General features: G+C 44.7%; 1 protein-coding gene across 2 annotated transcripts; it reads left to right on the top strand.

The window, feature by feature from the left end:
* The first annotated feature begins 71,952 nt into the window (after positions 1 to 71,952).
* Positions 71,953 to 128,920, top strand: tes (testis derived transcript (3 LIM domains)). 2 transcript variants are annotated; one of them, XM_078416661.1, is made up of 8 exons: positions 71,953 to 72,095; positions 81,167 to 81,252; positions 96,909 to 97,158; positions 97,775 to 98,098; positions 111,029 to 111,244; positions 119,921 to 120,079; positions 123,515 to 123,746; positions 128,791 to 128,920. In XM_078416661.1, exons 1-7 carry the CDS (start codon positions 72,069 to 72,071, stop codon positions 123,704 to 123,706), a joined length of 1,254 nt encoding a protein of 417 aa, XP_078272787.1. In that variant the 5' UTR covers positions 71,953 to 72,068; the 3' UTR covers positions 123,707 to 123,746; positions 128,791 to 128,920. The 2 variants fall into 2 exon arrangements, with proteins under 2 accessions (XP_078272787.1, XP_078272786.1); XM_078416660.1 differs by lacking the exon at positions 128,791 to 128,920 and having other exon boundaries at positions 123,515 to 124,054.
* Positions 128,921 to 144,179: the final 15,259 nt, after the last annotated feature.

Raw genomic sequence — 144,179 nt, 5'->3', positions numbered from 1 at the left:
TCAAGCTTGAAAGGGTTCAGAGAAGATTTACAAGTATGTTGCCAGGACTAGAGGGTGTGAGCTATAGGGAGAGGTTGAGTAGGCTGGGTCTTTATTCCTTGGAGCGCAGGAGGATGAGGGGAGATTTTATAGAGGTGTATAAAATCATGAGAGGAATAGATCGGGTAGATGCATAGAGTCTCTTGCCCAGAGTAGGGGAATCGAGGGCATGCAGGTGGGGCTAGTGTAGCTGGGACATGTTGGCCGGTGTGGGCAAGTTGGGCTGTAGGGCCTGTGTCCACACCCTATCACTCTGTCTCTACAACTCCAACCCCTAAACGTGTAACTCTTTGAAATTAGGAACTTTGAAATGGATTAATCATCCTGGAAATGATAAGCTCTTGCCTTGCTGAGTCCACAGGTCCAGGCTGAGAGACCTAAACCTCAGTGAGGAGCAATACAGGAAGAGATTGTTCTTTGTACAGGAGATTACCTCAAAAACCTTGTGATCAGGTGCTCCCTGAGGCAGCCTGCAATGCATTGCTTAGAGCCACCAACATGATCATATCTTAGAATTATAATGCATCGCGATCATTTTAGTTTACCATCGAGACATATTTAGAAACATAGAAACATAGAAAATAGGTGCAGGAGGAGGTCATTTGGCCCTTCGAGCCAGCACTGCCATTTATTGTGATCATGGCTGATCATCCACAATCAGTAACCTGTGCCTGCCTTCTCCCCATCCCTTGATTCCGCTAGCCACTAGAGCTCTATCTAACTAATTTTGCAATTGCCTTTGTGAGATTCTTTAGATCATTCATCCAAGCATCTGAATACTTAAAAGAGAAGTGGCTGAAGGTTAAATATAAATCTCAGACCTGACTTCTGTGTTTATTGGAGACGAAACAGGGATGGGAAACAAAATCGCACCCTGAAGCGAAATAATTATTTAAATATTATAATAGAAATATGAGCCCCCAATTAATGTTGTTACAGTTTTAACTATGGTCCCACTGAGCTTCCCAGTCCTTAATATTCACCAAAAGGTTAAGGCTGTGTTTTGTTTTGTTTTTAGTTTTTGAGATACAACACGGAAACAGGCCTTTCAGGCCAATGGGTCCACATCAACCATCCCGTTCACACAAATCCTGTGTTATCCCGCTTTCCCATCCACTCCCTACATATTCTGGACAAGTTTATAGAGGCCAATTAACCTACAAATTTGGAGGAAACCCACATGTCAAAGGGAGAACACGCAAACTCCACACAGACAGCAGCCATCAGGATTGATCTCGGGTCTCTGACGCTGTGAGGCAGCAGCTCTACCAGCTGCACAACTGTGCTACCTTGGGCAGCTTTAGAGACAAGGTAAGTGCCCTTACAATAAAGCTTCAAATATGCTTCCACGCACTGGAGAAGAAATCGGAGACTCTCCAGAAAACCAGGATTACCATCCAAGATCCTCACCCAGCCCAGCCCAGCCCAGCCCAGCCCAGACCAGCCCCAGCCCAGACCAGCCCCAGCCCCAGCCTAGCCCAGCCCAGACCAGCCCCAGCCCAGCCCAGCCCAGCCCAGTAACTGTTTGATCAGAGAACTGGATGAACAAGTGTGAGTCTGCTGGATATTTAATATGATTGGGATTGTTCTGATAAATGCAAAGCAAGTAACAGCAAATAAACAGTGGCATGTTGAAACTAAATATTTGTCATTATTATTCTTTCTTATCCTTGATGTGGAGGCAATTTCACTTGCCAGTTTTACCAGCTCAGCTCTGTAATTTCCATACAGAGCGTGAGTGCTGGTAAATCTGCAGTTAGTGCTTGCTTCCCACGGTTAGCTTCCTTGTCCCACAGCACGATCTTGCAGGTTCTGGTAAAGACGGCCTTCTCAAGGCGGTCATCTCCCCGAGGTGCCCGGCTGGGAACCTGCCTGAAGGCTCGTCGTTCAGTGTGGCCGGGAACCTGCCCAAAGGCTCATGGGAGTCACCCAGGAGGGAGCTGGAGATGTCGGGCGCGAGGAGCGAGGGCCGGGAGGAGGTGAACCACGGTGATGCCTCCAGCACCTTTGGGTCAGCTGCAGGAGGTGCCCCGGGACACAAAGATGGCCGGGCGGGGAGGGGAGAGGGACGTTGGTTCACGGGGACCGCTCCAGTACATCGAGCGCACGGGGCCGAAGGGACTATGAACTTTGAATGATGGCACCAAAAATGGCAGCACCCACATGTGTAATTTATGCAAAAGGAATTTCACTGTGTAGTTGCATAGGTGACATGTAAAGCACTATTGCTGTTGGTGAGATCTCAACCTCAAAACAGTATTTGTCCCAGCTTCCCCTGAACAATGATTTCAGGTGAAATCATCAAGAATTAAATGATGGAGTTATTTGGCTCGTATGACCTCGCCCCCATTGTCTATGTTCAACTTCTGATTAATCTCTTCACTTGAAATGGAAACAGTGCCTCCAGTTCAGTTCAGTTCAGTTTAGTTTATTGTCATGTGTACTAAGGTGCAGTGAAAAGCTTTTGTTGCGTGCTATCCGGTCGGCGGGAACACAATACATGATTACTAATGAGCCATTTACAGTGTAGAGATAGATACCTGATAAGGGAATAACGTTTTGTGCAAGGTAAAGCCAGCAAAGTCCGATCCAGGATAGTCCAAGGGTCATGAAGGAAGTAGTTAGTAGTTCAGCGCTGCTCTCTGGTTGTGGTACGATGATTCAGCTGCATGGTAACAGCCGGGAAGAAACTGTCCCTGAATCTGGGGGGGTGCGTTTTCACACTTCTATCTCTTTTGCCCGATGGGAGAGGGAAGAAGAGGGAGTGGCCAGAGCTCCCCATTAATTGGACATACATCGATGACGCTTCATCGTTGTAAATGGAGATGTCCATCTGGCATTGGGCAAAGATGGTGGTCCTGCCATGTTGATGCTTGGTTCTCTTTATCCAAGGCTAAGAGGTGCTGTTGAAGTCAGCATGGCAAGATAGTGCCTTTTGCAGTCCTAATGATAATGTCAGAGTATACATTGGGTTCAATGGTAGGAACACCAATCAACCAGACTGCTTTGCCTTCAATGGTGTAAAGTTTCATCTTGTTGTAGCTGCACAAACTCAAGTTGTTTCTCAGGATACTGCAACATGGCGAACACGAGCCGCTCAGATAGTCCAGCGGCTCTTTAGGTGAGTAATTATGCTAATCTTTGGGTCGAGAATTGCTCTACACCCTGTATTTGCAGCAAATTTATTGTTGTTTTTGATTTAGTTCAGTTTTTAACCCCAGAATGTTGTCTGTATAAGGGTCTGTAATGGTGCTTTTGAAATCAGACAAAAGTTGTTATGCTTTTTTTTTGATGGGGTGGTCACTTCTTGATACTTGTCCATATATTCCTAATTAGTATGTGTGTCAGAGGTTATGGGGAGAAGGCAGGAGAATGGGGTAAGGAGAGAGAGATAGATTGGCCAGGATTGAATGGCTGAGTAGACTTGATGGTCCGAATTGGCCTAATTCTACTCCTATCTCTTAAAAGCTTTTTTTTTTAAAAAGTTTTTAATCATAAATATTTATTCAAATATTAAAATAATATATACAATATAATAAAACCAAAACAGAACCCACCACCAGAATACTATACAAACAAATATACCAATTGAAACAATTATACAATTATATTACAATCCCCATCCAGGATACATCCAGTCCCCCACGGTTCCCAGTGGTCCCGGAAGTCCTCCAGGGTGCCCGTGGACAGCGCGCTTAAAACCTTATTAGCTGTGGCATGCCAAGACAAGACTGCACAATGTCAATGTTCTGTGGCAGGCTGTTGGTAACCGATTTGTAATCAAAGGAGCCGTTGAATCACCATGACCTTGTGACAGTGAACAAAGGTCACTGATAAAGTTGGTCCATGACCTCCCACCAGTGGGTTTTTGGTTGTGTTTTAGTTGATGGAAATATACTAAGGGAAAATTAACCAAGAAAGGTTAGTAAAGGGAATTTTTGAAAGAAGCCCCAGCCCAATGTTATATTTAGGTCGGGACTAATCTAACCACATCTAAATTTCCCAGTTTTGGTATATTGCCATTTTGACCACAACTGAACTTGAAGCCAAATAAATCTAATGAAATTCAATGTCTCAGTTCCAATATTAACATCAGGTGGGTGTTGCAAGGTGGCTGGTCCTCCTTAATGCAGCAGGGATCAATAAGGCAGTAAGTGTTTGTGTGGTGAGAGCAAGTATGGCCTTTGGTCAATATCTCAGTGCATTTGGAATAACATAGCTTCAAGCTGCCAGTAAGTAAAGGCATAGAGTTACACCGCATGGAAACAGGCCCTTAAGAAACATAGAAACATAGAAACATAGAAAATAGGTGCAGGGGGAGGCCATTTGGCCCTTCGAGCCAGCACCGACATTCATTGTGATCATGGCTGATCATCTACAATTGGCCCTTTGACCCAGTTCGTCTATGCCATCTAAGCTAGTCCCATTTTCCTCCATTTGCCTCATATTCCTATAAACCTTTGATCCATTCCAGAGTGGAAGGTATATAAGACAGTGAAGGAGAAGCTATTCCTACAGCACAGTCCACTGTGTCTTAGCTGACCATCAAGTATCCATCTACACTAATCTTACACAAAAGTCATTCTATTTTTTCCTCTCCACATTCGCATCAACTCTCCAACATTCTACCCCTCACGAACACACTGGGGGAAATTAGCAGTGACCAATGAACCTACTGACGTGTGGGTTGAGGATGAAATCAAAGCACTTTCAGGTGAGCACAGGTGGATACAGACAGCACACCACATGCTGTGCCATTGTGCCACGCTCCAATGTACACACTGCAGAATGCGCAGTCAATACTTGTTCATTTTACATCATGGCATGTTTGCATTTTACTTAGGTACAAGAATACGATTACAACTAACAGAGGACTATAAGACCATAAGATCATGAGATAGGAGTAGAATTACACCATTCGGCCCATCAAGTCTACTCCATATTGAATCATGGCTGATCTATCTCTCCCTCCTAACCCCATTCTTCTGCCTTCTCCCCATAACCTCTGACACCCGTACTAATCAAGAATCGATCTATCTCTGCCTTAAAAATATCCACTGACTTGGCCTCTTCAACCTTCAGTGGCAAAGAATTCCACAGATTCACCATCCTCTGACTGAAGAAATTTCTTCTCATCTCCTTCCTAAAGGAACGTCCTTTAATTCTGAGGCTATGACCTCTAGTTTCCACTAGACTTTCCCACTAGTGGAAACATCCTCTCCACATCCACTCTATCCAAGCCTTTCACTATTCTGTAGTGAAATTCAATGTCTCAGTTCCAATATTAACATTCCAATGTTACTATGTTTCAATGAGGTCCCCCCTCATTCTTCTAAACTCCTACGAATATAGGCCCAAAGATAATTTGTCAACAGCACCAATATAGTAATCAATTTTCAGCTCTGTTGGCTGAAGATATGGCTAGATTGGGTTGCCTGAAGACGTGACTAAAGGAGAACTGGTGCTTAGAAGAAGAAAGCACGAGAAGCAATAAAATGGGTATATGAACACACTGAAAACCAATCTGAACCACTGCCACAAAATATTGGCTCACTGAGAAACTATGGCCAATGACAGGCACAAATGCCTGCTAACATGATAGAAGTAAGGGAAGTTGTGTTACATAATCATGTCAGTGTGGAGGCTTGACACAAGGACAGTACCGCCCCAGTGAAAATAGCTATTAAATGATTTGGGGTGCACTATATTTATCTCATATTAACCTCCACAGTCATCCACAAACCCACCAATTATGCAGTTCCATTGTTCACAAAGTCAAAAAGTCAGAGTTATATAGCACGGAAACAGGATCTTTGGCCCACTTGTCCACACAAACCAAGGTGCCTATCTGAGCTGGCCCTACTTTCCTATCAGCTTATATCTCTCTAAGCCTTTCCTATCCCTGTACCATGTTGTGTGTAGCTGCATCAGACAGTGCAGAGTGAAAGCACTGAAGAGGAGAAGTGTGGTCAGAGGCAAATTATGGCAAGACTCTATGCTCCAATATTCCCTTATTCCCTTAAATTCAATAAAGGTTTCCCCTAAATACATAACAATGGCCCCAGTGTTTGAACAGAACCACATGAGACTCGCTGGTGTGAAAACCTACAGAACTATTTGTGGTGGAGAAGAGAAGGCCACGAAATGCAAATATAAGTCAATTAAATGACTTCTCATTTGCTTTTACTCACTGCCCTATTGATCTTTGCTTCTTGAGAAGAAACAGACACCTGTCAAATGCCTAACGTTGGAACATGTTGGCCAGTGTGGGCAAGTTGGGCCGAAGGGCCTGTTTCCATGTTGCATGACTTTGTGAGTCAGGATGACAGTTCCATTTCTCCCAGGCTGGATGTTTAGGAAAGAACTGCAGATGCTGGTTTAAATCGAAGGTAGACCAGCAAAATGCTGGAGTAACTCAGCGGGTCAGGCAGCATCTCTGGAAAAAGGGTCTCGACCCAAAACGCCACTCATTCCTTCTCTCCAGAGATGCTGCCTGACCCGCTGAGTTACTCCAGCATCTTGTGTCTCCCAGGCTAGAGCTACCTTTCTCTTCTGAAGACAAGGCCAAATAAAGTCTGCAGCTCAATTGCATCCGGGCCCTATTAATGATCAAAGGCAGAAGAGAAATTGTCTTAGAAACTTGAGTAGATCTACTTTATAGAGTGATAGTGATACAGTGTGGAAACAGGCCTTTCAGCCCAACTTGCCCACAACGGCCAACATGTCCCAGCTACACTAGTCCCACCTGCCTGACTTTGGTCCATATCCCTCCAAACTTGTGCTGTCCATGTACCTGTCTAACTGTTTCTTAAATGTTGGGATAGTCCCAGACTCAACTACCTCCTCTGGCAGCTTTAAAAGTTACCCCTCTTATTCCTATTAAATCTTTTCCCCCTCACCTTGAACCTATGTCCTCTGGTCTTCGATTCCCCTAAACTTTGGGCAAGAGATTTGGTGCATCTACACAATTTATTCCTCTCATGATTTTGTAGACCTCTATAAGACCACTCCTCATCCTCCTGCACTCCAAAGAATAGAGACCCAGCCTACTCAACCGTTCCAGTGTTCATTATTTTCAGCATGAGTAAGCTTCATTCCCCAACTTCAGAGCTACAGAAGATGGTATTAACACTTGGCAACAAAGAGACCCGAGTCATCAGCAACTTTGGGACTGGCATGGGCAATTCTAAAACTCAGAATAAAGAATGCAGAATAAAGTCTCCTCGGACTCTCAGTCTGAAGAAGTGTCTCGACCCGGAACCTCACCAATTCCTTCCATCCAGAGATGCTGCCTGCCCCGCTGAGTTACTCCAGCATTTCGTACCTCTCCAGAATAAAGATATATATTTAGTCAGAGAGTTGTGAATCTGTGGAATTCTCTGCCTCAGAGGGCAGTGGAGGCCAATTCTCTGAATACATTCAAGAGAGAGCTCTTAAGGATAGCGGAGTCAGGGGGTATGGGGAGAAAGCAGGAACGGGGTACTGATTGAGAATGATCAGCCATGATCACATTGAATGGCGGTGCTGGCTCGAAGGGCCGAATGGCCTACTCCTGCACCTATTGTCTATTGTCTATATCACACGGCACACACACACAGGGTTTATGAAAATGAAAACTAGAGACCTGCAAAACGACAGTTAAGCCACATGGAAGAGAAGAAGAGGAACAAACATAGAAATAAGGAAGAGCTCACAATAGGAATTTTCTGCAGAAGTAACGGGTGCAAAATAATTATTCTGTTGACGACAAGGTGGCAGTGTGAACTGTGAGGAAGATGCTATGAGGTTGCAGGGTGACTTGGACAGGTTGTGTGAGTGGGCGGATGCATGGCAGATGCAGTTTAATGTTTATAAGTGTGAGGCTATCCACTTTGGTGGTATGAATAGGAAGGCAGATTATTATCTGAATGGTGTCAAGTTAGGAAAAGGGGATGTACAACGAGATCTGGGTCCCTAGTGCATCAGTCACTGAAAGGAAGCATGCAGGTACAGCAGGCAGTGAAGAAAGCCAATGGAATGTTGGCCTTCCTAACAAGAGGAGTTGAGTATAGGAGCAAAGAGGTCCTTCTGCAGTTGTACAGGACCCTGGTGAGACTGCACCTGGAGTACAGTGCGCAGTTTTGGTCTCTAAATTTGAGGAAGGATATTCTTGCTATTGAGGGCGTGCAGCGTGGGTTTACTAGGTTAATTCCCGGAATGGCGGGACTGTCATATGTTGAAAGACCGGCGCGACTAGGCTTGTATACACTGGAATTTAGAAGAATGAGAGGGGATCTTATCGAAACGTATAAGATTATTAAGGGGTTGGACACGTTAGAGGCAGGAAACATGTTCCCAATGTTGGGGGAGTCCAGACCCATGGGCCACAGTTTAAGAATAAGGGATAGGCCATTTAGAACGGAGATGAGGAAAATCTTTTCCAGTCAGAGAGTTGTAAATCTGTGGATTCTCTGCCTCAGAAGGCAGTGGAGGCCAGTTCTCTGAATGCATTCAAGAGTGAGCTAGATAGAGCTCGATAGTAGAGTCAAGGGTTATGGGGAGAAGGCAGGAATGGGGTACTGATTGAGAATGATCAGCCATGATCACATTGAATGGTGGTGCTGGCTTGAAGGGCCGAATGGCCTCCTCCTGCACCTATTGTCTATTGTTTATTGATCAGTACTCTTTAAAACTGACAGTAACTCCTCGTGTTTTCACATGTACAATGAAACGTACAGAGATCGAGAGACTCCTATCAATAATACTCCATTCCGCCACAGGTTACAATGTTGCATTTTGGACGACCAACACTGTGATTTGAAATGGACTTCAGCTTTGGTGCTGACCAATGGTGCATGATGCTAACCAATGAAAATGTGGTCTTGTTGAATGGTGAAACTAAATTTGTAACTGTGCTGTAAGAGGTAGTTAATGGTGAACAATCTGTCTGGCACAGAAATCTGGTTGCAAAACTATTCCTTCCATGAAGGTGAACTCACAGAAAGCAACTGGCCGCTTCCTGAGAAGCTGTGTAGAGCAACTACCAGGAATATTCACGGGCACCTTTAACCTCACCCTACTCCGTTCTGAGCTGCCCACCTGCTTCAAGAAGACCACTATCATCCCAGTGCCGAAGAAAAGCAACGTCTCATGCTTTAATGACCACTGTCACGTGGCCTTGACATCCACCATCATGAAATGCTTTGAGAAGCCAATAATGGAAAGCATTAAATCTAGTCCACCAAGTTCACCTACTGACACAACAGGTCCACAACAGCTGAAGCCATCTCCCTGGCCCTACACTCCTCCTTGGAACACCTGGATAAGAGACACCTGCGGCAGACTAAATGTGGAGGAAGGAACTGCAGATGCTGGTTTACACGGAAGATGGACACAAAATGCTGGAGTAACTCAGTGGGTCAGGCAGCATTTCTGGACAGAAGGAATGGGTGACATATCAGGTCGAGACCCTTCTTCAAACTGAGCGTCAGGGGAGAGGGAGTTGCAGAGATAAGGAATTGTAAGAGATCAAAAGAGATGAGGATCAAGGAAAATGTAGAATAGACCATTGTCCATTCGGGAGATCTAGGTTTTGATTGCGAGACCAAACGCAGGCTCAGCAATCACCTCTGCTCAGTCTGCCTAAACCTATCTGATCCCCCGGTTGCTAAATACTTTAACTTCCCCTCCCACTCCCACACTGACCTTTCTGTCATGGGCCTCCTCCATGAGGCCCAGTGCAAATTGGAGGAACAGCACCTCATATTTCGCTTGGGCAGCTTACACCCCAGCGGTATGAACATTATCCTCGAACTTCAAGTAACCCTTGTTTTCCCTCTCTCTCTCTCTCTCCATCCCTCCCCCTTCCCAGTTCTCCGACCAGCCTGACTGTCCCCCTGATTACATTGTGTAATGTAGTGATCATCCCACTTCTGACACCATGTAATGTAGTGATCATACCAATGCTGTAATACAACACATGGCTTTTAATGCAACACTTACATCACAGGAGGTGCAGTACATTCCAGCTCCGAGCTGCTGCACCTACTGACTGACGCAGGCAAGTTCTTAATATATACAGCACATAATGGGCGGGGCTACTACTAACAAACACTACAATTGGCTAGCATGCAATAGCCCATCTACATCACTACTAACAAACACTACGATTGGCTAGCATGCAATAGCCCATCTACACATTGTATCACTGATTGCTTTGTTGTCATCTTCTCCCAGCTAACAATGGTCTATTCTACATTTTCTTTGATCTACATCTCTTTTGATCTCTTACACTTCCTTATCTCTGTAACTCCCTCTCTCCTGATTGAGTGTCTGAAGAAGGGTCTCGTCCCTAAACGTCACCCATTCTTTCTATCCGATGATGCTGCCTGACCCGCCGAGTTACTCCAGCATTGTGTGTCTACCTACGGCAGGATTCTATTCATAGACTACAGCTCTGCTTTTAAGATCATTATCCCATCCAAGCTCATCACCAAACCCATGGAACTTGGTGTCAGCACTCATCTCAGTAACTCGATCCTCAAGATCATAGACCCCAATCATTGAAGGTAGGGGACAAATCATTCTCTATGATAATGCTCAACACTGCTGTCCCACAAGGATGCGTCTCAGCCCCTGTCTTTACTCCTTGTACACCCACTACTATGCAACCAGGTACACATCCAATTCAATTTACAAATTTACAGACGACACCACTATTATAGGCCGGATATCAAATAATGATGAGATGGAGTACTGGAAGGAGATTGAGGACCTCGTGACCTGGTGTCAAGACTGCAACCTTTCTCGCAAGACAAAGGAGGTTGTGATTGGCTTCAGGAAGTGAAACAGTGCATGTACCATGTGTTGATGGTGCCAAAGTAGAGGTGGTTGAAAGGTTCAAGTTCCTTGGAGTAAATATCATCAATAACTTGTCCTGGACCACCCACATCAAAGCAATGGCCAAGAAAGCACACCAACGCCTCTACTTCCTTAGAAGGCTCTGGATGTTTGGCATGTTCCCAACAACTCTCACCAACTTCCACAAATGAATTGTAAAAAGCATTGTGTCAGGGTGCATCACGGCTTGTTTTGGGAACAACTCCACCCAAGACCACAAGAAATTAGGACGCAGCCCAGACCATCACACAAACCAACCTCCCTTCCATTGACTCCACTTGTACCTCACGCTGCCTCGGCAAGGCCAGCAGCATAATCAAGGATCAGTCACACCCTGGCCACTCCCTCTTCTCCCCTCTCCCATCAGGCAAGAGGTACAGAAGTGTGAAAATGCACACCTCCAGATTCAGGGACCGGTGTTATCAGGCAACTGAACCACCCTACCACAACTAGACAGCAGTCCTGAGCTACTATCTACCTCATTGGAGATCCTCAGACTATCTTTAATCAGACTTTACTGGACTTTATCTTTCACTCAACGTTATTCTCTTTAACATGTATCTGTACACTGTGGATGTGTAAGAAAATAACTGTAGATGTTGGTACAAATCAAAAGTATTTATTTCACAAAATGCTGGAGTAACTCAACAGGTCAGGCAGCATCTCAGGAGACAATAGACAATAGGTGCAGGAGTAGGCCATTCAGCCCTTCGAGCCAGCACCGCCATTCAATGCGATCATGGCTGATCACTCTCAATCAGTACCCCGTTCCTGCCTTCTCCCCATACCCCTGGAATACAACCTCCAAGCAGATTCCATCAGGTACCCATACCATAAGGAATGGGTGACTTTTAGGGTCGAGACCCTTCTTCAGACTGTGGATGTGGATGTACACTGTGGATGACTCGATTGTAATCATGTATAATCTTTCCGCTGACTGGTTAGCACACAACAAATGCTTTTCACTGTACCTCAGTACCAGTGACAATAAACTAAATTAAACTAAAATTATGCCTTGAAAAAAAATTCAATTGACCTTTAACACCAAACATATTTCATGCTGGTTTGGTTACGATATTTCAGCTTCCACCTCCATCCCATGTTTATATTCCAAACTTTAGTTTGCTTCCTAGAAAATGTAAAAAGTTGAATGAAATTATCACTTCATATTTTCTGATATGCTGTGTAATAATTATTTTGTGTCGGGACAAACTGCAGATGCTGGTTCAAACCGGAGGTAGACACAAACTGCTGGAGTAACCCAGCGGGTCAGACAGCATCTCTGGAGAAAAGGAATAGGTGATGTTTCGGGTTGATGCCCTTCTTCAGACTGAGAGGCAGGGGAAACCTGTAAGAATTCTTTTGATTGGGGCTCAGACTAATTGAGGACATATCTGCCTTCCAATGCCACAACAACCTATAGGTGGTTGTCTGAAGAAGGGTCTCGACCCGAAACGTCACCCATTCCTTCTCTCCCGAGATGCTGCCTGACCTGCTGAGTTACTCCAGCATTTTGTGAATAAATCGATTTGTACCAGCATCTGCAGTTATTTTCTTATATTATATAACCTATAGGTGGTGCTGGATTGCAACTGGATAAAAGAAATGGAACCCTCTTGAGGAAAGCATGAATGAATGAATGAATGAATGAATGAATGAATCTGCTGATGAGAAAAAAATCCCTAAATGTAACTGCTCACTGACCTGAATCATTAATTTTGTTTCTCTCGACACAGACACTTCCAGATTGATTGTGTATCTCTAGCATGTTCTGCATTTTCTCCCCACATTTGCAGCATTTGCAGTTTGTAGCTTTTCAATCAGTGCATACGTTTGAGAGAGATGACAGAAGTTAAGGAACTGTGAATCAACTGAAAGGAATAGCTGCACTTCGGATGAATTTGCAACAAATGTTCTCAATGCAAATATTTTTTCTCAAGCCAGATCTGCAACCCCCCTCCAAGAGCAAAAGATAAATCAGCCCTGCTCACAGTGGTCTGAGGAGAGACACCTAAACAAAACGGCACCGATCATCAGATGCTGCCTGACCCGCTGAGTTCCTCCAGCACTTTGTGCTACCTTTCTGCTCACAGTGGGGATGGATTCCAACGTGGGCAACCATGAGGCAGAAATCTGATGGGGTTGCCAACTGTCCCGTATTAGCCGGGACATTACGTATTTTGGGCTAAATTTGTTTGTCTCGTACGGAACCGCCCTTGTCCCGTATTAGGCCCGGGGGCCGCAGTAGGCCCGGAGAAGGTGTAGGCTAACGGAGTGTGTTTGGGGAGCGGGGCCAAGTGCGTTCGCCTAACGGAGGTTGCATAGCAACCCCCTCCTGGCCCGGGCAGCCGCCATTGGTGGAGCGGGACACGTGGCCGCTGGCTGGGTGAGGTCACGCGGGGCGCGGGCGGTGATGTCATCTTGTCCCGGATTTGGGAGTTATAAAGTTAGCAACACTAGTCTCTGATCAAGTATAAGCTCAACTACAGCAGAGGCACACATCGGTCTGGTTTACATTGGTAAGTTTAAGCTGTGATAATGACATAGTCAACAATCTGCTGAAGAATCAGTAGTCAGAGAGAACTTTATTACTAGGCATATCAATCTTTTGAATGAAAGGTTAAAATGTATTTCTGGCTAGTTTTAAGGATACCAGGAAATTTAAAAATCTCTTATGGCTTGGCCACTATTACTTCTTCAAGAAACAGAACTGATTATTATGATCCCTTGTGTAGGAAGGAACTGCAGATGCGGGTTTAAACGGAAGATAGACACAAAATGGTGGAGTAACTCAGCGGGACAGGCAGCATCTCTGGAGAGAAGGAATGGGTGACGTTTCACATCGAGATCTGTCTGAAGAAGGGTCTCGACCTGACACAAGACCCATTCCTTCTCTCCAGAGATGCTGCCTGACCCACTGAGTTACTCCAGCATTTTGTGTCTATTATAATTCATTAATCAACTTTAGCAAAAGTTCCACAAGAATCCCAGCAAATAAACACAAACAAAATCACTGGAAATTTAAAAAAATCAGTGTTTGTATAATGTACTTCCTCCATTTTAAAATAACCTATTAGAGTCATAGTCATAGAGTGATATAGTGTGGAAACAGGCCCTTCGGCCCAACTTGCCCACACTGGCCAACATTTCCCAGCTACACTAGCCCCACTTACTTGCACTTGGTCCATATCCCTCCAAACCTGTCCTATCTATGTACCTGTCAATTGAATCAAAAATTATCTCCCTAGATTCCCGTCAAAAAACAACTCCTTTTAACATTATCAAAGTTGCTTTTTTGTTTGTTTTGCCACTGCATAATTATGTGAAGTGTCTAATCACTGTTAATTACATCCCAAGCTTTAATTTCCTAATTAAGTTAAACTAAGCTTCCAGAGCTACAGGGTTGTGTGAAGTAATTAATATAACAGTAGCTTTGAATTACAGCTTTGCATGCTGCATTTGTTTTATAGGATGGAAGGGAGATATTTAAGTCAATTTGGGATCTGACTCTGCCTGATGGCAGCATGATAGAATTTAATCAGAGTATTTAAATTTAAACATGAATGCAATAAAACAAATTACAATTAAGTCTTTACACAGATAACAAGCACAAGAGACTGCAGCTGTGGGGAGAAAGAGAGCTTGTGGAATTCAACAGGTAACAACACCTGTGGAGACAAACGCACAACCAGCATTTAGGATCAGGACCTTTCATATGGACGGAAGGGGTAGAGGGGAAGTAGCCAGAATGAAAAAGAGGTGTGGAGGGGGTAGGGGAAAAAGGTAGGGTACTGACATGGATAGAAAATTGGTTGACAGACAGAAAGCAAAGAGTGGGGATAAATGGGTCTCTTTCAGAATGGCAGGCAATAACTAGTGGGGTACCGCAAGGCTCGGTGCTGGGACTGCAGCTATTTACAATTTACATTAATGACTTGGATGAAGGTCATTTACAAAGTACCATTAGTAAATTTGCAGATGATACAAAGTTGGGTGATAGTGTGAACTGTGAGGAAGATGCTATGAGGTTGCAGGGTGACTTGGACAGGTTGTGTGAGTGGGCGGATGCATGGCAGATGCAGTTTAATGTGGATAAGTGTGAGGTTATCCACTTTGGTGGTAAGAATAGGAAGGCAGAGTATTATCTGAATGGTGTCAAATTAGGAAAAGGGGACGTACAACGAGATCTGGGTCCCTAGTGCATCAGTCAGTGAAAGGAAGCATGCTGGTACAGCAGGCAGTGAAGAAAGCCAATGGAATGTTGGCCTTCATAACAAGGGGAGTTGAGTATAGGAGCAAAGAGGTCCTTCTGCAGTTGTACAGGGCCCTAGTGAGACCGCACCTGGAGTACTGTGTGCAGTTTTGGTCTCCAAATTTGAGGAAGGATATTCTTGCTATTGAGGGCATGCAGCATAGGTTTACTAGGTTAATTCCCAGAATGGCGGGATTGTCATATGTTGAAAGACTGGAGCGACTAGGCTTGTATACACTGGAATTTAGAAGGATTAGAGGGGATCTTATCGAAATGTATAAGATTATTAAGGGGTTGGACACGTTAGAGGCAGGAAAGATGTTCCCAATGTTGGGGGAGTCCAGAACAAGGGGCCACAGTTTAAGAATAAAGGGTAGGCCATTTAGAACTGAGAAGAGGAAAAACTTTTTCAGTCAGAGAGTTGTAAATCTGTGGAATTCTCCGCCTCACAAGGCAGTGGAGGCCAATTCTCCGAATGCATTCAAGAGAGAGCTAGATAGAGCTCTTAAGGATAGCGGAGTCAGGAGGTATGGGGAGAAGGCAGGAACGGGGTACTGATTGAGAATGATCAGCCATGATCACATTGAATGGCGGTGCTGGCTCAAAGGGCTGAATGGCCTCCTCCTGCACCTATTGTCTATTGTCTATTGACAAGAACCACAGGACAAGAACATCTGAAGAAGGGTCTCGACCCAAAATGTTACCCATTCCCTCTCTCCAGAGATGCTGCCTGTCCTGCTGAGTTACTCCAGCATTTTAGAGTCATAGAATCATAGAGTGAAACAGTGTGGAAACAGGTCCTTCGGCCCAACTCGCCCACACTGGCCGACATGTCCCAGCTACACTAGTTCCATCTACTGCGTTTCGTCCATATCCCTCCAATCACTCCTATCCTATCCATGTATCTGTCTACCTGTTTCTTAAACAATGGGATAGTCCCTGCCTCAACTACCTCCTCTGGCAGCTTGTTCCATACACCCCCCCCCCCCCCTTTGTGTGAATAAGTTACCCCTCTAATTCCTATTAAATCTTTTCCCCTTCACCTTGAACCTATGTCCTCTGGTCCTCAATTCCCCCACTCTGGGCAAGAGACTCTGTGCATCTACCCGATCTATTCCTCTCATGATTTTGTATATCTCTGTATAGAGATGCAGCCAACAGAACATCTCCTATAGCTCACACCCTCTGGTCCTGGCAACATCCTCGTAAACCCTTTCAAGCTTGACAGTATCTTTCCTATAACATGGTGCCCAGAACTGAATACAATATTTTAAATGCGGTCTCACCAACGTCTTATATAACTGCAACATGACCTCCCAACTTCAAAACTCAATACTCTGATGAAGGCCAAAGTGCCAAAAGCCTTTTTGACCACCTCATTTACCTATGACTCGACCTTCAAGGAACCATGCACCTGTACTCCTAGATCCCTCAGCTCTACAACACTCCCCAGAGGCCTACCATTTACTGTGTAGGTCCTGCCCTTGTTCAAAAATGTAACACCTCACACTTCTCTGTATTAAATTCCATCAACCATTCCTCTGCCCACCTGGCCAATTGATCCAGATCCTGCTGCAATCGTTCACAACCATCTTCACTATCTGCAAAACCACTACCTTTTGTATCATCAGCAAGCTTGTCCTGTATGTTCTACCCAAATCATTGATGTAGATGACAAACAGTAATGTGCCCATCACTGAACCCTGAGTCACACCACTAGTCACAGGCCTCCAGTCTGAGAAGCAACCTTCCACCATCACCCTCTGCTTCCTTCCATGGAGCCAATTTGCTCTCCATTCAGCTATCTCTCCTTGGATCCCATGCGATCTAACCTTCCAGAGCAGCCGACCATGCAGAACCTTGTCGAACGCCTTACTGAAGTCCATGTACACAACATCTACAGCTCTGCCCACATCGACCTTTTTGGTCACGTCTTCAAAAAAATCAATCAGATTTGTGAGACACGACCTCCCACGTACAAAACCATGCTGACTGTCCCTAATCAGCCCTTGCCCATCCAAATGCCTGTATATCCTATCACACAGAATACTCTCTAGTAACTTTCCAACTACAGATGCGAAGCCTATAGTTCCCAGCATTTTCCCTGCAGCCCTTCTTGAAAAGAGGCACAATATTTGCCACCCTCCAGTCTTCCGGCACCTCTCCTGTATTTAAGGACGATTCATAAATTTCAACCAGGGCTCTCGCAATTTCTACTCTAGTTTCCGGCAATGTCCTCGGATATATCTGATCAGGCCCTGAAGATTTGTCTACCTTCAAACACGACAGTACCTTCAGTACTTCTTCGATGGTAACACTGACTGCTCTCAAGACACTTCCAGTGACTGCCCCAAGATCCTCCGTCCTATTGTCTTTCTCCTCAGTAAATACGGAGCTTTGTGTCATCTGCAAACTTGCTAGTGTTACTTTTAATTCCTTCCTCCAAATCATTAATGTATATGGTGAACAGTTGTGGCCCCAGCACCGAGCCTTGCGGTACTCCACTCGCCACTGCCTGCCATTCTGAAAAGGACCCATTTACTCCTACTCTTTGCTTCCTGTCTGCCAACCAATTCTCTATCCATGTCAACACTCTACCCCCAATACCATGGCACCTTTGCTGAATGCAGATTAATACTTCAATAACATCTTCTAAAATGTAGATTTTCAAACTATTGTTTTGGATTCTAATGGTCTAAAGCAATTCCCTTCAACAGCCAAAACGAATGATTTCTCATCGTCTTTACTTCAGGTTATACACTTGTTGATATGTTGTGTATAAAATCATGAGAGGAATAGGTAGGGTAGATGCACAGAATCTCTTGCTTTGGAATGTGGGAGGAAACTGAAAATCTCGGAGAAAACCCATGCAAGTCACGGGGAGAACGTACAAACTCCGCACAGACAGCACCTGTAGTCAGGATTGAATCCGGGTCTTTGGCGCTGTAAGGCAACAACTCTACCACTGTGCCACCGTGCCATTAGTTCTAACCTACACACTAGGGGTAATTTACAGAAGCCAATTAAGCATATTATAGCAATGCGACAATGTTGTTGGTTGGTGAAAGGGTGATGGGGAAGGAAGGGTTAAAAAAGCATTTGTTGCATGCCAACCAGTCAGCAGAAAGACAATACATGATTACAATCGAGCCATTCACAGTGTACAGATACCTGATAAGGGAATAACATCCTTGGAGTAGATTCAGCAGGTTGCAGGCATCTATCTACTGGGTTGAGAGGTATCATTCCCATTGAGTTTTGACTGCAATGTATGACGTTCAATGTTAGAAACATACATTCTGTGTTTGGAAGTTTTGCATGTTGTTTGTCTCATTTATGTGCTTTGTGCTCGCATATTAGAGCAATGCGACAATGGTATTGGTTGGTGAAAGGGTGGTGGAGAAGGAAGGGTTAAAAAAGCTTTTGTTGCATGCTAACCAGTCAGCAGAAAAACAATAGGAAAAAACCCAGCAATTGCTGGTTTAAATCGAAGGTAGACACAAAATGCTGGAGTAACTCAGCGGGTCAGGCAACATCTCAGGAGAAGGAATGGGTGACGTTTCAGGTCGAGACCCTTCTTCAGACTGAGGAGGTGTCTCGAACCGAAACGTCACCCATTCCTTCTCTCCTGAGATGCTGCCTGACCCGCTGAGTTACTCCAGCATTTTGTGTCTCCCAGCAGAAAGACAATATATGATTCCAATTGAGCCATTCACAGTGGATAGATGCATGATAAGAGAATAACCTTTAGTGCAAGATAAAGCCAGTAAATTCTCTGGTTCACAATATATGAGTAAAATGTTTTGGGATGCTCGTTAAACCTACTTGTCAAGGTCATTTCATGTCCTGGTTTAGTTCTCCTAACTCTTGGTGTAAGTTCTTTCTCCTGACCTTCATATTCCTTAAGGCCCTTAGAGTCATAGAGTCATAGAGTGTTACAGTGTGAAACAGGCCCTTCTGCCCAACTTGCCCACACCGGCCAACATGTCCCCGCTACATTAGTTCCACCTGCCTGCGTTTGGTCCATATCCCTCCAAACCTGTCCTATCCATTGGGTAGGTGCTTGTAACATGCTGCTGGATAGAAGGAGATCCAGCAGCAACATTTCAGATGCATTATTATAGGTACAGAAACAAGTAGGGAGGGAATAGAGGGATAAAGACCAGATACAAGCAGGTGGGATTAGTTAGATTGTCATCAAGGCTGATGAAGACATATTCTATGTTCTGTCTTTATCCTACACTAGGAAATAAAGTAATTCAGCGTGGAAACAGGCCCTTCAGCCCAACGCCCACACTGGCCAATATGTCCCAGCTACACTAGTCCCACCTGCCCGCGTTTGGTCCATATCCTTCCAACTCTGTCCTATCCATGTACCTGTCTAACTGTCTCTTAAACGATGGGATAATCCCAGCCTCAACTACCTCCTCTGGCAGCTTGTTCCATACACCCACCACCATCCTTGATGTGAAAAAGTTACCCCTCGGATTCCTATTAAATCTTTTCCCCTTCACCTTGATCCTTTGTTCTCTGGCCCTCGATTCACCTACTCTATGCAAGAGACTCTACCCGATTTATTCCTCTCATGATTTCATACACCTCTATAAGATCACCCCTCATCCTCCTGCGCTCCAAGGAATATAAAGTCCCAGCCGACCCAACCTCTCTCTATAACTCACACCCTCCAGTCCTGGCAACATCCTCGTAAATCTTCTCCATACCCTTTTCAGCTTGACAACATCTTTCATATCACGTCTGAGTGATTCTTGGCTTTTCAGTGTCCGTTGTTTATCTTTCAAAAGAAACGGAAGTAGGACGAGTGGAGTGACATAATAAATCCACATGCTATCATGGGGATGTGGTTTTTTTACCATTGACACCTGACCAAACTATTTTTGTTTTTAAGAGGCATGTGCAAAGTCACCTAAAAGGATTTCCTTTCATCGGTCTTGTGAATGATTTGTGGTCAACACTAAAACAGGAATGAGCAAGCATTTGTTTCTGTAACGGATCCAATCGCATTCAACTTAAATACTGCTACCTGCTCCACGTCTCACACTGCCAAAACTAAAATAGAGTGAATATTGCACCATTAATCACTATGACTAATGGCCAGATTATCAGGCAGCATTACTTGGGGATTTTAGATAACCATTGGCAAATCTGTCCTTTTGTCTCATGTTGGCACCAAGCAAACTGTGCAGCACTAGATTGGTGTGGTATGGTACTTTATTGGTGTGCTATGGTACTTTATTGGTGTGGTATGGTACTTTATTGGTGTGGTATGGTACTTTATTGGTGTGGTATGGTACTTTATTGGTGTGGTATGGTACTTTATTGGTGTGGTATGGTACTTTATTGGTGTGATATGGTACTTTATTTGCACCATGTACCGAGGTGCAGTGAAATTCTTTTTTGTAGATAGTTCAGTACAGGTATCACTGGACATAAGCATTTAGATACACAGATAAGCATCTCAGATGCAATACAAGTGTACAGCAGTAGTACGCTGAGACTGTACACAGAGTCGCCAGTTTGGCACCATTTTCAAGTCCCAGTTGTTGTTAGTGCAGGGATCGTGACCTGATCGTGACCATGCAGGTCTGTTGTCGAGGTGTTGTTGCAGGGTCGGCCTGGTCAAGCGTGGCCATGGTGTCCTCCGCCGCTGCTGTAGGTCGATCCACGCGCTCGGCCTCTTGGAGCGACGCCCGGTCCAGCCGGGCAAATCAATAACATGCTTGTAAAGGATTTTTCACATAGGTATAACTGTACAAACATTGATGCAATACATGGAAATGTAGGAGGTGGGTGGGGAGGGAAGAGATTTGAAACTTGGGAAGATAGGCAAATTGATTCACGGAACAGAGGTCTAGAGCAGAAAGGCTGAGTGCCAGAAAAACAGAATTCCCAATGGCTCCCGCAAAGGATCATGGAGGGGTATGGATTACATGTAGGCAAATGAGATTAGTTTATCTTAGCGTCACGTTTGGCACAGGCATTGTGGCCAAATAGCCTGATCCTGAGCTCTCCTGTTTTATCTTTTATGTTCCACAGATGTTTTAGTTATAGTTTTAGTTTTAGAGATACAGGGCGGAAACAGGCCATTCAGCCCACCGAGTCCGCACTGACCAGCGATCCCCACACATTAACACTTTCCGACACACACCAGAGACAGTTTTACATTTACACCAAGCCAATTAACCCGCAAACCTGCACGTCTTTGGAGTGTGGGAGGAAAGCGAAGATCTCGGAGAAAACCCACGCAGGTCACTGGGGAGAACGTACAAACTCCGTACAGACAGCGCCCGTAGTCGGGATCGAACCCGGGTCTCTGGCGCTGTAAGGCAGCAACTCAACCGCTGCGCAATCGATGTGTCATAATCTGTTGAGCAGTTACTGAACGTTGCATTTATTTCAGATTCCCTGCAACTGCAGTTTTTTATTTAAGTTTGTTCTAGTTGTCAATATGATATATCTCTGGAAAATGATCAAAAAAAATGATCAAAGAAATCGAAAGGCATGAAATCAAGGTGACAACAAAATACCAAAGGTAAACTGAGATATGAGTCAAATATAGAACAACAAAATAATTGAATGAAAATACTATGGCGAGGCTGGAAACTTGTTCTTTGTTGAAGAAGTTTATTGCGACAGCAATATTCGATTACAAAGTTTTCTTAACAAGATTACAGACAACCATTAAAACTAACTGTCCTCTTCGAAGACGTCTCCCAACTGACTCTTTTCGGGCACCAAAAGCGCACATGACAACGCTGTCCAATCAGCGATGTCGCTCTCTGGACAAATCCCTACGATCGCACCCACACGTGACCTTGCTGGCCAATCTGAGGATTCGACGACTAGGACCACTCTCTATGGTCGCTACATGAACCCCCCCAGAACCCAAGGTACGGAACCTAGCAGGGAGCCGGATTTCGCGAACAGAACGAGTAAGGAGAGGGGCAGCCTGAACCATAGGAGCAGGGGATTCCGGACTTGGTGGAACTGCCGGAGCGGGGGGTCCTGGACTGATCGGAACTGCCGGAGGCCGGCCTCTCCGAGGTGGTTGGCCAACCAGGACTGGGCGGTCCGGATCCAAGTGAGCAGGTTTGAGCCTGGACACCGAGACGAGCTCACTCCTGCCGCCCACGTCTAAGGTGAAGGTGACCGTCCCCTTACGCAAAACCCGGAACGGCCCTTCATAGACCCTCTGCAACGGGGAACGATGGGCATCCCTACGCAGAAACACAAACTCACAGTCCTTCAGGGCAGGTGGTTCGTGTACCATGGAACACCCATGACGTGAAGTCGGAACTGGGGCCAGGGAACCCACACGTGCCCGGAGCGATGCTAAGACTGACGGGACTGGAGGCAGCTGGTCGGAGGGGTCCGGAAGCAAATCCCTGGGTACTCGAAGTGGCGAGCCATATACTAGCTCCGCGGACGAAGCACCGAGATCCTGTTTAGGAGCAGTCCGGATGCCCAGAAGGACCCAGGGGAGTTGGTCTACCCAGTTCGGGCCTTCTAGCCTCGCACTGAGGGCCGCCTTGAGTTGACGGTGGAACCTCTCCACAAGCCCATTTGCCTGGGGGTGGTATGCAGTAGTGTGTTGTAACCTGGAACCGTACAGCTCTGCTAGCGTGGTCCAGAGGGACGAAGTGAACTGCAGCCCCCTGTCGGTGGTAATCACAGCCGGAACCCCGAAACGTGCTACCCAATTGAGGGCCAAAGTCCTGGCACAAGAGGCAGCAGAGGTATCTGACAATGGGAAAGCCTCTGGCCACCGGGTGAACCGATCCACCACCGTGAGGAGATGGGTGTAGCCCCGGGAGGAAGGCAAGGGCCCGACTAAATCCACGTGAATGTGGAAAAAACGGACTGCTGGGACCTCAAACTACTATACCGGGGGCTGGACATGGCGCTGGACTTTAGCGGTCTGGCAGGGAACGCAGGAACGGGCCCAAAAAGCTACCTGTTTACGAAGACCATGCCACACAAACCGAGCGGCTACTAACGCAGAGGTGGAGCGGATGGACGGGTGCGCCAGCCCGTGAATGGCATCGAAAACCCGGCACTGAAGGGAGGGCGGCACTACCGGCCTAGGACGGGGAAGGGAAACATCACACCAGACTTTTGTGCCTTCCGACCCGCAGGCTAACTGAGCCAACTTCAACCCCGAAGTGGTGGACTGGTATGCCGAGGCGGTATCCGCCAGAAGCTGTGCCTCCGCAAGCTCCTGGGGATCCACCTCGCAGTCCACCGCCGAAATGGGGGAAAAAGCAGGCCGAGACAGGGCGTCAGCAACGGCATTAAGCTTACCCGCGACATGACGGACATCGGTGGTAAACTCGGAGATGGCAGTCAGGTGCCGCTGCTGGCGGGCCGACCATGGGTCGGACAATTTGGAAAAAGCAAAAGTTAATGGTTTATGGTCCGTAAAGGCCACAAATGGGCGGCCTTCAAGGAAATACCTGAAATGACGAACAGCTAAATAGAGGGCCAGAAGCTTTCGGTCAAAGGCGCTATACTTCAGCTCAGCCGAACTAAGTTGCCGGCTGAAAAACGCCAAGGGCTGCCAAAGGCCACCGACCTGCTGCTCCAAAACCCCACCCACCGCCACGTCGGACGCATCAACCGTCAGGGCCGTGGGGTCGGAGGCGCTTGGGTGGACCAACATGGTGGCGTCTGCCAAAGCTGCCTTAGCTGCTGCAAAAGCCGACTCCGCGGCCGGGGACCATATCAACTCTACAGGTTTACCGCAAGGCACTGGAAGAGCGGGCGCATGACCCGCGCAGCTGCCGGGACGAACCTATGGTAGAAGTTAACCATGCCTACGAACTCCTGCAGCCCTTTCACTGTGGTGGGCCTGGGAAATGCTCGGATATGCCTATTGAACCCGAAGGTTCGTAGTAACAGTGCCTTCATGGCCTCGTACTTGTCTTCCGCGGGAGGGTTTACGATGAACCGCATCACGCGTGTGGTCATCTCCGGCGATAGAGCGCTGACGAGGTAGTAGTATTTTGTCGCATCTGCCGAGATGTTTAATTGAAACTGGGCTTTGGTGTGGACAAACCAAGATTGTGGTTGATGTGTCCAAAACGACGGAAGGTGAACGCTAACCGCGCTTAGCCAGGCGCAGCAGCCAACAATGGGGCGTCGTGTCCATTCATGGTCGGTGATCGCCCAGATCATGTCGGGGTCACCAATATGGCGAGGCTGGAAACTTGTTCTTTGTTGAAGAAGTTTATTGCGACAGCAATATTCGATTACAAAGTTTTCTTAACAAGATTACAGACAACCATTAAAACTAACTGTCCTCTTCGAAGACGTCTCCCAACTGACTCTTTTCGGGTGCCAAAAGCACACATGACAATGCTGTCCAATCAGCGACATCGCTCTCTGGACCAATCCCTATGGTCGCACCCACACGTGACCTTGCTGGCTAATTTGAGGGTTCGACGACTAGGACCACTCTCTATGGTCGCTACAATACCATCTATTCATCATAGCATTGGTGAACAATAAAAGCTCATATCAACGCAATGTGCCATCAAATGAAGGCAGCTGGTCTATGCTCATTATTCCTCAAACCTAACAACACTATTCACAGAAAGCTCTGAGCAAAGGCAAGGACATTTTTATTTATAATTCTAGTCTCATCCTTGGTATAATTTCAGCAAAGACCACGTAACTTTGTGCACAATACCCAAAACTACTTCTTTCATTTAGGTTTCATTCCTAATATATCTAAGATGGACACAAAATGCTGGAGTACCTCAGGCAGCATCTGTGGAGAGAAGGAATGGGTGATGTTTCGGGTCGAGACCCTATTTCAGACATATATCTAACTTGTTCCAACATTATTTCTCCAGTTGGTTTGGGTGAATTGGTGTTATTATTTGTGCCTATAAATCTTGTATTCTTAGCCAATATGGAAGGATAATGGAATATTTGAAAATTACTTCCCTCTCATTTGAGTAAGAAAATAACTGCAGATGCTGGTACAAATCGAAGGTATTTATTTCACAAAATACTGGAGTAACTCAGAAGATCAGGCAGCATCTCAGGAGAGAAGGAATGGGTGACGTTTCGGGTCGAGACCCTTCTTTAGACTGATGTCAGGGGGGCGAGACAAAGGAAGGATATAAGTGGAGACAGGAAAATAGAGGGAGAACTGGGAAGGGGGAGGGGAAGAGAGGGACAGAGGAACTATCTAAAGTTGGAGAAGTCGATGTTCATACCGCTGGGCTGCAAGCTGCCCAAGCGAAATATGAGGTGCTGTTCCTCCAATTTCCGGTGGACCTCACTATGGCACTGGAGGAGGCCCATGACAGAAAGGTCAGACTGGGAGTGGGAGGGGGAGTTGAAGTGCTCAGCCACCGGGAGATCGGGTTGGTTAAGGCGGACTGAGTGAAGGTGTTGAGCGAAACGATCACCGAGCCTGCGTTTGGTTTCACCGATGTAAAGAAGTTGACATCTAGAGCAGTGGATACAATAGATGAGGTTGGAGGAGGTGCAAGTGAACCTCTGTCTCACCTAGAAAGACTGTTTGGGTCCTTGGGTGGAGTTGAGGGGGGAGGTAAAGGGACAGGTGTTGCATCTCCTGCGGTTGCAGGGGAAAGTGCCCGGGGATGGGGTGGTTTGGGTAGGAAGGGACAAGTGGACCAGGGAGTTACGGAGGGGAGGGGATGGGAAGATGTGGCCGGTAGTGGGGTCCCGTTGTAGGTGACGGAAATGTTGGAGGATGATTTGTTGGATACGCTGGCTGATGGGGTGGAAGGTGAGAACGAGGGGGATTCTGTCCTTGTGACTTGCTCGTGTTGACATGACATTGCACATTTTTAAAGGTTTTTCCCAGGCTGGAGACAAATAAATCAACACAGCTGTACGGTTATGTAAGTGGATGTGTCTTTTCCTGTCATTTGGATGAAATGTGAGAATGAGTCACACACTCATGTGTTTCTGCCCCGCATTAGATCAATAAATGTCCCATATTGAAGATTTTTTATTTTTCCCCGTGGTCCTGAATGTGAAAGTGACATATATTTCACGAGCCAAGGAGAAGCACCATCTCAGCTTCCAGAAAACAACTCTTAAATACAAGTTAAACTCTGATATACTCTTAAATAACAATTCTGTTTATGATTAAGTCACACGCAAAAAAACCCACAAATTGAAAGCATCTATTTTATTTTCACATTGCATTGACACTTTGAAAGAGGAAGTGAAATTTCCATGGGAAACTCTTGCCATGCCATGCCTTTAATGGGTACTCTATTCAATAAAGTAGTATAAGAAAATAACTGCAGATGCTGGTACAAATCGAAAGGTATTTATTCACAAAATGCTGGAGTAACTCAGCAGGACAGGCAGCATCTCGGGAGAGAAGGGAATGGGTGACGTTTCGGGTCGAGACCCTTCTTCAGACTGAACAATTCAATAAAGTGTTCTTTATTTTAATTAACCCTATTAAAACCTGTACCTGGACAAGTCAAGTTCCACTTTTAGGTAAATGATTTTCATTGTAAACAGTCGTTATACTTATGCACTTGAACAATGTTTGGTCTATTTATTCAGACAGATTGTACTTCAACCAAATTAGCTATTTATCAAGAGTACTCAACGGTATTAAATGCTGATTGCTGAATGAAAACTGGTCTGCACAAATGCTGCTTTTTAAATATTTGCCTTTTTAATTTTCTGTTTCTTCCCACCTGTGTATCTTACACTCTAGTAGACAATAAATATCAAAAAGCATCCAGAATAACCAAACTATTATTTAGATATACATTGTACCTTGCTTAACAGAGGTTGTTACATTTTCAGTATTCCAGTAAATATATTTATCACTTTTGGTCATTGTTTTTTAACAGCCTAGCCAAAGCCTGATTCTGTCATGATTGCCTCTCACTGATTCCCAGCGACATAATACATCTTGCAAGGATATTTCACAGACCTTCCGCAGTTTTATACATATCAACTCCTCGTTCAGCGATTGAAAAAGAATATCTTTATAGAAGAAAAAATGAGCATGATGAAAAGGTTATGAAAATGACAGATTGCAAGTATGAATAGAGTTGAGTAAAAATCAGATTAGAACTTGGATCACATAGCATCTATTCTGAAGATAGACACAGCAAGCTGGAGTAACTCAGCGGGTCAGACAACATCTCGGGAGAAAAGGATTAGGTGACGTTTCGGGTCGACACCCTTCTTAAGACTGAAGAAACGCCACCTGTTCCTTCTCTCCAGGGATGCTGTCTGACCCGCTGAGTTACTCCAGCTCTTGTGTCTATCTTTGGTTTAAACCAGCATCTGCTGTTCCTCCCCATCCATTTCTTCTGCAATTACACACCATGCTTCCCACCAGATAGAGCACTGAAATGTGAAGGTGCTCGAGGCGGGTTTCTTGAGCTCCCCTCTACATGACTGGTATTGTTAATGGCAGTCAACACCACGCCATCTGGATTCAGTGATACTGGCTCCACTGTAAAGGCATTTATCTGAAAGTGGATCTCAGAGGAGGAGTTCTAGTCTTTATCTGAATTTTAAACCCTCTCCTAATCCATAAACATCTGATCTTCCTCGAGTAGGTAGTGAAGAATTCAAAGGCAATCATCACGCAAACAGTAATTCCAAAACATCACCTTGCAATATTTTCCACATTTAAACCACTGAACTATTGCAAGCTGTTTCCTAACGCAAGAAATCACAGCGAATTGTGAATGCATCCCAGACCATCACACAAACCAATCTCCCTTCCATTGACTTAATTTACACCTCACGCTGCCTCGGCAAGGCCAGCAGCATAATCAAGGACCAGTCGCACCCTGGCCACTCCCTCTTCTCCCCTCTCCCATCGGGCAAAAGGTACAGAAGTGTGAAAACGCACACCTCCAGATTCAGGGACAGTTTCTTCCCAGCTGTTGTCAGGTAACTGAAACATCCTACCGCAACCAGAGAGCAGTGCTGAACTACTATCTACCTCATCGGGGACCCTAGGACTATCCTTGATCGGTCTTTACTGGCTTTACCTTGCACTAAACGTTATTCCTTTATTATGTATCTGTACACTGCGAATGGCTCGATTGTAATCATGTATTGTCTTACCACTGGCTGGTTAGCACGCAATAAAAGCTTTTCACTGTACCTCGGTAATGATAATAAGCTAAACTAAACTAACCAGTTGATTAAGAATTCACTCTGATATGTTGCTCACCACTAAATTCAGGGTATTCTACGTCATATGCAAACTTTCATATATTCTCAAAACCTAAAGAGTGTTCACTGGGTCCTTATGCCTTGCCCACCATTAAATATTGTCCATGTTGGCTTCAGCGTTTCTGCTATGCCAGTTACTCATGACCCTCATTTCATCAATCTTTCAAATATTTATCTATATCTAGCTTAAATACATCAAATGGTCCAGTCGCCATCAAATGCTCTGGGGCAGAGACACACTAGCCTCTGAGAGAAGAAATGTCTACACACCCAGGTTTTCAGAGAATCTTACAAAGCGTACAGTAAAGAAATGGATTCCATTGGTGCACCTCATCCATGCCCACCTGACGCGTTGCTACAGTAAACCCATCTGCCTGCCTTAGGCCTGGATCCTCTCTATGCCTTTCCTGTCCGTCCTAGACAAAAATCTCTGAAACATTGCAGTCATATCTGCTTCACGTGGCAGAGTGTTCCATACTTCTGCATCTCTTTAAACTTTCCCCCTATAACTTTAAACCCACATCTTTAGTTTAGAGATACAGCGTTTTCGCACAGACCCTTCGGCCCACCGGGTCTGTGCCGGCCAGCGATCCCCGCACATTAACACTATCCTACACACACTAGGGACAATTTACAATTACACCAAGCCAATTAACCTACAAACCTGTACGTCTTTGGAGTGTGGGAGGAAATCCAAGATCTTGGAGAAAACCCACGCAGATCACGAGGAGAACGTACAAACTCCGTACAGACGGCACCCGTAGTCAGGATCGAACCCGGGTCTCCAGCACTGCATTCGCTGTAAGGCAGCAACTCTACCGCTGCGCCACCGTGACCGCCTTCCAATAGTTAATGTTACCACCTTGGGAAAAAAGACTCTACCCATATGGACAGTTTGATTGTAACCACATATAGACTGGATAGCATGCAATAAACATTGTACCTGTGACAATGTGACAATAATAAACTAAAATAAATCTCGATAAAATCTCCCTTCAGACTCTTGTGTTCCAGTAAAACATGAACACAGCCTTTACGAGAAATATTTTGTGGAGGTGGGTGGGGAGTGAGAAGGGTGGTGGTGGTGGTGGTTTCTGAGGTTATTAAGACAATTGGTAAATTATAGACAATAGACAATAGACAATAGGTGTAGGAGGAGGCCATTCGGCCCTTTGAGCCAGCACAACCATTCAATGTGATCACGGCTGATCATTCTCAATCAGTACCCCGTTCCTGCCTTCTCCCCATACCCCCTGACTCCGCTATCCTTAAGATCTCTATCTAGCTCTCTCTTGAATGCATTTGAAAATATTGAAATTATAGCATTTGAAAATATTTTGAGTAACCTTGGAGATAGAACGAATTGCAAGTTTAAGCTTAAGTTCTAGGTGTCAACACGTTATATGCCTGGAAGTGATTGGAGAAATTGAAAGGCATAAAATCAAGATGACAACAAAATACCAAGGTAAACTTTTAAGTTTGAGATATTTATGAACCAAAAATCAAATGTAGAACAACAACATAATTGAATGGAAATACCAAGTATTCATCATAGCATTGGTGTACAATGAAAGCTCATATCAATGCAACGTGCCGTCAAATGTTGGCAGCTGGTCTATGGTCATTACGCCTCAACACTGATTCCCAAACCTAACGACACTATTCACAGAACGGTCCAAGCAAAGGCAAGGCCATTTTTATTTATCATTTCAGATGCTGGAATCTCGTGTGGAACACAAAATGCTGGAGTAAGTCAAGGGGTCAGGTAGCATCTCTGGAGGACAACCATAGATGATGTTTCAGGCCAGGAAAGACTTCTTCAGACTGACCAACCTTGAACTCTCGATGATGTCACTGAATTACATGCAGCATTTAAGACCTCAGGACTTAACTCTTGACATTGACTACCACAGCCACTTGGTCCCATGTGCCATAGTCCCCTGACTTCTTGTGGATTCAGGATACCTCTCCTATTTTTCATCTCTTCTGACTACTACAAAAACTTGGAGCTCGTTTCCTCCAAACTCAGAGTTCACTCTTTGCCACATTGTACACTTCTTCACCATTTTCCAGTGCAGATACATTGTTAGAATGAGTGCCGACACCTCCCCTTTAAGAGCTGCAGACTAGCTTTAAACAGTTCACGTTCGCCTTAACAAGTGCCAGCCATGGAGAACATTGACTCCTCGGTGCTCTGTCCAAGTCACCTCTCAACAATGTGAGTAGCATTGGCTAGAATCTGAGGTAACTGACATGAGCTGGAGCTGGAGGAGCTGGTGGCCTCTGCTGGAGACCGACTTCGGGAGCTCCAGCCACGGGAGCCACCGGACTAACTCACCATCACGGAGCTCGCGATCGACTTGCTAGGGATTGACCTCTGAGCTCCAACCGTGGGAGCCTGCGGACTTTAACATCGTGGAGCTTGCGGTCCCTGGTTAGAGACCAACTTTGGGAGCTCCAAGCCGCAGGAACTTCAACCGCCCCGATCGTCCCGACTGCGGTAGAATAAGGAGGAAGAAGATTGGACTTTATTGCCGTCCATCAGAGTGAGGAATGTGGGGAGGCTGCTGTGGTGGATGTTTATGTTAACTTTTTTTGTAGTTGTGTGCAGACAGCACCCACAGTCAGGATCGAAACCGGGTCTCCATCGCTGTATTCACTGTAAGGCAGCAACTCTACCGCTGCGACACCGTGGCTGCATGACAGTAATATCACTCGTTATGATATTTGAGCCGTTTATTTTACAGGTGCTGTGAAATTTACATTTAGCCCTGAATAATGTCACACTTGAAGTGTAATATTGGATTCAATCTTACCAGATAGAAAACATTCCCAGACCCTCATTCTTTCAATATTTAAACAGAAAGGAATGATTTCATTCCATTTTTCTTCCCCTCCCTCTTCCCTGTGCCCCACATGGACTCTCTCTCCTTTTCCCTCTCTCTATCCTAGTCTCACACCTTTTGTCATTTAATCTCTGGCTTTTGTCCAGACATCTGTCTGTCACAAACTCACCCTCCTCACCTGTATTCTCCTGTCACTTGTCAGGTTTTGCTTTGCACCTCCTCTCTTCCAGCTTTCTTCCCTCCCGCCCCTCCCCTCTCCACCCCCCCCCCCCCCTCCCCCACCGGCACCACTATCAGTGTGGACAGGTCCCAAGCGGACATGTCACATATCCATGTTCTCTAGAGATGCTGCCTGAACTGCCGAGTTACTCTAGCACTTTGTTTCTACTTTGTAAAGCAGCACCTGCAGTTCCTTGTGTCTTAGTTCCATGTGGAATCTGGCAACCACTAATTTCCCCCCAAATCTCCAGTGCAAATGAAACCTTTCTCAATCACCAGCTATACTATCAATTCAAATGAAAGAAAATTACAATGACAAGAAATCAGATCTGTTGTGAATATTTACTCAAGCAAAAATCCAAAAAGGCAATGTTATTGGCTCTGAATAACTCAAACTATGTTACCTTTTACTCCAGAGATGCTGCCTGACCCGTTGAGTTACTCCAGCACTTTGTATCTATCTTTAGTATAAAACAGCATCTGCAGTTCCTTGTTTCTACATTTTACCTCAAGTTATGTTATATTTCATTAATATACAATAATTTATATCACGTTACACAGGCATACCTTTAACACAGAAATTGCAGTCACCTAATGTATTTTCAAGCCTCCACCATTTTTGCACATAACCCTATTAACACATTCCTTCATCCCTCATGTATTGATTCTCAAAACTAATTGTCTCAACTTTATCTGATTTTAAACCCCATTTCATATTTCCAAACTTAATTTAGTGACTAACTATCCCCATGATATATTTCCTGGTGGATTTATTGGTGATGACCTTGTGTCTATGTCGTACGGATTTGGAAAAACAAAGTTGAAATATCTTCATCAATCATTTTTTATTATCTTGTACCTTCATCAGATCACCCCTCAGACTTCCCTTTTTCAAGAAAATTATTCTCAGCAGTTCAGCATTCTATGGTCATTATCATATCATATCATATCATATATATACAGCCGGAAACAGGCCTTTTCGGCCCTCCAAGTCCGTGCCGCCCAGTGATCCCCATACATTAACACTATCCTACACCCACTAGGGACAATTTTTACAATTTTTACATTTACCCAGCAATTAACCTACATACCTGTACGTCTTTGGAGTGTGGGAGGAAACCGAAGATCTCGGAGAAAACCCACGCAGGTCACGGGGAGAACGTACAAACTCCTTACAGTGCAGCGCCCGTAGTCAGGATCGAACCTGAGTCTCCGGCGCTGCATTCGCTGTAAAGCAGCAACTCTACCGCTGCGCTACCGTGCCGCCCATATATTTTTCCTGTTCAACTAACTATTCAGCAATTGTTTCCTCAGCCCTCTACAATCCTGTACAACTTTGAATATTACTCCATGTAAATGAAAGTTCCACAGGTTTCACATAACTTCCCCACTTCACAATTCTATCCTTTTAAAAATGAACCCCAATGCTTAATTGCTTTAGTAATGAACTTGTTAACATGTGCTGCCTGTTTAGTAATTTGTGTATCTGTGTCTCTCAATTCAATTGAAACTCTATCCCATTTAATGGGTCCAAGCAACAGGAGGTCCAAGCAACAGGAGGTCCAAGCAACAGGAGGTCCAAGCAACAGGAGGTCCAAGCAACAGGAGGTCCAAGCAACAGGAGGTCCAAGCAACAGGAGGTCCAAGCAACAGGAGGTCCAAGCAACAGGAGGTCCAAGCAACAGGAGGTCCAAGCAACAGGAGGTCCAAGCAACAGGAGGTCCAAGCAACAGGAGGTCCAAGCAACAGGAGGTCCAAGCAACAGGAGGTCCAAGCAACAGGAGGTCCAAGCAACAGGGGTCCAAGCAACAGGGGTCCAAGTTAATCTTCCAAGCAACATGTAATCTCAATTCTTAAAGTTTAGTTTTAATTTTTAGAGGTGCTTGAGTCCACCCAGTCCACTCCAGCCATTGATCACCCACCCGCTCACTAGTTCTATGTTACACCATTTTCACATCCTACACACCAGGGGCAATTTACAGCAGCCAATTAACCTACAAACATCCGTGTCTTTGGAATGTGGGAAGAAACCAGAGCACCTGGAGAAAACCCAATCGGTCACGGGGAGAACATATAAACTCCACACTGACACCACCCGTAGTCAGGATTGAACCTGGGTCTCTGGTGGTGTGAGGCATCAGCTCTACCGCTACACCACTGCCACCCAATGTTATTAGTCCCAACAAAATGCTGCACTGCAGTGGCACTTTATTTTCACATGCACCTGAGCACAGTGAAATTATTTTCTTGCACACAGTTCAATGACAATCTGCTATATATTAGGCACAATCATACCATATATAAGAATGTAAGATAGTAGACCATGCTGAATAGATGGTAGACCACTGGTAGACGACACTTCATATAAACTAAGATTATTTTGAGAATTGGAAGCCCATGCTCTCGTTTGATAATGCCTTACTGTATTTTGCTATATTCTTCCTTGTACAAATTATTTCTTCCAATTTGGCATTACCTGCAAGTATTGAAATTATAATTCTGATTTCCAAACCCAAATTGGTACTTTAAATTGTGAATAAAATATGCTCGCACTCATTCCCCATGGAACACCACTTCCCAATGTATGCCTGCCTGGGTCGTTATTCTTCAATGCCAAATGCGTCTTAGCTGAATGATGGCCGGTGTACAGTATTATCCATTCAGTTGTTTATCACCTGTTCAAGTTTGGTGATGTTGCTTTGGTGTATAAACTATTGAGAGCCTTTTGAAAATCCCAATGTATCACATAACTATTTTTGTAGGAAAGAGCAGCAGGTGCTGGTATAAATTGAAGGTAGACACAAAATGCTGGAGTAACTCAGCGGGACAGACAGCATCTCTGGAGAGAAGGAATGGGCAACTTTTTGGGTCAAGGTCTGAAGAAGGGTCTCGACCCAAATCGTCACCCATTCCTTCTCTCCAGAGATGCTGCCTGTCCCGCTGAGTTACTCCAACATTTTGTGTCTACATAACTATTTTTATTGTATAATACATTTCTTAAATTTCAAGCTTGAAAAGGTTCAGAGAAGATTTACGAGGATGTTGCCAGGACTAGAGGGTGTGAGCTATAGGGAGAGGTTGAGTAGGCTGGGTCTCTATTCCATGGAGCGTAGGAGGATGAGGGGAGATCTTATAGAGGTATACAAAATCATGAGAGGAATAGATCGGGTAGATGCACAGTCTTTTACCCAGAGTAGGGGAATTGAGGACCAGAGGACATAGGTTCAAGGTGAAGGGGAAAGGATTTAATAGGAATCCGAGGGGTAACTTTTTCACACAAAGGGTGGTGGGTGCATTGAACAAGCTGCCAGAAGAGGTAGTTGAGGCAGGCACTATCCCATCGTTTAAGAAACAATTGGACAGGTACTTGGATAGGACAGGTTTGGAGGGTTATGTTCCAAGCGCAGGCAAGTGGGACTAGGGTAGCTGAGACATTGTTGGCCGGTGTGGGTGAGTTGGGCCGAAGGGACTGTTTCCACACTGAATCAATTTATGATTCTATTACTCTAATTATAATTTTACAACAGTTATATTTTGTTTAAACAACTCACACGTATGCTACAGTAGTGATGGCTGAGCAACATTCGATATGAATGAAATACACTATTTAGGGAAAGGAAATGCATCCTACCTGAATATCAATTTCTGATGTGCTTCCACTCTGAGTGCTGTAATTGTGACCTTCACTGAGATATCCAGTCCGATTTCCAGTCAACACTGTGGACTGTGTCAGACTGACACATACTGTAAATGTACTTCTACAATTATACTTCCTCTTTCCTAAATCAATGGAGTTTCCTATTTCCTACAGCCTAAAAGCATTTGGTATGAGCCTTTTAAGAGAATATTTTTGAAAAGCAAGATGTTAATATTTCCATAACTATTGGAGTTTATCAGATGGAACAATCAAATCTAAATTATACTCAATAATGGTTTTCCCAATGAAACCCATAATCACATTGTCATGGGAATTTTTTTAATGATATTCTTAGAAGTTTTTTTTGTTCCAACTTGGACAATTTCATAGATAAAAATATATTGCAAAATGACAATGAAAAATGTATCGGAACACTAAATAATACAGTAAAGCCCTATCACGTGTTTAATAATGTTTGGAAATTGAGCAGTCATCTGGTCATCTGACTAACTACAGCCACACAATGACGTGGAATTAAACATAACCCCAAACGGGAATGATCAGCCGTGATCACATTGAATGGTGGTGCTGGCTAGAAGGGCCGAATGGCCTACTCCTGCACCTATTGTCTATTGTCTATTGTCTAAACAGTGTGATGAGCGGCATATGGAATTTATCCTCACACTGTTGGAACAAGAAACTGTAGATGCGGCTGGTTTACAAAAAAAATACACAATGTAACAGCAGGTCAGGCAGCATCTCGGGAGAACATGGATAGGTAACATTTCAGGTCTGAAATGAGTTTGACTTGAAACGTTGCCTATCCATGATAAAACTATCAAAATCTCCAGCAGATTTGACTGATATTTGACAAGGTTCCTTCATCCTCAGTATAAAAATAAGTGTCTTAATACTGTTAAATTTGTTTAATAGAAACATAGAAACATAGAAAATAGGTGCAGGAGTAGGCCATTCGGCCCTTCGAGCCTGCACCGCCATTCAATATGATCATGGCTGATCATCCAGCTCAGTAACCTGTACCTGCCTTCTCTCCATACCCCCTGATCCCTTTAGCCACAAGGGCCACATCTAACTCCCTCTTAAATATAGCCAATGATCTGGCCTCAACTACCTTCTGTGGCAGAGAATTCCACAGACTCACCACTCTCTGTGTGAAGAAATGTTTTCTCATCTCAGTCCTAAAAGACTTCCCCCTTATCCTTAAGCTGTGACCCCTAGTTCAGGACTTCCCCAACATCGGGAACAATCTTCCCGCATCTAGCCTCTCCAACCCCTTAAGAATTTTATATGTTTCTATAAGATCCCCCCTCAGCCTTCTAAATTCCAGCGAGTACAAGCCTAGTCTATCCAGTCTTTCTTCATATGAAAGTCCTGCCATCCCAGGGATCAATCTGGTGAACCTTCTCTGTACTCCCTCTAAGGCTAGAATGTCTTTCCTCAGATTAGGAGACCAAAACTGTACACAATACTCCAGGTGCGGTCTCACCAAGGCCCTGTACAACTGCGGCAGAACCTCCCTGCTCCTATACTCAAATCCTCTTGCTATGAATGCTAACATACCATTCGCTTTCTTCACTGCCTGCTGCACCTGCACGCTTGCTTTCAATGACTGGTGCACCATGACACCCAAGTCACGTTGCATCTCCCCTTTTCCTAATTGGCCACCATTCAGGTAATACTCTGCTTTCCTGTTCTTGCCGCCAAAGTGGATAACCTCACATTTATCCACATTATATTGCATCTGCCATGCATTTGCCCACTCGCCTAATCTATCCAAGTCACTCTGCAGCCTCCTAGCATCCTCCTCGCAGCTAACACTGCCACCCAGCTTCGTGTCATCCGCAAACTTAGAGATGTTGCATTCAATTCCCTCGTCCAAATCATTGATATATATTGTAAATAACAGGGGTCCCAGCACTGAGCCTTGCGGTACCCCACTAGTCATTGCCTGCCATTCCGAAAAGGACCCGTTTATTCCTACTCTTTGCTTCCTGTCCGCCAACCAATTCTCTATCCACCTCAACACTGAACCCCCAATACCGTGTGCTTTAAGTTTGTACCCCAATCTCCTATGTGGGACCTTGTCGAAGGCCTTCTGAAAGTCCAGATATAACACATCGACTGGTTCTCCCTTATCCACTCTACTAGTTACATCCTCGAAAAATTCTATGATTCGTCAGGCATGATTTGCCTTTCATAAATCCATGCTGACTTTGTCTGATGATTTCACCACTTTCCAAATGTGATGCTATCACATCTTTAATAACTGACTCTAGCATTTTCCCCATTACCGATGTTAGGCTAACTGGTCTATAATTCCCCGTTTTCTCTCTCCCTCCCTTTTTAAAAAGTGGGGTTACATTAGCTACCCTCCTGTCCTCAGGAACTACTCCAGAATCTAAAGAGTTTTGAAAAATTATCACTAATGCATCCACTATTTCTGAGGCTACTTCCTTAAGCACTCTGGGATGCAGCCTATCTGGCCCTGGGGATTTATCGGCCTTTAATCCATTTAATTTACCTAACAATACTTCCCGACTAACCTTGATTTCCCTCAGTTCCTCCACCTCGTTAGACTCCCGGTCCCCTGCTATTTCCGGCAGATTGTTTATGTCTTCCTTAGTGAAGACAGAACCAAAGTAGTTGTTCAATTGGTCTGCCATCTCCTTGTTCCCTATGATCAATTCACCTGTTTCCGACTGCAAGGGTCCTACATTTGTCTTAACTAGTCTTTTTCTCTTCACATATCTATAAAAGCTTTTGCAGCCAGTTTTTATGTTCCCTGCCAGTTTTCTCTCATAATCTATTTTCCCTTTCCTAATTAAGCCCTTTGTCCTCCTCTGCCGGACTCTGAATTTCTCCCAGTCCTCTGGTATGATACTTTTTCTGGCTAATTTATATGCTTCATCTTTTGTTTTAATACTATCCTTGATTTCCCTTGTTAGCCACGGATGCACTACCTTTCCTGGTTTGTTCTTTTGCCAAACTGGGATGAACAATTTTTATAGTTCATCCATGCAATCTTTAAATGCCTTCCATTGTTTGTCCACCGTCAACCCTTTAAGTATAAATTGCCAGTCTATCTTGGACAATTCACGTCTCATACCCTCAAAGTTATCTTTCTTTAAGTTCAGAACACTTGTTTCTGAATTGACTTTTTCACTCTCCATCCTAATGAAGAACTCCACCATATTATGGTCACTTTTGCCCAAGGGGCCTCGCACAACAAGACTGCTAACTAACCCTTCCTCATTACTCAATACCCAGTCTAGAATGGCCTGCTCTCTCGTTGGTTCCTCGACATGTTGGTTTAGAAAACTATCCCGTATACATTCCAAGAAATCCTCTTCCTCAGCACCCCTGCCAATTTGGTTCACCCAATCTATATGTAGATTGAAGTCACCCATTATAACTGCTGCACCTTTAGTGCACGCATTTCTAATTTCCTGTTTGATGCCATCCCCAACCTCACTACTGCTGTTAGGTGGCCTGTACACAACTCCCACTAGCGTTTTCTGCCCCTTAGTGTTTCGCAGCTCTACCCATATCGATTCCACATCTTCCGAGCTAATGTCCTTCCTTTCCACTGTGTTAATCTCCTCTCTAACCAGCAACGCTACCCCACCTCCTTTTCCTTTCTGTCTATCCCGCCTGAATATAGAATATCCCTGGATGTTGAGCTCCCAGCCTTGGTCACCCTGGAGCCATGTCTCCGTAATCCCAACTATATCATAATCATTAATAAATATCTCCACATTTAATTCATCCACCTTATTACGTATACTCCTTGCATTGAGACACAAAGCCTTCAGGCTTGTTTTTACAACACTCTTACCCCTTAAACAATTATGTTGAAAAGTGGCCCTTTTTGATTGTTGCCCTGGATTTGTCTGCCTGCCACTTTTACTTTTCACCTTGCTACCTATTGTTTCTACCCTCATTTTGCACCCCTCTGTCTCTCTGCTCTTGTTCCCATCCCCCTGCCATATTAGTTTAAATCCTCCCCGACAGCACTAGCAAACACTCCCCCAAGGACATTGGTTCCATTCCAGCTCAGGTGCAGACCGTCCTGCTTGTAACGGTCCCACCTCCCCCAGAACTGGTTCCAATGTCCCAGAAATTCAAATCCCTCTCCCTTGCACCATTTTTCAAGCCACGTATTCATCTGAAATATCCTCCTATTTCTACTCTGTCTAGCACGTGGCACTGGTAGTAATCCAGAGATTATTACCTTTGAGGTCCTACTTTTTAGTTTATCTCCGAGCTCCCTAAATTCACCTTGTAGGACCTCATCCCGTTTTTTATCTATATCGTTGGTGCCAATGTGCACCACGACAACTGGCTGCTCACCCTCCCCCTCCAGAATGTTCTATGTTTAATATATTTTTAAAACATTTAGAACTAACTCTATCAATGAAGTCTGGGCTTTAATTTGCATAGCTAAATAAGCAATTAACTACCAGTGAAGAGTAAACCTGTTGAAATCTGGAGAAGACATTTCTTCAAGCTATATTTACCCAAGAAAGATTTACAAGATCTAACTCATAAACCACTAACACAAGTCACAATTCAGATGGTACACTTTAGGTTGTGTGTTTAGTGTCTTGTACTTTGGAACATGAACTACATAACAATGAAAAACTACACTATTTTCACACTTGGAAAGAGCTAAACAGTTCCAGTATTTCTCTGGTCTTATTTTGTTATCTCCCTATTTCATGCAAACATCATTTTCAAACTGTTCTGATTTCACAATGTTGCCGTTTCTCTTTGGTTCCATCCAATGGCTCATTCTATTTGCTGCAGGATCATTCTGATCGATTCAGGTTATGTAGTTAAGGACCAAATAGCAGTTTCTCATGGCAAGGTAGAGGTGTGCTGGCTGATGTCTACGTAACTGTTTGGCATTTCTCCATGCTGCTCAATGTCATCAGCAACTTCCCTTCTGAGGGAAGTGCACAGATAATGTTCATGGGCTGGGACTTCCTTTAACATGTGATTGCCATTGCACGCTAATTACAACATGGGCTTAAAGATATGGCTGTCTTGATCCAAAGGAAAGGGACTCCGCGATGACTGGAGCGCAGGTTCTGTTGTGTGGAAATTAATAGCAAGAGGTTATGCAGAGGAAAGTTCCACTTCATATGGACATTCCCAATAGTGACAGAACTGATCGTTGCTTCATAGCCTGGGAACTCAGATGCTTTGATAATGTGTTGGAAGTAACTGCAGATGCTGGCTTATGCCAAAGACAGACACAAAATGCTGGAGTAACTCAGCGGGACAGGCAGCATCTCTGGAGAGAAGGAATAGATTATGTTATTTGGTCATTGATAGTGTTCTCATTGCCCTGAATGAGGCATGACCAACTCCGAGAACAAAGGAATGGGCGCACTTCTAGAAGGGCAAACCTGTCTTCAATAACTAGGCCGGCAGCTCAGTGGCTCCATATTACACAAGTGAAAGTCTCATGGTCCTTTGTCTCTCTCTGACATGGATGCAGTACACAATTATCATTGCAGAAGGTAGACACAAAATGTCTAATATGAGGGGTAACTTTTTCACACAAAGGGTGGTGGGTGTATGGAACAAGCTGCCAGAGGAGATAGTTGAAGCAAGGACTATCCCAACATTTAAGTGATTCAGCGGGACAGACAGCATCTCTGGAGAGAAGGAATGGGTGACGTTTCGGACTTTAGACTTTAGCTGACATTGCAGAAGCCCTGATATCGGCTTTGAAATCCATCACCTGAAAGGCTGACAGAGGAAGAAACTCTCATCACATTAAAAAAATATTGGAACAATACTTGAACGTACATGACCTGCAGACAGCTGAGATCAGTTTGCTCTTTTTATATACTGTACAGGATAATGTAAGCAGGTGATGGGGCTTTTTCTGCGTCATCAGTCTTCTATAATTCTATGAAAGGTGAATCAAGCTGAATTTTAAGGCTGCACAGAACTGAAAGAAACAAATTAAAAGGGCAAGAAGACTGTACAAGAATAAATCAGTACAAGGATCAGTACAAATCAGCCCGGAGTAGGTGAATCGAGGACCAGTGGACATAGGTTCAAGGTGAAGTGGAAAAGATGTAATAGGAATATGAGGGGTAACTTTTTCACACAAAGGCTGGTGGGTGTATGGAATAAGCTCCCAGAGGAGGTAGTTGAGGCAGGGATTATCCCAACATTTAGGAAACAGTTAGACAGGTACATGGATAGGACCGTTTTGGAGGATTATGGGCTAAACGCGGGCAGGTGGGACCAGTGTAGCTGGGATATGTTGGTCGGTGTGGGCAAATTAGGCCAAAGGGCCTGTTTCCACACTGCATCGCTCTAAGGAACCCAAAGTTTTTCTAGGCCAAATTAGCAGTTAAAGTATTATCAGGAAGATGTGGAACCAATTTTGTGACACTTTGAAAGAGACAGAGCGCAAAACAAAGAATTTTATATTATTCATGGACTGATACCATTGAAGGCAAGGCCAACATTTACCAAATCACCTCAAATTGAGTGATTTGCTGTAGGGTTTCAGAAGGCAAATGATTATTACTCATATTTCTGTGGGTCAGGATCTCATGTGGGGCCGACCGGGTTAAGATTTTCTTCCCCAAAGAACATAAAAGAAACATGTGCATTTTTCCATAATCCAGTAGTTTCACGATCATCATTACTGATGGTTAGGTTTGCATTCCATATTCCATATTCATGGACTGGATTTTTAAAACTCATGTTCACATGAGCTTGTGCCACTGGCCCTCTTGGCCTGTTACTTCAGCTGTGATACTCCTGCATGCTGTTCCACCATCGGTAAACAAATGGATTTTGCAAAACCATCGTAAGTAGAATCTTGGTCGACTTTCAATGTGATAAAAAATTGATAAGGAGGAAGTATAAAGAAAAGGCTGTTCATTTTTAAAAAGAATAAGTTACCTAATATACTGAGATCCTCACTATCCCAGAATCCAGTTTGCAACCAATTCTATTCCCTTAACATGACATTAAGAAGTATATAAACATTTTGGATATTTTAATGAAACCTGACAACTTTGGATATTGTAAAGGCACTGCACTCTGACAGTGTTCTGTTAAAGCAATGTTAAAGCCTGTAATCCAGAATTAGATATGTCGATAACCAGTTTTTTTCTATACAGTTAGAACAGTGATATCCCAACTCTCTTGTTGATAAGGACAGGACAAATCCTCTCTGATTATTTATTGCCGTTTTCCCTTTTACAGCTGGCAGCAAATCAACAAAACTAATACCAGTGAAAATGACACCTACTCATTAATAACGTGCCACATGGTGGTGGAGCCCTACAGCGCCAGAGACCCGGGTTCGATCCTGTCTACGGGTGCTTGTCTGTACGGAGTTTGTACGTTCTCCCCGTGACCTGCCTGGGTTTTCTCCAGGATCACCAGTTTCCTTCCACACTCCAAAGACCGACAGGTTTGCAGGTTAATTGGTTTGGGTATAATTGTAAATAGCCCCGAGTGTGTGTAGGATAGTGTTAGTGTGCGGGGATTGCGGGCTGGCACAGACTTGGTGGGCCGAGCGTCCCGTTTCCGGGCTGTATCTCCTAACTAAACCACGTTTCTATGCTTAGATTGTGTTCTGCCAAAACTCTTTAATGCCTTGATCCAAATATTTTAAAAAACTGAGGTCTGTCAGTGAAGTGAGAGTGACAGTTTTTATATCAAGGTGGCAATTGGCCGAGTTTGTCAGCAAGGAACACGAATAAAATTAAGTCCCTGTAAAATATAAATGTTTCTGCCATTCTTCTTAGCATATGGAAATAGTGTATGAAAGGCTAAGACATTATTTAGTTATCCAGTTGTCGGACGATTTTGTTTTTAGTTTTAGTGAAGCAGGCCCTTCGGCCCACCAAGTCCCTGCCGACCAGCGATCTCCATGCACTAACACTATCCCACACACACCAGGGGCAAATTATAATTTTACCAAGCCAATTAACCTACAAACCTTTGGAGTGTGGGAGGAAACTGGAACTCCCGGAGTAAACGGAGAGAAGGTATAAATTCCATTCAGACAGCACCCGTAGTCAGAATCGAACCTGGGTGTCTGGTGCTGTAAGGCAGCAACTCCACCGCTGCAACACCGTGCTGCCCGATAAGATGTTAACTGCATCCAGTGGCTTGCACCATGGTTTCTACATTTCATGGTTTCCACAGGCATACATCTTTCCGGTTCATAGATGTCAATCCTTCTACATTTCTCTGAACGAAAACAACTTATAGCACTATTTGCAAAGCAGGAGAGGTTTCTCACTGCCATGGTTAATTTTTATTCACCAACCAATATAATTCAAACAATCTAATATAAACAGAGAATGCTGGAAGTGAAATTAACTTAGCGAGTTGCAAAACAGTAAATGTGGATGTCAAGAATAAAACATTCCATAATCCTATAAATGTTGATATATTTTGATTACCTTTTGAGCACACTGGAAATATCGTAATTAATCATTAGAAATGCTGTTTTAAACTAAAAATCACAAGTCAAGTGTCAAGAGTGTTTAGTGGGAGAAGCATGGGGGAAGAGAGAAGATTTTTTTTGCCTTCCATCACAGTGAGGGGGTGTCTGGAGGAGTCACTGTGATGGATGTTTGTGTTAAAATTGTGTGTCTTGTGTCCGTTACTCTGTACTGTTGTGGCTGCGTGGCAAATGATTTTCATTCAATTCATTTTGAATGACAATAAAGGTAATTCAGATTCAGATTCAGATTCAGAAATAGTCCATTTGTAATGCCTGATGTTGACACCAGAGGTCCTATTTAGTATTTCCAGCCAAAAGCCACTCAAGAATTTTTGCAAAATCAAGCTAGCACTAAATTAAATCAAATGAAGTCAAAGTCAGGTTTATTGTCATGTGAGGTACGTCCAAAGACGTACAGGTATGTAGGTTAATTGGCTGGGTAAATGTTTAAAAAAATTGTCCCTAGTGGGTGTAGGATAGTGTTAATGTGCGGGGATCACTGGGCGGCACGGACTTGGTGGGCCGAAAAGGCCTGTTTCCGGCTGTATATATATGATATGTAGGGTTGCCAACTGTCCCGTATTAGCTGGGACATCCTGTATTTTGGGCTAAATTGGGCTGCCACCCTTGTCCCGTATTAGTAGGGTTGCCAACTTCCTCACTCCCAAAGAAGAGACAGAGGGTGACGTCACCGCCCCGCGCCCCACGTGACCTCACCCAGCCAGCGGCCGCGTGCTCCCGCTCCACCAATGGATATAATCAAAATATATCAACATTTATAGGATTATGGAATGTTTTATTCTTGACATCCACATTTACAGCATTTCTAATGATTAATTACGATATTTCCAGTGTGCTCAAAAGGTAATCAAAATATATCAACATTTATAGGATTATGGAATGTTTTATTCTTGACATCCACATTTACTGTTTTGCAACTCGCTAAGTCCCGTATTTGGGAATGAAGAAGTTAGCAACCCTAGGTACAGGTACACTGAGGTACAGGCACAATGAAAAATCTTGCCGGCAGCAACCTCACAGGCACACAGACTCAGGCAAAGGGGGAGGGAGGAAGGGAGGGAGGGAGGGAGGGAGGGGAGGAGGGGGGAGGAGGGAGGGGGGATAAGGGGGGGTTGAGTGGGATTGAGAGGGGGTGGGAAGGGGGGAGGGGAAGGGGGGGAGGGGAGGAGAGGGGAAGGGGGAAGAGAGGGGGGTGGAGAGGGGGTGGAGGGAAGGGGAATAACGGGGGTTAAGGGGGGTGGAGTGGGGAGAGGGGAAGGGGGAGGGGGAGGGGAGGGGAGGGAGGAGGGGAGGGGGGCTGGAGGGAGGGGGTGGAGGAAGGGGGGAGGGGAGAGGGGAGGGGAGGGGAGGGGGGAGGGAGGGGGGAGGGGGGAGTGGAGGGAGGGGGAGGAAGGGAGGGATGGAGGGGGAAGAGGGGAGGGGAGAGTGGGGTGGGAGGGGGGAGTTGGGGGGGGAGAGGGGAGGGGAGAGTGGGGGAGGAGAGGGTGCTGCACCAATGCAGGAGAGGTTTGGGCCCAATGGGTCCACTTGGTCTAGTTATACATAAATTGTACACATAATTTCTAAAAGAAATACGACTGTGCAAAAAACCAAATCATTAGTGTAAAACATAATGAGATAAATGAAGGCCAACATTCCATGAGCTTTCTTCACTGCCTGCTGTACCTGCATGCTTCCTTTCAGTGACTGATGCACTAGGACACCCAGATCTCATTGTACATCCCCTTTTCCTAACTTGACACCATTCAGATAATACTCTGCCTTCCTATTCTTACCACCAAAGTGGATAACCTCACACTTATCCACATTAAACTGCATCTGCCATGCATCCGCCCACTCACACAACCTGTCCAAGTCACCCTGCAACCTCATAGCATCTTCCTCACAGTTCACACTGCCACCCAGCTTTGTATCATCTGCAAATTTGCTAATGGTACTTTAATCCCTTCATCCAAGTCATTGAGGTACATTGTAAATAGCTGCGGTCCCAGCATGAAACGTTGTTGGACACGGACAAGGTGGCCGAAGACTAGAAGGTGGCTAATGTTGTGCAACTATTTAAGAAGGAAAAGCCAAGGAACATACACCATTATACTGAAGGTAAGCTCACCAAGAATATAAAGGAGGACAGTAAAAGCTTCTTTAGGTATGTGAAGGGGAAAAAAAATAGTTAAGACAAATGTGGGTCCCTTGAAGACAGAAGCAGGTGAATTTATTATGGGGAACAAGGAAATGGCAGATGAGTTGGACAGACACTTTGCTTCTGTCTTCACTAAGGAAGACACAAACAATCTCCCAGATGTATTAGGGGACAGAGGACCTAGGGTGATGGAGGAACTGAAGGAAATTCATGTTAGTCAGAAAATGGTGTTTAGTGGACTGACGGGTCTGAAGGCTGATAAATCCCCAGGGCCTGATGGTCTGCATCCCAGGGTACTCAAGGAGGGGCTCTAGAAATCGTGGACGCATTGGTGATCATTTTCCAATGTTCTATAGATTCTGGATCAGTTCCTGTGGATTGGAGGGTAGCTAATGTTATCCCACTTTTTAAGAAAGGAGGGAGAGAGAAAGCAGGGAATTATAGACCAGTTAGCCTGACATCAGTGGTAGAAAAGATGCTGGAATCAATTATCAAAGATGTAATAGCAGTGCATTTGGATGGCAGTAGCAAGATTGGTCCAAGTCAGCATGGATTTATGAAGGGGAAATCATGCTTGACTAATCTTCTGGAATTTTTTGAGGATGTAACAAGTTAAATGGGCAAGGGAGAGCCAGTGGATGTGGTGTACCTTGACTTTCAGAAAGCCTTTGATAAGGTCCCACAGAGGAGATTAGTGGGCAAAATTAGAGCACATGGTATTGGGGGTAGGGTGCTGACATGGATAGAAAATTGGTTGGCAGACAGGAAACAAAGAGTAGGGATTAACGGGTCCCTTTCAGAATGGCAGGCAGTGACTAGTGGGGTACCGCAAGGCTCGGTGCTGGGACCGCAGCTATTTACTATATACATTAATTATTTAGAAGAAGGAATTAAAGTAACATTAGCAAATTTGCTGATGACACAAAGCTGAGTGGCAGTATGAACTGTGAGGAGGATGCTATGAGGTTGCAGGGTGACTTGGACAGGTTGTGTGAGTGGGCAGATGCAAGGCAGATGCAGTATAATGTGGATAAATGTGAGGTTATTCACTTTGGTGGCAAGAACAGGAAGGCTGATTACTATCTGAATGTTGTTAGGTTAGGAAAAGGGGAAGTACAATGAGAGCTGTACATAAGTCACTGAAAGTAAGCATGCAGGTACAACAGGCAGTGAAGAAAGCTAAAGGCATGTTGGCCTTCATAACGAGAGGAGTTGAGTATCGGAGCAAAGAGTGCAGTTTTCCAGTTTGTAGTTTGTAGTTTTGTGTCTATGTATCTACGTGTCCATGTGTCCATGTGTCCATGTGTCTATGTGTCCATGTGTCTACGTGTCCATGTGTCTATGTGTCCATGTGTCTATGTGTCCATGTGTCTATGTGTCCATGTGTCTATGTATCCATGTGTCTATGTGTCCATGTGTCTACGTGTCCATGTGTCTATGTGTCCATGTGTCTATGTGTCCATGTGTCTATGTGTCCATGTGTCCATGTGTCTATGTGTCCATGTGTCCATGTGTCTATGTGTCTATGTGTCCATGTGTCCATGTGTCTATGTGTCCATGTGTCCATGTGTCTATGTGTCCATGTGTCTATGTGTCCATGTGTCTATGTGTCCATGTTTCTATGTGTCCATGTGTCCATGTGTCTATGTGTCCATGTGTCTATGTGTCTATGTGTCCATGTGTCTATGTGTCCATGTGTCTATGTGTCCATGTGTCCATGTGTCTATATGTCCATGTGTCTATGTGTCCATGTGTCCATGTGTCCATGTGTCCATGTGTCCATGTGTCTATGTGTCCATGTGTCCATGTGTCCATGTGTCTATGTGTCCATGTGTCTATGTGTCCATGTGTCTATGTGTCCATGTGTCTATGTGTCCATGTGTCTATGTGTCCATGTGTCCATGTGTCTATGTGTCCATGTGTCTATGTGTCCATGTGTCTCTGTTTCTATGTATCTATGTATCTACATGTTGTTGGGGAAGACGCTGGGCTCGGCAGTGACCACACCGACTCTTACTGTGGGCTGAACCCACACGATATATTTTATTTACAATGGTAAGAAAGTCCAGGGCCACATGGGGGCGCTGACCTTCTATGTGGGGTGACCTCGGCCATCTCGGGCTTGTCCCAGCAGCTCAGTTCTGGTTTTTGAAGAAGGAGGCGTGGCGATCTGAGGCTTCTCGCTGCAGTTCACCCTTGTCTTAAGAGGAGGCGCTGATGGTCTCAGGTTTCTTGCGCGTGTGTGCGTGTGCGTGTGTGTGTGTGTGTGCGTGCGTGCGTGTGTGCGTGCGTTCATGTGTGTGTGTGTGGGCACAGTCCCTCGTTGTCTGTGGACAGGAAGAGGATCTGGCATCTCAGGCTTGTCCCAGCCACAGCCTTAGCCTCAGTAGAGGCACTAGGGGTCTAGAGTTTCTTACAAGCAACCCAGTCTTCACCACATGGGAGCGCTGATCATCTTGGGTTTGGCCCAGTGAATAGGGATCAGAGCACCATCCAAGGGAAAGGGCACTGTCACAACCAGCAAGCCTAACATCTGTGGTGGGAAAGTTACTGGAGAGAATTCTGAGTGGGGAATATATGCAAGACATGTTGTATGTAAGATACATGGTGTATAAAAGGAATGTAGACCCTAATGGACCAGCCATTTGGGAGAGGCCATGTGAGCAGAGGCTGTCTGTTGAGGTGGTGTGTGGGAAGGAACTGCAGTGGTTTACACTGAAGATAGAAACAAAATGCTGGAATAACTCAGCAGGACAGGCAACATCTCTGGAGAGAAGGAATGGGTGATGACCCAGAAGAAGGGTCTCAAGCTGAAATTTTTCACCCATTCCTTCTCTCCAGAGATGCTGACTGTCCTGCTGAGTTACTCCAGCATTTTGCTTCTGTGTTTGTTGAGGTGAAGTGCTGTGTTTGTGGGTAAGTGTTGAGGCTTTGGCTCGAGAGGCTTCAGTGAGCTTGCGGAGTAGAGGGTGAGGGCAGGTTAAGGTTAGGTCCCTTGTTCTCCGTAACTCTTCTTTGGTCTTAGTGCAGTGGGGATGGCAGACTGGGCAGTGGTCTGCTCACACTGCAGGATGTGGGAAGTCAGGGAAACTACCAGTGTCCCTGCTCCTGAGGAAATGCATCCAACCGCAACTCCTGACTACCACATGAGGGAAATGGATCTGTACCTGTACGACCTCAGACTGAGCACTATAAAGAAAATGGGTACCGTGAAGTGGTTATTTCCACAAGGAATGGGGTTCAGAGTGCAAGAATCCCCTGTGGCTATTCCCCTTGAAAACAATACATCCTTTAGATACAGTTAGAGTCAGAGAGTCATCGAGTGATACAGTGTGGAAACAGGTCCTTCGGCCCAATTCGCCCACACAGGCCAACATGTCCCAGCTACATTAGTCCCACCTGCGTTTGGTCCATATCCCTCCAAACCTGTCCTATCCATGCACCTGTCTAACTGTTTCTTAAACATTGGGATAGTCCCAGCCTCAACTACCTCCTCTGGCAGCTTGTTCCTTACACCCACCACCCTTTGTGCGAAAAAGTTACCCCTCAGAATCCAAATAAATCTTTTCCCCTTCACCTTGAACCTATGTCCTCTGGTTCTTGATTGGCAAGGATACTCGACAGGGGAGACCGAAGTCAGGAAGAGCCGTAGTGGTCGGTGACTCCATCGTCCGAGGGACGGACAGAAGATTCTGTGGCAGCAGGAGGGACTTGAGGATGGTCTGTTGCCTCCCTGGTGCCAGGGTTCAACACATCACGGACCGGCTTCAGAAAATCCTAGTGAGGGAAGGCGATCAACCTGAAGTCGTTGTGCATGTGGGCACGAATGACGTCGGGCGGAAGAGGAAGGAGGTGCTACAGCGGGAGTTTAGAGAGTTGGGAAAAACACTGAGAAGTAGGACGTCGAAGGTGGTTATCTCTGGACTGCTACCGGTACCTCGTGCTGGTGAGGCCAGGAACAGAGAGATAGAGGGTATGAATTTATGGCTGAGGGGCTGGTGCAGAGAGCAGGGATTTAGATTTCTGGACCACTGGGATCTCTTCTGGGCTAGGGGTGACTTGTACAAAAGGGACGGGTTACATCTTAACAGCAGGGGGACAAACATTCTGGCAGGCAGGTTTGCTAGTGTGACACCTGTGGCTTTAAACTAAGTAGTGGGGGGGAGGGGTTAACAAATTGTGAATATGAAGATGAGGTAAAAGGGAATACAGGAGATATTGCAAAAGACTCTCGGAAGAATGGGAACAGAAGTTCTAGAGGGGAAAAGAAATTAAGGGCAGGGCCAATTGTGACCGATGTGAGAGGGGAGGTAAATACAGAAGTTAAAGTGTTGTACTTAAATGCGCGTAGTATAAAAAATAAAGTGGATGAGCTTGAGGCTCAGTTAGTCATGGGCAAGTATGATGTTGTAGGGATCACTGAGACATGGCTACAAGAGGACCAGGGCTGGGAACTGAATATTCAGGGGTACACAATGTATAGAAAAGACAGACAGGTGGGCAGAGGGGGTGGGGTTGCTCTGATGGTAAGAAATGATATTCATTCCCTTGCAAGGGGTGACATAGAATCAGGAGATGTTGAATCAGTATGGATAGAAATGAGAAATTGTAAGGGTAAAAAGACCCTAATGGGCCCCCAAACAGTAGCCTCGACATAGGGTGCAAGTTGAATCAGGAGATAAAATTGGCGTGTCAAAAATGTAATGCTACGGTGGTTATGGGAGATTTCAACATGCAGGTAGACTGGGAAAATCAGGTTGGAAATGGACCCCAGGAAAGAGAGTTTGTAGAGTGCCTTCGAGATGGATTCTTAGAACAGCTTGTACTGGAGCCTACCAGGGAGAAGGCAATTCTGGATTTAGTGTTGTGTAATGATCCTGATCTGATAAGGGGACTAGAGGTAAAAGAGCCATTAGGAGGCAGTGATCACAACATGATAAGTTTTACTCTGCAAATGGAAAGGCAGAAGGGAAAATCGGAAGTGTCGGTATTACAGTATAGCAAAGGGGATTACAGAGGCATGAGGCAGGAGCTGGCCAAAATTGACTGGAAGGAGGCCCTAGCAGGGAAGACGGTAGAACAGCAATGGCAGGTATTCCTGGGAATAATGCAGAGGTTGCAGGATCAATTTATTCCAAAGAGGTGGAAAGACTCTAAGGGGAGTAAGAGACACCTGTGGCTGACAAGGGAAGTCAGGGACAGCATAAAAATTAAGGAGAGGAAGTATAACACAGCAAAGAAGAGTGGGAAGACAGAGGATTGGGACTCTTTTAAAGAGCAACAAAAGTTAACTAAAAAGGCAATACGGGGAGAAAAGATGAGGTACGAGGGTAAACTAGCCAATAATATAAAGGAGGATAGCAAAAGTTTTTTTAGGTACGTGAAGAGGAAAAAAATAGTCAAGGCAAATGTGGGTCCCTTGAAGACAGAAGCAGGGGAATTTATTATGGGGAACAAAGAAATGGCAGACGAGTTAAACCGTTACTTTGGATCTGTCTTCACTGAGGAAGATACACACAATCTCCCAAATGTTCTAGGGGCCGGAGAACCTAGGGTGATGGAGGAACTGAAGGAAATCCACATTAGGCAGGAAATGGTTTTGGGTAGACTGATGGGACTGAAGGCTGATAAATCCCCAGGGCCTGATGGTCTGCATCCCAGGGTACTTAAGGAGGTGGCTCTAGAAATAGTGGAAGCATTGGAGATCATTTTTCAATGTTCTATAGATTCAGGATCAGTTCCTGTGGATTGGAGGATAGCAAATGTTATCCCACTTTTTAAGAAAGGAGGGAGAGAGAAAACGGGTAACTATAGACCAGTTAGTCTGACATCAGTGGTGGGGAAGATGCTGGAGTCAATTATAAAAGACGAAATTGCTGAGCATTTGGAAAGCAGTAACGGGATCATTCCGAGTCAGCATGGATTTACGAAGGGGAAATCATGCTTGACAAATCTACTGGAATTTTTTGAGGATGTAACTAGGAAAATTGACAGAGGAGAGTCAGTGGATGTGGTGTACCTCGACTTTCAGAAAGCCTTCGACAAGGTCCCAATTAGGAGATTAGTGGGCAAAATTAGGGCACATGGTATTGGGGGTAGGGTACTGACATGGATAGAAAATTGGTTGACAGACAGAAAGCAAAGAGTGGGGATAAATGGGTCCCTTTCGGAATGGCAGGCAGTGACCAGTGGGGTACCGCAAGGTTCGGTGCTGGGACCCCAGCTATTTACGATATACATTAATGACTTAGACGAAGGGATTAAAAGTACCATTAGCAAATTTGCAGATGACACTAAGCTGGGGGGTAGTGTGAATTGTGAGGAAGATGCAATAAGGCTGCAGGGTGACTTGGACAGGTTGTGTGAGTGGGCGGATACATGGCAGATGCAGTTTAATGTAGATAAGTGTGAGGTTATTCACTTTGGAAGTAAGAATAGAAAGGCAGATTATTATCTGAATGGTGTCAAGTTAGGAGGAGGGGGAGTTCAACGAGATCTGGGTGTCCTAGTGCATCAGTCAATGAAAGGAAGCATGCAGGTACAGCAGGCAGTGAAGAAAGCCAATGGAATGTTGGCCTTCGTAACAAGAGGAGTTGAGTATAGGAGCAAAGAGGTCCTTCTACAGTTGTACCGGGCCCTGGTGAGACCACACCTGGAGTACTGTGTGCAGTTTTGGTCTCCAAATTTGAGGAAGGATATTCTTGCTATGGAGGGCGTGCAGCGTAGGTTCACTAAGTTAATTCCCGGAATGGCGGGACTGTCGTATGTTGAAAGGCTGGAGCGATTGGGCTTGTATACACTGGAATTTAGAAGGATGAGGGGGGATCTTATTGAAACATATAAGATAATTAGGGGATTGGACACATTAGAGGCAGGAAACATGTTCCCAATGTTGGGGGAGTCCAGAACCAGGGGCCACAGTTTAAGAATAAGGGGTAGGCCATTTAGAACGGAGATGAGGAAGAACTTTTTCAGTCAGAGAGTGGTGAAGGTGTGGAATTCTCTGCCTCAGAAGGCAGTGGAGGCCAGTTCATTGGATGCTTTCAAGAGAGAGCTGGATAGAGCTCTTAAGGATAGCGGAGTGAGGGGGTATGGGGAGAAGGCAGGAACGGGGTACTGATTGAGAGTGATCAGCCATGATCGCATTGAATGGCGGTGCTGGCTCGAAGGGCTGAATGGCCTACTCCTGCACCTATTGTCTATTGTCTATTGTCTATTCCACTACTCTGGGCAAGAGACTCTGTGCATCCACCCGATCTATTCCTCTCATGAATTTCTATACCTCTATAAGATCACCCCTCATCCTCGTGTGCTCCAAGGAATAGAGACCCAGCCTACTCAACCTCTCCATTGAGCAGTAGCAGTCTGGTCTGTGGCACCAGCCCTGGCTCTGAGGCACAGGAAGGGTGAAGTCAGACAGGATGAAACTGATAGGAAACTCGTGAGGGAGACAGACCGGAGATTCTGTGTGAAACAAGCGTGAGTCCAGGATGGGACCAACACAAAAAGCTGGAGTAACTCAGCGGGACAGGCAGCATCTCTAGAGAGAAGGAATAGGGTGCGGGGCAGTGACGTCACCTTGTCCCGTATTTGGGAGTGAGATAGTTGGCACCCTTCGGCAGAAATGACCTGCACAAGAGGTACAGTTGTACCGGAACGGGAGGAGGATGAATATCCTGGTGGGATGGTTTCCTGGTGCTACTCGGCAGGTTTTAAACTAGACTGGCAGGGGACGGGATGCAGAGCAGGAGTGGGGCAGGTGGGAGGCTGGAAGTCAGTGACAGTAGGTTCAGTCCACAGGATAAGCAGGAGCACACAGGGATCATGGGAAGATGGTTGGATTAAATTACATTTATGTCAATGCCAGATGCCTGACAGGTAAGACGGATCCACCAACAGATGGATAGGCACACTAGACTAGGATGTTATAGCCATTATTGAAACCTTACCAAAGGAGGGATGGGACTGGCAGTTTAAAGTTCCAGGGTACAGATTCTACAGGTGATATAGAGATTGGGGGCAAAAGAGGAGGGGGAAGTTGCTTCATTGGTTATGGAGAATATCACGGCAGTTAGACACAAAAAGCTGGGGAAACTATGGCCGCATTTCTGGAGGAAAGGAATAGGGACGTTTTGAGACTTGGGACGTTTCAAGGCCCTTCTTCAGACTTGAGAATTTTCTCAACCCGAAATGTCACCTATTCTTTTCTCCAGAGATGCTGCTTAACCGGCTGAGTTACTCCAGCTTTTCGGTGGAGCTGAGAAATAAAAGGGGGATGATCATCTAGTTGGAATTGTCCTATCAGTGCCCATATAGTTAATGGGAATGAGAGGAATTAATATGTTGGGACAATGCACAAAGCTGCAATGGTTGCAGATAAGATTCAGGAGAATCCAAAGGGATTTTGTAAGTATGTTAAGGGGAAAGAGTAACAGGAGCGAGAATAGGCCCTTTAGAATCAAAGTCGCTATCTATATGTGGATCAGCAACAGATGGGCAAGGTCCTTGATGAATATTTGTCCTCTGTTTTTACTGCAGAGAAAGACATGAAGACTTGGGAACTTGGCAAAGTGAATGGAGATGTCTTGAGGACAGTCCATATTACACCCAAAGAGGTGCTGAATGTCCTAAGATGTTTGAAAATAGATAAATCTGATAAGATATATCCAAGGACACTGTAGGAAGCCAAGTTCAAGAACAGCTTCTTGAAGGCAACTCTCCAGCCCTTAAACACCACATAATATGAATCTCACCCACTATGAACTTCTATGACCTGTAAATCTGTGGAATTCTCTGCCTCAGAAGGCAGTGGAGGCCAATTCTCTGAATGCATTCAAGAGAAAGTTAGATAGAGCTCTTAATGATAGCGGAGTCAGGGGGTATGGGGAGAAGGCAGGAACGGGGTACTGATTGAGAATGATCAGCCATGATCACATTGATTGGCTGGCTCGAAGGGCCGAATGGCCTACTCCTGCACCTATTGTCTATTGTCTATAGACTTCGGTTTTTACACCTTTATGCCTGCCTAGTGTTACGGTTATTCGTTTCTTGAATTTATTTTCATTATTATATTTTTATCTGTGTTTTGCATTTATGGGCCAGATAAGCTGCTGCAAATAACAATTTAATTGTTCCATTGTCGGTACATATAACAATTCCTTGACCTTACACTAAAATGTTGACAGCAGTTGGGAAACCTCGTGAAATCCACCCAAAATTCCTGTAGTTCATTAATTCGTAAATGCAAGAATCAATTAATGGAATTAAGACAAATGGCATTAAATTTTCTTATTTGACAGTAACTCTGAAAAAAGCCTGCAAATTATTCAGTTCCAGGGGAGTTTTCAGGATTATCTTTCCTTCTCGTAACTCAAACCACAAACAGAAATTATTTCTATTACAAGGAGTTTGTAAAAGGAAGCAGACAATACACAAATTTAGAAACGTATAGCTTTATAAATACAGGAAAATGTCCCCAATGTTGGGGGAGTCCAGAACCAGGGGACACAGTCTAAGAATAAAGGGGAGGCCATTTAAAACTGAGGTGAGAAGAAACCTTTTCACCCAGAGAGTTGTGAATTTGTGGAATTCTCTGCCACAGAAGGCAGTGGAGGCCAAATCACTGGATGAATTTAAAAGAGAGTTAGATAGAGCTCTAGGGACTAGTGGAATCAAGGGATATGGGGAGAAGGCAGGCACAGGTTACTGATTGTAGATGATCAGCCATGATTACAATGAATGGTGGTGCTGGCATGAAGGGCCGAATGGCCTCCTCCTGCGCCTATTTTCTATGTTTCTATGTATATAATCAGTGGATTATAAACATTACAAAAATGAACAGGGAAAAACTGAGACAAAGAGGTGGTAATGGGGTAAGCTGGGGTCTTGCGTGAAAGTGAGCACATGAGGTTGTTTTTTTACACGCAGTGAAGTAGATGCCAGAGGAGTGTTGGATCAATGAACTATAATTGGCAAGGACAAAAGGCATGTTCATCATCCCTGAGCACCACTCAGCACCAGAAAGCTGCCGGTTTGAATTAATTTGATGGCACTTAAATGATTCTAGGATAGGAGAGAAAGTTCTATATATTATTTACACTGGAATATATTTTACAAACTTTGAATACTCTTGTTGTAATGAAAGTAAATGTAATTGTTTTCTGAAGAACTGATCATTTATTTTGCCTAAAATGGTATTGCTCGTGAGCAACTAGGCACATTGCATTCTTAAATGCTTGGTTTACATAACCATTAAGTGTTAATTTAAGATGAAGATAGACTCACAAAGCTGGAGTAACTCAGCGGGACAGTCAGCATCTCTGGAGGGAAGGAATGGCTGACGTTTCGAGTAGAGACCCTTTAACTTCCTTGCTATGGCAGTGAGTAAATAGAACATTTAAGATATGGAAAAAATGATTCAGATTACCCTTGCGCATATATTTTGCAAAGTAAAATTCAAATTTCATTTAATAACATGTATATATTTATTATAATGAATAACTCAGAGATTAACTTTATTCTATGAAAAATCCTCTCCAGAGGGGACATTAAACCACTGAACCATTGATTTTTCAGAGTCCAGATAGTATATTTCTCAAATAAATTTCATAAAGCATGGAGTAACTTATTTATATTATCTTATTTCTGTGGGTGGCACGGTGGCGCAGCGGTAGAGTTGCTGCCTTACAGCACTTGCAGCTCCAGGGACCCAGGTTCCATCCTGACTACTGGCGCTGTCTGTACAAAGTTTATACATTCACCCCGTGACCGCGTGGGTTTTCTCCGAGATCTTCGGTTTCCTCCCACACTCCAAAGACGTACAGGTTTGTAGCTTAATTGGTTTGGGTTTGTGTACTTGGTATGAGTGTAAATTGTCCCTAGTGTGTGTCGGCTTGCGTTAATGTGCAAGGATCGCTGGTCAGTGCGGATTTTCTGGGCCTGTTTCCGTGCTGTATCTCTAAACTAAAACAACAAAACTTAGAGACAGTGTACAGAGAGAGGTTGGCTTTATTCCAATGCTTTGGTATCTGGTCCTTACAGACAGAGAGGAAGGAAGAATGATACGTTGACTGGGATAGCCAAGTGGAAGGAGTTAAATTGGTTGGTGAAATGCCTGGAACCTATTTGTGCTGCTATCAAAATAAAAGTTGGCACCACCATCAGAAAAGTTGTTATGATTTGATGATCGACCATGAAGTTAAGATTTAAAAGTATCTCTCTACTTAGAAGTGTTGTTGATCACACTGTGGGAAGCTGGGGAAGAAGGGTCTGGAGTCCACGCAAAGATACTTGCATCAAGTTTATCCACAGGTGAGGTAAGAAAAGACTGGAGGGTGGCTCATTTTATTTTAGTTTAGAGATACAGCCCACCAAGTCCACACCAACCAGTGATCCCCACACATTAACATTATCCTACATGCACTAGGGACAATTTACATTTATAGCAAGCCAATTAACGTACAAACATGTATGTCTTTGGAGTGTGAGAGGGAACCAAAGATCGCGGAGAAATCTCACGGGTAGAACATACAAACACCGTACAGTCAGCACCCATAGTCGGGATGGAACCCGGGTCTCTGGCGCTGCAAGTGCTGTAAGGCAGCAACTCTACCGCTATGCCACCATGCCGCCTAACGTTGTACCTTTATTTAAAAAGGGAAAGCCAGGGAACTGAGCCTAACATCAAAGGCGGAAAGATTACCCGAGGGGATACTGAGGGCAGGATCTAGCAGTATTTAGAAAGGTATTGAATGAAAAGAGTTGTGTAAGAAAATAACTGCAGATGCTGGTACAAATCGAAGGTATTTATTCACAAAATGCTGGAGTAACTCAGCAGGTCAGGCAGCATCTTGGGAGAGAAGGAATGGGCGACTTTTCGGGTCGAGACCCTTCTGTCTGAAGAAGGGTCTCATATCATCATATCATATATATACAGCCGGAAACAGGCCTTTTCGGCCCTCCAAGTCCGTGCCGCCCAGTGATCCCCGCACATTAACACTATCCTACACCCACTAGGGACAATTTTCACATTTACCCAGCCAATTAACCTACATACCTGTACGTCTTTGGAGTGTGGGAGGAAACCGAAGCTCTCGGAGAAAACCCACGCAGGTCACGGGGAGAACGTACAAACTCCTTACAGTGCAGCACCCGTAGTCAGGATCGAACCTGAGTCTCCGGCGCTGCATTCGCTGTAAAGCAGCAACTCTACCGCTGCGCGACCCAAAACGTCGCCCATTCCTTCTCTCCTTAGATGCTGCCTGACCTGCTGAGTTACTCCAGCATTTTGTGAATAAATACCTTTGAATGAAAAGAGTTAGTCACTATGGTTTTGTGTGTGGGAAATAGTGTATCATCAATTTGATTGGATTTTTTGAAGGGCACAGCGGTAGAGTTGCTGCCTGACAGCGCTTGCAGCACCAGTGACCTGGGTTCGATCCTGGCTACAGGTGCTTGTCTGTACAGAGTTTGTATGTTCTCCCCGTGACCTGCAAGCGTTTTCTCCAAGAACTTCAGTTTCCTCCCACATTCCAAAGACGTGCAAGTTTGTAGGTTAATTGGAACAGTATAAATGTAAAAATTGTCTCTAGTGTAGGAAAGTGTTAATGCGTGGGGTTGGCTGGCCAATGCAGACTCAGTGGGCCGAAGGGCCTATTTCTGAGCTGTATCTCTAAACTAAACTAAAAGTGACAAAGAGGATTGATGAGGGCAGAGGGGCAAGGTTCCACCTGGTAGGCTTGTCTAGAAGGTTAGATCAAGGGAAAGCTAGCCAAGTAGATACAAAATTGGCTTGATGAATGGTGTCAGAAGGTGGTAGTGGTGGGTTGTTATTCTCATTGGATGCCTGTGACCAGTGGTGTACCAGTGCCTGCTCTATTGTTGTTTAGAAAATTAGACAACAATGTTGTTAACATGGTTAGTAAAGGGCCCGTCCCACTTAGGCGATTTTTTTAGGCGACTGTCAAAGTCGTAACAGATCGCCGAACTTTTCTTTTACCCGACGACAATGACCACGACAATGGCGAGTCAGGTCGAGATTACACCGTCTTCGGAAACATCGCAAAATTCCCACGCTGTCAATGCTTCTCCGGCGTCCTAATTTTTGCTGAAATCACTGACAAGTCGGTAAGTACTTGAGAGTTTTGAAATATAACATCTTGCCCGGGTTACTTGAAAACCAAGCATAACTGTAACAAGGCATAAACTGGATTGACTTCCAGTTTACTAATAGCAGTATTAAGAAATTTAATTTTAAAAGTGGTTAAATGGATTTTTGTGAAAAGTGTGTGGGCATTCTTTGAAAATGTACGGGAGATGCATATCTGGTTTCTGGGTTGCATATCTGGGTTGGGAGCCCACTTTAAATGTGGTCGCTGATGGCCATAAACATCGCGAAAATTCCCACGCTTACCTGACCGTTAAACTATCGCCTCCAATCTACTTGTCAAATGTCCTGACGGTAAATAAATTGGTTAAACACAAGTATTTTATGGTATCTTGAAATGACTTTACTTATTTTAATATTATGTGCTTCTAAATGCATCTGAGAAACTAGCAAACCTGGGGACAGCATGTGACAGCGCCCCCAATAAGCAACGATACCTGGCGACAAGCCAGCTATCACCGAGAAATTTCACTCCGGTTGATTTCTCAGCAACGCGCCGAGATCCACTACGATTCTTGGAAGACTCCTCACGATCATGACCACGACACCCCAGCGAACTGTCGGCGACAGCCTAGTCACCGGCAGTCGCCTTAACATCACCTAAGTGGGACAGGCCCTTAAGTTTGCAGATGACAAGAAATTGGTGGGGCAATGGACAGTGAAGAAAATTATTTAAGATTGTAACAGGATCTGGATGAATTGGTGAAGTGGACCAAGGAATGGCAGGTGGAATTTAACTGAAAAAGTTCAAGCCATTGCATTTTGGTAATTTGACCCAGGGCAGGACTTCCACAGTCAATGGTGGTACCCTGGGAGTGTTATAGAACTGAGAGACCCAAGGGTACTGATATATGAAACCAGCTAGCAGACAGTGCTGTGGAGGTGTATACAATTACAACATTTAAAAGAGATTTTAATGAGTCAAAGTACAGAAGGGGGATCAATAATCTGGATTTAGTAGTGCCAGAACAACAATCTTGCCATTCACATGAGCAAGAGTGAGGAGCTAATTGTTGACAACATGAAGGAAAAGCTGAGGGTCCATGAACCTGTCTTCATCAGTGGGAGGGAAACACAAAATGAAGGAGTAACTCGGCAGCTCAGGGAGCATCCCTGGAGAACATGGATACGTGACATTTCGGGTCAGGATCTTTCTTCAGACTGACTGGGGGGTGGGGGAGAAAGCTGGAATAGGGAAGATGCAGGGCAGAGTGTGGCAGGTGATAGGTTGACATGGGCGAGGGGGGGGGGTGGGGGTGGGGGTGGGAGGTTGGTTGATAAGCAGATGGTTGGAACAAAGGCCAGAGGTATGACAGGAAGGAAGGTGTGAAACAGGTTTGAAGACTTACAGATTGTGAAGCCAGAGGGAGGAAATTGTTGGGGGGGGTGAACGGAGGGGAGAAATAGGTGGGAGTTCAGGTGGGGCACAGGGGAGGGAAAAGGGGGAGGGCTAGATGGAGAAAGGGTTAGGGTTAGGGTTAGGAGAAAGGGGGGGAGAGAGGGGTTGTGAGAGGCTATTAAAAATTGGAGAATTCAATGTTCATACCATTGTTGTAAGCTACCCAAGCGGAATATGAGCTGCTGTTCCTCCAGTTTGTGTGTGGCCTCACTCTGGCAATGGTGGAGGCCCAGGACAGAAAGGTCAGTGTGGAAATGGGCAGGGATTTAAAATGATGAACAACTAGAAGATCCAGTAGGTGTTGGCGGGCCGATTCAGTCGCCCACGTTCCTGGCAATGCACATCTCTGAAGATCAGTCCTAGGCTCACGATAAAGATACAATTACAAAGAAAGCTCATCAATGTCTGTACTTCCTTAGTCGTTTGAGGAGATCATCATGTCACCAGTTACTCTACCAGACATCTCACATGCATGATTCCACCGGGTGGCGCTGGCAGCGGTGGCAGCCTCGCCAACAGTCTGTCTGTCTTTTCTTGTTATTTTTCGTGTGTTTGAAAAGTATGTGTAAATGTTCTCTGGTTTGTTTTATGTGGGGGGGGGGGGGGGGCGTTGGGGGAAACCTTTTTTCAATCTCTTACCATGCCGGAGATGCGATTGTTTTCCGGACCGTATCTCCGGTCGCTCTGCGGCCCAACATCATGGAGCTGGCGGCCTTGCTCGGGACTGACTTTGAGCCCCACCGCGGGGCCGGCGACTTACCATTGGAGCCTGTGATCCCTTGCCTGGGATCGACGCTCCAACCACGGCCTGCAGATTTCAACATCGAGGAGCTCGCAGTCTCGGGTAGAGGCTGATGTCGGGAAGCTCCAAAGTCGCAGAAGGTTCGACCAGCCCTGACCCAGGGTCTGATCGCCCAGTGCGGGGGAGCTGAGATTCTCCCCCGATGCGGGAGCTTGATCGCCCCGACACGGAGGGCCCGACCGCCGGCTACAGGAGCCAAGATCGTCCCGTCAACGGAAGGCTCGAGGCCCCCGACCACAGGAGAACAAAGAAGGGACGAAGATTGAACATTTTTCTCGCCTTCCATCACAGTGAGGAATGTGGAGGAGTCACTGTGGGGGATGTTCATGTTAAGATGTATTTGGTGTGTTTTGTTGCTTTTTATTGGTATGACTGTATGGCAAAACAAATTCCTCGCATGTTGCAAAACATACTTGGCTAATGAAGTATGAGCGTGAGTATGATAGAGACCATACTAACTGATTGCATCATGGTTTCGTTTGGTAACAAACGCCTAAGAACAAAGGAGGCTGCAGAAAGTGTGTTGTCCTCCCCACCATCGCAGGTAGTGTTGCCTCAAGGATGTGGCTCATATCATCAAAGACCCACAACACTCTAACCATGTTCTCAACTCGCCATCATCAGGAAGAAGGTACAGGAAGGAGCCTGAGAACCATTTATTTCCAGGTTCAAGAAAAGCCCAAGTCAGTGGATATTCTTAAGGCAGAGATAGACAAGTTCTTGATTAGAACCGGTGTCAAGAGTTATGGGGAGAAGGCAGGGAAATGGGATTAGGAGGCAGAGATCAGCCATGATTGAATGGCTGAGTATGACTCGATGGGCTGAATGGCCTAATTCGGCTCCTATAACTTGTGAACTTGTGAAACACTTCTTCACATCAATCATCTGGCCGTTGAACGATACTGCACAACCTTGACCATAATCCTACCTCAGCCACGAACTGTTATGGAATTTTCAAAGGTTGTAATATATAGGTATTGCACTAGTATGGCCTTGTTACCTCGTATAACAGATAATTTACTGCATAATTATTTATTGTTTATTTAATTGTTGTGTTGCATTCATCTATCTATAAAGCTGCTACAGGTACGAAGCTCATTGTTCTGTTCCTGATGCAATTAACAATTAAACACTCAAGATTCTTGACACCTACTTGGACAGGAAAGGTTTGGAGGGATATGGACCAAATATGGGCAAATGAAACTAGCTCGGATAGACATAGATGCTGGCATGGGTGAGTGGGGCTGAATGGCCTGCTGTGCAGTTATATAACTCAACTCGACAAAGTGGGCCCAAACCTCTCTTGCATTGGTGCAGCACCCTGTCCTCCCCCCTCCCCCCTCCCCTCTCCCCCACTCCCCCCTTCCCCCCTCCCTCCTCTCCCCTCTCCTCCCCTCCCCCTCCCCTCCTTTTAAACTTTAAAATATGAATAACTTTAAAAATATAACACCAATTTCAATAAAACTACTTGCATTATCACTAAAGTGACAATGGTGAGTAAGGTGGGCCTAAAATTGTCGAGCTATCATGCACTGTTTTGGCTGAAGTTCAGTCACAAATGAGCGTTCTAGTATATAGATGACTCTGTAACAAATATACTTTGCCTTAAATTGTGATAAAGTGTCCTGTTTTTTTAAACGCTGCATTGAAAGTGGTGCTTCTCATCAGACTTTGCAGATTACATTCCTTCTCTCCAAGATGCTGCCTGACCCGCTGAGTTACTCCAACTTTTTGTATCTATCTTTGGTTTCAATCAGCATCTGCAGTTCCTTCCTACACAAGCAACACCTAGGTTTCATCTTTGCAGTTAATGTGTAGGTATGTATTTTATTTTACCGAAAGGGATTTTTCTGGGGGGGTTTTCTCTTGCAAATGCCTTCAGCTTTCAAATTAAAGGGAATTTTTTTGCTCTATTTTCTACAGAATTGCTTGTAAATTGAATAAATTTTATTAGCCTACATATACATACAAGGAATTTGCCTTGGTGCTTTGCTTGCAAGTAACAACACGATATACAGTAAATAATTAAAAATGGACAATAGACAATAGACAATAGGTGCAGGAGTAGGCCATTTGGCCCTTCGAGCCAGCACCACCATTCAATGTGATCATGGCTGATCATTCACAATCAGTACCCCGTTCCTGCCTTCTCCCCATACCCCCTGACTCCACTATCTTTAAGAGCTCTATGTACCTCTCTCTTGAAACCATCCAGGGAATTGGCCTCCACTGCCTTCTGAGGCAGAGAAATCCATAGATTTACAACTCTCTGACTGAAAAAGTTTTTCCTCATCTCTGTTCTAAATGGCCCACCCCTTATTCTTAAACTGTGGTCCCTGGTTCTGGACTCGCCCAACATTGGGAACATGTTTCCTGCTTCTAATGTGTCCAATCCCTTAATAATCTTATATGTTTCAATAAGATCCCCTCTCATCCTAAATTCCAGCATATACAAGCCTAGTCGCTCCAGTCTTTCAACATATGACAGTCCTGCCATTCCGGGAATTAACCTAGTAAACCTATGCTGCACGCCCTCAATAGCAAGAATATCCCTCCTCAAATTTGGAGACCATAACGGTACACAGTACTCCAGGTGTGGTCTCACTAGGGCCCTGTACAACTGCAGAAGGACCTCTTTGCTCCGATACTCAACTCCTCTAGCTTTCTTCACTGCCTGCTGTACCTGCATGCTAACTTTAAGTGACTGATGAACAAGGACACCCAGATCTCGTTGTACTTCCCCATTTCCTAACTTGACACCATTCAGATAATAGTCTGCCTTCCTGTTCTTTCCACCAAAGTGGATAACTTCACATTTATCCACATTAAAACATTATAATTTAAACATGTGAAGAATGAAATAAAATACCAGAGCAAAAGGAGGCTACAGACTTTTGGCTGTTGAGTAGAGCTACTGCTAATGGGGAAAAAGCCGTTTTTATGTCTGGCTGTGGCTGCTTTGGCAGTCCGGAGTCGCCTTCCAGTGGGAAGTGCTTCAAAGAGTTTGTGGCCAGAGTGAGAGGGGTCAGAGATGATCTTGCCCGCTCGCTTCCTGGCCCTTGCAGTGTACAGTTCGTCAATGGGGGGAAGGTTGCAGCCAACAACCTTCTCGGCTGTGCGAACGATCCGTTGCGGCCTTGGTGGCTGAGCCAAACCAGACCATGATGGAGAAGGTGAGGACACACCCCATGATGGCAGTATAAAACTGGACCATCATTGCCTGTGGCAGATTGTGTTTTCTCAGGAAGTACATCCTCTGTTGGGCCTTTTTGACTGTGGAGTCGATGGTGGCCTCTCATTTAAGGTCCCTGGAGATGATGGTTCCAAGGAACTTAAATGACTCCACAGATGTGACTGTGGTGTTGTAGATGGTGAGTGGGGGGAGGGGAGGGCGAGCTCTCCTAAAGTCTATAATCAGTTCCGCCGTCTTAAGAGCATTGAGCTCCAGGTTGTTGCGATGGCACCAGGATGCCAGCTGTGATACTGTCTACCTGTCTACCTGTCTGTAGGCAGATTCCTCCCCATCCTGGATCAGTCCAATCAGGGTAGTGTCGTACTTGGCCTGCCTGTAGAGGTCTGTATCCCCGCTCCTGTAGGCCTCATCTTTAGACTGGCGGAGCTGTCTGAGTTCTGCTGTGAACCAGGGCTTGTCGTTGTTGAACCAGATCCGGGTCTTTGTGGGAATGCAACTGTCCTCACAAAAGCTGACATAGGATGTCACAGTGTCTGTGTAACTCATCGAGGCTTGTGGTTGCTTCCCTGAACACATTCCAATCAGTGCAGTCAAAGCAGGACTGTAGGTTTTCAATGCCCTCGCTTGTCCACTTTTTCATTGTTCTGACCACAGGCTAGCAGATTTTAGTTTCTGCCTGTAACTCGAGTCCCAGAATCTTTCACAGTAATTCAAGAGAGACTGAAATCTGAGCTGGAGGATCAAAATTCCAAAAATGTAGCAAGCTTGTAGCAGTGGAATCACAGGAGGCATTCCTTCTCTCCAGAGATGCTGTCCATCCAACTGAGTTACTCCAGCATCTTGTGTCTACCTTCGATTTAAACCAGCAGCTGCAGTTCCTTCCTACACAAGCTTGTGGCAGTAATAAGTGTGAGGCCATTGGAATAGAACATACCTCCACAGAAACGAATGCTTTCAGCTTTAGCTGGGGGTATGGGTAAATATATGGGTCTGTTTTTATTATTGTTTACCTGAACAGTCACACTGTGAGTGGGGCTACAGAGGGATGGATGGAAATACGTCTGTGCATAAAATACATCAGTGAAATATCATTCACAAGCTCTGATTGTAGGAAATATTCATTTGTTTATCCATGCACTGAAAGGTCGAAGTCCACATTCTATAGTTACCATTCCACATATTTACCAAGTTAATCTTTTGCTCAGATGACAGAATGTAATAAACACAATTAGTATAAGAAAATAACTGCAGATGCTGGTACAAATCAAAGGTATTTATTCACAAAGTGCTGGAGTAACTCAGCAGGTCGGGCAGCATCTCGGGAGAGAAGGAATGGGTGACGTTTTGGGTCGAGACCTTCTTCAAACTGATGACAGTTTATCAGACTGATAAACACAATGTTAGGTCTCAGCTATTTACAATTTTAATGGCTTTGGTAAAGGAACTATCTATGATCCGGCTTTATTGCCTTTACCTTGCACTGAACGTTATTCCCTTATCATGTATCTATACACTGTAAATGGCTCGATTGTAATCATGCATTGTCTTTCCTCTGACTGGTTAGCACGCAACAAAAGCTTTTCACTGTACCTCAGTACATACGACAATAAACTGAACGGAAACTGGAACTGAATTGAAATGAACAGACTATACTCTGGTAGACACAACATGCTGGAGTAACTCAGCGGGCCAGGCAGCATCTCGGGAGAGAAGGAATAGGTGACGTTTCAGGTCGAGTCCCTTCATCAGTCTGAAGAAGGGTCTCGACCCGAAACGTCGCCCATTCCTTCTCTCCTGAGATGCTGCCTGACCCGCTGAGTTACTACAGCATTTTGTGTCTACCTTTGATTTAAACCAGCATCTGCAGTTTTTTTTCCTACAGAATATGTACTCTGGTTTGCTGGTGATTCAGCGTTGATCAAACTCAGCGGGATCGGCAGCATCTCTGGAGAGAAGGAATGGGTGACGTTTCAGGTTGAGACCTGTCTTAAGTCTGATCTTTGGTTTCCTCCCATGCTCCAAAGATGTACAGGTTTGTAGGTTAATTGGCTTGGTATAAATGTAAATGGTCCCTAGTGTGTGTAGGATAGTGTTAATGTGTGGGGATCGCTGGTCGGTGTGGACTCGGTGGGCTGAAGGCTCTATTTCTGAGCTCTATCTCTAAAAAACCTTTTTTTTTTAATGCTAATTACTGACAAACTGTTTCTTCTCAAGCTTGTCCCAAATTAGGTTAATAATTTAGGACTGAATAGAAGAAAGTTTTATTTTTTGCTTTAGTTTTAGAGTTACATTATGGAAACAGGCCTTTCGGCCACTGAGTCCACGCTGACCATTGATCAGCCATTCACACTCGTTCTATGTCACCCACTTACTCATCCTCTCCCTGCACAGTAGGGACATTTTATGGAGGCCAATTAACCTACAAATCCACAAGTCTTTAGGATGTGGGAGGAAACCGGAGCTACTGGAGGAAACCCACTTGATCATAGGGAGAACGTGCAAGCTCCACACAGACAGCACCCAAGGTCAAGATTGAACCCGGGTCTCTGGCGCTGTGCGGCAGAGGCTTTACAACCTGTGCTACTGTGCTGCCCCACTCATTGGGAATGTTACAAATCTTTGGAATTCTCTACACAAGAGGGCTGTGGATTCGAGGTTATTCGAGCAAAGGATTTTGACCAATATGGAGGCAAAGGATATGATGGGACAGTGAAATTGTGTTTTGGATGTTTCTGCTTTCTTCAGCTTTGTTCTCTTACATCTTCATAGTATGATGTGGACAAAACGCATCAACATCGTGCAATGTAGCAACTTTATCTGTTTCACCTTTTGCTAGGTTACTGTTACTGGCAACTTCACAGATCCTTATTAATAATCAGTATCATTGAATCAAAGTCCTGGGATTCTTCTGATCCAATCATTTTGATGATTGGTAATCAGGGCTAATGGAATCAAGGGATATGGGGAGAAGGCAGGCACAGGTTACTGATTGTGGATGATCAGCCATGATCACAATGAATGGCGGTGCTGGATCGAAGGGCCGAATGTCCTCCTCCTGCACCTATTTTCTATTGTATCTATATTTAACCATTGAAGTCAGTAAAAGGGTTTATTACATTGATGTTTTGGGGCCCGCGGTTGATGGAAATGACAGAATGGATTAAATAATACAGTCCCATCAGTCATCATATCTTTCTTGGCGATTATGATATTTGTGATTTCTTGCTTGGGTGAATGACAGGGCCCTGTTCTTGATCCACCTTCAGAACTCTCACTCCTGTCCTCGAGGGAGGTTCAGAGTATCCTCTAAAGACAAAGGAGGATCACTTTTTTATGTGGGCAGGGCGGAGTTGTACATTACATGCTGACAGTGGTGCAACGGTAGAGTTGCTGCCTCACAGCGCCAGAGACCCAGGTTCAATCCTGACTACGGGTGCTGTCTGTATGGAGTTTGTACGTTGTCCCTGTGATCGCGTGGGTTTTCTCTGGGTGCTCCGGTTTCCTCCCACACTCCAGAGACGTACAGGTTTGCAGGTTAATTGGTTTGGTATAAGTGTAAATTGTCCTTAGTGTGTAGGATGCTGCTTGTGTGTGTGGGATGATCACTGGTCACCACAGACTCGGTGGGCCTAAGGTCCTGTTTCCGCACTGTATCTCTAAAGTCTAAATCTGCTTCAAACAAGAAACGAGTTCAGAAAAGATTTATGAGGATGTTGCCAGAACTGATGGGCTGAACTTTCTGGAGAGGTTGGGCAGACTAGGACTCTATTCCAAGGAGCACAGGAGGCTGAGGTGTAATCTTAATAAAATCATGAAGGGATTGGACAAAAACAGTCTGAAAACCCAGGGTAGGAGGAAATCAAAAACCAGAGGACATACGTTTAAGGGAAGAGGGGCAATATTTAATATGGAGCTGACAGCTTTCTTCACTCAGAGGGTGGGGAGTATACAGAACAAGATACCAGAGGAGATAGTTGAGGCAGGTGATATAACAATATTTGGACAGGTACCTGGATAGAAGAGGTTTAGAGTGATATTGGCCAAATGCAGGCGAATAATAATATGCCTTTATTGTCATTGTACACAAGGTACAACAAAATTAGAAATGCTACAACTGATAACAGTGCGACAGTGCAGAGACAATTGCACAGACATACGAACCAACATAACAAATGCCAGTATCATATAAAAACCGATTTAAAATCCTAATAAATAATGAGTGGGTTAAACACTTAATTTTTTTTTAAATAAAGTTTCTTTTTTTGAAAATGATAGTAGCCGATCATGTGCTTCCTCCGTTCACTGTTCTTATGGCCCAGGGAAAGAAACTGTTCTTGAGTCGATTTGTCCTGGCCCTTAGGCTCCTATAGCGCCTCCCAGAGGGCAGGATAACAAACAATTCGTGTCCCGGGTGAGTGCTGTCCTTGATTATGACTCTGGCCCTGCTCAGACAGCGCGAGCTGGTGATGTTCTTCAGAGAGGGTAGTGGACAGCCGATGATTTTCTCTGCTGTCCTGATGACCTTTTGGAGGGCCTTCTGGTCTGCAGCCGAGCAGCCAGCATACCACACAGTGGTGCTGTATGCCAGTACGCTCTCGATGGTGGAGCGGTAGAAGGTCACCAGCAGATTCTCCTTCAGTCTGTTTTTCCGAAGTAATCTTTAGGAAATGCAGTCTCTGCTGTGACTTTTTCACTACCGCCTTGGTATTTGCAGCCCAGGAGAGGTCCTGGGAGATGGTGGTCCCCAGGAACTTGAAGGTGGAGACCCTCTCCACTTCCTCCCCATTTATATGAAGTGGGGTGGAAGCCGCTCTTTGTTTCCTGAAGTCCAGCACTATTTCTTTTGTCTTGCTAGTGTTTAGTGCTAGATTATTTGCCTCGCACCATCCGGACAGAGCACAGACCTCGTCTCTGTACGCAGACTCATCCCCTCCAGTGATCAGATCGACCACAGTTGTGTCGTCTGCAAATTTGATGATAGAATTGGAGGGGTGGATAGGAGTGCAGTCGTGTGTGTACAAGAGCATAGAGGAGGGGGCTCAGCACACAGCCCTGCGGGGAGCCAATGCTAAGCGTAATGGTGGAGGAGCTGTGGGGGCCGATCTTAACAGATTGGGACTAGCTTAGATGTTGCACCTTGGTTTGTGGAAGGGTTTGGTCTGAAGAAGGGTTTCGACCCGAAACGTCACCCATTCCTTCTCTCCAGAGATGCTGCCTGAGTTACTCCAGCATTTTGTGTCTACCTTCGATTTAAACCAGCATCTGCAGTTATTTTTCCTACATTCCTTGCATCGTGGTTTGCCTGAACAGGTTGGGCTGAAAGGCTTGTTTCGGTGCAGTATAACTCTATTGGTATTAAAACAGTTCATTTATATATACACACACGCTGATTTTTTTTCTCATTTATTACATTGTTTACAGAGTACTATGTTTACATATTCTGTTGTACTGCTGCAAGTAAGAATTTCATTGTTCTATCTGGGACATATGGCAATAAAACACTTTTGACATGTCTGTAATGTTATCAGAAAATGTATGGACCTGCATCTAAATCATAACTTTTTAAAACGAATACGAAGAGGTGGCTGTGCCTCTCCTAACCACCCCCCCCCCCCCCCCACCACCACCACCCCCCCCCCCCCCCCCCACCACCACCACCACCCCCTCCCCCCTCCCCCCCCTCAATATCACGGTTATTCATTACAATGGTTCCTCCATGAATAACGTAAAGCACCGAAAAAGTAAAAGTAGGTGTTTTTTCCCCCGATTAACTTCCAGCCTTCATCTTGCTTACTGACAGTTTATTCCCAGCTGTTATCAGGCAACTGAATCATCCTACCACAACCAGAGAGTAGTGCTGAACTACTATCCACCTCTTTGATGACCTTCAGGCTATCCTTGAATGGACTTTGCTGGCTTTACCTTGCACTAAAAGCTATTCCCTTATCTGTATCTAAACACTGTAAATGGCTGGAATGTAATCATGTATTGTATTTCTGTTGGCTGGATAGCACGCAACAAAAGCTTTTCACCAATGCAAGACCAATTGTTTCTGCCTGCCCCTGTCCCACTGAATTGATTTCCACATACCTCGACTCCATCCTATCCCCCCCATGTCCAATCCCTCCCGATCTATGTCCAAGACACCTCACACACCGCCCGTCTCTTTAATGACTTCTGCTTTCCAAGCCCCCACTCCCTCATCTATATACTAAAACTCTCGTTTGTTTGTTTATTTGTGATCGAACTTCAGCCAAAACGGTACAAGATAGCGCCACAATTTTAGGCCCACCTTACTCACCGTCGTCGCTTTAATGGTAAAAATGTTAGTTTTATTGAAATTGGTGTAATATTTTTTAAGTTATTCACATTTTTTAGTTTTTAAAAACCAACGCATGTGCAGTCGGGGCCGGTCCACACGTAAGATGGCTGGCAAACCAGCGCCTACACTTACGTAACATGGCCGCCGGGTGATTGCGCGTGCAGTTGGGGGGAAGGTCGTTATTTTCGTTCAGCTCCCACTTCCCGCCAGACGCCCGTTTGGTTCCGCGGACCAAGTGGGGGAGCGTCACCGCCGCCGTTCCAAATCCCGGGCGTCTCCATCATGGCCGCCGCTCCGGAGCCCCCGCCATCACCGCTGCCACTGCTCCGGTGCCCCCGCTATCACCGCTGCCGCCTCTCCAAACCCCGGGCTTCTCCACCACGGCCGCCGCTCCCCCCCAGAGCCCCCGCCATCATCGCTGCCACTGCTCCAAACCACGGGCGTCTCCTTCACTGCAGGGCCCCGGAGCCCCGCTGATCCATCGCACCGCCACCGCCGACGCTTCATCTTCCTGCTCTAAACCCCGGACGTCTCCATCATGGCCGCTGCTCCGCTCTCCAGCTCCCGCTCAGCATCGCCGCTCCTGCTGCCGCTCTCAGCCACGGGCACCTCCTTCACCGCTGAGCCCCAGAGCCACCACCGCCGAGCAGTTAAAGGTCAGACTAATTAGACCATGTGGACCCGCTGGGCCCAAACACCCCCCCTGCCCCTCCTCTTCCCGCCTCCCCCTTCTCCCCTCCCTCTTCCCCCCCTCCCTCTTCCCCCCCTCCCTCTCTCCCCCTCCCCCCCCCCTCTCTCCCCCTCCCCCCCCCCTCTCCCCCCTCCCTCCCCCTCTCCCTCCCTCCTCCCTCCCTCCTCTCCCCCCTCCCTCCCTCCTCTCCCCCCTCCCTCCCTCCTCTCCCCCCTCCCTCCTCCCCCCCTCCTCTCCTCCCCCCTCCCTCCTCTCAGTGCTCAGGGTGAGCTACTTGTAGCCAGTGAGGCAGAGTACCACTCTCAGTGCACAGAGTGAGCTACTTGCACCAGTGAAGCACTCATTGTCTCAGTGCTCAGGGTGAGCTACTTGCTGCACTCCACGGCTGCCTGGTGTATTTAGTGGTGTATTTAGTGGAGCACAATTGCCCTGACGTTAGTTAGTTAGTTAGTCTGTATGGGAGTGAGTGGGGAGTGTGTGCGAGCAGCAAGCCGCAAGCCTTGTGATTTGCTCATGTTGCGGAATGCGGACGGTAGCGGAAGTGCTTGATGGAGCACAGGGAGTGGACAGAGTAAAGTAACTGCTGGCTGGCTGGCTCAGTGGGGGTGTCACCACCACCACCACCACCACCACCCCTCCCCCACAACTCTCTTCCTTTACAGCAGCAGCAGCCACTTACTGACTGACTGACTGACTTACTTACTTACTGCTCCTCTCGTTGGAAAGAAATGGATTTAGAAAAAGAAGTGAAAAAGGTAAGAAGAATGAACGTTGTGCTTGTCTGCTGAGCCCATGCCTTCTCTGTTCAATGGGACTGCACCCAGTTAGTTGATCGTTGCCTTTTACTGAGCGTTTCCCACCTAATGAATTATGCACCATCTCTGTTGAAAGATTTATCAGCCCAAATGCTGACGATGAATTGTACTTGAGAATCTGGCAACGATTGAGGCGGTAGAAAGGTCATGTCTGACATTGAATTGTGTGGGGAAGGAACTGCAGACGCTGACACAAGGCAGACACAAAGTGCTGGAGTAACTCAGCGGGACAGGCAGCATCTCTGGAGAGAAGGCATGGGTGACGTCTCGGGTCCAGACTTGAGCTGAACAATGTACAACAGGTTACAAACCTCACGCAGATCCACTGTGAAAGGGGAAATGACTGAACTGTGACATCGACGTAACTGTAATGAGACTCAGACGGTGATCAAAGTGACCACTCCTTCAATTTCTGAGTTACTCATGTCACGTCTCTGTGAGTAACAGGTCGAGCTCAATGTTGGGTCCAGCGGTGAATCACAAAATCCAGCCTTGTGCTTAAACGTTTCCAAGTGCAGCGTGAACGGGGACAATGAGAAACCTTTGTTCAAAACCATCAGAAGAAGTTTACAGCTAAGTGGTTAGTGAAGTGTGCTGCCCGTTGTGATGTGGGCAATGTTGCACTTAGTGAATGCAGAGCAAAATCTCAAACTACACTCTGACACCATCCAGATAATGTGCTTTTAAATGTTACTTGAGGGGTTAATGATGATCCGCACAAAAGGGGAAATTTGCATCTTTAACTTGAAAGCAGAACTGTGGAATTATTCACATCTCGGAGTTTGTGCAGGGTCAGACAAAGTTTATGTGTAGGAAGGAACTGCAGATGCTGGTTTACACTGAAGATAGACACAAAATGCTGGAGTAACTCAGCGGGCCAGGCAGCATCTCTAGAGAGAAGGAACAGGTAACAAGAAGGGTCTCGACACGAAACATCACCCATTCCTTCTCTCCAGAGATGCTGCCTGTCCCGCTGAGTTACTCCAGCATTTTGCGTCCATCTTCAGACAAAGTTAATGCCTTGTCTGAAAGTCAGCTTCTCTGGTAGTGCTTCACAATCTCAGTGTTACATTGGGCTCTTGGGTTTTTGCTAAAAGTCCCTGATTAGGATTTCACTCTTAACTTTCCGATCATTGAAGATGAGAGTTCTAATCCTGATCCACAGATGTGACATTGGGTGGAGGTGTAAGATCCCCTGAGCAGTAGGAAAGTTCCCCTGAAGGTCTGGCCCTCTTGTATTGTCCACAGCATTGACACAATGGACCTGCTGATAAAGTATCGCAGTGCTGCTCAGTGTTGGGAGCACTGGCCACACGTATCTGCAAATGCATTGCCTCCAGCAGTTTGGGTTATTCTGAATACAGACTAACAAAGGGTATTGTGTAAAAACAAGCGGGATTTAGTTTTACATGGGCAGCGGTAGAGTTGCTGCCTTACAGCGAATGCAGCACCGGAGACCCGGGTTCGATCCCGACTATGGGTGCTGTCTGTACAGAGTTTGTACGTTCTCCCCGTGACCTGCGTGGGTTTTCTCCGAGATCCTCCCACACTCCAAAGACATACAGGTTTGTAGGTTAATTGGCTTGGTAAATGTAAAAATTGTCCCTAGTGTGTATAGGATAGTGTTAATGTGCGGGGATCGCTGGTCGGCGCGGACCCGGTGGGCCGAAGGGCCTGTTTCTGCGCTGTATCTCTAAAAGAAAATTTCAATCCCAGTTTTCTGGATGTTTAGAGTATCTGTACTCCACTGTAATTTAAAGAATTTTAATCAGAACATGTGGGTCCAAATAAACAGTGAAGGGTTAATCCATATTTGAGTGCAACACATTAGTAATATTTCTGCAGAATTATCATGTCATCAGTGTCTTGCCTTTTAATGTTATATTTAAACATTCAGTAAAAACAGCAAATGAAAGATTTGTGTTTTTTCATTTTGATTCTTATCGTGTATTTTTAATGTTATCAATATCTTCAATCAGCTTAATCATATTTCCTGTCAAGTGTTTAATACAGAGGAGAGGGCGTTGCTGTCTTAACTGTTACTTTCATTACTAAATTAGGATACATTACTAAAATGCTGCATATTAGGTGTAGATTTGGATGAGAATGTAAAAGGCATTTGCTTACTAAAATAAGTAACGTTAAAATGGGTGGTATGGTAAAAGGTGAAGATGGTTATCTAAGATTAAAGTAGAATCTTGGTCAAGTGGGCTGAGGAATGGTCAATGGCAACAAGTGCGAGATGTTGTGTTTTGGCTGCAACTGGCCTTGATTGCCAGCTACATTTAGAACTGTGAAATGGCACCAAAACCTAGCGACACTTGAATACACACTCAGTGGGCTGTTTTTATGCACCATGGAATTAACTCTGGATTGTATTTATGTACGGCAATAATCTTACTGATCTGCATGCAAAAAGAGAATCACTTGTACATTGGTACATGTAGTAGTAAAGAAACCATTGGCAAGTCAAACCAGAGGCCTGAGGAATGTTGTAGAGTAGAGGGATCTAGGAGTGCAGGTATATAGTTCTTTGAAAGTAGTGTCACAAGTAGATAGGACAGTCAACAAGACTTGGTACATGGCCTTCACCAGTAAGAGGATTGAGTATTGAAGTTTGGATGTTATCAACAGTTGTACAAGATGTTGGTGAGGCCACATTTGGACAGTTTTGGTCACTCTGCTGTAGGAAGGATGCTGTTAAACTGGAAAAGCTCAGAGAAGATTTACGAGGATGTTGCCAGGATTTGAGGACCTGAGCAATATGGAGAGGTTGGGGAGGCTAGGGATTTATTCCTTGCTGAGGGGTGATCTTGTAGAGGTGTATAAGATCGTGAGGGGAAGAGAGAGGATAAATGAGTCTTTTACCCAGAACAGGGTACATAGGGTTAAAGGCATTTGGATGGGTTAGGGTGAGGATAGGAAAGATACAGAGGGATATGGGCCTAATGCGGGCAGGTGGGATCAGTGTAGGTGGGGCATCCTGGTCTGCATTGGTAAGTTGGGCTGAGGGGCCAGTTTTCATGCCGCTATGACTCTGAGAGTACACCACTTTACAAGTAAGAACATGGTTATGTGGATGCTTTGGGACACGCTAAATATTTTGCCAATCAAAATGGCAAATGCATTTCAATCCTGTTTCCCTCCCTTAACATGCCGAGAAAAATAAAGTTGAATTATTCCCTAATGTTGGATATCAAAGGTTCCTCAACTGTTTTCCAAAGACCGCACGCTTTGTATGCCACAGAGTTATTCAGAAAGAATGATCAGTTACTTTGTAGGTAGGCACAACATGCTGGAGCAACTCAGCGGGTCAGGCAGCATGTCTGGAGAGAAGGAATGGGCGACGTTTCGGGTCTTCAGTCTGAAGAAGGGTCTCTTTCCAGAGATGCTGCCTGACCCGCTGAGTTACTCCAGCATTTTGTGTCTACCTTCGATTTTAAACCAACATCTGCAGTTTTTTTTCCTACACACCAGTTACTTTGTTTTAATTAAGTGCATTAAGAGAGAAGTGAAATTGAGAGTCTCGAGCTATTGCCCTTCAGGTGTTGCAATGGGAGGTTTTGCTTTTGGGTAACAGGAGAAAGTTACCTTTTGATAATGCAGAGCTCCTTGAGTATTCAGTGCCATTGTGAGAGCTGAACCAAACAGGAGAGATGTTGCAGCAACAGACTACTGAATGTGGAAAATGCTGCACCAGTGCTGAGATTTGTGGACTTTCTATTAACCCCAGTTATGAAACGCAGGTCTGCCAGGTATTCTTGTTGCAGCAGGCCTCAAAGTCATAGAACACGACACAGCAGTAGCAGGGAGTAACTTCACCAGCAGGGCGGCAGCATTTCAAGGGTGTGGCTCATCCCCACATCAAGGTTATTTAGAAATCAGCCCGTGTTTTTTTTTCTTTTTGAAGAAGTGATGCAAATTCTACTTTAAACATTGACTTTGAGCATGGTGGCGCAGCGGTAGAGTTGCTGCCTTACAGCGCTTGCAGCGCCGGAGACCCAGTTTCGATCCGGACTACAGGCGCCGTCTGTACGGAGTTTGTACGTTCTCCCCGTTCACCTGCGTGGGTTTTCTCCGAGATCTTCGGTTTCCTCCCACATTCCAAAGACGTACAGGTTTGTAGGTTGATTGGCTTGATGTATGTGTAAATTGTCCCTAGTGCGTGTAGGATAGTGTTAATGTGCGGGAATCGCTGGTCAGTGTGGGCTCGGTGGGCCGAAGGGCCTGTTTCTGCGCTGCATCTCTAAAAACTAAACTAAACACAGTGTACCTTTTAACAGGTGAATGAATGAATGAATGACATCTCAGTGAGGTTCTTTGTTTGGCATAAACAAGTTTGCAGAATGACAAACAGTAGGTCACCACATACAGGGTGCCAACAAAGTCACAATGTAAAACGGCTTGAATCGTTAACTTTGTTTTCATCTCTACTCATTTAGTCACAGATTTAATGGCGCTGGATTCTCCAAGTCCCTTCTCAACAATGTTGACAAACTCAAACGGACCAACATCTTGATGGTGTTCACAAGAACGGGTCAGAGTCTGGACATTTTTGGGGAAATGACAGATCCTCTGACATTTCATAATCTTGCCATCATCAACAAGGCACAGTTTAGGAATGGAATTCCACTACAGCGCGATGGCCTTGGCGCGCAAAGGTTTAAACAGAGCGTGGTCAGCTTAGTGCATGGGAATCTCAACCAAGAGCTGTTGGCTACAGCGCTATGAAGTTTAAATATAACGCTACTTGCAGCAGCGCTGTGGGCTTTAAACGCAGCGTAAACAGTGTAAACACAGCGCTATGGGCTTTAAACACAGCGCTATGGGCTTTAAACACAGCGTAAACAGTGTAAACACAGTACTATGGGCTTTAAACACAGCACTATGGGCTTTAAACACAGCGTAAACAGTGTAAACACAGTACTATGGGCTTTAAACACAGCGCTATGGGCTTTAAACACAGCGCTATGGGCTTTAAACACAGCACTATGGGGTTAGACACAGCACTAAGGGCTTTACACACAGCACTAGGGGCTTTAAACACAGCACCATGGGCTTTAAACACAGCACTATGGGCTTTAAACAGCGCCATGGGCTTTAAACACAGCACTATGGGGTTAAACAGCGCTAGGGTTTACACACAGCGCTAAGGGCTTTACACACAGCTCTATGGGTCAAAGACTGTTCGGGCAGAATTCTCGTACAGCAGCATAGTGTGCCTTTGCGGAAAGGTTCTGATGAAAAATCATTAGCTCAAATTATTAACTGAATATAACTTGGCCTTCTGAGTATTTTCAGCATTTTTATTGTATTTATTGCATTTGGCTTTGAAATGAATGTGTGTGCTTGCACCTTTCTGTATTTTTGGTGCTTATATCATTTTTTGTTTTGTTTTTGGTCGCTCCCAATTCTTGCTGCTTTTCTGATCCAGTGATGAATGATTTCTAATGTAGGATTAGCTTTTGACTTGGACAGGTGGGGAAAGAGGAATCGCCAGTGGTGGTGTTTCTTGCACTGAATGCCCTTGTAGTTCATTGTGGTTCAAATGACGGGTTTGCAAGATGCTGCCAGATTGATGCATGCCGTGGCCTCGGTAAGCTGCTGATGAAGAGGGTGACGCTGTAGGATGTTGATCGGACCTGCTTGATGTCATGTCACAGAGTGATGCAGTGTGGAAACAGGCCCTTAGGCCCAACTTGCCAAAACCAGCCAACATGTCCCATCTACATTAGTCCCACCTGCCTTGTTTGGTCCATGTCCCTCCAAACCTGTCCTGTCCATGTACCTGTCCAACTGCTTCTTAAACATTGGGGTAGTCCCAACCTGAACGACCTCCTCTGGCAGCTTGATCCATGCACCCACCACCCTTTGTGTGAAAAGGTTACCCCTCCGATTCCTATTAAATCTTTTCCCCTTCACCTTAAAAACCTTGGTGTAGCACTCATCTATTTCTGTGGCAAGAATCACATTGTGCTCCCGACTTGTGGCTTGCAGATGGTAGACATGGGGTATCAGGACATGAGGATATGCAAGATACGTGGTCTTGCAATCGGCATCTTTAGAAACAAGGAATTGCAGATGCTGGTTTAGTTTAGGGATACAGCATGGAAACGGGTCCTTTGGCACACTGAGTCCGTGCTGATCAACGATCACCCATACGCTAATTGTAACATACACACTAGGGACGATTTATAGAAGCCAATTAACCCACGAACCTACATGTCTGGGGGCAGAAACTGGAGCACCAGATGAAAACCCACGCGGTCACATGGAGAACATACAAACTCTGTACAGACAACACCCTCAGTCAGGATTGAACCCGGGTCTCTGGCATTGTAAGGCGGCTACTCAACTGATGCGCCACTGAGTTTGGTTATTACAAAAAAAGGACCCAAAGTGCTGAAGTAACTCAGCGGGCCAGGCAGCATCGCTGGAGAACATGAACTGGGGACATTTTGGGTCCCCAACTGAACTGTCACCTGTCCATGTTCTCCAGGGATGCTGCCTGACCCGCTGAGTTACTCCAACAGTTTGTGCCTGTTTTTTGTAACCAGTGTATTTATGCTGCTCCAGATGAATTTTGGATCAATGGTAACTTCTTACAGGTGGATGGGTGTGGTAATGCTTTGAACATCATAAGGTTAGCAGTTGGATTCTTGCTAGCTATAGTCAGTGAGTCAGTGCCGGTAACAATGCCAGCCAGACTCTTTATCTGGGTGTAGTCAGTTGTGTTGCTGTTAGTGGGAGCCTGCTTTGTCCCAATTAGCTGCTGCATTCTGTACATTACATCAGTGAAAATACTTCCCGTACTTTTATTGACCATGGTATTTATTCACAAAATGCTGGAGTAACTCAGCAGGTCAGGCAGCATCTCAGGAGAGAAGGAATGGGTGACGTTTCGGGTCGAGACCCTTCTTCAGTCTGAAGACGCTTCTTCAGTCTGAAGACGCTTCTTCAGTCTGAAGAAGGGTCTCGACCCGAAACGTCACCCATTCCTTCTCTCCTGAGATGCTGCCTAACCTGCTGAGTTACTCCAGCATTTTGTAAATAAATACCTTTGATTTGTACCAGCATCTGCAGTTATTTTCTTATACTATTTATTGACCATGGAACACATGTAGGTGTCCAAGAATCATGAAGTGAGACATTTAACTTGAAGGCAATCTATTTTTCTTTAAGCTAATTTAGACCAAGTTCTAATTCTGTATTTACCTATTTTAAAATTTCATTTTTGCCTCAGTTTGGAGGATTAAAACATTATTTGGTAAACTTGTCTTTTGGCAGTATAAACATGCATTGACAACATTCTAATGCATGTTTATACTGTTTATACATGATAGTTGTAATTTGAACCAGGCTGCATAAACTAGTTGGTTTTGGGGGAAAGGTACTGTTTCTATTAATTTGATTGATGGTCTGTATAAAATGTGCATCTGTAATATCCTCTGTAATCTGACAGTTGAGAGTGACTTCAGACCAGCTGTTTTGCATATGACTGCTGTTAACAATTGGCGGGCATGGATAATCGCATATAGTTTTTTTTGTTCATTTTTAATGCGCAGGGCCTTTCACTTTGACAGGCATCCAGATGTACTTTAATAATCAAGCTAGAGTTCCAAAACCTGATGTCAAGTAGTTTGTGTAAAGTAAAGCTTTTTGTCAAATGAGCAACAGTGTTGGTTGTGTTCCAATTTGTCTATGTCAAATACTTCCTTCAATCTGATAACATATTTGCAGTCTGTATTTAAAAGGGTACTAACATGACTGAAATGAGAATCATTTTGGTATGTTTAAAAATACATCCAGCTCAAAAGCAAATCTTTGGAATAAATTGGAGATTTTTGTTTTGGGTTAGCTTCAGATTAAAATGACCCTAAAAGGTAAAATCTCGTTGCGTTTGCAGTGTTTCTGACTATTTGGACTGTTCAGTATATTTTGTTCATCAGTTAAACAATTTTAGGGCCAAAAAGCTGAGAAATAAAAGATGTCTGCTTAATCTCATATATGGAACTACTTTTTTTAACATGCAAAACTAAACAGTTTATCTGTTGAGAAATAATACATGTAGACACAATTGTAGATGAATCTGCTGTACAAAGGTTGTGCAGCAACATTTTATTTAGTAGATTTTTACAAATTGGGAATACCAATCCTTAATAAAGATTAACCAGATCATACATTACTAATTGAAACAAATCAAAATAAATGATCTGGTTGTATTAATTGGATGCCATATTGCTAACATTATCTCTTAAATTTCAGGATCTTAGAAAAGTCCTAACGGCAGATCTATGTGTTGGAAGGAACTGCTGATGCTGGTTTAAACCAAAGACAGACACAAAATGCTATAACTCAGCGGGAAAGGCAGCATCTCTGGATAGAAGGAATGGGTGATGTTTCGGGTCGAGGCCCTCCAGACTGAGTCTGGGGAGAGAGAGATACAGAGTATAGGGTGTGAAAACGAGACAAAGGAGAAGGAGGCTCAAGGAACATGCAGAATAGATCATTGTTAGCTTGGACCAGTGGTATGAATATTGATTCAACTTGAAGTAACCCTTGCTTTCCCTCTCTATCCCCCCCCCTCCTCCCCAGTTCTCCGACCAGTCTGACTGTCCTCGATTTTATCTCTTGTTTCCTTTGTTGTTGCCTTATCTTAGCTAACAATTCTCTTTGTCTCATTTTAACACCCTCATACTTCCTTATCTCTGCATCTCCCTCTCCTCTGACTCTCAGTCTGAAGAAGGGTCTCGACCCGAAATGCCATCCATTTCATCTCTCCAGAGATGCTGAGTTACTCCAGCTTTTTGTGTCTGTCTAACGGCAGAACTACTTGTGGTCAATGAGCAAATGTGGTTTGGCTGCCATGCTTATGTTTCCTATTACTGTAACTGAAGTACTTAGAAACCATTGTTAGTTTTCCGACAAATAGTTGCATCAGTTTATGTTTAATTATGTGGTCCAAAACATCATTTTTCTTGGTCAACTACAGTTTTCTTTCCCCCTAACAGATGACCCTGGGGCATGAACAAGGAGCAGGAGCTCCTTGCCTGAAGTGCAAGGATAAATGTGAAGGATTTGAGCTCCATTTTTGGAGGTAATGTATGTTTAATAAATAAGTAAAAAGCCCCTCCCCTTTCCCGTGCTTTCAAATCCAGTGCTTTTCCTCGATTAAATGTCTCTTGTTTCATCTCTTTTGTAGGTAACTCTTATTTCCCACTCTACTCCCTCCTTTCATCACCTATGAGTGGAAGATGCTTGGTCTGCAGATTTATTTGTAGGATTTTAAAGAAATTATTCTGTAGCTTCAGGAAAGGGCTTGTTTTAGAGACATTTCTTTGCATTTTTAAGTTGCATTTTATGAAGAGAAAATATCAATTGATAATAATAACATTGTCCTGTCTCATCTTGGTGTACGAAAGAACTTCAGATGCTGGTTTAAATCGGAGGCAGACACAAAATGCTGGAGTACCTCAGCGGGACAGGCAGCATCCTCTCCATAGATGCTGCCTGTCCCGCTGCGTTATCCCAGCATTTTGTGTCTACCTTCATCTTGGAAACTGAATAACTATTTCTTTGACCTCTGCATTTCCACCTGAACCCTTTTTAAAAATAGAATGACAACTATTCTAATTAAGTACAATGGAATTTTATTGGACTGAAATGAGCATTGTTATTTATTTAGGTATTTTATTGAAAATTTTGCATTATTATTTCCATGGTGGGTTGTATGTTTCCTTACTAGCAAACCAATAGGCATTGATCAGGAAGCATCAGAATGCATGATTTGTATCTTGTATCGATAGAGTTAAATGTTAAAAATTCAGTGAGTCGATTGTACTTCTAGTTTGCAATTATAATTTTTTTGTAGTGCATAAACTACAACTTTTGCATCAAATTTTCATGACAGTATGTTAGAAAAGCAAACTTTTATTGTGGAACAATTTCAGTCTGAAACATTTGAATTATCCTGAACTTAGGGCAGCACAGTGGCATAGCAGTAGAGCTACTGCCTTACAGCGCCAGAGACCCAGGGTTCCATCCTGACTACAGGTGCTGTCTGTACAGAGTTTGTACGTTCTCCCCATGACCTGTGTGGGTTTTCTCCGAGTTCTTCGGTTTCCTCCCACACTCCAAAATTGTACAGGTTTGTAGGTTAATTGGCTTGGTATAAAAGTTTTAAAAAAATTGCAGGGTAAGTAAAATAGTGTTAATGTGCAGGCATTGGTGGGCTATCTCTAAGCTTTTTTTCTCTTTTGATTTCAATGTTTGCAACACTGTTTTTAAATGGTTTCACTGTCAATTTAAGACAGACAATTATTCATTGTCACAAGTGATTGGCAATATATCCCATGCTTTTCTAAGCAATTGAACCCCTCTGAAAGAAAGAAATTACATGAATAATTACAACAGAGAAAATGTTATAATCATCCACTTTCTGTTTGAAAGTCGGTATGCACCTTTTGAAAATTTTTGATCTATTTGACGATTTTGCAGTATTTCTGAAACTCAGCCTAAAACCACTTTGGTTTAATTAGTCTCTTTTTCCATATTTGATGAGTTATCTTTGAATTGATGAGCATAGTCATTCAAGGCCTAGCTAAACATTTTCATTTAACTGTCTTGGAAATATTGTGCAGATGGCACTAGGTTTGTTTATTATTCAATGAGATACTCTCTCATGTACATCATAGAACTAAAGAACGCTACAACCTAGAAACAAAGCAATGATCTCACCAGATCTCTCCCTGCTCTGATCCCTGCAAGCCTTTCTGGATAAAAGTACATCATCCTACTGACCTGTCGTATGCCCATCACTGTTACGATGATGATAATAAGGACCTTTTTTTTCCCCTCCTTTAAAATCTTACAGTCATAACCAAAGATGTAATTTGTTGCTGGCAATTCCAAATTAAAACTATCCTGCATAACAACCATGACTTATTTTTCTCTAATGTGAATTCCTTGACGTTGCAGCATTGCTGCTGCCTGTTTACCAAATTACCTAGTTGCATTTAGAGGCAATTCAGATAAGGGAATTGGAATGGTCCACTTTCCTTGGAAAGTTTGGTTTAATCAGAGTTGTAATTTAGGACTACTCTTCAATGGGTGTTTTTTGACTGTAAACGTTTACATACAAGCGCAACAAAAATGGACAATAAAGCTAGATTGTGAAGAAAAACTGGTACTGTGTTGCCAAACATTTGTCCAATTACCTTAAAAGTGGACCTAATAACAAGTGGACTCCAGCTCTGCATTCATTATTTTCTCCTTGCCTAACGATACGATAGAACTTTATTTATCCCAGGAGGGAAATTGATCTGCCAACAGTTATAAAATACAAAATACATGAAACATGGAATTGAGGTGATGAGAAGAAAGGCTTGGGGGATGTGCAAAGATTGTGGGGGGGGGGGGGGGGGTCAGTCTTAGACTCAGTCTACCCCACGACAGAAGGGGGAGGAGTTGTAAACTTTGATAGTCACAGGAAAGAAGGATCTCCTGTGGCGTTCTGTTCACAGTTCTACCAGATAGGCATTATGATGGCTAGTCCTAAACACTGCCCAACACTGCACTCCTTGCTTCCCAGCTTCTGTTTGGTGTGCAGACTGTGCTCATAATGATGGCTGGCCTTGGAACTTATTTTCCATAGTGATGAATTGCTTCTGATTTGGACCACTCTAGATGGGGTGGAATAGGCTGAACATCCTCAAATGAAATTGCTTATAACCCTCCTTTATATTGGAAAAGATTGATGGCAAACCAGCCCAATTACCCCTTTAAACAAAACATGCCTTTGGTTGTCAATGAACTAGTCTAGCAGAAACCTATCCAAAAGTTCCTATGTAATCTTTTAAATAGGTTTCTGAACCAAGAAAATCCTACTGGAATCCACTGGAGGATCTATTTCTAATGTGACGAGGAGTGGGAAGAGATGTACAAACTGGTTTAATTTTAAATTAAAGTTAAAACATGCGTTTATGTTCAAGTCATATAATATACGTGTGTGTGTGTATGTGTGTGTGATTTAACACGACTTGAGCACATCTATATATATTCTTTTTTTACTATTTATTTTTATTGAAGGAAAGATACAATACGAATGATGTTATGCATTACATTCCCCTCCATTTTGGTTTTTATATATAACAACAAAAATAACCCTCACCCACCCCTTTGCAGCTGATGTGTTCACAATACATCATATCACAAATACAAATGCACAATTTGAATGCAAAACCTCTCCATTCTTCCAAGACGCAGGCCCATACATATCTACAACATGTCAGATGGTTCAGGATTCTCTCATTCATTATGCATCAGCCATCCTGTGATCAGCACTTGTGTAAACAAAAATAAATAAATAAATAGAAGTAAAACATAATTAAAGGCAGATCCCCAACTACAGTCAAGTGCCCTCAGTCAGTGGGTGGTTCTTTTAGACTCTCAAAGTATGACAGAATAGGTTCCCATTTTGAATAAAAATTTCTCACAGACCCCCTCAGTGTAAATTTGATCTTTTCTACTTTTAGAAAAAACATTACATCCTCTAGCCAAGCGGCAGCAGATGGAGTTGTAGATTTCCAGACCAGCAAAATTCTCCTACGGGCCAAAAGTGATGTGAATGCAATGATGTCAGACTGGTTCTGAGGCAATGGCATCTGGTCCTAGACCAGTGGAAACATCCTCTCCACACCCACTCTATCCAGGCCTTTCACTATTCAGTAAGTTTCAATGAGGTCCTCCATCATCATTCTCACCTACAATGAGTACAGGTCCAGTGCCTTTAAGCGCTCATCATATGTTAACCCTCTCATTCCTGGAATAATTTGTGTAAATCTCCTCTAGACCCTCTCCAATGCCAATGCATCCTTCCATAGATATGGGGCCCCAAACTGCTCACAATACTCCAAATGCAGTCTGACCAGTGCCTTATAAAGCCTCAGCATTACATCCCTGTTTTTGTATTGTAGCCCTTTTGAAATCGCTGCTAGCATTGCATTTGCCTTCCTTACTATCGATTCAACTTGCAGATTAGCTTTTTGAGAATCCTGCACTCACAACTCCCTTTGCACCTCCAATTTCCGAATCTTTTCCCCATTTAGAAAATAGTCTTTATTGCTTCCACCAAAATGCATGACTCCACACTTTTCTACGTTGTATTCCATCTGCCACTTCTCTGCCCACTCTCCCAACCTTCCAAGTCCTTCTGCAGAGTCCCTGCTTTCTCTGCACTACCTGTCCCTCCACCTATCTTTGTATCATTTGTAAACTTGGCCACAGAGCCTTCAATCCCCTAGTCCAAATCATTGATGTACATCGGCCCCAGCACCGAGCCCTGCGGAACACCACTCATCACTGGCAGCCAACCAGAAAATGCCCCCTTTATTGCCACTCTTTATTGCCACATAATTTCCCTGGATTCTCTCCACGTCTCTTCTTAAATAAAGGCACAACACTAGCTATTTTCCAGTCCTCTGGGGCCTCACCTATAGTTAGAGAAGATACAAAGATCTTCGTCAAGGCTCCCACAATCTCCTCCTTAGCGTCTCTCAAGTATTTCAGATAAATCCGATCGGGTCTTGGGAATTTATCCATCTCGATGCTCTTGAAGACCCCAACAACTCCTCCTTGTTAATCTCAAACTGCCCTTGCATTTACATATTCTTCACCCTGATCTCACTGTCCTCCATGTCCTTCTTGATGAAAACAGATGCAAAGTACTTGTTTAGTACTTCCCCACCCTACAGCATCCCCACACTCCAAGCACACATTCCCTCCTTTATCCTTGAGTTGCCCCACCTTCTCCCTGATTGACCTCTTGTTTTTAATATAGGTATAAACAGCTTTGGGACTACCTTCAATCTGACTCACCAAAGCCATTTCCTGGCCCCTTTTGGCCCTTCTAATCATCCACTTGAGTTTTTTCTCCTTTCTTTAGCCCTCCTTTGGCCCTGGTAAGACCACATCTGGAATATTGTGTGCAGTTTTGGTCTCCTAATTTGAGGAAGGACATCCTTATAATTGAGGCAGTGCAGCCTAGGTTCACGAGATTGATCCCTGGGATGGCGGGACTGTCACTTGAGGAAAGATTGAAAAGACTAGGCTTGTATTTACTGAAGTTTAGAAGGATGAGAGGGGATCTTATAGAAACATATAAAATTATAAAAGGACTGGACAAGCTAGATGCAGGAAAAATGTTCCCAATGTTGGGGGAGTCCAGAACCAGGGGCCACAGTCTTAGAATAAAGGGGAGGCCATTTAAAACTGAGGTGAAAAAAAACTTTTTCACCCAGAGAGTTGTGAATTTGTGGAATTCTCTGCCACAGAGGACAGTGGAAGCCAAATCACTGGATGGATTTAAGAGAGAGTTGGATAGAGCTCTACGGGCTAGTGGAATCAAGGGATATGGGGAGAAGGCAGGCACGGGTTATTGATTGTGGATGATCAGCCATGATCACAATGAATGGCGGTGCTGGCTCGAAGGGCCGAATGGCCTCCTCCTCCACCTATTTTCTATGGTTCTATGTTTATATTCCTCAGAGGTCCCTCCTGTAATTAAATTTCCATAATGTCCACAACATCATAGTCCCAAGCATCAACCCAAGCTCTAAGTTCATCTAGTTTCTCCACAATACTCCTTGCATTATATAAACACCTTTCCATGCTTCCATCAGCATCACCATATCCCTTCACCTCTCCCTGTCTGTCTTTCCTTTGAGACTAACTGGTCCTGACCTCTACATTCCCATCAATCCGTCCATTTTCTGACCTACTAGCTGGGATCCCACTCTAACCTACTATTCTGGTTCTCACCTCTGGTCCAACTTCACAACCTTGCCCACCTCCATCTCTGTCTAGCTGCTGAAATCCTATTTAACAGCTGCCTATCTCAATTCCAGACCTGATTGACCCGAAACGTCAGCCATTCCTTCTCTCCAGAGATGTTGCCTGTCCTGCTGAGTTACTATTGCATTCTGTGTCCATCTTTAAACTTCTCCAATATTTGCCTCTGAGTTCCAAACTCTGCTACTTATATTCTGTCCTGTACCTAGCCCTGTTTATTCTGTCCTGTACCTAGCCCTGCTTTCTCTCAATCCTATGCTCAAGGATCTACAGTACATTGTTTCCCAGACCTGCAAGGTATGACTTTCTCTGCAACCCTTCCCCCACCCTATATCATTAATAGCTTCCAGACTTTTTTCCCCAGTCCTGGCCCCTTGCAACTCTGTTTCCTCCTTTGTTCAACCTCTCACTATCTCAGCATTTTTATTACATGAAACCAAAGGCATGGTGGTTTTCAATTAAATGTTGATGTATTTTTTGTATTACGTTACATGTATACAATTTCTAACTAATATGCAAACTTTTCAGTAAATTTTTGATCTGTCATTTTTTTGAAGCAACTCACCAGTACAACATTAAATATGTGTTGTTACAGGTAGATAGGATAGTGAAGTAGGCTTTTGGCACGTCAGTCTTCAATCAAGGAATTGAGTATAGAAGTTGGGGAGTTATATTACGGTTGTAATGACATTAGGGAGGCCACTTTGTGTTCAGTTTTGATCACACTGCTAGATGAAAGATGCTGTTAAGTTGGAGAGGACACAGAGAAGTTTTACAGGGATTTTACCAGGACCTGAGGGCCTGAACTATAAGGGAGGCACCAGCAACATGCCTGAAATTCAAGAGTCAGGGGACAGAAGTTAGTGGAGTTGCTATTACAAAGGAGAAGGTCCTTGGGAAGCTGAAAGGTCTGAAGGTAGATAAGTCACCTGGACCTGATGGACTGCCATTATTCAATTCTGCTTTGGCACCTGATCCATATGCTGCCTCGTTGTCAGTCTGCTTGTCCAACACCCAGGACTAGATAAACTGAAAATGCTTTCCATCAAATGTTGGGAAGGCCAAGGCCATTCATTGTCTTCAGTCTGCATGGCAACTGCATACTTTGCCCATTGATTCCATTCCATTTTTGGCAATGGTCTGGGCTGGGGCTGGGGCCGGAGCCAACTGTTCAATTATGGTGTCATTGTTGCCCATAGAATAAGTTGTTAATATTGCAAATACTCCATCCAAATCCATGGCCATGCATCTCTTGCAGTGCCTGACTGCTCCATCCAAAGCTCCCCAGCTTTTGAATCTTTCATCAAATCATCCAGACCATTCTCATAGAAACAAGGAACTGCAGAAGCTGGTTTACAAAGAAAGAAACAAAGCGCTGGAGTAACTCAGTGGGTCAGACAGCATCTCCAGAGAACATGGATAGGTGACGTTTATGGTCGAGATCTTCTGCTACATTTTAGGTCAGGACCTGAACTCTAAATGTCACCTATCCATATTCTCCAAAAAAATCTGCCTGACCTGCTGAGTTACTCCAGCACTTTGCGTCTTTTTTTTGTGACAATTCTTGTACTGCTCTGTGTATCTTCTCACCTACCACTAGACACAAGTGAGATCTCATCCAAAATGCTGTCATCAACACACACCGTCACGGTATTCCCCTCAGCACCTCAATTTCAATATTCGTAGTTTTTTTCATATCCCACCCTCTCTTTGATGTCAGTGTTCCTCCAATTCCACTCTATTGCATGTGTGCAATTTTGTTTGTTACTTGATCTCAGTCTTAGAAATTCCAGTTCAGTTTTATACTGCCATCATAGTGTCTGTCCTCACATTCTCCATCATGGTCTGGTTTGGCTCAGCCACCAAGCACGACATCTGGAGGCTGCAACGGATCGTTCGATCAGCTGAGAAGGTTGTTGGCTGCAACCTTCCCCCCATTGACGAACTGTACACTGCAAGGGCCAGGAAGTGAGCGGGCAAGATCATCTCTGACCCCTCTCACCCTGGCCACAAACTCTTTGAAGCACTTCCCTCTGGAAGGCGACTCCGGACTGTCAAAGCAGCCACAGCCAGACATAAAAACAGCTTTTTTTCCCACGAGCAGTAGCTCTACTCATTCTTCACATGTTTAAATTATAATGTTTTATTCTTAATTGTTTACTGTATGTCGTGTTGTTACTTGTGAGCAAAGCACCAAGGCAAATTCCTTGTATGAGAAAATAACCGCAAATGCTGGTACAAATCGAAGGTATTTATTCACAAAATGCTGGAGTAACTCAGCAGGTCAGGCAGCATCTCGGGAGAAAAGGAATGGGTGACGTTTCGGGTCGAGACCTTTCTTCAGACTGATGTCAGGGGGGCGGGACAAAGGAAGGATATAGGTGGAGACAGGAAGATAGAGGGAGAACTGGGAAGGAGGAGGGGAAGGGAGGGACAGAGGAACTATCTAAAGTTGGAGAAGTCGATGTTCATACCACTGGGCTGCAAACTGCCCAGGCGAAATATGAGGTGCTGTTCCTCCAATTTCCGGTGGGCCTCACTATGGCACTGGAGGAGGCCCATGACAGAAAGGTCAGACTGGGAATGGGAGGGGGAGTTGAAGTGCTCGGCCACCGGGAGATCAGTTTGGTTAATGCGGACCGAGCGCAGGTGTTCAGCGAAGCGATCGCCGAGCCTGCGCTTGGTTTCGCCGATGTAAATAAGTTGACGTCTAGAGCAGCGGATGCAATAGATGAGGTTGGAGGAGGTGCAGGTGAACCTTTGTCTCACCTGGAAAGACTGTTTGGGTCCTTGGATGGAGTTGAGGGGGGAGGTAAAGGGACAGGTGTTGCATCTCGTGCGGTTGCAGGGGAAGGTGCCCGGGGTTGGGGTGGTTTGGGTAGGAAGGGACGAGTGAACCAGGGAGTTACGGAGGGAACGGTCTCTGCGGAACGCAGAGAGGGGAGGGGATGGGAAGATGTGGCCAGTGGTGGGGTCCCGTTGTAGTTGACGGAAATGTTGGTGGATGATTCGTTGGATCCGCTGGCTGGTGGGGTGGAAGGTGAGAACGAGGGGGATTCTGTCCTTGTTGCGAGTGGGGGGAGGGGGAGCAAGAGCGGAGCTGCGGGATGTAGAAGAGACCCTAGTGAGAGCCTCATCTATAACGGAAGAGGGGAAGCCCCGTTTCCTGAAGAACGAGGACATCTCTGAAGCCCTAGTGTGAAACACCTCATCCCGGGCGCAGATGCGGCGTAGACGGAGGAATTGGGAGTAGGGGATAGACTTTTTGCAGGGGACCGGGTGGGAAGAAGTGTAGTCCAGATAGCTGTGCGAGTCAGTGGGTTTATATGTATACGTACTTGGCCAATAAAATGTATTCAATTCAATTAATAAACTTGGGTAAGGCCTGAACCTGTGAAGCACCCTCCTTGAGCTGCCTCCCTCCTCTACGTACCTAACCTCCATCTGTGTGGGCTGAGTTTTTTACTGACTGAGGTTCGTAATTCCAACCAGGACTGATGGCATCTGATCTCTAAGACTGAGACCAATACGTGACTGAACATGGAACTCTGAAACATTCCAGTTCTGGACCCCAGTCCTGCTGGAATTCTCAGCGTTATCTTGGAGTTGCTCTCTCTCTGATCCTACTGTGTAACAGGACAAGGTATCACAAAATGCTGGAGTAACTCAGCGGGTCAGGCAGCATCTCAGGAGAGAAGGAATGGGTGACGTTTCGGGTCGATACCCTTCTTCAGACTGAAAGACTGTCTAAGAAACATAGAAAATAGGTGCAGGAGTAGGCCATTCGGCCCTTCGAGCCGGCAATATGATCATGGCTGATCATCCAACTCAGTATCCTGTACCTGCCTTCTCTTCATACCCCCTGATCCTACAACAGCATATCTTCACATTCTGCACACACACGGCCCTGTGCTACTTTAATGAAAAGCTTTGGGAACCTCTGCTCAATTTGTTCCAAAAAAGATCAAGACACGGATCAAAGACGCCGTCATTGCCAATCTACCTTCTAGGGGTTTGTTAGTAACTCCGAACTAGGCAGCGTACCGTGGCAGAATGACATGAGCTGAAGACCAGCAGCAAACAGCCCACTCCACAAGCAGAGGTCCACCACTCCAGGAAGAGAGCCCCCAAACGACCACAACCCAAGCCCCTTTTCAGTGCCCCCCACACCCTCCCAAAGGAGTTTATTTTTCGATGCAGTGCATTGGTTGTGTTGGTTTGTTTCAATGATCGAAAAAAATTCAAAGGGTTCGCCTTTAAATGCAGTGAATTGCTTGTCTTTGTGATTGCTTCATTGATCTAAATAAATGAAGAGTTCTCATTTACGTGCAGTGCAATTCCTGTGTCAGTGTTTATTTCATTGGTCAAAATGAATGAGACTAGAATCTTTGAATGAGATGCCATGAGAAAGTTCTTAGAAATTCAGACTCCAAATTTTTTTTTAAATCACCAAAATCAACTTTATAGAAACACACTATATTCCTATGAAAGGTAGATAACTACATGCAAAAATCTTTAAAAAAAAATAAACTTCAAACAATTACAAAATCTACCTAAAGAGTGGTGTGTCCGAGCCTTGGTGTCGGTATGGTCAGATGCCCGCCCCCCTCTGACAGCATCGTGGTCTCTGCCCCCATTCCACAGCTGGCCGTTGCAGCTGAACTTCTGTGGACGGGGTTTGACGGTTCCTGTCACAACTTGTCTTCTCCTGATCCCGGTACCTGTCGCCGGTTGACGTTGGTAGTCGCCAATGAAATTGATCCGTCCTCAGTACCGGCGACAACCTCCCACACCTGGCAACAACCTGCGACAGCGCCCACGACAAGCTGCGATCATCGGCGTCAAGCCAGCTGTCGCAGAAAAAATTCGAACAGGATCGTTTTTCCGCGACGACCTGAGTTGTACTACGACTCATTGGAGACTCCTCACGGTCATGCCCGCGACACCCCGGCAAACGTGCAGCGACAGCCTAGTCACCGGCAGTCGCCTTAAACATCGCCTAACTGGGACAGGCCCTTTAAACTGGTGAATGAAACTAGAGGGGTGCATGAAGGGTGAATGACTTCATAATATATACAATTATACACAAGGGCGAATAAGATGAAAATTACAAAAAAACATAAGAAAATTTAGTCGAGGGTGAATGAAATTTTATGATAAAGACTCAAGGGTGAATGAGTTTAAGAAGCACTGGTTTAAACTATTCGTTGACTTAAAGGATAATCAAACAACGTGCCAACAAACTACCGAGCTGATGCTGCTCCAGATTAGTTTTTGCACTTCTTCCATCCCACCGTTTCCATTCATTTGCCCCATTCGTACATTCATCTTGGATTTTCATTCCCGCATTTTTCATCCCGCCATTCTTGATGGTTCTGCTCTCATTGTTAGGAACAGGGGACGTACAACGAGATCTGGGTGTCCTAGTGCATCAGTCACTGAAAGGAAGCATGCAGGTACAGCAGGCAGTGAAGAAAGCCAATGGAATGTTGGCCTTCATAACAAGAAGCGTTGAGTATAGGACCAAAGAGTTCCTTCTGCAGTTGTACAGGGCCCTAGTGAGACCGCACCTGGAGTACTGTGTGCAGTTTTGGTCTCCAAATTTGAGGAATGATATTCTTGCTATTGAGGGCGTGCAGCGTAGGTTTACTAGGTTCATTCCCGGAATGGCGGGACTGTCATATGTTGAAAGGCTGGAGCGACTAGGCTTGTATACACTGGAATTTAGAAGGATGAGAGGGGATCTTATCGAAACGTATAAGATTATTAAGGGGTTCAACACGTTAGAGGCAGGAAACATGTTCCCAATGTTGGGGGAATCCAGAACTAGGGACCACAGTTTAAGAATAAGGGGTAGGCCATTTAGAACTGAGATGAGGAAAAGTTTTTCAGTCAGAGAGTTGTGAATCTGTGGAATTCTCTGCCTCAGAAGGTAGTGGAGGCCAATTCTCTGAATGCATTCAAGAGAGAGCTGGATAGAGCTCTTAAGGATAATAATAATAATAATAATAATACATTTTATTTATATAGCGCTTTTCATATACTCAAAGACGCTTTACAGAGATTTTGAGAACATAGGGAAATGAATAAATAGATAAATAAGCAAATAAATAAATGAACAGAGAAAGGAGACAGAAGGTGAGGTGACCTTCAGTGGTTGAAGGCAGTACTGAACAGGTGAGACTTCAGCGATGTTTTGAGTGTGGGGGAGTCTCTAACGGTTTGGGGTAGTGAGTTCCATAGGGTGGGAGCAGCGATGGAGAAAGCCCTGTCCCCCCAGGATCTGAGTTTAGTCCGGATGTGGGGGGGTAGGAGATTGGCAGCGGCAGAGCGGAGGGTGCAGGTGGGAGTGTGCCTGTGGAGGAGGTCGGTCAGGTAGGATGGGGCCAGGTTATGGAGGGCTTTGTAGGTTATGAGGAGGATTTTGTACTGGATTCTCTGGGGGATGGGGAGCCAGTGGAGTTTATAAAGGACGGGGGTGATATGGTCACGGATCGAGGTGTGTGTGAGTAGACGGGCAGCTGAGTTTTGAATGTATTGAAGTTTATTGATGATTTTTGAGGGTGCGCCATAGAGGAGGCTGTTGCAGTAGTCCAGACGGGAGGTGATGAAGGCGTGGATGAGGGTTTCTGCAGCTGTGGAGGAGAGGGATGGACGGAGACGGGCAATGTTTTTGAGGTGGAAGAAGGCTGTCTTTGTGATGTGTTTGTCGAAGGAGAGGGTTTGATCAAGGATGATTCCAAGATTCCGGATGTGAGGTGAGGTGGATACTGGGAGACCATCAATGTTGAGGATGAAGTTTTGGGTGGATTTGGTGAGCGTTTTTGGACCAATGATGATGATTTCAGATTTGTTGCAATTGAGTTTGAGGAAGTTTGATTGAAGCCAAGATTTTATTTCAGTAATGCAGTTTGTCAGTGTAGAGTGTGTGGTGGGGGAGATTGATTTGGTGGAGATGAGGAGCTGGATATCATCGGCGAAGCAGTGGAAGTTGATAGCGGAGTCAGGGGGTATGGGGAGAAGGCAGGAACGGGGTACTGATTGAGAATGGTCAGCCATGATCACATTGAATGGCGGTGCTGGCTCGAAGGGCCGAATGGCCTCCTCCTGCACCTATTGTCTATTGTGTTCTCCAGACTCCTCTCCCATTTGTTTCATCCCCACTGGTTTGGATTGCAGCGCTAGATCTTGAAGCCATTGAGTTACGTGTTAATGTTTCCTCCGCGCTTTCAGACAGCAAACCCCATTAGTCACCTTAAGAATGAAACGATACCCTTTTATTCACACATGCGGGAGTGGGAGAGCAACCCTGAGTATGGCTACGTACTCGCTGTCCCTCGTGGTCCCAATCAATTGAACTGTGCACAGACAGCACATTTATACCTGAGTATTCATGGATAGTTAATCACACAGTCAGCACATTCCTCAGCACACTCCTCTACCAGTTCTCATCTTGTGTGGATCAGACTTGTCTTTCTGTGTGGTTTTACTTAGCAATCGGGTGTCTTATCTTTTTAGTCACAACACCTTGAATCTTTTTTTTTTCATTCACAACGTCTCAATTTCAGCTAATCACACCATTTTATCTTCTTTCCACATATTTCTTGCCTGAGTCATTCCTCTGCAAGGTTCACGGTGCTAGTTGAGCTGCCTTTAGTTGTCTGCAGCTTGTGGAGTTTCTCCATCCTTTTTTACGCTGTTGACCACCTAGTTGGGAGCCTCGTGCATTTCAAAAACTTTCAAAGGCCAGCCTGGCCCATACAGATACCTCTCATTCTTGCGAAGATAGACACAAGCAGCTGGAGTAACTCAGCGGGTCAGACAGCATCTCTGGAGAAAAGGAATAGGTGGCGTTTCGGGTCGAGACCCTTCTTCAGACTGATTTCAGGGGGGCTGGGCAAAGGAAGGATATAGACAATAGACAATAGACAATAGGTGCAGGAGTAGGCCATTCAGCCCTTCGAGCCAGCACCGCCATTCAATGCGATCATGGCTGATCACTCTCAATCAGTACCCCGTTCCTGCCTTCTCCCCATACCCCCTCACTCCGCTATCCTTAAGAGCTCTATCCAGCTCTCTCTTGAAAGCATCCAATGAACTGGCCTCCACTGCCTTCTGAGGCAGAGAATTCCACACCTTCACCACTCTCTGACTGAAAAAGTTCTTCCTCATCTCCGTTCTAAATAGCCTACCCCTTATTCTTAAACTGTGGCCCCTTGTTCTGCACTCCCCCAACATTGGGAACATGTTTCCTGCCTCTAATGTGTCCAATCCCCTAATTATCTTATATGTTTCAATAAGATCCCCCCTCATCCTTCTAAATTCCAGTGTATACAAGCCCAATCGCTCCAGCCTTTCAACATACGACAGTCCCGCCATTCCGGGAATTAACCTAGTGAACCTACGCTGCACGCCCTCCATAGCAAGAATATCCTTCCTCAAATTTGGAGACCAAAACTGCACACAGTGCTCCAGGTGCGGTCTCACCAGGGCCCGGTACAACTGTAGAAGGACCTCTTTGCTCCTATACTCAACTCCTCTTGTTATGAAGGCCAACATTCCATTGGCTTTCTTCACTGCCTGCTGTACCTGCATGCTTCCTTTCATTGACTGATGCACTAGGACACCCAGATCTCGTTGAACTCCCCCTCCTCCTAACTTGACACCATTCAGATAATAATCTGCCTTTCTATTCTTACTTCCAAAGTGAATAACCTCACACTTATCTACATTAAACTGCATCTGCCATGTATCCGCCCACTCACACAACCTGTCCAAGTCACCCTGCAGCCTTATTGCATCTTCCTCACAATTCACACTACCCCCCAGCTTAGTATCATCTGCAAATTTGCTAATGGTACTTTTAATCCCTTCGTCTAAGTCATTAATGTATATCGTAAATAGCTGGGGTCCCAGCACCGAACCTTGCGGTACCCCACTGGTCACTGCCTGCCATTCCGAAAGGGACCCATTTATCCCCACTCTTTGCTTTCTGTCTGTCAACCAATTTTCTATCCATGTCAGTACCCTACCCCCAATACCGTGTGCCCTAATTTTGCCCACTAATCTCCTATGTGGGACCTTGTCGAATATAGGTGGAGACAGGAAGATAGAGGGAGATCTGGGAAGGGGGAGGGGAGGGGAAGGGAGGGACAGAGGGACTATCTCCTCTGAGTTAGTTGTGAATGTCCTGCAGCCATTCCTGCACTCCTGGATGTGAACTGTTGCCAGACTGTAATAGATTTTGAGAAAAAAAATTGGTTTCTCAGATCATTTGACACACAGCTGAACATCTACTAATGTGGAGACCAGACCTTAGTCACTCATAACTGCTTAGAGTTAAGTGGAAGATTTATTGGTAATGAATGTGTAATAACTGATGTACAGATAAGTACAGCATTATTTGAATCCTTGTAGGTGCTTAGCTGATATTGATGTTTGCATCTGTTAAATGTCTAAAGCATTAATTTATCTGATTTTACACTTTTCTTCTTCATTTATAGATGCCCATACTGAGTGTTTCCTTAACTAATTGGTTTTGTGCTGTTTAATATTTACATGCTCCGTTCTGTCATATTTGGAAAAGGTTTTTCCTGTTGGATTTTATTTTATTTGCTTTTGTTGATTGTAGGTCTTTTCTCTTCTCCATTGTCCTAGTTCAGCTGAAGGGTCTGAAACATGGTAGGTGGCTTCTGCTTTGTCATTAGTTGATAGGAAATAGCAAGGATACCCTGAGCAGCATTTGGAAAAGTGCTGGATGTGAACCTGCATCTGTTCTATCATTGCACAATGCTGGGCACATTCTTTCATTGGTTTTGCAAGGTTAATTTGCTGTAGTTTCGACATTAATTTAGAATTACTAGAATCTGCACTTCACCGAACTGAAGCTGGTCTTTAAATTCACAGAAAGATCTGCCGCAATTGTAAGTGTGGTCAAGAAGAACACGATGTCCTTTCCAGCAATGAAGAAGACAAGAAAGTGGGCAAACTTTTTGAAGATACCAAATACACGAGTCTCATCGCAAAACTTAAAACTGATGGAGTCCCTGTCTACAAGCGTAACATTGTGACACTTACTAATCCAATAGCTGCCAAGAAGGATGCATCTAATACCGTTACCTATGAGTGGGCCCCACCTGTCCAAAATCAAGCACTGGTAAGTGAATGATAAATATTGATCGCATGTTGCATAACTCAATTGATTCTCAAAGGTGTGATTAAACATTCATCTTTATTCTCAATCTACTTTTAACCTGGAGAAACAAATTGTCAAATATATGAACTCCAGGGTTTTATGTTTGCATCCATATTTATAGATTCTTCAACTTAGGTTAGTGTATGAAGTAGTACATTTTTAATTTATAGAATTGCACTGGTGATCACAGACAAGTCAGAAAAAAAATGTTGGATTCAAAATGCAAGAAAATGCAATCCAAGTATCTAGATAGCTGCATTTACATACCCGAATAACGTGTCTCAGGTTTTATATGGAAAACCTGACTATTTTGGCTGTTTGCCATCCCAGATGTTCCTGCATCACAACAGCTGCACTTTTATCTCATTGCTTTATCTGGTGCTGGAAAATCATTAATTAAAAGCGCCAATGTGCTGACTTTAGTGAGGGTAACCAGTTGGGGAAAATACTTTGTCTTTGGACAGCTGTTGGATCTTCCGTGTGTTTCCTTAGAGGCAAATAAGGGGAAAAAAAGTAATCTTGCCTGACTCACAGACTTGGAAAGCTTTGATAATGCAACTAATTTCTTCCTTTGAAGGCCGTGCGGTACATGGAGTTGCTACCAAAAGAGAAGCAACCAGTGGCTGGCTCGGAAGGAGCTCAGTATCGGAAGAAGCAGTTGGTTAAGCAGCTGCCTGCTCATGACCAAGACCCTGCAAAGTGCCACGAGCTGTCTGCTAATGAGGTGAAACAGATGGAGCAGTTTGTGAAGAAATACAAGAACGAGGCTCTTGGGGTTGGTGATATCAAACTCCCAGACGAATTGGAGGCACAATCTGAAGAACCAAACAAAAATAATGCTGGTGAGAGGAGTACGACAGTTACTGTTGGATCAGTGGCTGGGCAACCTGATGCAAAATATGTGAGTACTAAAGCTACTGCAGTAAGATGGACCTTAACTTTGACTTTTTTTATTCTTGAGCAATATATAACAGCTAAAGCATCCAGAGCAAGTTCTATATTTCATTTGTAATTATAAATTGTATCTCTAGTTTCTGAGTGTTAATGCACTTGTATGAATAACATAGGAATGAATATCTTTACATTATGTGGAGTTTCAACTACTTTTGTCCACTTCAAAGATGTACATTTTCTGAATGGGATTGGGGTTATTATTCAGGTTTGTAAAATAATATATATTTTGAAAGTATTAGCATTTATAAATGAAACATTACATTTTATTTTCCTTGTATTTTTGGCATTAGGGTATAAATGATGTGCTCTGATACCATCTAGTTTGCAAAGTTGCTTTAAATTTTTAGCTGACTTTCCTCATTGCCTTAAGAGGAATGACAGAAAATCTTTGTCTTGTAGACTGATTTATTTTAACTAGTTAATGTCAAGAATTGATTTGCAAATGTGAATATTAGGTTTGTGCTTAAAATCTGAAACAGATTTAACATTGCTTATAATTACCACTTTGATACTCCTTAAATGTGTGCTTGTCCTTTAGAGAGACAGCATGGAATAGGCCCTGTGACCCACTGAGTCCACACTGACCATTGATCACCCTTTTGCTAGTTATGTTATCCCACTTTCACATCCACCTCCTACACACTAGGGGCAATTTTCAGAGGATAATTAACCTAAAAACTCGCATATCGTTGGTATATGGAAGGTAACTGGGGCACCAGGAGGAGATCCGTGGGTCACAGGGAGAATGTGCAAACTCCACACTGGGACACTCGAGGTCAGTATTGAACCCATGTCCCGGGTGCAGTGGGGCAGCAGCTCCAGCAGTTGTGCAACAGTGGCATCATAGTAAAGCAGTAATCTTCAAATATAACTGACATTCCAATTTGAGACCAAATCACGAGTTTATTTGCCTTCATCTCAACCTAACAATTGAGAAGCGTGTAGGAAGGAACTGCAGATGCTCGTTTAAACTGAAGAGAGACAAAAAAAGCTTGAGTAACTCAGTGGGACAGGCAGCATCTCCAGAGAGGAATGGGTGACATTTTGGGTCGAGACTGAAGAAGGGTCTAAACCCGAAACATCACCCATTCCTTCTCTCCATAGATGCTGCCTGACCCTATGCGTTACTCCAGCTTTTTGTGTCTACTAACAATTGAGAATCGTTCCCAAGCATTGTGCCTGTATTTCAATCGGACTTTTGTGCTTGATAACTGGAAGATTTCATGATGTGGAATCACCTGCAGTGTTTTCTCCTTTGACATAACAGTTTCACAAACTTTGCACATTGATGCATGTCGTGTTATTTGCGATGGCATTTGCTTCAAAAGGTGTCTAAATATTAGTGAGAAAACCATGTAGGTAAAATGATTCTAAGACCAGACATAGTACTATCACTGTATGGTGTGTATTCTTAACACAGGTTCTGTTTCCCCTTCACTTCCAATTTCCTTTTATGTGTTTATCTTAATAACAATCAATGCACTTCCAAAGTAATTCTTTGCAGTGCTTTGAAATGTCCTGAGAATATGATAACACGTTTTATTAGCAGATTTATCACTCCATTCTCTACTATACTCTCTATCTCACAATCTTTGTTTGTAGGGCTCCAGAAACAAAATTAGCTGGACATCTGTACCTCTGTAGCTGCTTTCTGGATGCTGCTGCTCAGTGTGATCAGCTCCCAAACTCTCTAGGAGGGGGTCACTAGAGGTAACGCTTCAGCATAACAGGAAACATCCCACTAACCTGGAATATATTGGGACACAAGGAACTTGCAGATGCTGGAAGCTTGAGCCTGTGCTGGAGCTACTCTGGGTCAGGCAGCATCTGTGGAGGGAATGGCATGACTGCCCTCAGCATGGTAGATGTCAGCCTGCCTGACTACAACAGCACCTCCCTTGTCAGCGGCTTTGATGACGCAAAATTGACGTGTAAATCTAAGCATGTTAGCAGTTGCTGGAGTGTGTGGGCCACTTACAGGGAGACCAACAGCATAACTTCTTGAAAATATTTATTTCTGCAAAAAGTTTTGTGCAAATTAAAAAACACATTCAAGTATGACTATAATTGACAATACCGTAGAAGACAACTGAGGGAGATAAATAACATTGTGTGGAGGCATAACATGGTTCATCTGGGTTTGGTGTATGACCTTGATATCTCTGGTGGGACTGCAGATGCTGGTTTAAACCGAAGATAGATGGGAAGGAACTGTGGATGTTGGTATGAGCATAAAAGTCGTGCCTTAGAGACCTTGCTGCTAGCAGCAGGAGAGAGGACAAGGAACCCACAAGCTGACAGTTATCTACAAATCCCACAGCTTCACCAATATTTCAAACAGTAAAATAGCTCAGGCTCATATTTTGCATGACCACTGGTCTGTTAATGCATCCCTTTGGCTTGTTCATCCTCATCATTGATGCGGGAGTGTGTACCTGTTTACTACCTGATGTTTAGAGGTAAATTAACATGGTTCGTATGGTTTTGGTGTATGACCTTTATCTCAGGGGTTTGTTCGAGACAGGGGTGACAATTGAGAGCAGGAGTTGAGACAAACAGCGGACCCGACGATAGTCTGTAAATGGGGCAGCTGAGGAGGGTGATGTGGAATAAGAGGTACTTGGGACCAAATTCAGAATCGTGGGGTGTTAATGCAAAGAGTTAAGTTGCTTATTGCTTCCGTTGTTAAGAAAGATTGATCACAACATATACTGACAAATGGATGCAAAGTGCCCCAACCCACAATTCTATCTTTAGAGAGAAGGAATGGGTGATGTTTTGGGTCGAGACCTGAAACGTCACCCATTCCTTCTCTCCAGAGATGCTGCCTGTCCCTCGGAGTTACTCCAGCACTTTGTGTCTATCTGTGGCATAAACCAGCATCTGCAGTTCCTCCCTACTCCATCTTTTATTTTATTGTTTTCTTCCTCTTACTGACTTTGAACCTTTGAGATAAATGCTAAATAGAAGAATAAAGAGATGTTTAACACTAAGAATTTTATTTTAAATGTGCAGTTTTAGAAGGAGAATTGATACAGTCAAAAGAGTTTGATTGCACTTGTTTTATAGGTGTAAAATCAGACCCCAGGCCAATCCAGAGGAATGTGGTCCTGGATGTAAATGTAGATGGGATGGTGAGTACGTTTGCCGACGACACCAACATTGTTGGTGTCACAAGGGTTGCAGAGCATGAGGAAGGAGTTTATGGGCAGATGGAGTTTCACCCCAACAAGTGTGAAATGTTGCACTTTGGGAATTGGATGTAAGGGGAGAGCATACAGTTAATGGCAAGATCCTGACAGCATTGATCTGCAGAGGGATCTTGGAGGTTCAAGTTCATACTCACATGGCAGCACAAGCAGATAGGGTGGTGAAGAAGGCTCATGGAATGTTTGCCTTCATTGTAGGGAGCATGGAGTATAAGAGTCAGGAAGTCATGATACAGCTCAGGTAAGCCACATTTGGAGTATTGTTGTGGGTCACCCCATTCCAGGAAAGATGTGGAGGTTTAGGAGTGGGTGTACAATAATGCTGTCTGGAATGGAGGCTTGCGGCTGCAAGGAAAGTTTGGATAGATTTGGATTGTTTTCTCTGGAAAGTCAGAGGTTGACGGGAGACTTGATGGAAGTGTATAAAATGATGAGAGGCATAGATAGGATAGACAGTCAGAACCTTTTTCTCAAGGTTGAAATGTCCAACGCTGGAGGGCATAGCTATAAGGTGAGATGGGGACGGAGTATTTATGTTATTTTCATATTTCATATTTCAGATACAGCGCGGAAACAGGCCTTTTCGGCCCACCAAATCCGCGCCGCCCAGCGATCCCCGCACACTAACACTATCCTACACACACTAGGGACAATTTTTACATTTACCCAGTCAATTAACCTACATACCTGTACGTTTTTGGAGTGTGGGAGGAAACCGAAGATCTCGGAGAAAACCCACGCAGGTCACGGGGAGAACGTACAAACTCCATACAGTGCAGCACCCGTAGTCAGGATCGAACCTGAGTCTCCGGCGCTGCATTCGCTGTAAAGCAGCTACCGTGCCGGAGTAATGGAGACATTGAGAGCAAGTTTTTTTACACAGTGTCTGGAACATATTGTCAGGTGAGGTGGTGGGGGCAGATGCGATAGCGACATTTAAGAGGCTTTTCGATGGGCACATGGAAGTGCAGGGAATAGAGGGATATGGATCATGTGCAGGCAGATAAGATCAGTTTAACGGCATCATGTTCGGCACAAACATTGTGGGCTGAAGGGCCCATTCCTGTGCTGTACAGTTCTATGTTCTAAGCACATTAGATCAGTATACTGTACGTAAATATACATGGCAAACAAGTTTGAGAATAAGTGCAGTGGGAAGAGTTGCTCCTCGAAGTGAACTTTCAAGCACTCCTACTTACAGGAATGGAAATGTTCCCTTCTCCTACATGACCCAGATATGAATGCTAAACTCCACTTTGCAACTTTTAATGTTCAAGTACTAAACTTCATCTGCAGAATACATAGTACATGCATTATATTATATTATCCTATATTATATATTATATTGTATATGATAATATATTATATTATCATATTGCAGGTTAAGTTCTTGTGAGAAGGGACCAATTTCTACTTTATTTTTCTACTTTCTATTTTTTGAGAACTTAATTTAAATATAGATAATTTTATTTATATTGAAAATTAATTCAAGAGTTCAGTCATCAACTTGATCACTATGTGTAGGAAGGAACTGCAGATGTTGGTTTAAACCAACCTGATCTCTATGAGTAGGAAGGAATTGCAGATGGTCTCGTTTTTCAGGAAACGGGGCTTCCCCTCCTCCATTATAGATGAGGCTCTCACTAGGGTCTCTTCTACATCCCGCAGCTCCGCTCTTGCTCCCCCTCCCCCCACTCGCAACAAGGACAGAATCCCCCTCGTTCTCACCTTCCACCCCACCAGCCAGCGGATCCAACATATCATCCACCAACATTTCCGTCACCTACAACGGGACCCCACCACTGGCCATATCTTCCCATCCCCTCCCCTCTCTGCGTTCCGAGAGACCGTTCCCTCCATAACTCCCTGGTCCACTCGTCCCTTCCTACCCAAACCACCCGAACCCCGGGCACTTTCCCCTGCAACCGCACGAGATGCAACACCTGTCCCTTTACCTCCCCCCTCAACTCCATCCAAGGACCCAAACAGTCTTTCCAGGTGAGACAAAGGTTCACCTGCACCTCCTCCAACCTCATCTATTGCATCCGCTGCTCTAGATGTCAACTCATTTACATCGGCGAAACCAAGCGCAGGCTCGGCGATCGCTTCGCTGAACACCTGCGCTCGGTCCGCATTAACCAAACTGATCTCCCGGTGGCAGAGCACTTCAACTCCCCCTCCCATTCCCAGTCTGACCTTTCCGTCATGGGCCTCCTCCAGTGCCATAGTGAGGCCCACCGGAAATTGGAGGAACACCTCATGTTTCGCCTGGGCAGCTTGCAGCCCAGCGGTATGAACATCGACTTCTCCAACTTTAGATAGTTCCTCTGTCCCTCTCTTCCCCTCCTCCTTCCCAGATCTCCCTCTATCTTCCTGTCTCCACCTATATCCTTCCTCTGTCCCGCCCCCCTGACATCAGTCTGAAGAAGGGTCTCGACTCGAAACGTCACCCATTCCTTCTCTCCCGAGATGCTGCCTGACCTGCTGAGTTACTCCAGCATTTTGTGAATAAAAGGAACTGCAGATGTTGGTTTAAACCAACTTGACCTATATTATGATTTATGTCTGAGCACTGCCAGAAGAATAAATGACAAAACAATGACTGAGGCATATTATTTGGTGGCATGGAAATGCATCCAATGTGGAGATAAGGGTTTGCAGTTGGAAAATGCAGGAATTATCGTGCTAGCTTTTTGTTTAATGGCTGTAGGGACAGAAGGAAGAACATGGCCCTGCTCAGCAATGGGTGCCATAGGGAGAACGTATGAACTCCGGAGAGACAGTACCCACAGTCAGGATTGAAACTAGGACTCTGGCGTTGTAAGGCAGCAGCTCTACCACTGTGCTGCCCTAGTGTTGTAGACTAGGCAGCCACATTGTTCCCTGAAAGGGATGTAATGTTGAGGCTCTATAAGGCTCTGGTCAGGCTGTATTTGGAATATTGTTAGCAATTTTGGGCACCATATCGAGGAAGGGTGTGCTGGCTCTGGAGCAGGTCCAGAGGAGGTTTACAGGAATGAGTAGGTTAACATACGATAAGTGTTTGAAGGCACTCGGCCTATATTCGCTGGAGTTTAGAAGAATGAGGGGGGGACCTAATTGAAATGTACAGAATAGTGAAAGGCTTGGATAGAGTGGATGTGGAGAGGATGTTTCCACTAGTGGGAGAGTCTAGGACTAGAGGTCATAGCCTCAGAATTAAAGGACATTGTTTTAGGAAGGAGATGAGGAGAAATTTATTTTGTCAGAAGGTGGTGAATCTGTGGGATTTTTTGCCACAGAAGGCAGTGGAGGCAAAGTCAGTAGATATATTTAAGGCAGAGATAAGTTGTTGATTAGTACGGGTGTCAGAGGTTATGGGGAGAAGGCAGGAGAATGGGGTTAGGAGGGAGAGATAGATCAGTCGTGATTGAATGGTGGAGTAGGATGGATGGGCCGAATAGCCTATCAAGTATGAAATTCTTATTTTCTAGTCGGAAGAAGGGTCTCGACCTGAAACGTCACCCATTCCTTCTCTCCAGAGATGCTGCCTGTCCCACTGAGTTACTCCAGCATTTTGTGTCTATGTAATGTTTTTAATACTGGACTAACCTATCATTGGACAATTAATGTACAAAACCAGATTTGTAGAAATTAGGTTTACCAGAGTGAATGTAATCCTCCAATATCTTTGTGTGACATCCTGCTCCTGATCCAGCTAACTCGATTCAGTTTTAATCTTTGCGATCTAGCTTTACACTGCTCCTGTGCCGTTACTCTTCTCAGCGAAAGTAACGTGCTTCATTTCCAATCACCAGTTGTTTGTGCTTACACCCAGTGGACAGCAGAGGGGGAACCTCCACCTTCTTTCTGACAATACACTCAATTTAATTTCAACTTTCATAAGTAGGTGAGATATTTAGTGAGGAAAATCAATTTCTATCCACACCCTTTGTTTTTTTAGCTATAAATTCCATGAATTTATTTTCACTCGTGCAATATTTGGCAGCTTCATCCGGTATCTCAACAACACTTGGTGCACATCTAGCAAGATGTTGCACGCTAACGATTGAAATAAATTGTCTACAGCTCTCAAATCTTCCAGATTGTTAATATTGATTTAAGAACTCCACAGTGTTACCTCAATGTGATCAGGTTAAAAGTTTTAATGTAACTGGGGATTAGGATGTATGGCATTGTTTCCATTATTTTCATTACACTCAACCTTTCAACAGGGGAGAACAAATTCCACAATGGCATGTTAGAGACCACTTCCAAAGTGCTTTGATCCAACATTGAGATTTTTCAATCCCGACATAGCCCTAAGGTGTCGACATGGTGTATGCCAGACACCAGATCCAAATTTATTCATTTGTGTTGAATTTGTTTTTGAAATTTATAAAGCTGTAGAAATGCTACCCGTTCTTTTTCCACAGTCCACAACTTGAGAATTTAGTTTTGACCTTAGAGCTACACCATGAAAACAGGCCCTGAGGCCCACCAAATCCGCACCGACCTACAATCACCCCGATCACTAGTGCTATCCTAAACACTAGGGACAATTTACAACATCCAATTAACCTACAAACCTGCACTTCTTTGGAGTGTGGGAGGAAACCCGCACGGTCACGGGGAGAACATACAAACTACATACAGACAGCACCTGTAGTCAGAACCAAACCTGGGACTCTGGTGCTGTAAGGCAGCAACTCTACCACTGCGCCACTATGCCAACCCCATTTTTAATTAATCAAGGTAAGCCATTTTCAAACATAAGTGAGACACTTGGCAAATTGCTTGGCCTGAGGTCAACAGTTTTTGCAGTCATCCTGCGTGAGTCATTGGACCTGTAATGCTCAGCAGTTTTTAATGGGGCTGAAACAGTTTGTGACTAATAGTTTTCTGTAAAGTTGCTGCTGAAATTATTTTTTTTTAAGACTTTTGCATTAATCTTGTAATAACATATTTCTTTCTGTAAGAAAATTCCTGGTTTGCCCTGTCCAGAGATATATTAGTGTTAATAATTGTTCATCTTCACAGTTTCAATTTCATCGTTGTTTGCCTATAAATATGTCTGAAAATATTATCGTTTTTTGGTAAAATGGAAGAGTAAGCAATGCTTTTCCTAAACCCTTTCATTAGGCATTTGTGTTTAACTCTTGATATTTAAAGAAGTTTAACATGATATTCTGTAGATTGTTAAGACAGTACCCATCACTCCATGATCTAGACTGGTGATGCATTTTTGGTAGTCAAATACAGATTAATTTCCAATATCTGTAATGATATTAGAATTATTAAGGTTTTAGCTGTTGATTCTCACCCAGATCAATAAATAATTTCAGACAACTGGGCATCAGTAAGGCTGCTAAAAGATGCTAAAGGATGCATCTGATTTATTGCATAACTAGTGAACAGTTTGGTATGGTACTTTATTTGTTACAGGTAGAGTGAAGTTCATTTTTGTATACAGTTCAGTACAAGTATCACTATACATAAGCACTGCGATACATCTTAGATAAGCATCTCAGATAAGATACAAGTGCCTAGCACAGACATATCCAAAGTGCGGCCCGGGGGCCAATCGCGGCCCGAGGTCAGATTTTATACGGCCCGCAGCTTCCATCTTAAAATGTATTATTTATGGCCCGCCAGCATTGTCTAACAGAATGAAGGTAGGGGGAGGGGGACAGGGGAGGGGAGAGGGGCGATGCTGCCCGACCTCCCCCGCCCTCCCCCCCCCCGCCCCGAGCGGGAGAGGCGACGGCGACTACACTTCCCGGCGGCGGGGTTGAGGGCGTGCGGGGGACGGGGGGACGGGAGAGCAGCAGCAGAGCTCTCCTCACCCCGCACGCTCATTGCCAGGCGCTCCCATCAGTCGGGCGGGTGCCGCATCCCCCCCCAGCGGGAGAGGCGACGGCGACTACACCTCCCGGCGGTCAGCGCTGCCCGACCTGCGGATTGTCAGACACGAGGTCCCGGGGGAGGGGGGGGGGGGGGGGGAGCGCATTAGTTAAAGGTCCGGGGGGGGGGGCGCATTAGTTAAAGGTCCGGGGGGGGGAGCGCATTAGTTAAAGGGGCCATTGGCCCTTGGGTATTTTCACATTATCAAATCTGGCCCTCTTTGAAAAAAGTTTGGACACCACTGGCCTAGCAGTAGTACCGACTGGCATTCGTCCATCTGCGAGCGATGATGGTGCAGCTTGGCGTGGTCCTGCTTGGAGAGGGGGATTGTTCATCTGTGGTTACATCTCACTGTGCCCAGCGAAGATGAAGTGTCCTCTCCATTTGATTTGGCCGCTGAACCTGGGCAGGTGAATGGGAATACAAACTTGACCAGCATCTGCATTCCCCTCTCCACCTGGTAGGTTGATTCCAGAGGGAAGGCGTGGCTGCTACGTCTTGGGCTACTCGGCTGCAGGAGTTGCCGGAAGGCGGACACACGAGGGGTCAGCTGACCGTCTCTAGGGACTCCAACTCCAGTGCCTTTGGCTCTCCTGAGCCTTGCCCACAAGGCAGCGGGGTGCTATTTAACCCACAGTTGGGGCCTGGTTGATGTATGTCAGGACGTGTCCACACACCGGAGGGCCTGCACGTCACATCTCTGGGGACCAGAGTTCCTCCGAGATCCCTGCGCAGTTTAGCCTGGGACTGAAGGTGGCCGCAGTTACCATGTGTTGCCACGAGGAGGCACTGCGAGAGTGTTGATGATGCAGAGGTTGTGTACTGGCAGGACCCAGCCAGCGGCATCTGGATTTATACCAGGGCACTAGACACGTGCAACACCCTGTGGCTCGCGCCACCAACACAGTAGTACACTGAGGCAGTACAGAGTCGCTAGTTTGGCACCAGTTTCAACTCCCGGTTGTAAATGCAGGGATCGTGATCATGAAGGTCTGTTGTCCTGGTGGTGTTGCAGGGTCGGCCTGGCCAAGCGTGGCCATGCTGTCCTCCGCCGCTTCCCCACCGCTGCAGGCCGCGTCCGGTCCACGTCTTCGGCCACCTGGAGCGGTGCCCGGTCCAGCCGAGCCCCAGGCTGCTGCAGGGCCTCCAGCGGCCCACTCCCCCGTCGAGGCCGTGCACCCCCTCCCTCCCACAGCCGGTCTGCTCACTGGCCCCCCAGGTGTGTTCCCGTGGGTCCTCGATCCGCAGCGGGTGAGCCGGCCCCTCCAGGTGGGTTCTGGTCCACGGACGACTTGTTGTCTTTTCCGACTCTCAAAGATTGAGTGTCTTGATTTGGTGCCTTATTGATGTCCCCAATTGACCCAAAGCATTTAAATACCACGTATCTTTTGCCAAGTATTCAGGGTCAACATATTAACAACTGCAACTCATTTATGAGCAATAATGTTCCATAAAATGAAACGTAAGCCATGTTTGGTAATGGATAAGTGTTGCCCAGAATACTGGGAGAACTCCTTCGCAGTTTATTGACAATTGAGGTGCAGCCAAATATCTCAAACACATATTGTACAATGACAATAAAGATATATTGTATTGTAATAAAAACATTACCTAGACACAAAATGCTGGAGTAACTCAGTGGGACAGGCAGCATCTCTGTAGAGAAGGAACGGGTGATGTTTCAGGTCCAGACCCTTCTTCAGACCTAATCATCTCACCATGTTCTCCAGAGATGCTTGCTGGCCTGCTAGGTTACTTCAGCTTTTTGTGACTTTTTTGATTTAATGTCAGTTATGGTAAGTCCAACTGGGCAATGCATTATGGGTCATGCACTAAACCATATAGTTTGATACAATCTTGAGTTAATTTCCAGCTCTTGTTAACTAACTCAGCTGGGAAGCAATGTGTAGAGAAACTAAAACTGGCCTTGGTGGCTTGTAAATGGGAGGGGGGGATTCCTACTTGTGAGCCCTGTCCAATAATCTTTACTTCAACGTATCTGCTGAGGACAACATTAGTCTCCAATTTTGTCCATAATATAATCCAGCTTTCATTTTCTGCTGGCCGCCGACTGTGATCCAACAACATAAGTGCTGCCATCTAGGCTTGTGTTGGGGCAGGATATACACCATGTAATTTTAAAAGGATACCTATGTGTGCTCTACCAAAGGAAAATCAAGTAGCCTGCAGATGTTGGAAATCTAAAATAAAACAGAAAACACTGGAAGGTTTCAGCAGGTCACAGAACAACTGTGGAAAGAGTTGCCATTTCAGGTTAAATCCTTCATAATTTTTGATCTCTCCAGTTATTTTGGTTTCAACTTGTGTGCACCAATCAGCTAAAACGTTATGACCTGATGAGCCAAAACATTATGCCCACCTGCCTAATATCCTGTTGGTCCTCCATGTGCAGCCCCATACGCAGCAGATTTAGAGATACAGCATGGAAACAGGCCCTTCGGCCCACCGAGTCCGCGCCACCCAGCGATCCCCGCACATTAACACTATCCTACACACACTAGGGACAATTTTTACATTTTACCCAGCCAATTAACCTACATACCTGTACGTCTTTGGAGTGTGGGAGGAAAGCGAAGATCTCGGAGAAAACCCACGCAGGTCACGGGGAGAACGTACAAACTCCGTACAGACGGCGCCCGTAGTCAGGATCGAACCTGAGTCTCCGCCGCTGCATTCGCTGTAAGGCAGCAACTCTACCGCTGCGCCACCGTGCCGCTCCTGCGGTATTGTGGTACATTCCTCCCGTGACCACCATTAACATTTTCTGTGACTTGTGCCACAGTCGACCTTCTGTCGGTTCAGACCAGACGGGATAGCCTTCATTGCCCTCGCGCATCGATGAGCCTTGGGCGCCCAACACCCTGTCGCCAGTCTGTGGTTTGTCCCTCCTCGGACCACTGTCGGTAGGTACTCACCACTGCTGACCCGGAGCACCCCACATGCCTTGCCGTTTCAGAGATGCTCTGACCCAGTCGTCTGGCCATAACAATTTGGCCCTTGTTAAAGTCGCTCAGGTCTTTACTCCTGCCCATTTCTCCTGCAACCAACACATCAACTTCAAGAACTGGCTGTTCACTTGCTGCCTAGCGTATCCCACCCCTTGACAGGTGCCATTGTAACAAGATAATCAATGTTATTCACTTCATCTGTCAGTAGTCATAATGTTTTGGCTGATCGGTGTGTATGTCTGGTGAAAACAAAATTTGTCACAGCTATAATTTCCCCTTGGTCTTTCTTGTGATTCAATAGCACGTCAATGAAGTATTATGACCTGAAACGTAACTTTGTTTCTCTTTCCACAGCTGCTGCCTAACCCGCTGTGTGTCTTTGGGCACTTTCTGTTTTGATTAGACACGAAATGCTGGAGTAACTCAGCAGGACTGGCAGCATCTCTGGGGAGAAGGAATGGGTGACGTTTCAGGTCGATACCCTTCAGATTAGGAGTCTGAAGAAGGGTCTCGACCCAAAACATCACCCATTCCATCTCTCCAGAGATGCTGCCTGTCCCGCTGAGTTACTCCAGCATTTCGTGTCTGTCTTCGGTTTCAACCAGCCTCTGCAGTTCTTTCCTACACATTCTGTATTTATTCCTTCTGTATTCAGTCTTGTAACACTCTCTATCTGGAATTTAATAAATGAAGTAGCCCCATCACACTTGATCTTGGTACCTTAATCTGAGAGCCTTATTTTTTAATTTCTCGACTCAGTAACAGATGTTTGTCTATTTTCTGGTGTCTGATGATTGAATGTTGTTCTTGTTCTAGGCGTGCTTCCGTTGCAAGCTGAACATGAAGAAGGGAGACCCAGCAGTGTATGCGGAGCGTGCGGGCTACGACAAGCTGTGGCACCCTGCTTGTTTTGTCTGCTGCGTCTGTAGCGAGCTGCTCGTGGACATGATCTACTTTTGGAAGAAGGGCAAACTGTACTGCGGTCGTCACTATTGTGACACTGAAAAACCGCGATGTGCCGGCTGTGATGAGGTATGGAGAATGTGGAAAATAATAAGGAAGATGAGTCATTTATAATCTGGTTAATCCTAGAGCTCACTGACCAACATAGGATGGTCATAAATAGATATATGGGTATATAGATGAATAGATATATTATAGACATATAGATATATAGATAAATATAAATATATATATAAATAGATATAGATATATAGATAAATAGATATATTATAGACATATAGATATATAGATAAATATAAATATATATATATAAATAGATATATAGATATATAGATATATTATAGACATATAGATATATAGATAAATATAAATATATATATAAATAGATATATAGATATATAGATAAATAGATATATTATAGACATATAGATATATAGATAAATATAAATATATATATAAATAGATATATAGATATATAGATAAATAGATATATTATAGACATATAGATATATAGATAAATATAAATATATATATAAATAGATATATAGATAAATAGATATATTATAGACATATAGATATATAGATAAATATAGATAAATATAAATATATAGATAAATATAAATAGATATATAGATATATAGATAAATAGATATATTATAGACATATAGATAAATAGATAAATATAAATATATATATAAATAGATATATAGATTATTAGATATATTATAGATAGATAAATATAAATATATAGATATATATAGATAAATAGATATATTATAGACATATGGTCATAAATAGATGTGTCAATGTATTTAGCTTTCACAGCACAGCTTAATTAAAACAGCTAAAACTAATCCACTGATGAAAAGCAGGCTTACTCATCTAATGGGGGTGGGGGTGGGGGTGGGGGGTAGTTGTTTGCAGTTCCTTCTGGGTTCTTATCTGTCACAACCTTGAGATTACAACTGCTCTTTGTCACTGTGTTTAGCAGGCAAGTCTCCCAGAAGTTCATGAATGGCCTTTTTTAATACGTAGACCCCATCAATTCTCCCAACAGGGATGTTGACATCTATGGTATCTATTTGTTAGATATATGGGAGAGAGGTTTTCAAAACCACAGGAAACGCAAGGCTAAAGTCAACTCTGGGGAAAGACCAAGACGAAAGGTTACAGACAGTGATCAATGATGATTTATTTCAACTCCACAAGTGGCAACAGTCAAGAAGCTGGAATTCTCACAGTGTTCCTATTTTCCATAAAGTGACAGAGACGCGGATAGGGTTGCCAACTTCCTCACTCCCAAATACGGGACAAGGTGACGTCACCGCCCCACGTGACCTCACCCAGCCAGCGGCCACGTGCTCCCGCTCCACCAATGGCAGCCGCCATTGGTGGAGCGGGAGCACGTGGCCGCTGGCTGGGTGAGGTCACGTGGGGCATGGGGCGGTGACATCACCCTTTGTCCCTTATTTGGGAGTCAGGAAGTTGGCAACCCTACTAATACGGGACAAACCAATTTAGCTCAAAATACGGGATGTCCCGGCTAATACGGGACAGTTGGCAACCCTAGACGACAGAATTCTACTTTCTTGGGGAAACTGTTTTGCTGCCTTTCTGTATTTAACAGGAAAGGATTTCACGTAAGAATGGTTGCCTATTTTTCTATTTGGAAAGCGATTGTTTAGCTTGGCAACAAAGTGTTTTCAATGGCCTGCTTCATCACGTATATAAAGTTTTTTACACAGGTACTTGTGATATGCAGTACACTTAAGGCCTCTGGGGAAACCAGTTAGATAGCAGGTTCTGGACCTCCTGCCTTAATCCCTTGAAAATCTGGCTATTCACATAGCGTGCAAGAACCTGCTGCTGCAAGACCTGACCTTCCTAAACTCTTCGCAGTGGAAAATTACTCATGGTGAAAGTCCACAGGGAAGCCATTGTTAGAAACTCTTTAGATCAATTGTCCTTTTTTTAGATAAAAAATCTAAAACAGCAGGAGCAAGTTAAGTATGCACGTGTTCACTTTATTGCTGAGGCAATCATGAAAGAAAACTGTCGTAGCCTGTGCACAATTGCAATATATTCTAACTAATCCAACTTGCCGCAATGATGGAATATTATGCACTATTCATTCTTAGAGTGAAGTGAACCATCAACCAAGGAAGCAAACTTTTATCAAAATCTATTTTCATTTTTAATGGCTACCCAATATTTTTTTTTAAACTGGAAGCTCAAAATAATGATTGTTCATGAACACAATAGGAAATGTAGACATATGGAACACTCGCGTTTGGTGGAAAACAAAAGTCTTTTCAATGGACTTTTGAGCGGAACTCCGAAACAATAAAAGCATTTAGGGAATTAAAAAACAATGGATTTCAATGCTTTGTGTTTCACTGAATATGGAAAAGATGAATTTAAACAGATGGGCAAATAGGTAACCAGCCGTTCTATTATATAGAGAGATTTATTTACTCAGATCAGCAGAGCAATATGAAAAACATATTGCATGTGTAAATAAAGGACAAAGTGCTGGAGCAACTCAGCAGGTCGGGCAGCGTCTCTGGACCTCACCTGCGTGCCCCATGCTCACACTCCAATGAGTTCCAAGCCAGCCATGATGTCGAGCCCTTCTTCTGTCGCTCCTGCCTTTGGGCCTTTTTCTCCTCGTCTCCCAGTGACTACCCCTTCTCCTGTCTCCAACATTCCTCCTCCTCCTCCCCCTGCCAGCCTTCTACGTTCTCTGGATCGTTCTATTCCCAACTACAGGCATGACTGTCTTGACTTCAATACTCCCCTTGTGCACACACACCAATGAACCCACGGCCCTCCACTCACTCAGCACCAATCCCAACATTGTGGTTAGTCTAGCAGGCTGACCTCTACCATGCTGAGGCTAGGCACCGGCTCATGGAACCTCCTCAGACCTACCCCTCGACCATGACCCCACAGATGAACGCAGGCCATCACCACCCAGACTGTCACCAATCCGTCATGTCAGATGATCTTCCATCCACAGCCTCCAATCCTATTGTTCCCCAGTCCCGCACTGCTTGCTGCTATCTCTTTCCCAAAATCTCCAATCAAGACTGCACTGGCAGACCCATTGTTTCTGCCTGCTCCTGCCTCTCAGAACTCATCTGCAATTACTTTGATCCCATCCTATGCCCCCTTGTCTTGTGCCTTCCGACCTATATCTGAAACATCTGGCAGGTCCTTCAACTCTTCATAGCTTTCAATTGCCAGGCCCTCGATGCCTCATCTTTGCCATGGACGTCCAGACCTTTTCCATCTACACCCCACACCAGAAAGGTCTTAAGATCCTCCAGTTCTTCCTTGAACCGAAACCGAATCAATTTTCCTCTATTAACACCTGGCCAAACATGTCCTCGCCCTCAACAACTTCTCTTTGGACTTGTCTCACTTTCTTAAAGTTAGAGGTGTAGCCATGGGCACTCGCATGGGCCCCAGGTATACCCGCCTTTTTGTTTGTTAAACAGTCCTTGTTCCCTAGCACTGGCACCATCCCCTAACTCTTTCTCCGCTACATTGATGACTGCATCAGGGCTGCCTCCTGCACCCGTGCAGAACTCATGGATTTCATTAACTTTACCACTAACTTCCACCCTGCCCTCAAATTCACTTGGACAATCTCCGACACCTCTCTCCCCTTTCTTGACCTCACTGTCTCCATGAGGGGACAGACTATCATTTGCCCTTTACTACAAACCCACTTACTCCTACAGTTATCTAGTCTACAACTCTGCCCACTCTGCATCTTGCAAAGATGTTATCCGCTACTCCCGACTTCCCAGTGTAGGAAGGAACTGCAGATTCTGGTTTAAATGGAAGATAGACAGTCTGAAGAAGGGTCTCGACCTGAAATGTCACCCATTCCTTCTCTCCAGAGATGCTGCCTGTCCCGCTGAGTTACCCCAGCATTTTGTGTCTACTCTCAATTTCTCTGTCTCTGCCGCATCTGCTCCTAAGTTGAGGCTTTCCATTCTAGGACATCGAGATGTCCTCGCTCTTTAGTAAACGTGGTTTTCCCCCTGCAGGTATCTCTTCTGATCTTATGAACCTACATTCCTTCCTCTGGCTCCACAATTCACACTTCTATCCTGATCTCATACCTTTTGGCATTTCGTCTCGGGCCTTTGTCCAACCACCTGTCTATCAAAAACCCGTAACGTCTATCCACTAGTCACTTGCCAGGCTTCGTCCTTTCCAGCTTTTTCCAACCCGAAGCTTATCCATGTTCTGCAGAGATGCTAACCGACTGGCTGAGTTACTCCAGCAGTTTCAGTTTTTGTAAACCTGCATGTGCAGTTCCTTGTTTATCCATATTTACATGTAACTAGTTTTCCAAAGAGTGCCATAAAAAGCTGGAGTAACTCAGCATCTCTGGAGAGGAGGAGATGCTGCCTGTCCCACTGAGTTACTCCAACTTTTTGTGAGTATCTTCGGTTTAAACCAGCATTTGCAGTTCCTTCCTGCACATAACTATTTCCTCTCTAAAGACATTTTACCCTTACTACTAAATGGCAGGTTTGCTTTCCTATTCTCCTTGTAGTCTGCGAAGCAATAAAAGATGCAGGTACATACCTCATTATTTTGTGCAACGCCACAGATTCACAGGTATAACCCACGCATCCTGTCTCTTCTGTACCCTGGATTCTTATTCCATTTTTCTTCTGGCTTTTAGCTCTAGCTTCGTCCTGTAGATGGCACTGTGGTGCATTTTGTGATGATCTGCCGACAAGACTGATGGCCAAGTCATTGAAGCACGTTCTCAGCTTTTACTGATTTGCACTTTCCACTCAATCTTGCCACATCACTGGCCAGAAATTAAAAGCTGAGAGATGTCTGGAATTCCACAAAGAATCTTTCATGCAATATATGTTTGAAAGTGAAGATAAGCTCTCTGTTTATCAGGCACCCCTTCACTTTATCATTTGTTGTGCGAGACTCCTACATTTCTTGCAAATGTTTACAGTTGATCAAAGTTCAACTGGAAGATCAGTGTCTGCTTTTTATCGTTTCTTCCGCATAATTATGCTTGGCCAAAGTGCAACCTCCTTCAACAAAATAATTGTCATCTTTACTTTGGCCTTGTTTCTAATACTCCCAACCCTGCCATACTGCAGAACTTGCTTCTAATCTTGTTAGTGCAGTCAACAAAGGAGTTGAAATGCAGCTTAGTAATGAAAATTTCAGACCTAGCCTCTTGATACCGAATGTACCCTATTGGTTATTTGTGACTCGGTTTGCAATGTCCAGTTTTTGTACCTGTGTGGGCACTAGCATCCCGTGATCGAGTCTACATCCCTCTCCGTGTGATCCCCATCGTTTATTGGGGTTGCCCTTTGTAAAGAGCAGTTTTGTTTCTTTCATCCTCTCCCCTTTTCCGAAATATTCTGGATTATTTTGTTTTTAAGGCATTTGGTTTGGTTGGTATAGGGTTATTATTGTCATGCGTATTAAGATACAGTGAAAATATTAGTTTCCGATCTATCCAGTCAAATCCTACAATCCATGAGTACAATCAAGTCATACAATAGTACAATGGGCAGTGCACAGAGAAGGATGTCAGAGTGCAGAATATAGTGCTATTGCATTAGTTACAGAACAAATTCCATGATCTATGATGAAATGGGTTGACAGATCGAGACTATACGCCAGCTAATGTGAGGATCATTCAGTAGTCTGATACATTTCTCTGAATACATTCAAGGGAGAGCTAGGTAGAGCTCTTAAGGATAGCGGAGTCAGGGGGTATGGAGAGAAGGCAGGAACGGGGTACTGATTGAGAATGATCAGCCATGATCACATCGGTGCTGGCTCGAAGGGCCGACTGGCCTCCTCCTGCACCTATTGTCTATTGTCTATTGTCTATTGTCTATAACAGCAGGGAAGAAGCTGACCCTAAATCTGTTGTTATGAGCTTTCAAGCGTTTGGATCGTCATGATGGGAGAGGGGAGAAATGAAATAGGCAGGGTGCAAGAACATATAACATATAACAACATATAACAACTACAGCATGGAAACAGGCCTGTCCGGCCCTACCAGTCCACGCCGACCATTCTCCCTGACCTAGTCTCATCTACCTGCACTCAGACCATAACCCTCCAATCCCCTCCTATCCATATACCTATCCAATTTGCTCTTAAATAATAAAATCGAGCCAGCCTCCACCACTTCCACCGGAAGCCCATTCCATACAGCCACAACCCTCTGAGTAAAGAAGCTCCCCCTCATGTTACCCCTAAACCTTTGTCCCTCAATTCTGAAGCTATGTCCCCTTGTTGGAATCTTCCCCACTCTCAAAGGGAAAAGCCTACCCACGTCAACTCTGTCCGTCCCTCTCAAAATTTTAAAAACCTCTATCAAGTCCCCCCTCAACCTTCTACGCTCCAAAGAATAAAGACCCAACCTATTCAACCTCTCTCTGTAGCCTAAGTGCTGAAACCCAGGCAACATTCTAGTAAATCTCCTCTGTACCCTCTCCATTTTGTCGACATCCTTCCTATAATTTGGCGACCAGAACTGCACACCGTACTCCAGATTCGGCCTCACCAATGCCCTGTACAATTTCAACATTACATCCCAACTTCTATACTCGATGCTCTGATTTATAAAGGCAAGCATACCAAACGCCTTCTTCACCACCCTATCCACATGAGATTCCACCTTCAGGGAACAATGCACAGTTATTCCCAGATCCCTCTGTTCCACTGCATTCCTCAATTCCCTACCATTTACCCTGTACGTCCTATTTTGATTTGTCCTACCAAAATGCAGCACCTCACACTTATCAGCATTAAACTCCATCTGCCATCTTTCAGCCCACCCTTCCAAAAGGCCCAAGTCTCTCTGTAGACTTTGAAAATCTACCTCACTATCAACTACTCCACCTATCTTAGTATCATCTGCATATTTACTAATCCAATTTGCCACACCATCATCCAGATCATTAATGTAAATGACAAACAACAGTGGACCCAACACAGATCCTTGGGGCACTCCACTAGACACTGGCCTCCAACCTGACATACAATTGTCAACCATTACCCTCTGGTATCTCCCATTCAGCCATTGTTGAATCCATCTTGCAACCTCACTATTAATACCCAACGATTTAACCTTCTTAATCAACCTTCCATGTGGAACCTTGTCAAATGCCTTACTGAAGTCCATATAGACAACATCCACAGCCTTGCCCTTATCAATTTCCCTGGTAACCTCTTCAAAAAAGGGGAACGTGACAACGAAGCATATGAAGATAAAATGTAATCAGGAGGACAGTCAGACTGTTCAGAGAACTAGGATGTCACATTTTCCTTCATCTTCGTCCGCTTTGATCTCTCATTTTGCACACCTTACCCTTCCATATCTCTGTGTCTCCCTCTCCCCTGACTCTCAGTCTGAAGAAGGGTCTCGACCCGAAAGGTTACCCATTCCTTCTATCGAAAGATCCTGCCTGTCCTGCTCTGTTGCTGCAGCATTTTGTGTCTATCTACCATGTTATTAAGCTCTATGTCTCCTGCTAGCACCTCATCTTGTCATGGTTTGAACTCTGGCCCACTACAGCAGTGTCATCTGTAGACTTGTAAATGAATTTAGAGCAGAATCTGACTGCACAGTCGTGAATATGTAGGGAATATAGTTGAGGATTGAAAATGCATCATTGCAGGGCACTGGTGCTGAGAATTATCATGGAAGATATTTTGTCACCTATCCTCTGTGATTGCAGTCTATGGGTCAGGAGGCCAAGGATCCAGCTGGAGAGGCAGGTGCTGACTCCTAGGCCCAGGAGTTTGGTGACGAGTTTGGTTGGGATTGTAGAGTTGAAGGCAGGGCTATAATAAATAGGAGTCAGGCGTAGGTGTCCTTGTTATCTAGATGTTCCAGCGATAAGTATAGGGCAAGAGATATGGCATCCGCCATGATCCTCCTGTAACAGTAGACAGCCTGCACAAAAGGCTGCAAAATACACCATGCTTTGGATTATGTGTAGGAAGAACTGCAGATGCTGGTTTAAATCAAAGATAGACACAAAATGCTAGAGTAACTCAGCGGGTCAGGCAGCATCTCTGGAGAAAAGGAATAACTGATATTTCAGATTGAGAGGAAGGGTCTCGACCCAAAACGTCACCTCTTCCTTTTCTCCAGAGATGCTGTCTGACCCGTTGAGTTACTCCAGCTTTTTGTTCCCGTCTGTCTACAGTATGTTTTGGATTATGTCCTTTATCCCTTGTACACTAGAGGATGTGAATTAATCAAATTACTTTTGTGAGTTTTTTCATTCTGGGATGTAATCACAGTTCTATTTTCTATTACTGTGATATCATATCATATCATATAGATACAGCGCGGAAACAGGCCTTTTCGGCCCACCAAGTCCGCGCCGCCAAGCAATCCCCGCACATTAACACTATCCTACACCCACTAGGGACAATTTTTACATCTACCCAGGCAATTAACCTACATACCTGTACGTCTTTGGAGTGTGGGAGGAAACCGAAGATCTCGGAGGAAACCCACGCAGGTCACGGGGAGAACGTACAAACTCCTTACAGTGCAGCACCCGTAGTCAGGATCGAACCTGAGTCTCCGGCGCTGCATTCGCTGTAAAGCAGCAACTCTACCGCTGCGCTACCGTGCCGCCCGATGTATTGTGATTCATTAATGCAGCCCTGAATGTGCTGTTTGTATCATTGCCGTGTCTCTTTCTCATTCCCCAGATGATATTCAGCAATGAATACACCCAGGCTGAAGGCCAGAACTGGCACTTGAAACACTTCTGCTGCTTTGAATGTGACTGTGTCCTTGCAGGAGAGATTTATGTGATGGTGAACGACAAACCTGTCTGCAAACCTTGCTATGTGAAGCTTCATGCCGTGGTAATGTATCTCTGCAATAACCGAGCACAGTGTTACTAAGTTAAATGGCCATATCGAAGATTGATCCTGCCCTTGAGAAATGAGTGATTTTCAGTTAACATTTCAGCTCCAATTGTACTTCCTAAAATGCTGCAGCTAAACTATCTGGAAGCAGTTAATTTTTGCTTTAGTGTCTTTTTGTTTGGGAACATTCATGTTGTTTTAAGAATCCAGTCTTAACTTTGAAGGTGAAAATTGCAACAGCAAAACACAATATATATCAAGTTGACTAATGAACTATTTTCAAAAGATATGGTTGTTCATTGCCAATATAATTGTGAATGCACTAAGTCATAGAGTAATATAGCACAGGGGGTGATTATTTTTGGACAAATGAGCCAGTTTTCTTAAACTATTCAGTTTGTTCCACTCAACAGTTCTTTCCCAATATTTTATTTCCTTTTATGTATTTGTCCAACTTCTTTTAGAAAGTCAACATTGAATCTTCTTCCACTGCCCAGTGCATTCGACATGCTGACCTATTTATCCATTTTTTTAAATCCTTTCTGTCCCCTCTTATTTTTTGGTTAAATACATCAAATTCAGATGAACAATGTAATGCATAATTTTTTTTAAATAACATTATTTGGTAAGTATCATTTGATAATTTTGTGTGGGATTTAAATGTTTTCAGTTCATGGAAAATAATTATAAAAACATTTATGGCGTTTTATCACAAAACTGGTGAAGAGCTAAAATACAGAGCAATTTGTCTTTTAACTTGGGAGAATTTCTGCTACCTGATATACCTGCCCTCCACATATCAGTTCTGCTGACTTTGTAATTGAATGGGTAGAGGTAAGTGTAACCTACAGCACAGAATGCCATGGGAGATCCTTTTCCCCTATGCCCATCAAACTGTGCAACTCCTCCCCCTTCTGGGGTGGATTGGGGTAGACTGACAGTAGTAAAGAAGGCAAACTCAATGCTAGCATGTATTTCAAGAGGGCTTGTATACAATAACAGGGATGTAATGTTGAGGCTCTACAAGGTGCTGGTAAGGCCACATTTGGGATATTTTGGGCACCGTATCTGAGGAACGATGTGCTGGCTCTGGAGAGGGTCCAGAGGAGGTTTACAAGAATGATCCCCGGAATGAGTGGGTTAACCAATGATGAGCGTTTGTCGGCATTGGGCCTGTACTCGCTGGAGTTTAGAGGAATGAGGGGGGACCTCATTGAAATGTACCGAATAGTGAAAGGCATAGATAGAGTGGATGTGGAGAGGATGTTTCCACTAGTGGGAGAGTCTAGGACTAGAGGTCACAGCCTCAGAATTAAAGGACGTTCATTTAGGAAGGAGATGAGGAGGAAATGTTGTAGTCAGAGGGTGGTGAATCTGTGGAATTATTTGCCACGGAATGCAGTGGAGGCCAAGTCAATGGATATTTTTACGGCAGAGATAGATAATTTCCTGATCAGTACAGGTGTCAGGGGTTATGGGGAGAGGGCGGGAGAATGGGGTTAGGAGGGAGAGATAGATCAGCCGTGATTGAATGGTGGAGTAGACTTGATGGGCCAAATGGCCTAATTCTACTCCTATTCCTTATGACATGACCTCCCCCCCCCCCCCCCCCCCCCAATCTTTGCACATCCCCAATCCTGGACTTTCCAATTGTCACTTTAATTTCATGCTTCATGTATCTGGTTGTGTTTTAAGACTGGTGGCAGACCAATGTCCCTCCTGGGATGAATAAGGTTCTATGGTATGGTATCACTGCGGTCCTATGTTCCCGTGTGTATTTGGCAAATGGTGCCAGTAATGAATTTCTCCGTCTGCAGCTTCTAATTTCTGAGACAGAGCAAGGAAAGGCTGAAGTAGAGTTCTCCACAATAAGCAAGGCTTAGAAGCCATTAGTTACCTACATTTGACCACAGACATCTATTCATATCTATTAGAGGATAATTCATAGCTCAGCAAGAGATATCTGATGTGACGTGCTTTGAGAAGGCAATGATTCAATTTGCTTGAGTACCTGCATGGGAAAGAGCTCGAGGCATTGTTCCTTCTGAATGCAGGAGTGAGAAAAGTAAAGCAGTCAGATCTGAAGAAGGCATGCAGAGATTTTTCTTTGCATTAGATATTGTGTCTGCAAAAAGGCCAAAGCATGGCGGTTGAGAGGGAAGTGAACCAGTGTTAAATAACAGTTTCCTTGCTGATCCAAACTTTGTGGCAGGTACAAGGTTAACTTTGTAACAGGGATGGCACGGTGGCGCAGTGGTAGAGTTGCTACCTTACAGCGCCAGAGACCCGGGTTTGATCCTGACTGCAGGTGCTGCCTGTATGGAGTCTGTACGTTCTCCCCATGACCGCGTGCGTTTTACTTTAGAGATACAGCGTGGAAACAGGCCCTTCGGCCCACCAGGTCCGTGCCGACCAGCGATCCCCACACATTAACACTATCCTATACCCAGTAGGGACGATTTTTACATTTACCAAGCCAATTAACCTACAAGCCTGTACGTCTTTGGAATGTGGGAGGAAACCGGAGATCTCGGAGAAAACCCACGCAGGTCACGGGAGAACGTACAAACTCCGTACAGGCAGCACCCGTAGTCGGGATGGAACCCAGGTCTCCGGCGCTGCATTCGCTGTAAGGCAGCAACTCTACCGCTGCGCCACCGCGCCGCACCGTTTTCTCCGAAATCTTTGGTTTCCTCCCACATTCCAAAGACGTACAGGTTTGTAGGTTAATTGGCTTGGTGAAATTGTAAAAATATTGTCGCTAGTGTGTATAGGGTGGTGGATAGTGTTAGTATGCGGGGATCGCTGGGTGCCACAGACTCGGTGGACCGAAGGGCCTGTTTCCGTGCTGTATCTCTAAACTAAAGGAACAATCTGATGATCTGCGATTCTATATTTTAGAATGCCACTTCTCTCTGGCTACAGCCGTGAAATGCATCGCTATCTGGGAATCTGGCAATTTATTGCAATTGTGTTTTTCAAAAACAAAAGCAGCTAGTTTTGTAGTATTTGGGGTAGTCAGAAAACGTGTGCATTTGGAACGTGAGCTAATTGGCAATGGAGTGCGAGCTTGTAAATGAGAACTAGGTGACATTTTTTCACCCAGAGTTGTGAATTTGTAGAATTCTCTGCCACAGAAGGCAGTGGAGGTCAATTCACTGGATGTATTCAAAAGAGAGTTAGATAGAGTTCTTGGGGCTAGTGGAATCAAAGAAATGGGGAGAAGGCAGGCACGGGTTACTGATTGTGGGTGATCAGCCATGATCACAATGAATGGTGGTGCTGGCACAAAGGGCCGAATGGCCTCCTGCTGCAACTATTGTCTATTAGAATGTCCAGGTTACTACTTACCATATTTTGCATCTTTAGAAAGAAGCCAGCAGATGTTGTGCAACCACTATTTAATTCCCTGTGTCTATGTCTGATTTGCAGGTGTGCCAGGGCTGTCACAATGTCGTTGATCCAGAGGCTCAGCGTGTTACATATGGGAACTACAACTGGCACGCCTCCTCCGAATGCTTCCTGTGTTCCTGCTGCGGAAAATGTCTGGTCGGACAGAAATTCATGCCAGTGGAAGGGATGTTGCTCTGTTCAGTGGAGTGCAAGAAGAAGTTGATGTCTTAAAAGAAGAGGCAAGATTCACGGCAGCTAAATTAAATGTTGGGTGCGTGGTTAGTTTGCATAATCTAAATTCTAGTACCGATGGATTGTGTGTTGAGCAATTGGTCTCTGATTACAAAATATAAGAATGTGTTAGTGAAAAGAGCATGTGTTGCATGATTGTGATCAAGGAATGTGTTGCCGTGCACATATGTTAGTGAAGCTGCCTCTTACTGAGAACACATTTATACTTCACATAAAGCATCTGTATGTTCTAAAGATCTGTTAGAAATCTCATTTATAAAAATGTAGGAGATGATGTTCCTTTTTGATACAGATTAAGCACGCTTTCAGGCTATGTAGACTTGTGTGTACCTACTTTTGTTTAAATAAAATTTTGATGAATCGATTTTTTTAATTTCTTGAAATTCAGACATGACTTTCACATTTAAAACATGCCTGCTACCAATGCTCTTTCCTCCAAGGCTGGGGGAGTCCAGAACCAGGGGCCACAGTCTAAGAATAAAGGGGAGGCCATTTAAAACTGAGGTGAGAAGAAACTTTTTCACCCAGAGAGTTGTGAATTTATGAAATTCTCTGCCACAGAGGGCAGTGGAGGCCAATTCACTGGATGCATTTAAGAGAGAGTTAGATAGTGCTCTAGGGGCTAGTGGAATCAAGGGATATGGGGAGAAGGCAGGCACGGGTTACTGATTGTGGACGATCAGCCATGATCCCAATGAATGGCGGTGCTGGCTCAAAGGGCCAAATGACTCCTCCTGCACCTATTTTCTATGTTTTCTAAGGCTGAGGTTTTCCAGTTCAAATCTCACTGCAGTGAAATGAGCAAAAGAGTCTCGCTTATCTAGAATATCACGCAGGCTGGCTGTGCTGATTTTTCAATAAGATGTTAAACAGGCTTTACTCTGTCAGTGTGTTAAGGATCCTGTGGGCAATGTATTTTCACAAGCACTGGGGGTTTATCTCCAGTGCCTTGACAAATGTTTATATCACACAACATTTCTATGTACTGACAATCTATTCATATTGTTGCTTGTTGGAGCTTTTTGTGTATAAATTGCTTGCTGAAATTTGTATGTTACAACGGTGAATACTGTTCCAAAGTACTTAATCACTGTGAAGTATTAAGGGATGAAAGGTATAAAGTGGGTGCAGATCCTTTTTCTCTTTGCACCCCTGCTGAGCTGAGGTGTAGATTATGTATCAGGCACACAGCCAGCATGTGCTTTGGCTGCATGCCTGTTTGGTGGTTGAGAAATCAGGCTTGACTGGCAATACTTCAAGACACCAAGTGCCCTTTGCTACTTTGCAAGGAATCTAGGGATATGGGGAGAATGCAGGAACGGGGCATTGATTGTGGATGATCAGCCATGATCATATTGAATGGCTCAAAGGGCTGAATGGCCTACTCCTGCACCTATTTTCTGTGTTTCTAAGTGTTAACAGTGGGCATGTCTGGGTTTTGAGATTTTCCATTTCATATCCTTTCATACCCCCACCATTCCTACCCCCAGACTGTGTAGCTTTAACAAACTGTAGCTGCTTTTGCATGTCTCGCTCCCGCACTCTCTCCTAGCCCAGCTTTCCTGGAGATATTGTTTCTCTGAATCAAACACCAGCTCGGAGGCCAGCAGGTTATTGGGTTAGGCAATGAGGCGGCCTTGCTTGTCACAAGACTTCATTAACATTCCGTCTCATGGTGGTTAAGACCAAGGTTTGCATGCCATCATATTGTAGACACGGGACAGAGGTCCATTTCCAAGGATGTCCAAATTTGAGAAGCATGCTCCACGGTTCCCTTGTCAATGGAGCCAACGTCTCTGAGAGTTCAAAGGCCTGTAGACGTAGCGGTTAATGCTGCTCCCTGCATTTCTCGTGGAGGTGTTGGACGGTGAACATACACGAACGAAATGTCATATTCATCTGTATAATTACTCGGACTTTGGGCCACCTCGATTCGAAGGTCTCTCGACATATACCTTTTGACACTCGATACATTCCTCATAGATAACACCCTCTGGAGACCTGACTGGCACCCTGCTGCCGATACAACATTGTATGGCTGGCAATGGTAAGGAGTGTCTATCTCATTTCGCCTCACAAGCACATAATCACCAGGCATTATTTCTGAGTGCCTGGCTCCTCGTTTCAAGTCAGCATACCATTTTACCGCACCTTTCTTTTCACCATAACGGTCTCTCAGCTCCTGGTCTTCCGTGATCTCTCGCACTTCTGGCATTTTAGTGCGAACTTTCCTTCCAAGCAAGGCTTCTGCTGGGCTTTTCCCTGTCGTTGAGTGAGTGGTCACCCAATGTACAGTGGTCACCCAATGTAGTTAATACCTCCCTCCCCTTGATCTCACCGTCTCCATCACAGGAAATACACTATCGACTGATGTCTATTACAAACACACTGACTCCCACAACTATCACGACTACACTTCTTCCCACCCTGCTTCCTGCAAAGACTCTATCCCCTACTCCCAATTCCTCCGTCTACGCCGCATCTGCACCCAAGATGAGGTGTTCCATACCAGAACATCCGAGATGTCCTCATTCTTTAGGGAACAGGGGTTTCCCTCTCCCATTATAGATGAGGCCCTCACTCGTGTCTCCTCAGTACCCCTTGCTCCCCCTCCCCCTAGTCACAACAGAGACAGAGTCCCCCTAGTCCTTGCCTTATAAAATTTGGTTTTAGAACCATAGAAAATTTATAGGTGATGTTTCTGGGTCAAGACCCTTCTTCAGACCGGGTCTCCACCCAAAACATTACCTCTTCTTTTCTCCAGAGAAGCTGTCTGATCCTCTGAATTACTCCAGCTTTTTGTGTCTCTTTAGTTTAAACCAGCATCTGCAGTTCCTTCCTGCTCATAGAACATTTATATCTTTGAGAGATGACTATTTAGCCCATCATGTCCACAAGAATTTATCTTGGTACATGCAACAATCAAAACTAAAATAAACTGAACTAAGAGTTGAAGCAGAGTTATCCAGCCTAATCCTACTTTCCCATGTCCCTGCAAGGCACAGCTCTTTAAGTGCTCTTGAAACGGTGTGAGTATTTCTGCCTCTACAACTTTCCAACTAGTTGCAAACACTCTTGGCAAATAAATACTTCCTTCCAATCTTCTGCCAATTATTTTAAATCTGTGCCTCTCTGGGATTTTAGCCTCTCTCCAATGAGAAGATAGGCCCTTCCCATTTACTCTAATGGCCCTTGCCATTTCATTTTCATTTCATTTTATACATCTCAATTCAGTATCCACTCAGCCTCATCTGTTCCAAAGAAAATGATCTTAATTTATCTAATCTTTTCCCACTGCTCCAATTTATCAGCCGTGGGAAATTGTAACTTTGAAAAAAGTTGAACAAACTAATGTTGTTTTCTTAAGAAGGGGCTGATGGGAGTGCATTAAATGTATTTTTGAAAACTCTGTAATAGATGTTTTGGGACAATAATTTAGTGCAATAACTTGGCCTTGAAGCTCCCAGGTGCCAGATTTAAATGGATCGAGAACCTTCAGCAGATGTTTCTGCTGCCTGTGCTTAAATTAATTGAGTGGGAGTTTGGATTCTGAAGAATTGGAATTAAATTTCAGAAGCAAGAAACTTTAGATGCTGGTTTACAAAAAGGGACTCGATGCTGGGGTATCTCAGCCCCTTAGGCAGCATCTTTGGAGAACATGGTCAGGTGACCTTTCGGTTTTGGACCTCTTCTGAAGGCATGGCAGAAATATTGGAGATGATTTTACCCATAGCCCTGACTACTGAGTGAGTTGGATCCTTTGTCACACTGACTACATGAAGTATATTTGTAAAACATAGTACTTTCCAGCAGAATTGATTTCTGAAGTTAAATACTGCAAGCACTTGCAAGTGCAAAACTCCAGCTTGCTGAAACCACAAATGTGGCAAAATTAAGTTGAAAATAAGTCAAATTAATGACTTATACTTCTCATGCCAGGGAATACTTCAGCCCAATGAGTCAAATTATTTCCTTGATAAACAATGTATTTCCTTGGTAACCAATGTAAACATGAGTTAAGAGGACAATGAAGGAAAAGTAACCTGAAGTAAATAGTCACACGATAAAATGTGTTAAAAAAAAAATCATACCCCATTCAGCCCATTGAGTTGACATTAGTTCCCAGCAGAACAGTTCCATTTGTCCCATTCATACTCCCCTTACCCATTAACCTATTCTCTCTCACATGGCCTCCAACTTTCCTTTGATTATTTTTATTTACATCTAGGGGTAATTCATTGGAGCTCTTTCACCTGCCAGCGGGTCTTTGGGATGTGGGAGGAGACCGGAGCAGCAGGAGGAAACCCGTGTAGATGTGGAGGAAACATGCGTACGGCCAGACGGCATCTGACTCAGGTTCGATCCTGACTACGGGTGCTGCACTGTAAGGAGTTTGTACGTTCTCCCCGTGACCTGCGTGGGTTTTCTCCGAGATCTTCGGTTTCCTCCCACACTCCAAAGACGTACAGGTATGTAGGTTAATTGGCTGGGTAGATGTAAAAAATTGTCCCTAGTGGGTGTAGGATAGTGTTAATGTACGGGGATCACTGGGCGGCACGGACTTGGAGGGCCGAAAAGGCCTGTTTCCGGCTGTATATATATGATATGATATGATATGATGAAGTCAGGATTGAATCCAAGCTTCTGGTGCCCTGTGGCAGCAGCATTAAGCCAAAGAAAAGTTTGAGTTTAGAGATGCAGCGCAAAAACAAGTCCTCCAGCCCACCGAGTCTGCACCGACCAGTGATCCTACCCAGGGCCATGAGAGACGCCCACTCAGTTGACATTTTTAAACCGCAGCTAAAAACTTATCTTTTTTAATCAAGCTTTTAACTGACTTTACTTCCTTTGTCCTTTTACACTTTCAATTTTACATTTTATATTTTTATATAAATTGTGCTTTGTATGCTATTAACTGCCTGTGCCCTTTCTGTTTTAAATTGTATTTTTGTTTAGAAGCGTTTGTTTTTGTGGAAAGCACTTTGGGCTGCATTCACTTGCATGAAAAGTGCTAGATAAATAAAGTTGTTATTATTATTATAACACTATCTTACACACATTAGGGACAATTTACACTTACACCAACCCAATCAACCTCCAAACCTGTACGTCTTTGGAGTGTGGGAGGAAACCGAAGATCTCGGAGAAAACCCACGCAGGTCACGGGGAGAACGTACAGACTCCGTACAGACAGCACCCATAGTCGGGATCGAACCCGGGTCTCCGGCGCTGCAAGTATTGTAAGGCAGCAACTCTACCGCTGTGCCACCATTTCTTGTACCTAATTTGTTTAATCAATATACACATAAATATTGATTTCTCTAACTACAACTAACCCATGCTTTCCCTCTCTCTCTGTCCCTCCTCTACCCTAGTTCTCCAACTAGTTTCACTGTCCTGATTTTACTGTTTATATGCCTCGTTATCACCTTCCCCTCAGCCAACAATGAAGCATTCTACATTTCCTTGATCACCGTCTGCTTTGATCTGTACTTTTCACACCTCAAATTCACTTTGTACCCCTAGTTTCCCTCTCCCCGGACTCTCAGTCTAGAAAGGTCTCAACCCAAAACGTCACCCATTCCTTCTCTCCAGAGATGTCGCCTGTCCCGCTGAGTTACTCCAGCATTTTGTGTCCATCTACATAAAATAGTTTCAAATACCTCTGAAGAATTTTAAAGTGTAACAAAGTGAGCAAGATTAATTGCTCTGCTACCATTGTATAATTCACAGAACAAAATACCATATTTTCAGTGTTTAACTTTTCTATCCACTGCAAATCATCTGATCAGGAATTGCTTGTTAATAGGTTAGGGCATTAACCTATATAAGCCCAATATATACCCCTAACAAACCTAACCATTCGGAGATTCTGATGTAAATTGTATGCAACAGTGAAATTAAAATAAATACTTGATGTACAACTAATACTTAAATTGTATTTGATAACCAGCATTGAGCCGGGTGTTAGGTTAAAATTATAACATAAGGAAATAGTTATTCATGTAGGTGAATGGAGTTAGGGCAAAACTTCAGTCCAAGCCATTGAATTATTGCCAATGTCAACATGACTTATATGCAGTGAGAGAGAATCAACCTGAAGTAAATAGGTGCGTGATAAAACACACTTCAAAAAGCACACGAGTTTCTTATAATAATAATATAATATTCATTTATTGTCATTGCAACGAGTACAACGAAATTAAAAAAATAGCCAATCCTGACGGTGCGTACAAACATATATGCAATAAATGCAAAAACAAATAAATACATAAATACAATTAAATACAATTATATTAAGTACAAGATTTTTTAACGGTGTTGCCTAGTGCAAAGGTAGTGTTCAGTTCTCGTATGGCCCTGGGGTAAAAACTGTTCTTAAGTCTGTTTGTTCGGGATTTGATCGACCTGAAACGTCGACCAGAGGGCAGATGAACAAACAGACGGTGGCCGGGGTGGGATGGATCTTTTATTATTTTGCCTGCTCTACTGAGGCAGCGTAGGCTGAACAGGTGCTCCAGGGAGGGCAGTGAGCAGCCGATGATCTTCTGGGCCGTCGTGATGACCCTCTGAAGGGCCTTCCTGTCCTTTTCTGAGCAGCTGGCATACCATGTGGTTATACAGTATGCCAGCACACTCTCGATGGAGCAACGATAGAAGGACAACATGAGCTTCTCCTGCAGGTTGGTTTTCCTGAGGATCCTCAGGAAGTGGAGTCTCTGCTGTGCCTTCTTTACTGTGGTGATGGTGTTGGTAGACCAGGTAAGATCCTCTGCGATGTGCGTACCCAGGAACCTGAAAGCTGGTACCCTTTCCACACAGACCCCATTGATGTAGAGTGGGTCGTAATCTCCACTGGTTTTTCTAAAGTCAATTATAAGTTCCTTTGTTTTGGAGGAGTTCAGGACCAGATTGTTCACTGAACACCATGCTGCCAGCCTTTGGATTTCATCCCTATAGGCTGTCTCATCTCCTTCTGAGATGAGTCCAACCACAGTCGTGTCATCCGCGAACTTGATGATGGTGTTGGTGGGATGGGTGGGGGCGCAGTCGTGAGTGTAGAGGGAGTAAAGGATGGGGCTCAACACACAGCCCTGTGGTGAGCCGGTGCTCAGTGTAATGGTGGAGGAGAGGTGAGGGCCTATTTTGACGGTCTGGGGGCGGTTGGTCAGGAAGTCCTTGATCCATTGGCAGATGGTTTGGGAAAATCCAAGGTCGGAAAGTTTGGTGACCAGTCTGCTCGGGATGACCGTGTTAAAGGCAGAGCTGAAGTCGAGGAAGAGCATCCTCACATAGCTCCCCTGGTGTTCAAGGTGGGTCAGTGCAGTGTGAAGAGCAGTGTCGATGGCATCCCCTGTAGACCTATTTGCTCTGTAGGCAAACTGGTGTGGGTCGAAGGTGGGTGGGAGGCTGGCTTTGATGTGCTGCAGGACCAGTCTCTCGAAGCACTTTGTGATGACCGGTAAACAAAGCAAAATGCATGTCTGGAATTCCTTTAAAAAAATAACTGGTCTTGTAGAATTAACTGCACCATTTCATGCTATTCTTTACTCTCCTCAGTTTGAATCCAAGCAGATCATGCTGCTTCTAAACAGGTAGCTTTTAGATCCAACTTAATCAGAAGGATCTGCTTAAAGTATAAATGATTGTGAAGGATACAGAAATAATTAACTAAGCAGAACAAAAAATATATGTGCCAATGTATTCAAATTCAAACCTTTATTTCAGATAATTATTTACTAGACCAAGTGATGACAATTCTAATGTAATGGCAGTTTCTCTGGAGTAACTTCTTTCTTTGGTTTCAATGGTTCAGGAGTTGGCTTCTTAGGAACTTTAGGCACTTTTTCTGGAGTAACCTCTTTCTTTGGTTTCAATGGTTCAGGAATTGGCTTCTTAAGAACCTCAGGCACTTTTTCTAGAGCAACTTCTTTCTTTGGTTTCAAAGGTTCGGGAGCTGGCTTCTTAGGAACTTCGGGCACTTTTTCTGGCGTAACCTCTTTCTTTGGCTTCAATATTTCAGGAACTGGCTTCTTAGGAACTCCGGGTGCTATCTCTGGAGCAACTTCTTTCTTTGGTTTCAATGGTTCAAGAACTGGCTTCTTAGGAACCTCGGGCACTTTAGGTTTAGCATCCTCTTGTGGAGTGGTAGCTGGTTTCAGTTCATCAATTTTCTGCTTAGGAACCTCTGGCACTTTTTTTGGTGGAACTTTTACTTTTCCTGGAACAGCAACTTGCTTCTCCTCTTCAATAACAGGCTCTTTTGGAAGCTCTTTGGTCAGTGGAACTTCTTTCCATGATTCTTCAGCAAATGGTTCCTTTGGAACATCTGGCACTGTTATCAGAGTTGTCTTTTCTCTTGTAATTTTAACTCTTGCTGTGAAAGTCATGTTCAGTTTTTCAGATGGTTTTATTTCTTTCCTATCTTTGAACCATTAGACTTTAATTGGTTCAGACCCATGAACATGGCATTTTAGCTGCAAGAACTCTCCTTCTGTTATTGTCATCGGTTTAAGTGGAATATCAAAGACAGGTGGCTTCTTAAGTTCTTTGATCAGTACGGACACATTGAACTTTGCTGTACCTGCATCATTCGACACTTCACATATGTAGAAGCCAGAATCAGCAATCTGTGCTTTCTTAATGTTCAAAATGACAACATTATTTTTAAAGGATAATTCGTAATTTCTTAGTTTCCAAGATCTCTTGCTCATCTTTGAACCAGGTTACAGATAATGGTTGTGAACCAGAAGCACGAGCTTCAACTTTTATAGATTTTCCTTCTGAATCCTGTATTGTTTCAAGAGGTTTTTTAGTAAAGCTTGGAGGAATTTTACGATCTTTCACGGTCACTTGAGTTTTGCAGAAATCCTTTCCAAGATCATTGCTGGCCTCACAAATGTATTGACAAGCATCTCCCTTGTCTGCTTTCAGAATTATCAAATAAGCTGTATTTTCCACATACGTTATCGTAATTACCACCCGATCGAATCTCTTTGTTATCTTTCGACCAAGTAACTTTAATTGGGGAAGAGCCAATTAAGTGGCATTCAAGGTCCACAGTTTTCCCAATTGTAACTTCCACTTGCTCTAGCTTTTTGTCAAATAGAGGCCCAAACCACTCCTGCATTGGTGCAGCAACAACATTATTCACAAACTGTGTTTTTACGATCCCATTTTTCAACCTCATGTTGTTGGTAAACCCTCCTTTGTAATAATGCCGATGACCATCAAGAATCCATCAGCAAATGATGGAACAGACTCATTAACTATAAAATCATGTTGATCTCAGGCCAATAAGTTATGCTTCATGCCCTTTATAAGTAAGTTGATTTTATCCAATTGAAAGACACAGCAGGGAAACAGGCCCCTGAGTCATCGAGTCCACGCCAACCATCGGTCGCCCATTCAAACTAGTTTTATGGTACCAACCTTCTCATCCACTCCCTACACACGAGTTACAATTCACAGGGGCCCAATTCACCCACAGACCAACACATCTTTGGGATGTGGGAGGAAGGCAGGAGGAAACCCACACGGCCACTGGGAGAATGTGAAAATGCCACACAAGAAGCACCTGAGGTCTGGATAAATGCAGGTCTCTGGAGCCATGAGGCAGCAGTCCCACCAGCAGTCCCACCAGCAGCTCCACCAGCAGCTCCACCAGCAGCTCCACCAGCAGCTCCACCAGCAGCTCCACCAGCAGCTCCACCAGCAGCCCCACCAGCAGCCCCACCAGCAGCCCCACCAGCAGCCCCACCAGCAGCTCCACTAGCAACTCCACTACCGCCCATGAAAACCAAAAAGTAACTTTCTGCATTTTTCCATGTTATAAATCTAATGTAGCAGGATTTTCTAATGTTTAGCTTTAATGAAGCTCTGATGTCTGAACATTTCTTTGTTTAATAGTTCGAGTTCAAGGTTTATCCCTTTCTTATTCCTTATGCAGCATATTTTGGCAAGTCTCAGGGAAAATTCAAACTATAATTAAACTTGATCGAGGAATGCAGAGTAGCAACACATGCTACTAAAACTAATGAGTACCAGTGCACTGAACTCCGAGATGCACCAGGGCATTATGAGTGACTGGTCAAGATTTAGCAAGGTGTGCAAAACTCATTCAAAGACATTGCCCAGTCCATCATTGGTGTGACCCCCACCCCCCCCCACCATTAAAGCGATCCACATGAAGCACTACCTCACAAAGGCAGTTAATGTCATCAAAGAACCACACCACCCTGGCCACGCTCTCATCAAGCTGCTACCATTGGGAAGACGGTACAGGAGCCCGAGAACCATGAGCTGCAGGTTCAAGAACACCTTATCCCAGTCACCTTAAGGTTCTTGAGCTACACTGCACAGCCCTAACCACAACCTAACTTCAGCTACAATCTGCCGTGAACTTTGTTTTTGGTTGCACTATGTGCTACGGTTTTGCACCATTAAGGTCTAGCTACCTAGTATAATGAATTATCAATTTATTGTATCATCGATTATCAACAAAGTCCATGGCTTGCATGCTGCAAGGTGAGTAGTATTGATAGCAACAACTGCTGCTTCTCCAATGAGCTCAATGCATTCAACACTCGCTTTGAACATAGGTCGGTGGAGGAATGTGGTGTGCCTGTACCAACGGTTACCATGGCAGTCGTAAGATTGGCCTTCCAGAGAGCACATCCACGGAAAGCAACTGGCCTGGATGCAGTCTCCAGTAGGGTTGCCAACTTGCTCACTCCCAAATAAGGGACAAAAGGTGATTTCACCGCCCCGCGCCCCATGTGACCCCAGCCAGCCAGCGACCACGTGTTCCTGCTCCACCAATGGCGGCCGCTCGGACTGGGAGGTGGGTTGTTCAGGAAAAAACCTGTAGATACCGGTTTAAATTGAAGGTAGACACAATAAGCTGGAGTAACTCAGCGGGACAGGCAGCATCTCTGGAGAGAAGGAACGGGTGGCGTTTCGGGTCCGTGGGGGGCGGGTTGCTTCGCAACCTCCATTAGGTGGCGCCCCGGCCTCCGGGCCTACAGTGTCCAGGCCCACAGCTCCGTCCTAGCTTAATACAGGACAAGAGCGGTCCCATACGGGACCAACCAACTTAGCCCAAAATACGGGATGTCCCGGCTAATACGGGACAGTTGGCAACCCTAGTCTCCAGACAGGTAGTTAGGACCTTGTGGACCAGCTGGCAGAGGTACTCATGGACATCTTTAACCTCTCCCCACACCATTCTGAGGTGCTCACTTACTTTAAGAAGACCAGTGAGGTGACGTGCCTCAATGACTACCGTCCAGTAGCTCTGACATCTGGAATGCTTCGAGAGACTGGTGATGGCACACGTTAACTCTAGCCTTCCAGCCAGCCTTGATCCATTGCAGTTTGCCTACATTCGCAGGAAGTCCACAGCAAACGCTATCTCTTGGACCCTAATCTCAACTTTGGAACATCTAGACAAGAAGGACATCAAAGTTAGACTCCTGGTTTTCTGCTATGCCTATGCCTTCAGCACCATAAACACCTGGAGCTAGGAGTCAACCATCCCCCCACCCACCCCCCCCTCCCCCCCCCCCATCCCTTCTTTACCACCCTGTCTACTTATGTTGTCACCTTCAGTGAGCTATGAACTTGGACTCCAAGATCCCTCTGCACATCAATGCTGTTTAGGGTCTTGCCATCAACTATATAGATTCCCCTTACATTCAACCAGCCAAAGAGCACCACCTCACACTTGATGGGATTAAACTCTATCTGCCATTTCTCCGCTTCTTTATGCAGCTGATCAATATACCACTGTATTTTCTGACAGTCTTCCACACTGTCTGCAACTCTTTTAATTTTGGTGTCATCTGCAAACTTACCCACCAACCCATCTACATTTACATCTTGATCATTTATATACGTCACAAACAGCAGAGGCCCCAGCACAGATCCCTGCAGAACTCCACTGGTCACAGAACTCCAGCCAGAATATCTTCCTTCCACCACAACCCTGTCTTCTATGAATAAGCCAGCTCTCAATCAATATGACCAAGTCATTGTGTATCCCGTGTACAGGTGCTCCACGGCTTACGCTGCTTGCCGCCGCTCGGTTCCGGCCACGTGATCACATATATTAAATGCATTTCGACTTACGATATTTTCGGTTTGCGATGGGTTTTTCGGAACGGAACCCCATCATAAGCTGAGGACCACCTGCATATTAATCTTCTGGGTCAGCCTACCAAGAGTGACCTTATCAAAAGTCTTACATCTACTTTCATTAATCTTTTTTGTCAACTCCTCAAAAAACCCAATTGAGTAAGAAACGACCTGCCACATACAAAGTTGTGTTGGCTATCCCTTTATTTATTTATTCGTGTCATCACACAGCTGTTTGCCAACAGCGAGCAGATTTTAGTGCCACGTGGTTGGCCTGTGCAAGATCCGTTACAGTGCGTGTGTCATGCAGCATGTCACAGCTCAGGAGATGTTCCACAGTCAGGAGGCCCTGTCCACACTCGCAGTCTGCCGCATCTTCAGTATATCCCCACTTCAGCATGTTCCATGTGCTCCTCCCCATGCCTGCCCGCTGTCTGTTGAGACTGCACCAGTTACCCACACAAACCCTGATTAACACATTCTCTTCCAAATGGGAGTAAAATCTATCTTCAATAATTCTCTCCAGTAGTATCTCTACCACTGATGTGAGGCTCACTGGCCTGTATTCCCTTGGAGTGTCTGTACTTACCTTCTTAAACAAAAGAACAACATCGGCCACACTCCCATCCACCAGGACCTCTCTCGTGGCCAGAGAAGAAACAAAGATCCTCGTCAAGGCCCCCACAATCTCCTCTCTTGCCTCTCTCAGTAACCTGGGATAAATTCCATCAGGTCCTGTTAATGTTCTTCAGGAACCTCAGCACCACCTCCTTCTCCATCACAAGCTGCCCTGGTATATTTGTATCCTCCACACTGATCTCGCTGTCCTCCAAGTCCTTCTCCTCGGTGAATACAGATGCAAAGTACTTATTCAGTACATCCTCCGCCTCCAAGCATAGATTACCTCCCTTAACCTTGAGTATCCTACCTTTCAGTTTAGTTTAGTTTAGTTTAAAGATACAGTGCGGAAACAGGCCCTTTCGGCCCACCGGGTCCGCGCCGACCAGTGATCCCCGCACATTAACACTATCCTGCACCCACTAGGGACAATTTTTACATTTACCAAGCCAATTAACCTACAAACCTGTACGTCTTTGGAGTGTGGGAGGAAACCGAAGATCTCGGAGAAAACCCACGTAGGTCACGGGGAGAACGTACAAACTCCGTACAGACAGCACCAGTAGTCAGGATCGAACCCAGGTCTCCGGCGCTGCATTCGCTGTAAGGCAGCAACTCTACTGCTGCGCCACCGTGCCGCCCTAAGGCAGGTTCATTCCAGCCATCTGTGCTTTAACACGCAGGTGTAGATATTACACACACTACCGATAACCCATGGTTCTCCAAAGTGCCCTCCAGCTATATACCCTACAGTGGGGCAAGGGTGGAACACTGGTACAGCTGGTAGAGTGATTGTCTCACAGCACTAGGCCCCAGAGTTCCATCCTGACATCGGGTACTGTCTGAGTGGAGTTTGCACGTTCTCCCTGTGACCGTGTGAGTTTTCTCAGCGTGATCCAGTTTCATCCTATATCCCAAAGATTTGCGGATGAATTAGCCTCCGTAAATTGCCCCTAGTGTGTAGGAAGTCGATGGGAAATTGGGATACCATACTGTAGATCTAATGTGGTTGGCATGGATTCAGTGGGCTGAAGGGCCAGATTCCATGCTGTATCCCTGAACTAAACTGAAAGTATGAATCAATGAAAAATGGCTCGCCCTAGGCCATGGAATGTGCAAGAAATGTACAAAACATGAGCATGGGTCCCATGGTTACTTGATTAATGGCAGCATTCATTTAGCAAAGAAGATTTGGGCACGTACACTGTCTGAAATATAGCCCTATCTCCTAGGATACGCTGTATGGAAAAGTGGTCCAAGCCAGAACATTAGTTATTCTATTTTTAAGCATTTTAGCAAAATTGATCTGAAAGCCTGCAACATTGATTATAATATACTTTAGTTTAGTTTAATATTGTTATTTGTACAGTGAAAAGCTTTTTGTTGCATGCTATCCATTCAGTGAAAAGACTGTACATGATTACAATCAAGCCATCCACAGTGAATAGAAAAGATGGCGACAATAACGGTTAGTGCAAGATAAAGTCCAGTAAAGTCTGACTGAAGATGGTCCAAGAGTCTCCAATGAGCTAGATGGCAGGTCAGGACTGCTTTCTAGTTGGAGATAGGATGATTCAGTTGCCTGATAACAGTTGGGAGATAACTGTCCCTGAATCTGGAGGTGTGCTTTACCACACTTCTGTACATCTTGCCTGATGGTTGAGGGGAGAAGAGGGGGTGCCTGGCATGAGACCCATCCTTGATTGTAGTGGTGTCCTTGTCGAGGCAGCGTGATGTGCAGATAAACGAGTCGATGGCAGAGAGGTTGGTCTGTGTGATGGTCTGGGCTACGTGCAAAACTCCTCTCGGCTTCTTGCGGTTCTAGATGGAGCTGTTCCCAAACCATACTGTGATGCATTCCCATAAAAGGCTCTCTGCGGTGCATCTGTACAAGTTGGTGAGAGTTGTTGGAGACATGCCGAACTTCCTAAGCCTCCTAAGGAAGCAGAGGTGTTGGTATGCTTTCTTGACCATTGCTTTGATATGGCTGGTCCAGGCCAAGTTGTTGGTCCTAAACACATTAACATCTCTCCTGCAGTGCTGTCAATATATGCGTACCGCTTCGCCTCCTGAAGTCGATCACAATCTCCCTTGTCTTGCTGACATTGAGGGAAAGGTTGGTGTCCTGTCACTAGGTTACGAGGTTCTCAATCACCCTCCTGCACTCCGTGTAGTCTTTATTCAATATCCAGCCCACTACGGGTGGTGTCGCCTGCAAATTTGTAAATTGAGTAGGAAAAAAACTGCAGATGCTGGTTAAAATCGACGGTAGATACAAAATGCTGGAGTAACTCAACTGGTCAGGCAGCATCTCAGGAGAAAAGGAATGGGTGACGTTTTGGGTTAAGACCCTTCTTCAGACTGATCAATTTCTAAATTGAGTTGTATTTGTATTTGGCCGCACAGTCGTGGGTGCACAAGGAGTAAAGTAGGGTTCGAGGAGGCGTCCTTGTGGGGTACCAGTGTTGAGGATTAACATAGAGGATGATTTGTCCCCTATCCTCACTGATTGTGCTGTTAGTCAGGAAGTCAAGGATCCTTTGCAGAGGTGAATGCTGACTCCAAACTCCACGAGTTTGGAAATGAGCTTGGATGGGATAATGGTATTGAAAGCAGACTGTAATCTATAAATGAAGTCTGACATAGGTACTTCACATATCCAGGTGTTCCAGGGTTCCAGGGCCAGGGAGATGGTATCAGCCATGGACCTGTTGCAGTGGATCAAGGCTGCTTGGTAGGCTGGATTATAGTGTGCCATAACCAGCCACTCAAAGCACTTCATGATGGTGGATGTCAAGGCCACTGGACGATAGTTCTTCAGGCAAGAGATCTTGCTTTTCTTTGGATGATGGTCTTTGTGAAGCTGGTGAATACCGCAGAGCGATGTATGGAGAGATTTAAAATGTCCATGGACACTCCCGCTAGTTGGTTCGTGCATTTCCTAAGGGCGTGGTCAGGGACTCTGTCCAAACCTGTTGCTTGCCGTGGGTTCACCCTCGGGAAGGTTGATCTGCAACAGTGACTCTGGGAAAAGGCAGACTCGGGTCTGATGGGATGGATGTCATTGCCACGATGACTTTCTGCACAAAGTGAACATGGAATGCATTGTTTATCAAGTAGAGCTGCACTTTCACCAGCGACGTTGCGTGACCTCTTTGCACCCAGGATGGGTATTCTGACCGTGCCACATCTGCGGTTGACCGAATGATTGGACTGGCCTCATGTTTGTCCCTGTATTGTCTCTTGATATTCTTTATGGGTTTGTGAAGGTTACAGTGAACCTTCTTGTACCGTTCGGGATCGTTAGACTTGTATCCTGCGGACCTGACCTTGACCTATGAATGTACCTCATGGTTCACCCATGGTTCCAGTTGGGGAACACTCGGATCATCTTTGTCTTCGCACACTCCTCAACGCACTTGCAGATGAAGTCAGTCACGGCAGTGACGTACTCATTCAGGTTGGCTGCAGAATCCCTGAATATGGATCAGCCCACTGACTCAAAGCAGTCGTGAAGGTGCCATCTGTGTCTGCTGACCAGCATTGAACAACTGTCTACCAGATCTTCCTGCTTCAGGTTTTGCTTGTAGACAGGGAGTAGAAGCACAGCTAAGTGAACAGTTTTCCCCAAATGGGGCCCAGGGTCAGAGTGGTAGAGTTTATTATTGATATGCAGCAGTGGTCGAGGGTGTTCTGGGCCTCGGTGGGACAAGAGACATGCCGGTAGTACTTTGGTTGTAAGCCCTTGAGGTTGGCTTGATTGAAGTCTCCGGCTACAACAATCAGGGCTTCTGTGTGTTTAGTCTCGAGGCTATTGATAATGGAGTACAGTTCGAGTTCGTTCAGAGCAAGCTTGATGTCTGCATGGGGGTCAGGGGATGTAGACTGCTGTCAGGATAGTTGAGGTGAATTCCCTCGGCAGGCAGTAGGGATGGCACTTCACAGGCAGATATTCCAGGTCCAGGGAACATGAACTCGCCAGAACTGCTGCATCTGAACACCACGAGGTATTGATTAGAAAGCAGACAGCACCACCTCTAACCTTGCCCGCAGATGCTGTACGGTCCATCGGTGAAGGGACAAGCCCTCGGGCTGAATGGCACAGTTAAGTATGTCAGGGGTGAGGCATGTCTCTGTGAATCAGAGCGCACAGCAGTCTCTCACTTCTTTGGGCAAGTCAGTCTGGCTTTAAGTTCATATGAAATGTGTATGAAGGAACTGCAGATGCAGGTTTAAACCAAAGATAGACACAAAATGCTGGAGTAACTCAGCGGGACAGGCAGCATCTCTGGAGAGAAGCACTCTCAGTCTGTTCAAATGATTCAGGAGATGTAGAGCCTAATAAACAATCTGACATTCAAGCATTCCCTTCTGATTATCAGTGAGATATGAGTGGACTCTCCAAAGCATGAAGATAGACACAAAATGTTGGAGGTCGAAGAAGGGTCTTGACCCGAAATGTCACCCATTCCTTCTCTCCAGAGAAGCTGCCTGTCCTGCTGAGTTACTCCAGCATTTTGTGTCTGTCTTTAGGTTCAAGTTCATCCAGCTTGTTTTCCTGCACATTAGCCAGCAGTACACTGAGCAGGGGCGGTGTTGAAACCATGTTGTTTCAACCTCACTTGTAGGAATGTGTAGCTGTTGACAGAAACACAGAAATATGAAGTGGATTATAAAATACTGCAATGATGACCAATAATTCCAGCAGCTCTACAGTAGAGATTAACATCATTAGAAAAGCACAGATCATCCTAGCATTGAGATTGGCTCATTGGCTAATAACCCTTCTAGCTGTGACATTGTGGCCAACTGTATTGACTAGGTTGTCTCATTTCGTTGTCCATTGTATAGAAATCCAATATTTGTTACTTCAACCATAGATTGGAAACTGGATATCATCAGCTTTGGTTGCTGGCGCAATGCCCAGTGCAATGCAGGGAATGGTACATGTTCACTCAGATCTCTGTCCCTCAGAACGCCTTACAGGGGTGGTATGCCATTTACAGCAAAGAGCGAGTTCAACCAGTTTAAGTTGGCATAGGTTTACATATCCCTGAAATAAATTCTCTTCATCACAATAAAAACTGTTTAAAACTTTGTATACCTCAGATGAGTCATTTTAAAAGTTACATTTTTCAGTTTATGTTTCAGCCAGAATTCAGTGATTTGTGGCTGAAATGTTATCCAGCCCAATCTGCAATTTCAGCTCTGTTTTTGCTGTATAACATGCATCTGACCATGTGCTGCAGCTACACAAATGGGCACCTCTTAGGTTGTGACCGCTGTGATCTGCTTCACACCTTAGAGTAATAGAATCACAGAGTGATACAGCGTGGAAACAGGCCCTTCGGCCCAACTTGCCCACACCGGCCAACATGTCCCAGCTACACTAGTCCCACCTGCCCGCATTTGGTCCATATCCCTCCAAACCCGTCCGATCCATGTATTTGTCTAACATTAAGTTGGGATAGTCCCTGCCTCAACTACCTCCTCCGGCAGCTCGTTCCATACATCCACCACCCTTTGTGTGAATTGTGTAATTGAACTAGGTTTGGTCCCCTGGATAAAGGTAATGGTGGCACGATGAACATAAGGAGCCTGGGATAACAGAATGTAGTGCCGCACATTGTTGCTGTGGTTGATGGTCCACAGCATCTGATAGATGGCCAACTGTAAGCTGCCTGGTCTGTTCCCAGCCTGTCCCATTCAGCACAATCATAATGCCATCCTCTACTAAGGAACGTGTCTTTGGTATGAAGACAGTACTTCCACTCCTCTTTGTCTTCACGCACTGCAGGAAGTCAATTCAGGCACCCGGCCACGTCAATGACCAAGCCAACTGATCACGGTTATTACATCTAATCGGATCATTCAATTAACAAGAAGTTTGGACCCTGAGGAAGACAATGGGCATTAAACGCAACAGATAGTAATTTGCTCTTGTTTTTTTGCTTTAGAGATACAGCATGGAAACAAGCCCTATGGCCCATCGTGTCCACACCAACCATCAATCACCTGTTCACACCAGTTCCATGATATCCCACTTTTGCATTCTCTGCCTACACACTAAGGGCAATTTACAGAGGCCAATTAACCTACAAACCTGCACGTCTTTGGGATGTGGGAGGAAACCAGAGCACCCGGAGAAAACCCACACGGTCACCGGGAGAACGTACAAACTCCACACAGGCAGCACCCAAGGTCAGGATTGAACCGGAGTCTCTGGTGCTGCGAGGCAGTGGTTGTACCGGCTACGCCCCTATTCCAAGTCCATTCAGACAGCATACCACTGTACATGTTAGATCAGTCTGAAGAAGGGTCTCCACCCAAAATGTCACCCATTCCTTCTCTCCTGAGATGCTGCCTGACCCACTGAGTTACTCTAGCATTCCTCCAGTGTCGACCTTCGATTTTAACCGGCATCTGCAGTTTTTTTCCTACACTGCACTTGTTACAATCTTGTGCAATATTTACTGCAAAGCTGAAGACCTTTAAGGCAATAAAGATACATGATGAGGATTGGCACGGTGCATGTTCCTTCTTGGCAACTTTTAGACAGCAATTGTTTGATTTATGGACAATTATTTATTTCAAATTCAGTTTGGAATTTAACAAGCCATTATCTGTGAGACTGCAATAATAACTCAACGGAACAAGAATTTAACTTGTCCCAAGAATGTTCACCAATGTTGCTTCATCAAAAATACTGCATGCACTCTCTTCACAGAAGTTCAGTTTAGAGATACAGCGCGGAAACAGGCCCTTCGGCCCACCGGGTTTGCACCAAACAGCGATCCCGGCACATTAACACTATCCTACACACACTAGGCACAATTTTACACTTATACCAAGCCAATTAGCCTACAACCTGCACTTCTTTCGAGTGTGGGAAGAAACCGAAGATCTCGGAGAAAGCCCACGCAGTCAAGGGGAGAACGTACAAACTCCATACAGACAGCACCCGTAGTGGGGATGGAACCCGAGTCTGTGGTGTAGCACGCGCTGTGAGTCAGCTACTCTTCCGCTGCGCCACCGTGCCACTCCTAGTGCTATTAATGATAGAGTCGTGGCCAGAATTTTCCCTCTACGCAAAAAAATCTTTAAAAATATAAATTACCTGACAAACTCCTCTGATTTACAGTCCGTTGTGCTTCCCGTAAATGTCAGTTCAAGAAGCTTCAGTTCTGTCAAATTGTTCAAAGGTTTATATTGAAATGGAAGAAACATTATTAAAATGTTTAGAAACGTAATGGTCCAATGATAACGTGTTTATTAGTCCATTTCGAAGATTTAACTAACGTAAATGCCTAGAAATTAGACTGTATGATTCCACAACATTGTGCACAATTAAATTCAATTTCAATGAAAGATAAAATGTAATGGCAAACCATGGTTTCACTATGAATTCCAAACTGTGATTTTCTTACAGGTTTTCTGTGTGTCCAATGAACTAGTTTAATTTAGTTTAGTTTAGAGATACAGTGCGATCCCCGCATATTAACATTATCCTACACCTACTAGGGACAATTTTTACATTTACCAAGCCAATTTACCTACATGGCTGTATGTCTTTAGAGTGTGGGAAGAAACCGAAAATCTGGGATAAAACTCACACAGGTCACGGGGAGAACGTACAAACTCCGTACAGACTGCACCCGTAGTCGAGATTGAACCCGGGTAGCCGGCGCTGCAAGTGCTT

The sequence above is a fragment of the Rhinoraja longicauda genome, chromosome 20 (assembly GCF_053455715.1).
Source record: "Rhinoraja longicauda isolate Sanriku21f chromosome 20, sRhiLon1.1, whole genome shotgun sequence".
NCBI classification, from domain to species: Eukaryota; Metazoa; Chordata; class Chondrichthyes; order Rajiformes; family Arhynchobatidae; genus Rhinoraja; species Rhinoraja longicauda.
The sequence above is the reverse complement of the archived record's forward strand: the minus strand, read 5'-3'. Positions and strand labels throughout refer to the sequence as shown.

Bases quoted from the DNA above. Each gene is read 5' to 3' on its own strand.
- tes (XM_078416661.1), top strand. From the start codon at position 72,069: ATGGATTTAGAAAAAGAAGTGAAAAAG. The intron at 72,096-81,166 runs GTAAGAAGAATG...TCCCCCTAACAG, and splicing joins TAGAAAAAGAAGTGAAAAAG to ATGACCCTGGGGCATGAACA. The intron at 98,099-111,028 runs GTGAGTACTAAA...TTCTTGTTCTAG, and splicing joins GGCAACCTGATGCAAAATAT to GCGTGCTTCCGTTGCAAGCT.